Genomic DNA, 144,179 nt, shown 5'->3' with positions numbered 1-144,179 from the left:
AAGCCTGCGCGGTAGGCGCAGCACAGTCACAGCGAAAGCTAGAAGGGCGGCCTTTCAGAGCCTTTTCAAAACACTCATTGGGTAACAATGCAAGCACACTTGCTTGGTACTTACTAGGGCATTAACAATAAACTTTTCGGTAGTAGGCCGGTATTTGCTATGCTATTTTTCGTCATTCTTCTGAGAAGCGTGGCATCCGCTAAACACTTGCTAGGAATTTTGTAGGAAATTGGACGGCCCACTCGTTACGCGAATCGCATTGTGCGACGACTGGTTGTTCTTCCGCTGTTATAAAACGCTTTATAAGTCGTATTAGCGTGATTGCTTTCCCGACATCAAGCCTGTATCAAGCCTAAGGCAAGTTTGACAAGTCACAAGCACCGGAGTAGCTCAGTAGTAGAATACCGAGCTGGTACCCAGCGGACCCGGGTCCGAGCCCCACTGTGCCATTGTTGCTAGGCCATGCCTGCCTAAGGCAAGTTTGACAACATGTTACAAGCACCGGCGTAACTCAGTGGTAAAATATTGAGCAGGTACCATCCGGACCCAGGCGGACAACGTGCAACTGCGCGTGACCCGTGTTGTGATCTCACAACTACTTTCACTGTAAAATACAAAGAAAAGCCAAAAAGATAATTTTATCGAGTTATCCTCGAAATGACTCCCTTTATGAAATGCTTAGGTTGCTAGAATTTGCTACGCTGGCTCGCAAAGTTGGTCGACTGTAATTTCTTCTTTTTTTGGTTTTGTTATCAAAGAAACACCTCAATATTGAAAATAAACCTTACCTTGTTCCTAGGCCCTCCAGCAATGTCAGATCATGCAAATAATTTGTGTATTTGGTTCCAAAATCCAATACCGATGTGTGCACGTATTCTTTTTTTCCCACGAACAATGAAAGAGTGGAATCAGTTGCAAGTATCTGTACTGGATTCGAAAAGCATCGAAAGCTTTGAAGAGTGGAATAAAATGTATCGTAACATTGAGTGCTGCTAGTATTGTACGTACATTGCCATGTTGTTCGGAAATAAATTGTGTAGTTACTTCATATTGCATAATACACCACCATCACAATATTTGTATGTACGTTTTTTTTTCTACAGCGTTTTCAAAGTATTTTTTCTTTGCTCTGGAAAATGTTTCTTTATAGTTTTGTTTTCAATATAATAGGCTGTACTTGCTTTTGTTTTATGTTGAAATTTACTTTACCCACCTTGTTATGGACATGACGGCCATTAGTGTTTGTAAATAAATAAATAAATAAGTAAATAAAAATATTTAAAAATATATTAAAAATAAATAATCTTGAGTGCGTCCAGTTGACTACTCTAAGGAGGGGATGGAAATGAGGTGGGAAAGTACAGATACAGAGAGGCTGTCAGAGAGGATAGGAAAGGCGGATAGGTTAAATACACCATGTGCAGTTTGCTACTTTAAACCATGATTGCGCGCGCACGCAAACACACACACACACACACACACACACACACACACACACACACACACACACACACACACACACACACACACACACACACACACACACACACACACACACACACACACACACACACACACACACACACACACACACACACACACACACACACACAGCTTTCTGCACCGTTGTGGCTGATCAAAATGAGCCAGAAGACCAAAGTTGATTGAGACGGAATTATTCTATGCATCCGAACGCATACAACTCTGAAAAATGCGCGTGTGACGCCACACTCATTTATAGAGCCAGAGCTACAACGACGTGAAATCGCATCACAATCTCGTCATATGAATATAAATGGTTTCACAGTTATTTCAACGTAGGCTTTGTTGGTAATTCGCCACTTACACGGCGCTGTTGGAGAAAATTGATATGAAGTGGGCAGTTTTAATAACCTTGCTGTATACATGGAGACGGAAGCTTGGACGATGTCGCTACATTCGGCCTTAATCTATGTTCCGATGCATGTTCTTATGTACGCGCGTATATACACACAAAATATGTAGAAGTTTTCTTGTGTATGTGTGGGGGGGGAGAGGGGGTCTGAAACTTCGAGCACCTCTAGCAAACGACACGCCCTTAGTTGTCGCATCTGCGCGGCGATAAGGGCGATAACTACTCTCCATGCACGGATGGAAGAACGAATTGAAAGACTCGTGTTCTTTGCTATAGACACAATATTAATGAGAACTGACTAACAATGATGTCAAGAAAAGTGTATGGGATGTTATTAGAAGAAAGTGTAATGTATATATGAAGCCACCTCGCCAGATTCTCCCACTTCCTCTCACATTTCCACGCCTATGCCAATAGCTTGTCTTTTTGTCTAAAGGGCAAAAGCTAGGATAGAATAAATGGCAGAGAAGGAAAGGTAACGAGGTCGATCAGTCCCGAACAACTGCTTCGCTACCCTACACGTGGAAACGGGATCGTGAGATTGAAAGAAGGAGAGGAGAGAGACAGAAAGAATCACACATCACGTGCACAAGTACCCAGTCAGTAAGAGTGCAGTAGTCTGGTGTGGAATGCGACATCACTCTCACAGCCACCAGGTTCGTCTTTCTCAAAACCCTCAGCACTTCATTGGTCCTCATCAGCTGCAATGTCCTTTGTCGAGGACATGCTAGAATCGATTTAACAGACGTTTGTCTATTGTCAATCACACTATAATCAACGTCAGTGATTGTCTCTGCACATTGTAAAGTGGACAGTCATGCCGTATGTGGCGTAGCGTCTCCTCACAAATAAAGGCATTGCATAGAGCATTGTCGGCCATTCCGATGAGGAAGGAACACAAATTAGTAAATGCGACATCGATTCATAAACGGTAACGCTAGGCATGTAACCATGTTTACATGCTTGGCTTTAGTAATAAGCACCGAATGAACAAATTCACCTTTTAGTCGGCATCAAGCGTTATCACGAGAATGCATTCATTTTCGAAGCATCAGCTCAATTTCGAAGCTTGCCTCATTGGCAAACACGCCTTCATTTCACGTTTCAGCTTCTTGCTATCGCTTTCTAATTCTTCCGTATACGGTTCATAATAGGCCTGCGTATGGCAAAACTACGTGGTTCGGGAACGCTTGATTATAGTTTGATTTTTTTTTCATATCAAGCGCTTTCAGCCACATAGTTTAGAATAAGGTGTGAAAGTGTGAAAATTGGTTTCATGGTCGTGCCCTCGAAACGAATTCCTGTCGCCTCTCTTGTGACACAGTTTCACGTCGTTTATGTATCCGGTGGTACAGCGTCCCCCCCCCCCCCCTCAAACCATTTGTTCTGATATCAGTCGCATATATCTCGGCATTGATGGAGCTCAGTGTCGCATTCGTTTCAGCCAGCTTTGCGAGAGGAAAACTGCTCGCATTCCATTATTGGTTGGAAGCCACGTTCACCCCTTCCGCTCGCGGTCTCGACTTAAGAGTTAAGCCGATTGCACACTCTTGTCGCTCAAACTTGTCCTGCCCTGTGAATAACATTACACAAACTTGCTTGCCAGTTACGTGAGGAGAGTCGAATACATGGTGCAAGAATGAGATAGACGAAAATATCCGCTGAAAATCTACTTTAACGCGAATGATTGATGCGGAAACAGGGGAATGGTTTCAACCGACCAGCGGACCAACCGATTGCAGATGGATCGCGGCAAAACGACGGAGAGAACGACGCACAAGCCAACCGACTCTTCCGCGAGACCCGAACTCCAATACTGTCTTCGGCAAATCGCACTGATGTGCAATTAAGGGTCCTGATATGCGGTATCATTCAATCATTGCAGTACCAACACCTCCTCTATTTAGATGCCTGCCACGTGAGAACAAAAACAGCTGCCACACCCTTTCCCTTCTTCATTTCCAATTATTATCGGTCTTAGCGTCACCTGTGGCGGACGGTGCAACAACTCGGCATTTTGCATAGCCTCAGAAATAGTCGTGTATAGTTGAAGATCTCGAATAACTCTTGACTGACGCGCCCCTAGAGGCCAGAAGCAAAAAAAAAAAAAAAAAAACGCCGTGATAATGGTGTCGGTCGTGAGCGCCACTGCGCGGCGCTTGCTGAAAACTGAAGGCAGGACGACACCACTGGCAATACAAGCCATTCGTCACGCATCTTAATGAAGGGGGCGTTGGCAGCACCTCAGCTGCCGGATGCGCACCGGTGCGCTTTGTTCAAGGAGGCATATGTAAATGCGTTACCATATAACGAGCCTACACAAGATTTCTTTTCGTGATCTGTCTTGCGCATTGACGAAAATATAGCGCAATAATAGGGGTGAGCAGGCTGAAACAACTGAACGATTAATTGCCAAGGAGGTTTAAAAAGTGAGTGCTAACCGATGTTTCTACTATATTGAACATCAGACTTCCAAAGAGGGCTCATAACACCATGAAACGTTTCAAAAGCAGGTGTAATGAAAACCACAATCCCTTATACAAGGTATCCAGCTCTAAAATGTTCTTAAAATGCAAATAAAATCTTACTAGTTATAATAGAGATGTGGTAATCATTTTTTGTATCATTAAAAGAATTTTATACCACACGTTTTGTTTATGGAGCTTTTTTGATGAATTTTCACCCGTAGCGGTTTCAGGTAGCTCAGAGATGATTGAATGAGTGAAAAATTGCTCTTAAAGTAGCTAATAAAAGAGCGACGCGTGAATACGTAAGTCAAACTCTTGCCTCAAGGAAGGGGACAGTTGTCTGCGGCTCGTGTTGGCGACTATTGACCTCGAGATCTGGCACAGTCGACACCCCGAAGCAAACGGGTGAAGCCCCGATGTGTGGATGCCGGTGGCCCGTCGCCGCTCCAACATCGGTGTGTGTCGTGTTTCTTGTTCAAGAATTCCCAACGGAAGTTCACGGGGAGTGTCCGGTCGACGTTGGTCAAGTTCATTCTGCACTGATGTGAAACCCACCGTAAAGTTACGTTGAGTTGAGGCCCCGGCCTCCGTGATTTGTTTAGGCAACGACGCGTTCGCGGAGTTAATAGCGGATGCCATAGCCGATAACCTCAGCGCCACGTTCTGTGACCGGAGATAGGACAACGATGAAAGTTACCGTCGCTCCTCCTCCCTCTGCAGGTCCCACAAGATTTTGCAACCAACAGTAAATTCAGTGAAAACGTAACAAAGCCTCGTAGAATACATCGTTGGATACGTGATACAGACTAAAATCCGGGTTTAATTTGCCCTTATAACTTACTTGAACCCGTTTGAGTTCCTTTTAGTAGATAGCCACCTCCACGGCCGGACTAGAGGAGCGGCACGAGCGCACTCTTGTGAATTAAGAAGGAAGCCCGCGCACTTTAGCCTTAAATAAAAAGATAGATATAAGCGTTAGCGTCCGCTGCTTCTAATGTGCACGTGGTTCCCCTTAGCGGGAGATGGTGTAACTTTTTTGCATCGATTAATTGCCGATTTTTTGTTCATTCTCAATTTCTCTAATATTATGTCATAGAAATCCAATGTGATTGTCAGGCATGCTGTAAAAGAGGGCTCCAAATGATTCGGCCAGGTGGGTTTATTTACGGTGGTCTTATGTCTAAGCCTATGGGCTAAGTTTAAGCCTTTGGACCACCGTGGCGGGCATTGAACGCGCGACCTCCACCTGGGCATCCGAGCAACGCAACCACTATACGTAAGCCGACCACACCGGCTGATGATATTTCAAAAAAAAATTGTTAACCAATTTGACTTCTATATCATGTGTACAGTTCCGCCTTCCAAACAAATCGAGTCCGGACCTTATGTACCTTATAGAAAATGGAACGACGATGAAAATCACAACTGAGTTAAACTGATTCATGATATATACTTTGTTAAGTAGTAACTACATTTGCAGGCTATAAGTAGCCAAGCGATAAGCAATATATTGTGTAAGGCTAAGCAATACATAAATTCAGGCGATGTGGTATGAAAGACGTCCAGGTATGAAATGTCGTCGAACCAGGAGTGCTGCTGGAGTGTAGTGGAAACGCTGTCTTGAAACGGGCACAAAATAGCGTCCTTCTTTATTTTTTCCATTTTCATTAACCTCTCTTTTTCGTCCGGAGAGCATGGAATAAGGTTCGAATCCTGGGTTCAATCCAAGCACCATTAGAAAATTTATTTACTGTTATACCTTTTTTTCTTTGTAGAGATGGCCATCTCGCACCACAAAAGGCGGTCTGTTTCACGTTGAGTTGTCAGGCATAGATATGTTTGCGCGTTTGAAAGCCCTCTCAAGGAAAAGGTGTAAAGACGGTATTATCAAGTACGAATAAAACTCATACTATGCGGGAATTTACTGCCACACTCAAGTTTCGGTCGTCTCGGGATGTGGCTACTGTAGAACCCTTACAGACGCTGACAAACACTTGAAAGAAGGCGAAAGAAATAATAGCAACCATGCTACAGCGAAAGCTACAAGCTACAATAAAGTTCTACGCTTATCTGATTTCTAAAGGGAAAAGAAGAGAAAAGTGAGCCCCGTAACTGTCTGCATCGAGGTGCGACACCTCTACAGTAGCTCACAAGGGACGGGGGTAAGGAGATATTAAAAGGATAGGAATAAAAGGTGTATATATATATATATATATATATATATATATATATTTATATATATATATATATATATATATATATATATATATATAGAGAGAGAGAGAGAGAGAGAGAGAGAGTAAGGAGGGAGCGAGGCGCAGAGACAGCGAGCGACGGAAGTAAAGAGGAGTTAGGAAAGATGGACACGGTCGCAGGAGTCCGAGGACGGGGCACCACTCGGCGAGAGCTCTTGTCGGCGTCAGGAGATGGAGCAGGGGGAGCCCAGTCAGCCAGGGCTGCGCTGTCGTCGTAGATCGCCGGGGCACAACCAGTCGGCACGAAATCCAGCGAGCGAGTCAAGTTCCACGCTCACGGATCGTTTGGTACACCTCCGAAAAGGTTTACGAAAAACCGCTTCGAATTACGAAATGTAATTCAGGGTCTATTTTATATATATATATATATATATATATATATATATATATATATATATATATATATATATATATATATATATATATATATATATATATATATATATTTATTTATTTATTTATTTATTTATTTAATAATTCATAAAGCTATTAGTGCATCTATAGTCAGATCCGGCCCCTTGTTTAAAGAAGAATTTGTAGCAGATATTTTATCATCGCAATTCGACGCATTTTCTTTATGTTGTAGTTGTTTGCTTAAAGAATAAAACGGAAACTCAATTTACTCTTGTTGTCCGCGTAGTGGGCAAGTTCCAAATACAACGTTTTCTGCATAGGCAGGCGAAACTTAAGATATAGTCAGGCTTTGTATGGAGGCTTTCTACGACTACTTAGGCTAGATCTGCTTTCCTTTATGTTTCATCAACAGTCATGAAGGATAACATTAGGTGTCTTTCCTCCCTTATTGAGGACGTGGAATAAAGCTTGTACTACTGTAAAATGGCAGTGTGTGTTTTTCTTTTCTTCAATAGAAACATTTCTTTTTTGTGCATTATTGTTCTTGAGCACGACAGCAAACTCTCCTCACAGGTGAATGCAAAAAAAAAAAAAAAAATTGGCAGCTTGTCCACGGAGGGAATGATGGAGAGTGGGGCGAAGCATTCGTCCGTCCATTCGTTCTTTCTTCCGTCCATCCATGCGTCCGTCTGTGTGACCGTCCATGCATCCACTTGCCCGTCCGTGCGTGCGTCTGTTCGTACATCCGTCCCTGCCTTCGTCCATGTATCCACCCCTGCGTCCGTTCGTGCGTCCATCCATGCATCTGTCTGTGTGTCCGTTCGTCCATCTAATAAACGCTCCAAGTGCCACCATCTCGCATCTTTTCATCATATATTCCCCATATAGAAGCACCACCATCCAGCGGACATTCCAAGGACTGAACGAGAGGAGGCACACGCACACTTTCTTACGGCTTGCGCTTCGTGTCTACTTTTAACCACCTATAGTTCATGGTATATACTAGTTCACTGCATTCATGGCACTGCGTCCCAACGCTCGCTAAACCTTTCTAAAACCAAGGAGGTTACGCCCAGCCAGTATAACGTAGCAACCTTTTCCTCTCAGATAGTGCTCAATGTGCATGCCAATGGCTGCTAAGGAGTAATGAGAGACAGAAGACGTCGGCTTTTAGTTAACGCGCACGCTGCGAATTTTTTATTGTTCAACAACGCACAGAAGAAATCTCTCACCGGCACCACCTTGGAGGTAAAAATGTAAGACTGGTTACACACTACGACTACTACTACGACTACGAGAGACGAACGGGTGCTGCTATAAGGAGCTTCACCCTTAAAGCAATAAAAGTGGACTCTGAAAAAACACCAAGATATTAAGAATTAACATCATATACACTGTATTCTGTGAGCAGTAAAGTGTTGAAAGAAGGTGACAGGTACATGAAATGGTTGATTCTCTCTGGTTAATATACGCAAAATCCGGAAACTTACACGACTGAGACGCAAAGGGCACGATATTATACCATGAACTAGTTTGTAAACAAATAAGAGGTCCACACAATTCCTTCGACGGTGAAGTGAAGGCAATGATATTATTCTGACAGTGGTAGAACGAGATCCAGAGTCATTTCGGGCAAAATGGTGGTTGTAAATGCTTATAAATTTTTTTCTGGAGTCGCTCAATGGCGTCACTGCCAGATTAAGCAATGCAATTTGAAATCGCAGATGTATACTCCAGTTGAAGAAGACATATTGCGGCGTATGATTTCTGGAAATTTGTAGGAGAACTGAATTCTTGAGATTCTACAAACACAAACGAGAGAACGAATGCCTCGCGTGGAAGCGCGTTTAGTGTGAGCTGAAAAATTGAACGTATCAAAAAGAACAACACCAAGATCACTGAACTAATATACCTTACATTACGACATGGTATTGACAGAATATGTAAATGACACGATGGATGTTTTTCGAGATACTCATGAACTTGGTCTTTGAGGTATTGAGGGAAAGGTTATTGTTGTTACACTATTCAGAGAAAAAAACGCAACACAAATCTGACAGCAGCAAGCGACAGTCGTTAACTGAAAGAATTTCCTCAAATATCTTGATGTCATCAGCATACAATAAAAAAGAAGAATAACAAATTGCAAAACAAAGATAATTAACGTGAATGATAAATAAGGGCGGGCCTGATACCGACCCTTGAGGGACTCCCCTTGTCATTTTGTTCAAGGAAGATGTTTGGCCATTTACGGCAACCTAACACGGTCTATTAAGCAGATAGCTGTGCAAGAGATTCACAACAGAAGAGTCAACATCAAAGTTTGCAAGTTAAAGCAGAAACAGTCAGTGGCTGACTACGCCTTGCTCAGGTCATAGTAGACTACGTCAATCATCCTCTCTGAGAAATAGGTGAACGTATTTGCATCATGAATTTAGCAAGATTCGTGGTAGTTAGACGGTCAGGGAGAAACCCATGTTGAACACGAATCCATGAAATATTTACTCCAGCAGACCATATGTTAGAAAGAGTGAGCTCAAAGATTTTCGATGCGGTACACAGTAGAGGAATTGCGGGATAATGAGAAACATCAATTTTGCAGCCCGACCTAAATACTGGGCAAAGATGCATACTTTTCCACATGCTTGGAAATGTGGAATAGTTCAGATAGTTAGTAAATACTGTAGTCCGTGCAGGGGCAAATCTACTACCTATAGACTACCATAAGCTTTTATTATGACGGAAGGGATACTATTTGGGTCACAAGATAAGGAGGGTTTGAAGTGCCTAATGCATAAGTAGATGAGCTTTTCATCCAGCGATAGATTACTAGATGTGCTAACTGCCTTGGGATGTGGTCCTACTCAGTCCTTGAGTCTAAGGCCCTATAAACAGATCAAAAATGCGTGGCTAAACAAGACGATAGTTATAGCGCGAGAACAAAACGACGACACAGAGACAAGAAGGACACGAAAGACACGAATGTCCCTGTGTCATTTTGTTCTCGCGCTATAACTATCGTCATGTCATACCAACTAGCCCAAGCTGCCACACGTCTAAGTGGCTGAACAGTCAGCAACGGCATGCACTTCAACACCGTCCTAGTTAAGTGGCTTGAAGAACTCCGTATGTTTCCGTAAGAATCTTACGGAAACATGCCGATATATTGGACATCGCATACGGATCATTTCAACCCAAAAATCTTTCTGACAGACCAGCTGATCAGCTGGTCTGTCAGAAAGATTTTTTGGTTATAATGCTATATATTGTTACAATACTATTTCACGCTGGGGAAGCAAGGGAGACAGCGAGAAAGACGACGTGATTCTGGGATGTAGGGCCCGCTCTCTTTTGCCATGTCGACTTACGCTGGGTGTCATGTATATTTGCTACAGTTATCGCCCCGTTTCCCAGTGTGCTCTCCCGGAACATTTTGGTGGAAGTGCGGGGTGGAAGAGCACGAAGGAGCTTCGCAGCGGTCGCCAAGTTATCGCCACTTCCAATATTTTTACCGACAAGGATGTTGTAACAACAGCGACGGCCAACGCACCAATGGTGCCCACCTCACATGTGGTCATTGGGACGATCTTGGCAACTTTTTGGGCCCTGACGGCGACGACATAGATGAGTGGCTTTGACTGTACGAGCTCGTGAGTAAAAATCACATGTGAGACCCAACCATGATGAACCCTATCTTCTAGATGAAAAGAACAGCCAAGGCGTTGTTCAACAACAACATGGAAGAGCTCACCCGCTGGGACGTATATGTAAGACGAAGTTGCGTGAGTTGTTTGGCCAATCTGCCGGGTGCAAGCAGGCCACTAAGAAAGAACTTGGCACTCGTGCTCGGACATCCCCAGAGTCTAAACTAGCCTATATTGCCCCACCGCAGTGGTCTAGTGGCAAAGGTACTCGGCTGCTGACCCGCAGGTCGCGGAATCGAATCCCGGCTGCGGCGGCTGCATTTCCGATGGAGGTGGAAATGCTGTAGGCCCGTGTGCTCAGATTTGGGTGCACGTTAAAGAACCCCAGGGGGCTAAAATCTCCGGAGCCCTCCACGGAGTCTATCATAATCGTATAGTGGCATTATGACGTTAAACCCCACGTGTTAATCAACCTGTCCTATATTTGACATGTCTTGGCTCTCTGCCGTGCGGTTGATACCACTATGGCCGAAGCCGGCAAGGTAGCGCACGTACGCAAAGGCATCGCTGATGATGCCTTTAACATACTTGTATTTAAAGGCTGTTCAACCATACAAGACGTCGTTAAAGAGTGCCAAAACTTTAAAGAAGCTAAAAGCCATCTCATTGCCCACCACTTCGCCCGTGCTCCCAACACCGCTGCGACGTCAACTTGTTAGGACCTCTGTATCGAGCCCCAGCCCAATGCACCCTCTGCAAACATTACGAGAGCCATTCGACGCGAAATATAAGTCATGTCAGCAGCACTCTAGAGGGCCTTGACGCCGACTGATCTCCAGCCCACCATATACCTCATACAGAGCGTTGTGCGCCAAGAAATTACAAACGCGGGCTTTTAGGCAATCTGGTCTGTACACCGCCCCTATGTCCATACGCCTACCTTGAACAACCGTTAGAACTACCACCGTCCTGCTCCAAGTAACCGAGATCCAAATGCATGAAGGACGCCTGACGACAAGCCAATTTGCTTTCGGTGCGAACGAGTGGGACACATTTCGCGTCAAGCCGATGAACGTGGACCCCGCCCTCATGCACAAGCCAAAATTTCGTGAATTTCGACGCATCAGCCCACCCTTCTGTCCAAGAACCACCGAGCCGTGACGACCCAGCTCATTATATACGACATGAACGCTACGACCATTGCCCATAACAGCTACTTGCCTTCACTGCGACGTAGATTCCTCCATCCCGTTCCTCAATCCCGTCCTTCGCGCGTCGGTTTCTTTCCGAAAGCTAACGGGTGCAGTTCCTGGAGGTAACGCCAGCTGCTGCGATACGACTTTAGGCACTGCGCCGTGCTCCCGACCGGGCTGCAGAAATAAGGTGCCTTTTTCCTCTTCTAACCACTACCACCACCACCCTTTACGACTTGCCCTCCAATTCCTGTGTTGACGCTCCCGACCAACAAGAGCCTTATTGATGTAAAAGTGTATGGTTTATCTGTTAAAGCTTTATTCGACACTAGCACCAAAATTTCTGTTATGAGCTCGTACATTCACCACAGCTTAAAGACAGTCGTGACTTAAGCCCCTTTCACACTGTGTTCATGTTGCTGATGGTGGTGCTGGTGCCATCGTTGGCGTCTGCACAGTACACGTTACTTTTGCTGGCCATAAAATATCCATTCTTTTCACTGTTCCCACACAATTCACCAATGATGTTATCTCCAGTCTAGATTCTTATTCCCACCCATTCGGCCCAGATTGATTGTTGAGCTGGCACGGTGCAACTTGACCTGCCCTGTACGACTGATACGCCCAGCCCGCCCCAAGGTCATGTGTGCTCTGCTGAACATGTCCGTTTGTCACCGCAAACTGTTACCTGCATTTCTGTAACACCCTCGCCATCTGTACCTGATGGAGACTACGTGCTCACGTCCATCAAATCTGTCCTTCTGACTCTCTGTTACTTTTCTGCGCACTATTATTCCGTTGTGGGAGAAACGTGCTTGCATTCTTCTGCTGAACTGTGCTCTGTGTCCGCAAGGCCTTCCGTGTGGAATATCGACTGTATCATCTCAGCTTTGTTCGCCAATGATGTTCGTCACCCCAATTGCATCCAAACCTCTTCTTTGACAGCGGGTCTGTATGAGAATGTGCGAAAAATGATCGCGCCACATATTTTACCGCATCGAACTAAACCATACCGTCGCGTCCCGGAATCGTACATGGGCGGATTCTACTTTTGTGAATGTCTGCTAGGTCAAACCAGCGTTGTGAAGCACCGCATTAACTCTTTCGTTACAACGCGTCCTTAGGTAGGCACAGGTGCGCTAAATTTTGCTGTTGAATATTACACTCACGCGCTCTGACTAGCAGCTCGTGCTGGCCGTATTGCATCGTCGAAATGCTTTCTGCGATTCAAATACACATAGTACAACGCAACAGTTCACGGGGCAACCACGTGACCAAAAAATTTTTCTCGCCGCAATATTCTACCAGTTCACTGTTTGCAATGCATTATATCAGTACGAGTGTTTTTCGAACACATTTGTGATATTCGCCAAAATGAATGAGGCGTTTGGAGTGGAATGATAGACTAGCCATTTCTTACATAATATAATTCTATAAATGTGAGCCACATGAAGAACACTAGCTTTATTCGCAATAAACCACATAACTACATGCTACACAACTTTACATGTTATCTGCACTAGATACCTTATGATTGTGCATACTGTCCTGTATGCTCAGTGGCATTGTGCTTTTGTGCAATATAAATTATTTATCCGTTGTACATTGCATTGCTTTCATTGTAAGAATCAAGTCTTATGAGTACTATAGTAGTTCTGAAAAAATACATATGTGTTTGTGTGTTGATGCATACTTAAGCTTAGAACTTTCACTCAGACTTGGTCGACGCATATAGCAATTGGAACATTACCGCCTTCGAACATTAGCACCTTTCTATCAGACTGCGCGAGCAAGCTGGAAGCGTAAGGTAGCGTTCATATCTACGAAACTAAGAGTATAAAAATTCTGCCACAACGCCCTTTTTATGGCATTTATTCAGCAGCATACCCTTTCTTACATTGCTAACTGCAATGGAGCCAGATGTGACTGAATATGCTGGATATGCACTGCATTTATGCTTACACATAACTAAGAAAGGTGTGAGTCATGCAGGGTACATAATGTTTGTTGCACTCTTTGGGAAACTTTTGGTCATTGCTCCTTGAGTAGTTATTTCAGATTTCGGGGATTGAATTTACAGTTCAGAAAAGACAGCCTTGCCCCACTTCTCACGATGCAATCAGTCATCTCGGCAGCTGAAAATGATTGAGCAAGTGGCTGTAACGAGCTGTGATATTGCAATTAGAAGTGTATCAACAATCACATCAGAATAATCCAACCACAATTACACTACCTTATCAAATGTCTTGCTTCTTTAGTCGAAGTTTATACTATGACATATATTGGGTTGTGAACAAGTATCCAGAAATAGTGCAACACTCGCTTACTCTTTCTACGCGTTTTTTTATTTTGTTGTTGTATATGCGTCATTCAACGTCAAACCTCCTAGCTATTTGCGCAAAGGTTTTTGAAAGAGGTTATGGGGATTTATTGCATTTAAAAGAATGAATTTCTAGTAGAGTTGAGCCCCCAGTAATTTGTCACTTGGAAGATTTCAAAACTTCGCGGAATGCCGTCAAGATCCTGTTTTTCAGACTTCTTGCAGTTTTTTCATATAAAAAAAGGCTGATATGAAAATATTGGTCTCACTTTTTTTTTACTTTTACGTTATGTTCGGTTCAACCTTAGGCGACAGCTTACTGCTCGCACTACTGTGGTGTGGTGCGTGCATGAGTGGACGCGCGCGCGCGCGTGTGAGTGTTATGTGTCTGCCACGTCTCACTTTGTCAATTTTGGCCCAGTCTACCTGTACACATATATACACTGATGTTATGCACCTCATTCAAGGCCGCAGCACATTATTTTCTCGGCTGCATAAGTGTCAGCCGCAGGGAAGAAAGTTCATCTGTGCGTCTCCCTTAGAACAGTTGAGGCTTGGGCCAGTTGGGGATGCAAATTTGATGGAATGAAATGCTATGAAAGAGGCAAAAAAAAAAGATAAGAAACACACAGGATGAAGCGTTTCATTTTGTGCGTCTCGTTTTATTGTCTCGTTATGTGCGCTTATTTGATCAACTATGCTTATCTATGTAACTGCCATCGTTTCAAGGGTGCTTTTATGTGTTACACCACACTCGCACTAGTGTAGCTTATTCTAACACTCATAATTAGGGATGTTCATAAGCACCTATAAAAATAGAGTGTAACGTCTTTTTGCACCCTAAGTTTTTAAGGGGTGTAAGAAAATATTCTACAAAGCTCATAAACACCCTAAAAGATGTTTCCTGTAAAAGAAAATACACTCTTGAGGGTGCAAAAACGTTTAGAGTCTATAGTCCCATCCATACTGATCTGTCTTATACCTGCACGACACCTCCTTCAGGTAACAAGACAATCGTGCATGCCTTTGAAAAAAACACTGTTAATAGGAAAACAATGAATACCCAGTACCAGCGGGAAGCCGTGACATGAACTTCATAAAGGATGTACATGTGTGTGGGACACTTGAAGAAAAGTTACTGATGTTTTGTTTGTTTTTGATCATTATATTTGCATTTCGACATTTCGTATTCCATCGCGTTAAAAAGAACATGAGAATTTCAGCGAAGATTTAACGAAAGTATTAGGAAAAAAGTTACCTCTATATGGGAACGATTCCCTGCATAATTGATATGTGTTATATTAATTTGCTTTGCGGTTATTCATTGCATTCCTGTTCCACTACTGCCATATTTCTACGGAGTTACTTACACGGGAAATCCTAAACTACGAAATGCTTGCTTAATAACTTCTAATATGCTGATTTGTAACATCTGATGTTCTTGCTTTTGTTGCCAATCATTAGCTGTACATTTTTATACCAAAACTAAAGAAATATTTTCCATACACAGTTGAAACTTGTTGCTTTCTGATCTCGGTCTCTGTTATAATTGTGTGTTATAATATAATTCTGTGTTATAATCGTCTTACTGCCTTATAAATAAAATACTAAAAATAATTGATAAGTTTGTGACATGGGATCAATAGTGTACAAGGACCACCATAACATATCCATATTATGTTTTAATGATACAGAAAGTTAATACACAGATTTGCTTTCGGAATGCGACTGAACTTGAGAACGTTTTCTTATAATTTCTTTTCCTAAAACATAGTCACTGCTGGTTAACGATGGCGTTAAGTTGCTGGACAGCTCCAGGAATTCATTAATAAGCTCGAAATAAATCAACATGTGCGCATGACAAACGCAAAGAAGCATGTTGCGCATGAGATTCTGTACAAACTGTTCACAAATACTTTCTTCAATAGTCCTGCTCTGGACAGGCGTGCAAGGAAGACCAGCCACTTCGGCCCAGGTCAGTAACGCTTAGCTGGACTCCCGTTTTGTGACTGAAATTGAAAGTTGTTCACTGGAAAAGGCGAACAACTTTAAGCAAATCTACCTCTGTTCCTTTCTTTCGAAATTAGGGTGACGTTTATCAACAGCAATAGCTGTACTGCGCCCTACACAATACTGCAATTTGGGTGGTCACACCCTCAAACAATGCCCCGCGATCGGCGCTCTAGAAAACTACACCGGGGTAACCTTACACAATTGCATCGTGTCTACTAACCTTAATTGAAAAGAGAAAGCAAGACACAGATGATGAGATAAGGCAGCGTTGACACACATAAAATCGCAGCTATCTAGATTCAGTTTCTTTTTTCTCTTACAGCGTGCAATCGACCGATTTTCGATCCAGTTCCAAACTTTCGCTAGAAAAACGCAGCATCTTATCTGTTCACTCACGCGCAAGCACGTGCCATCTAGATAGCCCGATTTTGTACGAAGTAACTCACCGCCGAAAGTGCGAGAAAAGAAAAGCGAATCAATCTTCCTGTCGACCACACTTGCTTGCGAACAAATTCGAGCGATAGCACGTGCCTTGCTGCCATGCGCCTGCCCTGTACAAGCGCTGAACATAAACTGCCTACTACGGCCAGCCATTACACAAATTGCAACGCGTATACAAAAGCACTGAGAAGAAATAACGATGAAGCAACAAATAACATATGCTCGCGCTCATGTCGATTTTTTTTGTCTCGCTCTTTTTCCAGCCAAACTGGCCAAAAGCCTGTAGGCCCGACAGCGTGAGGAAGGAGGGGGTTGGAATAGCTCGTTACGGCAGGCAAAGTGCTTGCATATATTCATTTTTTGGTCGGAGACCGAGAAACTTGAAGGGCAGGGAGGGGGGGGGGGGTGAAGGAAATGAAAGAAGAATTCCTGCGGTCTCAGACCCCACCCTGCACCTCAGGCATTTCGCGTATGCGCACGCCTGCTTCTTGATGTGAGAGGTGGGAGGTAGAGGGAGGGGGGCTAAGATAGCCACGCGACTGTCAAGGTTCGCCGTGCGTTCGCCAATTGAAAGAACAAGAGCGCAGAAACAACGATCGAGCGGACCGTAAATGACCCGCCGAGTTGTTTCTCGCGGCATGCCCCGATCGGCGGGCGCGAGCGACAGCTGTGAGCGGTGACGGTCGCCCTTCCCCTCAGGGGTGGGCTCTGCCCAGCCTTTGTCTGCGATAACCTCGCGCTAACCTCTCGCCAGGTACTGGCTTTTTTCTTTTTTCTGCGCCAGAACAGGTAGGTATACCAGTGATATCGTAACAACGCTTATGCCAGCAAGAGTGTGGGTGAGAATAAAGAATGTATCGAGGGGCATATTACCCCCCACAGTGCGAAGCAGTGAAGGACCATTCCGGAGGCGAAAGCCAAGCTAAGCGCCGCGGACGGGTTTTCATGGCTGCAGGTCAAGAGTTTTGGACACTGGGATATAGACCCGCAGGCTATCCACGCAATAATGATCGCCCTTTCCACCCCTCCTATGTCTCGATCTTTTTGCCTCCGGGTTTCGTGCACCCCCCTTCTTCGATGCTGTGACGTCACACGCGCCGAAGCGGACGCGGTGGTTCGGTGGAATATATAAGGAGTGCCATGGCAGCAGTCTGTCACTTCTGTCGATTCCTCCGGATCAGAGCAGCAGGTCCCACGATGAAGGTACGCTACAAACAGCACTTCCTCGGCCACTGCGCTACCGCAATGCTTCGGCCGCCACCTCTGGACGTTGGATTATACGGACAGTGCACGGCGCGCTCTATCAACAGGCTGCAATGCATTGGATTAGTCAAGGGACTTTCGTGATTAATTTTATCTCGTATTGATGGCTGATGGCTTGACAGTTGCAGTACTTCCAATATGGCGTATCGATATCAAGCAAGAACGATATCCCAATCCGAAGGACGAGCCCAAGTGACCCATCAGCTGATAGCGATTATATATATGCTTCTAGATTAGACAGTCGAAATATATCGCTCTTCGAAATGCTGTCGAAACAATTTTATTGATAGCGTAATTGATGTCATATAAGTAGATTCACATGTTTTCATTATTCTAATGACAGGCGAGGGTCAAATACTGCTAGCGTTGTTTGCCCCCCAAAAATGACATTTATCGTTGTTTCTGAAAGAAGTTTATGTTAATCTCCTTTGAATTCATTGTAACACTACCGCATTGACGATGGTGCTTATTATAAACACTCCATGTACGTTCCCCGAACGCTACCTGACTTAAAGAACATTACCACCTTCGTTCAAGAGTTGTGAGGAAGAAGAAACAGTTGAGCGATTCGACAGCTTCTGTTCTCCGATATTTCTTTCGCATATTCCATGCCAAATATAACTGACATCATTTCACAATTCACTTAAAAAGGTTTCGCGTTATGATCAAGTCGACACGCAAGTCACTGTCATACCAACTGTTTCATTTTCTGTAAAGATGTCTTATATTCACTTCTCTAATATGATTTAGCGTACAGCGAACAAATCACCACGTCTAACATTCACAAACTCCTTTTGTCATACTAGGCACATACTTCATATTCACACTCATCTCCTACGTATGCTCAATGTTAGTATTTCCACGTCCCAAGCAAGATTTGGTTTGTCTTTTCAATAGACTTTCATTGCATGTGAGCAGTTTAACTTACTGACTTAAGTTGCATAAGACTTTCAGTAGACATGAGTATGCCTTTAAAAAGTATATCTTGCAGAGCACGCACCTGCGTCATAATTTCTACTCTGAGAACTCATTCCCTATCCTATCTTTCTGTATCAGTTTACATGGAATTTTGACACGAACGCCGAACACGAAAGTTCCGCGAATAGTCTAGCCGGTAGCAGAACAAATTACAACTCGAAAGCCTGATACACTGTACTTGAGATTCATCAGCAGTCGATTCCCAGTGCTCTGTGCCTCTGCTCGGTCGTTCTAAGTGGCGGCTTAAGGACTGTTCGAAAATTCGTGAACATTCAAAAAGTTATCTTTCTATGACTTCACAGGCTGTCATCCTCCTCGCCCTTGTCGCTGTCGCCCGCGCCGGGCTCGTCGGCCACGGCCACGCTGCTGTGGCTGTCGCTGCCGTCCCCGAGGCTGGACACTCCTCCCAGCACCGCTCCCAGGACGTGAGTATACATTTACGGGTGCTCTGTACTACACACCCCACTGGAGTGAACGCACGCTTTGGCTTCAGTGGCGAATTATCCCACTGCCGTAATTGCATCAGTTCACTTGTACGTGTGTTCGCCGATTATTGTCCTTCGAATGCTGTGATAAAACCACCACCAATATTGACAACGACAGCGAACCCTATAGTACCTCCCAAAGCCACGTGCAGCTAGGGCTAGGCATATTCAGAGGGTGAAATATCTATCACTGGTATTCGCAAGACCTCAGACGTTGGAATTGTTCACTATAGAGGATTTCAGGTAATCATAATGCAGGACATATCATACTGGTGGCGACCACTGAGTTATGATATACACCTTAAAAATAGCTTTTTGAATTTACCCCAATATTTGTCCCTAGGAACTGCAAATTCTGACGATAGTGCACTGCTGGTGCCAGCATAATTCATCTCGTTTATGAAAGTTCAACTTTTGGCTTTCACAGCAAAGATTAGTAAATATTTATTGCTTATTGTAGCAACTCAGTTGTATAAGAGCGGGCAGATAATTTTGAACTTGACAAAGTTGCTATGAAATTGATAATTGAAATACTGCCATTGCAAATTTTGAGCGCACCTGTTTAGGTGTCATTTATTATTCTGTCTCTTCTCGTTCTTCTCATTGGCAACCTTGCGCCACGTATTTCAGCTCTCTTTCGTCCTCGTTCATTGTGGCGGAAACGATGACGTCGGCGCCGCTCAACGCAGGAGCGGGCGCCTAAAGGCCTGACCACATGCACCCGTCGCAGCGCGTCAGCGCGGGCATTTCTAACGCGGCGCCGCGCCCTCTCTCTATAAAGAGAGAGAGAGCACGTGGCTACGCGAAACTGCATGCCCACCCTCTCAATAGGGAGAGGGAAAGGCGCCGCATCAAAATTCCATGCGCTGACGCGCTGCGACGGGTGCGTGGGGTCAGACCTTAAGCGTTGAACTCTAAAGATCCGTGAGTGACGGTGCAAAATTTTTTGCCACGCATTTTAATTTCTAGGCGTAAATATGTCTGTGGAGCGTTAGCGTAATGAATTGAGATTGGACACATCATTTATGGCTGCTGGTAAAGTTTACGAACGCCTTTTCGGACTAACAACATGTGTTTCATTAGGCTAGTACGTGCACATTTTATACGAGTGCGTTACATATTCGCTATCTTTTCTGCTAACAGACTCTTCGGCACAACCTCAGCAAAACTGCAAGTCAATATCCACGCAAATAATGCAGATCGACCTCTTTAAAGTATGTTAAAAACATCTGGTTATACGTCATTGTATGCGATTCAGCTCTGAATCAGAGCACAATGTGCACAGAAGGCACAGCTGCGGACGACAGCAGAGCCACATTGATGGGTATGCTGGTCGTTAATGGCCGAAACTTCTTGCTGAATGACGTGGCATAGCTACTTAAAATATATAAAGTGAGAAACAAAAGGATGAAAAAGGACGAAGAAAGAGAGAGTGAGGGAAGGAGCTGCTCTTCAGTAAGCAGTGGACAGATGGTATTTACTGCATAGGACTTCAGCGAAGTAACCCAATAGCAGTCTGCATATTACATCACTTACGGTAAAAGAATTCGGCAACTACGAGCATGCATCAGCAAATACCGGATGTGTCAGTTACAGTGTTCATGCAAAATGGCGCAAAAGGAAAGACATATTGCAAGCCCAAAGTACCAGGAAACGGAAGGGGAGTCTATGAAGACGGAGCAAAGCGTGTCGCTACCGGAGATCTCTCGGGGAAAGAAGCGTCTGAAGCATCGCGGTTCGTCCTTCCGAGCAACACCCTCTTGACGTTTCGCAACGCTTCGTTGTCAGGCCTCCCTGCTGAGAACGGTTCCGCGAGCGAATCCCGTACACTTCAAGCGCGGTGCGAGATCGATCCCGTAACCGCGATGACGAAATTCTCGCCTCGGCAATCACACGGAGCAGAGTAACTGGCTGTCAGACCGACGAAGGAAACTAGAAACAAGGCAGAACATTCGTCCGCTTGATTGAGTGTGGCAGCACATCTACGTTGTACGCACAACGTTGTGACACTTATACGGGCGGCGTTTGTTTCGCGAGACTATAGAGATGGGACACAGCGTTGTTGGATGAATCCCAGGCCTATATAACACCAACGTAGGTTGCGGCTGTCGTTCGCTTTAGCAAAGACTTTATACGTCGCATGCCGCAGCATAGTGGGCCCAAAGTCCCCGCTTTCAGATCCAATGCACTCTTCATTTTTGTTAATGTTTCATTTTAACGCAAAGCTGTACTTTTCTTCAAATGTGAGCACTTACACTATTGCGCTAAAACGTGTGTCACAGACGGTAATGAGCTTAGTTTTATTTTGACAAGGCTTGATGTCACCCACATGAATGCAGCAATTCATATTTCATATAATTTTTTAAAAACTTTTTACACTTGCTCAGTGGTTATGCTTGTCGAAGGTTGCACACTTCTGACGGCCATGATAGAGTTGAGACAAGAAAATGTGCGCTCGCTTGGCACGATCGAAAACAAACCGTTAACATTGCTTCTTTACTGAATTGATGCGCATCAGCGCACGTGGTTACTTCTTGGCGCTGGCTTTTGCCTGCCAAAGGAGTCACCAGCTGTACTTTTTTATGTGGCGCGTTTTGCGAAGCCACATGAAATCATCCTGACATTCACCTTGGAGTGAGAAAGTGAGGCGAAGATTCGCATACCTGTTAACATTTTTTTTTCGTGGCTAAGTTTGTGCCTCATGCTAATGAATTTCTACGAAAGCGCCTACATTAAAAACTGGTGTCTTCGCAATATGCGCATTATTTCTTGACTACTGTTTTTTTTTTCATATTTCGGAAGTGATAGACCTGCTAAGAATGCACATAGTGGAAAAAACGTGAGCATAAAATTGCTACAATGTCTCAAGTTGCGAAAATGAAGATCAAATTACGTTATCCATTGTGACGAAGCGTGTGTAATGAGTAAAGCGTTTTCAATACTTCAAAATCAGTAAAAAGGTTCTAACTGGTGATTACACTGACTTCTGTTGAAGAGGAGAGCACCATCGACAGCTTCGGCGTAGAAACACGTCTCCCTTTTCTCACATCGTGCCAGCTACGACCACCGATCGATTTCGTTTTCTCTTTCAAACACAGATGATAGTGAAAGTAAACGCTTATAAAGGCTCTCGAGTAAAGTCTATTGTTCACGAAATATGGGCAGTGTGAAGAATGATTATCGATCGTTAAAGCACGTCACGTTTTTTTCGGCTCGTATAAACGAAGATTCGGTTAACTGCTAACGTTCTCTTCTGATTCCGAGAGGTGTCCACACGTGCTGTCTCCAAGCGTGTTTTTGGCAATGAGCCAAGCTTCATTGAATACGGAACCTTTCGTTTCCCTTCTTCAAGGGTCTTTTAGCAAGTTCTGATAACGACACGCTGATGCGTGAGCTATCAAACACGAACATAATTAGGCAGACATTTCTGAAGCTTACAAGTGCATAATTCGTTTCAGTTAACACGAGAGGAACTAGCGGGAAGAGCTCAATCGCGCTAAATCAAGAAGTGGAAATGCAGACGGGTTCTGGTGTGGTTTCCTCTTAAGCAAGTGCTGAAGTGGTCGCGACGTTTTGAGCGCAGATCACTCTTGCAATAACGACAAAAACTATATGTGCGTGAATAACTGGTCACCTTACGATACAGCATAGCTTTAAGTAGCCTATTTCAACGTACAAACTTTCACACACAATACATGAGTGCCCCTACGAATAAACAGAAATGAAAACAACACGCCCTGTTTTGCTCATTGTGAAAGGATCACAAGTGTATGCTTGCGCAGTTAGTACAGTAGCAGAACTTCTACACAAATTATGTTTAGATTGCTTAGGTGGAGAGGTATCATTGTATCTGCTATCGATATCACATGTTCGACGGGGCACCCCATTGAACACTTCTGTTCTATTAACCTGAATGTGTGTGCGCTAGTTCATAAAAAAGGCAGCCCTCGTAATTTAGGAGGTGCTGACACACTGCAGTCTTATTGACTATCGTTGTCATCAGGGACGTATCTAGAAATCTTTACTGAGGGAGAAGGGAGAAAGTAGAACCACTTCTTGTGTGTATTTGTGCGTGCGCTTGCCTTCGTACACATACACATGTAAAATTCAAATACCTGCAAGGGTGTGCTTAGTTAATACTGGCACTATGAAAAAAAAAAACAAATGAAATACATGAGACACAACATCGAGCGCTATTTATGAATTGCACTGGGTGTTGAGTATGCCATACTTTATTCATTCTGTACTGTGTCTGTGTTAACTAAGAACAATTCTGAAGATAAATGAGCGTTATCTAGCCAACCTATAGCTCTCCTTAAAACTGAATTACTCAGCAATGGACAGAGTAGCAAATACCTCCCTCACTCTCCTTGGTGCTATGACAATGTTTCTCACAGCTGTGTGGAAGTCATTTGCGGAAAGCTTTCCACGGTGGTGGTTACTAGACTCAAGTGTAAACAATGCTAACTTTGTATTTTCTCCCCTCGTTTCATCGAACCCGTAGGTCCACGGAAACTACAATTTCGGCTACAAGGAGGCCCACACCAGCGGCAGCTCTTTCCGCCAGGAGGCCGGTGACGCCTGGGGCAACAAGGTCGGTTCCTACGGTCTGACCGACGCTGACGGTCGCGTCCGTGTCGTCAAGTACGTCGCCGACGGCCACGGCTTCCGCGCCCACATCGCAACCAACGAGCCCGGCACCGCTGCCTCCCACCCTGCCGCCGCTGCCTACAACGCTCGCCACGCTGTGCCCGCTGTCGGCGTTGCTGCTGCCAAGGTAGTCGCCGCTCCCGTCGCCCCAGTCGCCGTTGCCGCCGCTGCCCCCGTGGCTAAGGTCGCCGTCGCCCCAGTTGCCCCAGTCGCCGTCGCCGCCCCCGTGGCTAAGGTCGCCGCCGCCCCTGTCGCCATCGCCGCTCCCGCCTACGGATTCGGCTATGGACATGGCTACGGACATGGTTACGGTCTCGGCTACGGTCTCGGCTACGGTCTCGGACATGGTTTCGGACATGGTTACGGATTCGCTCACGGCCTGGGCTACGGCGGATTCGGTCACGGATACGGTCTTGGCCTTGGCTATGGTCACGGCTTCGGCTACGGCAAGTTCTACTAAGTTATTTCGGAGATATAGTGAGATACGGTAATTTTCCTATGTCCTCGTGTGCAATCTCTACTCAGTGAACGCGTGTACAGTGTGTCTTGTCAGTGTGAAAAAAAAAGAAAAACCGTAATAAAGGAGTTGGAGGTATCTATGACTCTGTTCTTTTCAATACGAGTGCATTTAATGTTCGTAAGGCCTGTAAAATCACTTGAACCACTTCGCAACAAAATAAACGGGTAAAACTCGTAATCTTGTTGCGGCGCAATTTTCTTAGTAACCACCGTAAATCTGCAAAACAATCCTAGCAGTAGTCTTTCAAAAAGACTATCACGCTCACCCGTTTTTGTTCAAGAACAGTGAAATGCTGCATTGCAGTGTCTTCGTTAGGAGCTTCGTAAAAGTGATAAATAATGTCTATCAATTTCGGTTGGGTGGACAAAGAGTGCGCACGCCACGGTAAGTACAGTGCCACATAACGGCTGCAGTATTTTCTGCGGCTAACTTTGACCAATCTGCTCTTAAGACCAATGTCCCGCATTAACGAAACTGCTCTCTCAAAATTTTGGCCTAAAGCTTCGACATCTTATCAGTGCCCTTGTCATTTAAACCATGATGCACAAGCCGAATTTCTCGGGTCATGTCACACGCCGTGTTGTGTTAAGCGCGTTCAAATGAGCACTGAACCGAATGAGCACTTTAAACAATTGAGCGACCATTAACACCTTCACCTAAAAGCTCGGTGAAGTGTCAGTTAAGCGAAACGTCTTTCACTTCATCATTCGTCAGTTTTGAATTGTCCACGTGATGAAGAGAGCTGTTGTCCAAAAAGAAACAACAATTGGGGTTGTCATTTCAAAATGTTATCACACCAGTTGGGTAGCAGCTTGTAAAAAAGAAAACTAACGATTTGGCATGATTTAGTATATTAACCGGCTAACTGCCTATGATATCTACAATTCTGAGAGAAGCGGTTATAGCTGTGACGACACATGTCATTTTCTGATAGCGGATCTGTTCACGCCGAACGTTGGTCCGTGAAAGGTGAACAGAACTTAACATCATGGACCGATACGCGCTGTCTTCCTCCTCTTTTCGTGTCCTCACCTTCATGATCGATATGTGCTAATCCACCGAAAAGGTCGGGAAGAAGTGAAACGGTCCTAAAGATGTGCTGAACTCATGATGGTATTTATGAACTTTGTCGTCTCGTAATGGATGATACGCAAAGCACCCGAATACAGGACCCGGAGAAAACCTTTCGGTCCTCTAGTATATAATGGGCCGCTAATAGGCCCCACTTGTCAGCAATTTTAGTTATCTCTATCTACTTATGCGAACTGAGAATCAAGGGCTGAAATATTGCCCTGTCATAAGCCAATAGCGTTTTCAAAGCTCGTTTCTTAGAAATTTCGGTGGCGGGGTTGTCGGTTGTCAGCGAAAAAAAAAATCGAAGTTTCTGGGAGTGTAGTGTAGATTGATGCAAATACAGAAATAAAGAAAAAAGTGCTTCGGTTTGAGTGAAAATCGAACACAGGCTATGTGCATGTTCTATCACACAGCCTCTCCGGGGCTCGAAACTGTTTCGGAAAGAAACTTTCAGGAATGGCATCTAGTGCAAGCAGCTTCATTAAAGTATCTGACACCCGATGGCAGATGCGTATGATTTCACCATTCGTCAAAATATGTGAAAATCGACTTCCGCGGATGGCATCTGCGTATACAATTGACGTTAACCCAACAAGATGGCTGTATTACAAGTTTACATATATGTAATGTTTGTAAGATAGCTTAGCCAGCACTGCAACCACAATTGGCGTTTCACAAACATTCGGGTCTATAGATGGTTTCAAGGTCACAAGCGTTGTACCCAAAACAACTTCCAGTCACATCATTTACCCGCTTTTAGCGTCTAAACTGAAAGCACGTTTTTAAGTTGTTTTCAAGGGTTAGGAAAGTCTCTCTTTCGTTTTTCCCATAAAATAAACGTGTGTAAAGTACAAGGAGATCATTTAAAATTTTTATGTATAGCTCTAAAGAGCATCCATTTGAACGTACTTCGTCAAATAAGAGAAGGAAAGTGCAGAAATTGAGGAGGCTATTTTATAAAGCTCTTCTTGGCAATCGAAGCTATTAACGCACATTGGTGAAAGAAACTGGATGTCATCGGTCTGTGTTTGTAAACAGTGAAAGGGTCTATTGGTCTAAAAACTAGTTCCGAGACCTGGCGTGGCTCTGTGGTAAAATATTTCATTGCCACGCAGAATGCTGGGGTTCAATTCCTGCTGTTACACCTGGCATTTATTTTTCGCATTCATCGGGTCAACACTGCCGATGTCACCTTTTTCTCAACGTTCATGTGTTGAAATCGCCCGTGTGTGTTCTCACTGTTCCTGGTTAGATTCTACGTGTCAGTCACCTGTGGCGCATATCCGCATACCAGTGGCACGTACTCGCCACTGGTATGTGCCACTGTCTGGCGGAAAGTATTTGACAACGTACGCGACACCTTTGTGACATTGCTGATACCTTGATCAGCACGTCATATTCATTGAACCACTTTACCCTCTCATACTAACTTTGATCACAAGAGCACCCACACGTAAATGGCTAGATATATGGATACAGGCCAAAAGTGGTTGCAGTACACAAAAGAATGCTTCGCATTTAATAATTACGAAGTAGTAAGCAGCTAGCAGCTGTCTTTGTTTTAGGCATTCTACGATCATTTCAAACGGCCAACGTGACGCGCACAAGGTCGCATTAAGGCATGGTTCAAGTGTGTCCACGAGGAAGGGAAGTTGAGCTAGTGATTGAGAAGGCGATGTGAACTGCACCCGACTACGCTAACGTGTTGTATACTCATGAGAGAGACGCTGAAGCATCATCAAAGTATCCTTAAAATTCACCAAGTCGGGTTGTATGACCCATTCAGTTTCTTCAAATTGGGTTGATGGTAACATTTTTCGGCCCATGCCGGGAAACTGAAGTTTATTTCTTACATCGTGAAGTTCGTTATTGAGTCATACGTGTACAGTCAAACGCAAAAGTTCCCAGGCCAAGTGAGCCTGTGGCCTAGAGCCTCTTCGCTCCATTTTCGCTATGCAAGCGGTGACCCACAGCTACGCCAAAGATGCATCCCTCTTTCACTAGATCGCCTGGATATTTTCGCCCTGGCCACGAATGTTTTTCACCTTTCACTTTTAATGCTTTACGCACTTCGACCGCCGCAACTAAGTCTTCTGTCTCGAGAGCAGTCAAGCAGCAAAACTTATCAGTCACAATCCTTACAATGTAGCCTATACGGTCACCACGGCACATCGTTCGATGCCGGCCCTTGTAGCTTTGATCCTGCTAGCGAATGAGAAGTGTGACGTGCATAGCTTACATGAGCGCTTCGTGCGAAAAAAAAAGAAACGAATTATGAATATTCGGCGCAGCAGTAAAAAAAGAGAAAAAAAATGATATACCAGTGTGAATAACAAGAAGCTTCATTACCGATCTAGCGCTGCGGTCTGTTGATGGCGCGTGAAGAGGTGGCGTACACAGGCAGTTTGGCAAGCGAGCATGGCGTGCTCTGTAAAGTTCAGTGGCTGTTTGTACCTTGCTTTAATTTCAAAAAGTTTCTTTGAAAAATAGAAGCGTGTGTCCACCCAATCGCATTTCTTCGCAAAGCCAAGAGAAGCATGCGTTTCGCTCCTGATAACTAGAAATACTTGATGGGGTTTATTGTCCCAAAACCACGACATGAGTATGAGAAACGCCGTAGTGAAGGGCTCCGGAGATTCCTACCACCTGGGGTTCTTTAACGTATACACCCGGATCTGAGCACACAGATCCGGATCTGAGCTACAGCATTTTATCCTTCATGAAGAATATGGCCTCCAAGGCAAGGATTCGATCCCGTGACCTTTGGATCAGCAGTCAAGCAGTTATGATAACTAAGTTTTATGAGAGCTGAACCTCCACTATACTTTACTCTTAGTCAATTTTCTGGTCTTCGTGAACAGCGAGGATCGTGGCGCATGGCAGATGAAACTATCATAAGAAGCAACAGTCAACCATGCATGCTGTATCCTTGCTCGTGTACAAAGTTTCTTTTGGCAATGCTCATTGGCACCCGGCGAAGCGTGGCAGACAACGCGTCTAAGACGAAGCCTCCTCGATCATCCCCATTTGAGGAAACCGCAGGTGGTGGTCAATTTCTAACAAAAAACAACAGGTGGCACGCAGCATTTCCAAACCTATAGCGGCCTATAGCTTATGAAGCTATAGCACGACCCGCCGCGGCACGTAGTATACTGCTTACGGTGCTCGATCTGGTTTTTGCGGGTTCGAATCCCGTTCATGGCAACTGTACTTCGACAAAGACAAAAGCTAAATAGGTCCCCTTGTGCTTAGGTTTAGCTGCATATTGTAGATTGAAATTCCGGGACCAAAACTTCAACAATCATTACGAAGAAGTACGCATTCAAACACTCTCAATGAAATTCCGGATTCTTGCCACTAAAGAACGCGTTTGCCTGTAGATATATACAGTAGCGTCAAGCCCGTCGGCAATTCCTCTAACCCTTCACTTAGTAATTTCAGTGTTCTTTCACACCACACATAAATTTACCGCGTACCTCACGTCCTCTTTTTCATGTTATAGCTGTTAATGCAAAGAAAATGTGAAGATTATACGCTTATAAGGGACACGCGTAAAAGCGTCCTTACCTTCGCTCAACCGTTCGCTTCTTGAGTTGACGCACCGAAATGTCGCGCAAAGCACATTGTGGTACACGTTCCAGAGACATGGCACGAATATTCTCCACTAAACAGAAAGAAAACAAGCATCTGATCCCCAAACACGTGAAACAATGAATGGCAGGACGCAGAGTCACAAGGTCATTTTACCCTCGTGCACATGTCTAGAGCAAGTAGGCCTAGTCTCGACCCCCGACAACACCCTTCCACGCGGTCAGAATAGATGCTGCGGGTTCAGTGACGTCGAATCTGACGGCGAGCGAATGCCGGCGGCAAGAGTGCGATAAGGACAGGCCCGAAGTTATCACGGTCTTTCGGTATACTCTGGACCCGCAGCCCCCGACTGAATATGGCTGCCGTTCAGAAACGATGAATATTGCCGTCTAGACTGCGACAAAGCGATAACAGTGAAAACGCCACCCGTTGACGCAACTGGTGAATCGACTTAATATAGAAACAAAAAGGAGGGGGGCACAGACCAATTAAAAAAAAACATCAGTTTTGTACACCTAACTAAGCCTTACTTTCCCCCGGCTGTAGTGGCCTAGTGGTCATGTTGTTCTTCTGCTGATTCAAAGGTAACGGGATCGAATCCCGGGAACAGCGGCTATACTACGACGGAGGCTAAAAAACATTTTTGGGATAGTTGATGTACAGTCTGTCAAAATATGACGGTACAAATAAACGAGAAGATATGACAGTACAAGTGTCAACTAACAACTAACATTCGGAAGAACATTGCATTCAAGGTAACTTCCCGCGGATGTGAAGGCAACATTGGGAAATGTGGTGACCACGTGGAGAGAATCGCTGGAAGCCTTCAGCATAAATAGGAAAGGTGCGCAGTGCATACCTGTTTTGTCATTGAATTTATATTTCAACGGCTTGCACGTTTCAGACAACTCTTCACAACTGAAGGCTATTTGTAATATATCTATGGTTCTTGTTATTGGAACCCACATGCACGCAAGGTAACCTCAATTGCAATGTTCTTTCCTCTAATCAGTTGATGGTTGGTAGTGGTGCAATAATTTCCTTTTCTTGTGCCCCGAAATGTTTCTCAGCAACGAAAATTTTCTCATTTTGATGGAGGCAGGACATTGATGGCCTGTGTGCTTAAACTTGCGTTCACGTTGAACCGATGCCTGCAGGTGGTCTACATTTACGGAGGCCTCCTCTGCGGCGACTATATTGTGGCTTTGCAGCGTAAAACACCAACAATCAGTATTATTATTTAGCCATTCAGCTTCATCGATTTGTTGGTTCTGAGAAATGTGACGAGATAAGAAGAAGTTGCGGAACTTGTAGGTGCTAGGAAAATATATAGCGACGGCGTATTGCTTCGAAGATCACGTGTCTTCTTTATTGGGCTTTGAATTGCATCATCTATAGTTTAAAATCCTTTCTGACCCGCAGGTTGCGGGATGGAATCCCGGCTTCGGCGGCTGAATTTGCGATGGAGGCGGAAATGCTGTAGGCCCGTTTGCTCAGATTTGGGTGCACGTTAAGGAACCCCAGGTGGTCGAAATTTCCGGAGCCCTCCACTACAGCGTCTTTCATAATCATATGGTGGCTTTGGGACGTTAAACCCCACATATGAATCAACCAAAAACTTCTACACCAGAATTTTTGTTAAACTACCTCTTTAAACCTGCAGCGTTCAAATAAATTAAAACCAACTCACGCAAGATAGGTCAGATTAGAAATAATTTAGACACGGATTCATACTGCCGTAAACACAAAAAGGGGCTGGCGACTATGAATGTGAAATCAGCGAGCTTTAACCTCACTTGTTGGTGTTTGCAAAAAGAAGAAAGAAATTGTCGCATGTACATGACCTGATTAAGAGTGGCCCTGAGCACGAATCACAAGTCGTATTTTCTTTTCACTTTCATCAGTCGTGTGTGCATTGACGTACGGGTTGAAAGGCGCGATTCAAAGGTTAATGGAATGCCCAAGGTGCGTTTACAAATTGTCGATTGCTGGACAGCTTCCATCTTGTAGACGAACAAACAAAGTTTAATAACTGCGTGGTCGATGCGGCCAGCTACAGCTTATCTCTTCGAAATGAAAATGCGGCGACAAGCTTGCTCTTCCCCCCCTTCTCACCTTCAACATGCATGCCGGGTTCGTGGAAAGCGGCGCATGACAACAAGCTCTCAGAAATGTTGACGGCAAACATGCAGGAAAAGATAAAATGAATAGGAGGGTGGCGCAAGTTTATTTCGAGAGCCGCAGACCGAAGCGAAAACCGGGCACGAATAGTACACGTCGCGTGTTTGTGGCACTGGTCGTCCTGCGATGACTAAGATCGCCCATTGCGCGTGCGACTGAAAGAGAAAGTGTTTTTTTTTTTCTCTGGTCTTCGTTCGCGCAATGCAGAACGAATAGAAAGGCGGAGAGGCCAATCAAATGAAAGGTGCGTCGACGAGAAAGGCAAGCAACTTTATACTCAGAGCGTGCCTGCCAGCCCTCATCACTGCTTGGCTGAATCTCGGGGAAGACCAGAAGATTGCACTTTCACGCCGGGCGTCGTCCAGGCGTGTGTTCCTTTTGGCAGCGGCGCCAGCGTCTTATTGTCGCACATGCCAGTAGCGGGGCGCATGCCTCCATAACTTCGTCTTTTTTTGTTATAACGAGTATCATCGCCTAATGAATATCATCTGCTCTTGAGCAACCACAGAAGGTAATCGGCCATCGACAGAACCTGCTGTGCGCCCCCTTAAAGACCATCCATTACACCTTTCGATTTCGAGGGGACGACCAGTAGAGGTGCAGCCGTCTTGAGCACATGTACATTGCGTCGCTATGTAGAGAAAAAAAAATAACGTCAATATTTAGCGAACGTTGGTGTGTTGGGAGTTTTCGTCTGGTGAGCCATCTGCTAGGATCATTCCGAGGACGCAAGCGGACGACGCTGTGGACACTATAGTGGATGGCGATGCAGGCAAGTTGCTTCGGTGTTTTCATTTTGAAATGGTCGGTGTGGCACTGACATAAACATCATAAGAAATTCGCAGCAAAGACTGTTTTCAGAGATGAAATACAATGTGAAGTAAAGTGGAATAAACGACGATGCACCAACAAGCCCCAATTTCGACAGTGACGATGAAGGCATACCCATATACTTAAGTTTAGGCGCAAGTTTAGAGCCCCAGGAGGTGTAAATTTTTGGAGCACTCTATTACGGCATCCTTGATAATAATGACGTGGTTTTCAGATGTAAGAACACAAAATTGCTTTTGTTCAAATTAAAGGCGACAAAAGTCACGTTTGACGTAATAATGTACATTTGTGGTTGATCAGTCATGTGTACGAAAGAAGGAGAATCATACGAGGGGCTCATAATCTGTAGTGTCAACACCTAATAAAATGAATTGTTTGCCAGTTTTTTTATCTGGTCAGTCGACGTGGCATGATCACATTGGCCCGCATGTAATATTTACCTGCAGACTCTTCTACTAGATAGTAATACATTACTAGCAGTTAATCTACACCCTTCTTATTGCAATAAACCATTACGTTTGCTGATTAGGTGCAATAATGATGCTAAGTCGGTTGGTTTTGTGTTTAGGTGCTTGACACGAAATACAGAAGGTGTAGCTCATTGATGCTCATAGATAGGTTATCATTCTCAAAATGTGGCCTGTGACAACTCGAAAACTGTGCGCAAAGACAATCAATCGCGAATCACATACAATGCGTTGATCCTATCCAATTGACAGGACAAATTATTCTGTAATGCTAATGTTATCATGGTTCATTTCTCAAAAAAAAAAAAAAATCTTGCGCTAACTTCTTTTGTCGTCGTTGTTGTTTACTACAGTCAGGTTATTCTTTTTATGTGAGCATTTGTTATGACCAAGGTCAAGTAATTTTGTTCTCTGCGCTTCTCTCTCTCTCTCTCTTTCCCTAATATTTCCACTTCGGGAAATATAAGATGGCAAACTATATTATGAGTTGTTGCAAAGCTCCCTGCTAGTATCTTTTCTGTCATCACCTCTCTCTCAGTTTTATGGGACAGCTGGTTGCGATAGAATATAATTCATTGTTGTTGCTTGACGAAACTTTCATTATGGCACTTTGCCTTTCATTCTGAACAAAAGAGAGGATAAGAACGAAATGCGAACGATTTTAGCGTGGCACCATCCTTTCCAGACAGAGCAAGTTTTATTGACATTTTAATGATAATTATTCGATATTACCCAAAAATGGTATAGGTCGTACTCGTAGATTGTTTTGCATTCCACGGTTCCAGCTCTAAGGTGATATATCTCTAATGCCATAGTCAGAAAATTTTATATTTGTTTGCAAAGAAAACTTTCGTTGTGCCAGAAGATAAAGTGTTCGATTGAGCTAAGGAAAACTTGCGAAGCGGAGTGAATTCGGGGTCAGAATCTGAGAAAGAATACACTTTTTAAAAGGATGTAATAAAGCCCCTTATTGAACACTGTAAACAACAAAATTGAGAAATTACATGTACTGACTTACAAACTGTACCTGTTCTTTATGGCTTCACTTCGTTACTGCCCCATTACCACATTCAGTAAGAAGTTCATCGTGACTGCATCTGTTCCTCATGGAAATCAATTTTAGTGATAGCGGACATCTAACTCAATTATTGAGTAGCGTCCTCATGCCTTGAAATGAGGAAATTCACATTTTTTTCAGTATTGAAGCCTTGTCAGACGAATGCAGTTATTTGCTGTCTATCCGATCACTGTCAACGGGTATGCTTACTTTAAAGTGTGTGTGTGTGTGTGTGTGTGTGTGTGTGTGTGTGTGTGTGTGTGTGTGTGTGTGTGTGTGTGTGTGTGTGTGTGTGTGTGTGTGTGTGTGTGTGTGTGTGTGTGTGTGTGTGTGTGTGTGTGTGTGTGTGTGTGTGTGTGTGTGTGTGTGTGTGTGTGTGTGTGTGTGTGTGTGTGTGTGTGTGTGTGTGTGTGTGTGTGTGTGTGTGTGTGTGTGTGTGTGTGTGTGTGTGTGTGTGTGTGTGTGTGTGTGTGTGTGTGTGTGTGTGTGTGTGTGTGTGTGTGTGTGTGTGTGTGTGTGTGTGTGTGTGTGTGTGTGTGTGTGTGTGTGTGTGTCGATGTGTCGATGTGTCGATGTGTCGATATAGGCTGCTATGTCGTGGTCTATCGTACTGTCTCTTTTTTAAGAACTGTGATTCCCACCCTTGTTTTTTAGGGATGGAATATTTGATTTAACGTCCGCAAAATATAACTTAGGTAACGAGGAATCCCGTATAAGAGGGTATAGCGGAGAGTACCGATTAGTATCTATTCACATGAACTTTTGTGCCAAGGATGTGCCTATTTTGAAGTAAAATCATGTTTTACTTGTTTGCATTGCGTTAGCGCAATTCAGATTCGCCTCCTGGAGGCGGACTGTCAGATGTCACTGTTACTATGCCCAACGTTGCTCGCCTTTACTACGTGGCCGCCAATACCAGTAGCAGCGGAGCGAAAGTAGATGGAGCCATAGTAACGACAACGGCCAATGGGTAATTTTCTGCCATCTCGAAAACTGCTTGCCCTGGTTCAACTGGGCTCCGATAGATGGCACCACCTATCTAGCCTAACCAGTCGAAAATTGAGCTTTTGAAACACTCGCGCCATTCCCCATAGTAACGCCAGGTAGTTTTCTTTAAAAAAAATATCAAGCAGAATCTGACAAGCAGCATTACGTCATTTGACGCATAGAAATTTCTTTCTTTATCGAAGCTAGTTTGATTACTGGTGATTGATTGTAGTTGAACGCTCTCACGTCATCGGGATCATTTTGCAAATCTTTCACTCGTAGCGCATGTCGTGATGCGTTTAGCTTAATTTATTGCGAACTAAGGCACTGCTGTTGACAATATTGCTGTTATAAACGTCGTTCTACACTCTGACGTATACAGTCAGTTGCCTTTAGTGCAGCTTAAAGGCCTCGCACGTACTGTGTTGTGAAGAGCCCTGTGAGCCTCCTAAAGCCCGCGTGTCCACACACCTGCAGCTTCTACTGGTCCTGTTGGCGGCTGGAGCTGCTGCTGTACCACACGTTGGACACAGTGACGAAGGATTCAAGCAATACAGAGCTCCAGAGGTGAGTGCTATGTTTTCATTGTATGGAACGACCAGGGCAAGAAGAAGTGAGACTGTGGTAATGCGACTATTGAAATGAACGATCAAGGTTTTTATCATGCCGCAGCATGGAGAAAATGGCAGTACTAACGAATAGGTCGGTGCCGTTCGAAGGAAAGTGCTGTCACACACTTAGTAGCCACAACTAAGAATATCAAAAAAATGTTTTCCTCTATGTGGAGCGACAAGAGTTTTTACCCCGCTAAAAACATTTCCCTCTATGATTGGTCCAATACGGTATGACTGGTCATTGCCATACCTTGCCTGGATATTCTTCTTTCAGATGAATTCTGGCAAATTGTGTTCCAGAAAAGAAAGTGTTAGTGTCCTTTCCGATGCAACGGCAGTGATTGTGCCACTTTTCTTGTCATAAAGTTTTGTTTGTTTACGTACCGATATCGGAGGTAGCTTTGCGTATATGAACAAACAGAGTTACTCCAACCCATGTAAGGAAATATATGGCACCTGCGTCACACTGGCTTCTGTATTACGTGTTCCAGATGTCTATCTTCGTTCAGACGTAAAGAAAGCAAATTGAGGTCAGAAGAGGGCGATATATCCTGTTTCTGCAATAGATTGGTGAATGAATGGAAGGCGAAAGATGAAAAGCATGGTATAGTCACCTGGTTTCAAGTACGGAAACAGATTCATCGATTGGGCTGGTTAAATTCATTGCAAACGCGGTGTTGCACATTCATTCATTCATTCATTCATTCATTCATTCATTCCTTCATTCATTCATTCATTCATTCATTCATTCATTTGTGGTTCGCAGCAACTGTAATTGCAAATTTCTTGATTACGAAATGGAGTGCTAATAAAGTTAACATACCTGTACTATAATCATACATCTTAAAAGATCTCATGAACGACTAGGCATTCCTATTTTTCTGCTTTCACACCCTTCACCTACACAGTTATATAGAAACGGTCATTCCAGTCTTGAATGTTAACGTACCATGTCCTCAATGTTGCCCTTTAGTTAAGGAAAAAGAAAGGTTATTTATTACAGCGAGGGTGCACCTACGTTTATACAGATTCATCACTACCACCTGGCACGCTGTGAATACCATTTGATGATGTCTTCCCTATATTTCGCGAGAGACACTCTTCACGGTTGTCTAATGGCAAAAGAATTGTCTATGTTTTATAATAGGTTAGTAAGGGTGCGTCTTCATTGCTCTGGTGCAGATATCAGCCAGAACAATTTCATGAATTGTTTTTTTTTCGTGAAGCTTAAGCTCGTGTGGTTTACTCTATTTACTTTTCTTTTCTTTGCACCTCATCAAAGAAAGAATAGCTGCTGCCAAGCGCGAATATTCTCGACATCTGCCTTCCTTACTACAGAAGTGGCCTGCACATGAAACGTCCCTGGATTATGGCCAAAAAATCTAGCGGACACACCCTGCGGGTAACGTCTGGCGTGCTATTGCAACCGGTGGTGATGCTGACTCACTCCGGTAAATGATGCAGCAGCCTTAGAATCAGTAGCACGAAACCACACACGTGACAAGAATATCAAGTGCAACAAATACGGCATGTCATATAGGACAAAATTCTGCTTAGAGAAGGGTATCTAGCAGAAGGGTGGGTCTTGAAGTAACTGATATATTCTCACATAGCACACTGGTATGAAATGTTGCACAAAACGTACAACGTTGTTGTACAAAAGCAGTAATGTACGCCTGTCCTCCCTCCATATATCATTTTTTTAAAACCAGACGTGTTGGTGAACAGTTTAATGCCGCCACTCGTTTCAGAAAACGTGAGTACATCAGTATACTGCTGAAAAGAATGCGCAAAGTACGTACGCAGCCTACCTTTAAGAGTACGCTCTGTCTCACCTTGCTTTAAGAAATAGCTCTCTTTCGTAACTGCGAAACATCGGTCACCAAAAACGTTTTGAAGCTAAGTTGCTGCTACATGCGTGGGTGTGGCACTTGGCCTTCGACAGTACATGCATTGTCATTTGACGAGGCTAGCGGTATGCAGGACTTTGACGGTACTTTAATTCAGCTAAGACTTATTTTAGCAGGGCCAGATGGCGCTTGTCCGGTATAATTCTTCCGAATTTAAAATGGCCGTGGCATGGTAGTTTTTAGCGAAACAAATTTTCTGGCTAAACAGATGCTTACCGAACAAGGCCATCCCCTTGTAACTGAAACATGCGTGTCACGGACTACTGAAGTAACGGCATTATATGCTCCTTGCCTGAATGCATTACACCGCAATATGTCTTCCAGCAAAACCCACGCCGTCCCACCGTCGATTTATGTTTGCAGGATGAGCGCTAATGAATTTTTCTGTAGTCCCGGCGTTTGTTTGTGTCAGCGTATAGCTGGCAATCGTTGGGCAAGGTTCCTTATGCCAAGCAGGGGGCGGAAACAGTCTCTTCAAGTTAGCTCATTAAGTCACTATTTATCTTTCAGCTGTGTTGCGGGACTGCCAAAGGATGCACCTAAGAGGCGTTAATGCACCAGCCTCCTGATTCGTACAAACTACATTGCTTCTCATAGTCGCAATGGTCCGTGTCTACGAAAAGTATCGTAGAAGAGGGAAAACATAATCATTCATATGGTAATACACTAAGTACAAGGGGCAATTACATCAATCGCTACTCGCTTAATTAAATGAGAAAGATAGTTTTCCTTGAATATCGGGTATGTCCTCATTGACCATAGGTCGAATATTGCTCACGTGAATTTATCAGTCGTTTTTTTTTTTATTCCTTTTCTGTCTTTCGGCCACGAAGCCTGGAGGCTACTCGTATGGGTACAGCCCTGCCCACGGCGAAGGCGGTGGCGCATCGTGGCGTAAGGAGTCTGCAGACGCCGCGGGTAACGTGATCGGATCGTACGGCTTCAAGGACCCCGACGGACGGGTCAGGTTAGTCACGTACGCGGCCAACCAAGACGGCTTCCAAGCGAACGTGCAGTCGAACGAGCCTGGTTTGCCACAGCGCAATCTCGGGCTTGGGGCGGGAATCACCCAGTGGCCCATTCCTCAAGTTCCCGCCCACGCACACCATGCCGGGGCACATTCAGGAACAGAGGGAACAGGTCCCCACCATGGGTCTCGGTCCACCGGCACCCGTCCTCCAGTCACTTTGGGGCATGCTGATGTAAGAGTCGCTGCCGTCGTCACCGTTTATTGCTATGAGCATGAATAATGGCTCCGGTAGGATTAAGGGAACTAATACCTTGCGTTATGACACTTGAATCAAAAGCTGGGTCCTTACTCTCGATTAGCACTGCATGTCGTTGTGGTCAGGTGATGAAAACCCCGTGGATTGGATGGCATCAACTCCGTGCATTACAAGGGTGCGCACGTTTCTGAAATCCAAAACTCTTCGTGCACGGTTCTGGGGGTGTAAACCACTTTTACATAGAAACAGTAGGGAGGCTTCCTTATTGTACGCTGCAATACCACCATCGAAGGAGCAGTTCCAATAGAATAATAAAAATAGCATTGGTGCCGTACAATAGCGAGCTGTTCCTCGTCTTAGTTAACTTGACTGCACATGCTAAGCTGCTAGATTAAAATATTTTGAGTTGCAGTTATTCCGATTCATTTCTTCATTGAATTAGTTTGAGCTGATAATAAATAAGCCGTCAATGCGCAAGCTCCGCTCAACCTAATTTTTTATGAAGAACAGTGCACGGGAATAGTCCACTCATCCTAATTATTATAAAGAACGTCGAATTGAAACAGCGCATAGAAAAGCTTGTGTAACACGCACTGCTTTAGTGGTTCCTATTTTTTATTAGATAAGCGTGAACGCGAGTCACAGAAAATAAATAATGCAATTAACGATGTGAATGAAAATGCTTGCATAACCCAGAGAACACTAGCAATCAGTTATTAGTAACAAATATCGTTTTCGTTTATGAAGCACGAGAGGAATAACATATTCTCAATAGGATCGAATTATAGCAACGTAGTTAACTTTCTTTTACTCACAGGCTTCTGTGGGTGCCCCGTACAGATTTTCGTACGACTCGAGTGCAATTGGAGGCCCCTTCCACCAAGAGGTGGGAGATGCCCTGGGAAGCAACAGAGGCATTTATGGGCTGTATGGTCAAAGAGTGAATTACGGCGCCGATGCGGGTGGATTCCGTGCCAGCGTCCAGCCCAACGAGCCGGGCGTTGGAAATACCAAGAGTGCTACTAGCCTCGGGTCACCTTCATCTGCATCTTCTGGAAGGCAGGAAGATGGAGATAATGGGCTCATATTTCCACCTCCGTACCCAGGTGGTCCTGGAGCATCTGGCTCGGGGGCCCCCGGCTATGGCACCGATGACGTGAGCTTGTGCAGTGTATTTTCGTTGCTCCTCAGAAATTCAAACACAAACACACACACACACACACACACACACACACACACACACACACACACACACACACACACACACACACACACACACACACACACACACACACACGCGCGCGCGCGCGCACACACACACACACGCGCACGCATGCGCGCGCAAAAAAAGTTTTTTTAAGAAGGCACGGTATGGTACTTCCACAGACTTCAGAATCACAGTGTGCTCCTTCTATGACGTAGCACTCAACTTGCATTAGAGGACGATTGTAGGAGTGGATCACCACGACAGAGGGAGCTTTCTACACGCCAGGGTGTTGTGCATGTAGCTGTGGAAATTACTTTCGTAGCACACTGCTACGAGTTACAGTATACGTAAATTGATTTATCGTGTAAGACCTTGTACCAAGGAAGTTAAGATTAAACCCTACTGCACTAAAATACATCACTGTATCGATTCAATCTTTCCAACAAACAAGTGTTTTGCATAGAAAGTATTTCTCTCATGCATCGGTGATCAAGACACAGGGCAGGACATTGCACAGGAACAAACAGTTGGGTTTGTCATGCGCGTCTGCATAAAAGACAACGTATCACACAATGCGCGAGCCACTGTGGGTGCTCTAACTGTGATTCTACGAGACGCTCGGAAGTGTATTACCCTGGCATGCCTGCTACTTGAATGTTTGGAGTTGTGTTCTCACAGCATAAAAATGTTTGACCTTTGCTGGTGCATTGTTGGCGGAAACCAAAGGCTTTAGCTAGGATTAAAGGAAAATATTTGCTGAAGAATCAATATAGAGCATACGTGAAAATTGGGCACATCCCATGTAAATTCGGAATTGATGTTATGCGAAGTATCCTTAGGAAAGGTGACTGTGCTCTGATATATAATTGAGGGAAACGTTGCAAAATGACGCGGAAGATACGTACAAGTGTTGTATGCCCAAACACGTGTTAAAAAGTCGCATGTTTACGGTTGCGTAATGATTACGACAGCAACATGGGTATCTGCAACAACAAAAGCGGTAAGCTGATACGTAGCGCTTGAGCCAGCAATGATGGCGGCCCTGGACACTGCATGCTAGATAAATGAGCCTCTGTTGGATCCAGCTTCGCCACAATAGTCGTCAAGCCAATGGAACAGCTGTATTATAGGAGTACCTATGTAGTACAGTTTATAAGAATAGGCTGCAACCACAATTACCGTTTCACGAACATTAAAGTCTGCTTGAAAATCAGTTTCGAGACCTGGCGTGGCTCAGTGATTGAACCTCCCGCTCATTCACTTAGCCTTTGCCTCTTTCTCTTTTAGTGTTAGCCTTCATAAAAAACTTTCGGTTGCGTTCAGAATCTGATCGACAGTCGTCTTTGTTACTCCCCAGGGATCGGGAACGGCTGACGACGATGGCGTCCGAACGACTGTCGAGTCCAACGAGCCAGGATTCAACGGTGCCCAAAATCCCGCAGATGTGGACGTTTACAAGATGCCAGGGCTAGTGGGAATAGGTAAAGAGGCAAACAATTGTTACTGGATATCCGTAAAGGCTTCTTGTGCAGTAATGCCGTCCGTGGCAGGTGTGAATTTCGACTACCTTCAAAGAAACGCATTTTCATTGGCGCCCATTTTATTTTTCTGAGTCTATTTCGTTCATGTATGTCGCGGTGCTTCATCGTTTTTCTTGTAACTCGATGCCATGTTGTGACTGACGACTTTTGGTAATGCCATGGTGGCAAGAACATCAATAATAATCAATGATAATGCCAAGCCGCTTAGGTCCTTAGTGGTCATTAGCATGATCTTCATGATTTAAGAAGCCTATTTCAACTCATCTCTATGTACTATCGGCATCAAATGAAACGCGAACAGTGGAGCGGTGGCACAAGCCTTATCAATGGCATAGTGCGCGCCATCCTACAGTCATTGACACAGACAGGCCCGCACATCCGGTGTGGCAGCACTGCGCGATCCCCCTATAGTGCAATATTTCTGCTTGTGTTCACTTATGGTATTTGGAATGAACAAAATAAAAAAAATACAGAGGTTTAACTGCTGCGGCCTATGGCAAGTATAGTAGCACGGTTGGTAATCACGGAGTCCATCATCACGGTATGCCTGGTAAATTTTATTTATAGCGGAAAAAGGTCGGTTCATGATGCTGGTAATTTCACACTGTTTCACTTCATGCCGGTAAAGCGAAACGATTTGCGCTCTCTCTTCCGAAGAAACGCTCGTCATTTTCAGTTAAAGTGAAGCCTTTTTGTGTCGGTCTCTGAAAGAAGGTAAAGCAGCGCTGGAGATCGAGATACTATGATCATTTGGAAATTAACCGCAAACCGTTTATATTTCTCTTTCTTTTATTGCGCCAAGACACCAATTGCAACGCGGTGCGGAAGTGAAAGCAAGGAATTGCGAGTGATACGATGAAAAGCTCTATAGGTGCGCCCGCGATGGCCACCATTATCGACATACGAAAACTACAGCAGAAACAGAGATAACTCACTTTAGGAGGATGGCGCAGTGCTGCCAAACAGGATGTGCACGCCTGTCAATGGTGATAACTGGACAGCCAACACTATACTGTTTCAAATGCTTGAAACACGCGCTCCGCTATTCGGGTTTCATTTGACGCTGATAGTACATGCCGTAATGCCAAATATATTTGTGCATTACTAAATTTGTGGTGACAGTTACGAAACAAACTGGCCCTATATGATGCCTGTCATGACATCTTCAATACGTCTCCTTTATATACCACCAGTCTTCATATCTACGAGTTACATCATTCAGGAGGTACCCATTGGTGATCAAAATGGTTTCGTATCAATAACAAACAAGTCCTCGTGCGAGTATGTGATTCTTCTCGCATAATGCACTTCCGGCTTCAGGGTCAGTGAAGGCATTAAAGGTAACCTATGACCAGTGGCTTTTCGTACGGCACTAGCAACTTGTACGTTTATTGTCGTGTTCTCAAAATACAAGTGCAGTGTTTCGTGTAACTTTAAGTGAGGGTGTTCTGTTGTTCCATAAGCCTTTTGATTTCTCCGCAGCTTTAGTGTTCTCTGGTCCTCCCGGCTCGGCTCCCGCTGGAGCAGCACTCATCCCACCATCTGGTCTCGGTATAGAAGGGCGCAGCCTTCCAGTTGGTCCTACTGGGGTAGGATTTCTGGCGCCACCCAGAAGAGCTGGACCTGTTTACACTAATTACGGGCAGCAAGGCGTAAGCGTTATTCACTACTAATATGTAGAGGTGTTAATAAGCATTGCCCAGTTGTTTTCGGGGGGAATGTTCTCCCTTAAAAATTTGCCCCACGTACGCTGAACGTCAAATATTTTGTTGATACTAGTATTAAATGCGTAAAGTTATCGCGAAGCTTTGCGGCCTTTGTTATTGGAAAGTCATAGCTTTCTCTCACTTTTGTTTAGAATGAAACTGCTTAATGTAGGACAGTTTACTTTATTCGAGTGATTTGTAACAAACAGGTATGCACCACTGCTTAAGACGAGCGTCGTAGTAATATCTTCATTCAACAGAACAGGTGACCTTGTTCTTCAGGGTATGTTTATAAAAAAACTGCCAACTCTGCCATTTTTTTCTGAATGTTATGAGAAGTCACCGAAAGGCCAGATTCAAGTCTCCAGTGATATTTTAAGCATTGTGTTTTGCGATTCTTTCAACAAACTTGAAACAGCTCCCCTTAACAAAAAAAAAAAAAAAGCTAGGGCAGGATAGCACCACTCTCGCCCCGCATCCAACTGATAACACATGTGACTTCCAACTTTCGGAAACTGGTCAGTCATAGTGAGTTCTCTTTTTTTTATACGTCATAGCGCTTTTGCGTGGAAAGTGATACACGTTTAAATTATTTAAAACAACTCCACTGTTATCCTTACTAATGCGCGCAACTCAGTGGTCTCGATTGATATGTGGTGTTTAACGTCCCCAAACCACCATACGAGTATGAGAGACGCCGTAGCGGAGGGCTTCGGAATTTTATACCACCTGAGGTTCTTTAACGTGCACCCAAATCTGAGCACACGGGCCTACAATATTTCCGCCTTCATTGGAAATGCAGCTGCCGCAGCCGGGATTCGATCCCGTGACCTGCGGGTCAGCAGCCGCGCACCTTAGCCACTAGACCACCGCGGCGGGGCAACTCAGTGGTCTCAGTGTCCAATAGAACAATCATAATAATGGTTGGGGTTTTATGCCCGTAAATCAGGATATGAATATAAGATGCTGTACTGGATGGCGTCCAGAACTTAGACCATCGGAAGTGATTTAAAATGCGCCTAAATCAAACCACATGTACCCCTAGCAGTTTGCCTACGTCGAAATGCGGCCGCCGTGACTGGGATTGAATGCTGCAACTTTCAGGTAAAGAGCCGAGCACCGAGCATGCTAGAAGAGCCAAGAAAGCTTGAGCCCCTTCCCCTTCCAAATTTTTTTCAGTGTTGCTTGCGCATATATACATACGCACGCAAGCAAATACATAAAGTGCAAAACACTCCCTCTACCTTTCCCACCAATAAAAAAAAAAGCTGGATACCCCTGGAGCATCCTAAACACTTTACCGTGGCACCGCGAAGATAGCAAACAGAGAGCAGCATTCCTGAGTTTTTCGAACAGCCACAGCTGCGTAAAGAATTTAAGACCTTGACGGACCTCCGGCGCAAGCCCGTGTTTTGCCTCGATCTTTTTCTCCCCGTTTCCTTCATCTGTCAGCACTCAACTCCGTAATGGGGAAGTTAATGTGGTCGGACTATCTGGGAAATTCTACGAGAGCGAGAAAGAGAAAGAGAGAGAGAAACTCATACCAGCTATGTATTTTTTTTTTCATGATGACTTCTATTTTTTGTTAGCGTAACGGCAAACGTGACGCTGAGCTTTTTTGTCTTATGTGTAAGAACTTCTATGACAAGAGCTAGCAAAACTTTCAAAGCGCCTCCAAATTAAGCCAGGTTTCTTTCTAATTGTGGGTACTATATCTCCTCAGGGATCCGGCGTGTACAACTTTGCCTACGCAAACGGCCAAGTCGTTGGACCACGGCAGCAGAAGTACGGAGACGCTGCGGCAAATAAAGAGGGATCGTACGGCGTCACAGTCGATGACGACAGATTCCGCAATGTTGACTACGTCACTGGGACAAATGGATTCAGTGCCAGCGGTGAAACGACCGAACCTGCGGTGGACGGAGCCCAACGTCCCGCCGATGTTGACATCACCAAGAGTTCGGAATCAGCGGGGACAGCACCAATGGGCGAATCCTCGGGCCCCGATGGCTCTAGCCTACCTACAGGTACAACGAGCATCGGCGATTTACCCGAACTTTTTGTATAAACAACTATCGCAGCTCAAGTAAGCCAACGTTGTGCAGTGCTGTTGTTGCCCGTTACCTTGTTGCATTGATGCGAACCCTCGTGAAACTTTAAAAAGGTTTGCTCAACCTCAAACAATTCATGAGAAACATTCCACTTCTCTTATTGGCACTAAGCAGGCTCCACAGGCTTCACTTCCCAAGTACTCACACAATTGACACATACAAGCCTGCATATATTACAAGAACCTTTCAGTCTCAAACTGAGCATTATTTATAGTTATGCAAGCGTTTCATTTGTCGCTTGGCCATGCACACAAACGACATTGCATTTTCGTAGTACCTCATTCACAGCACATAGTTCCTCCCCACACTTTGTCAACAAATATTGTGAGCAATGAAGTTTAGCTAAGAAACAGCAAGCTCTGAAGAGGGAAACACCTCTGTCGACAATGTCTCTCTCTCTCTCTCTCTCTCTCTCACACACACACACACACACACACACACACACACACACACACACACACACACACACACACACACACACACACACACACACACACACACACACACACACGCACACACACACACACACACACACACTCTCTCTCTCTCTCTCTTTCTATCAAAGAAAACGTTGGAAAAAGGCCTATTTTTTACATGGTGCACCCAAACCACAACAATTAGGTCAGTTGAATTTTATTGATTAGCACAGAATATATCTCGCTCTCGTATTTTTTAATGGACGTAGTCACTTCCATGTGACTTCACCAATTTTTCAGTCTTTTAACTTGGGAACTGATGAAGTTATCTTCGGCTTTTGTTGTATCTCTTCGACCATTCCAGGATCTGGTGGATTTCAAGGAGTTCATGGCCACGTTATCCCCGCTGCTCCTCTTCGTCCAGCGTTAACGGGACAACCAGGAGTGTTATTGGTTCCAGGGTCTGCCGGTTATCCCACTGTTCAGGGACGAGATTTCGTCCCGGTTGGTTCAGCGGGCCCTGCCTCGCCGGGGCTGCCAGCTGTCTCTGTGGTTCCCGGCAGTTACGGATTTAACTTTATTCACAGTTATCCATCTGGCACCGGGGCACCGGGTCTGAATGTGCCGGTGTCTACTACCAACGTAATTCTCCCCTCGCCAGCACTCAGTGTAAGTGATTGTGATATACATGACAGGAAACATTGGGTTAGCAAAGCTTAGCGGAACAAATGCTGTTAGAGTCTTATGGGAACGGTAAAAGCAGTGGTCGTTCACAGGAGAGTAAGGGGACACTGAAAAAAAAGACTGCTTTATTCTTATACGAATGATACTTTGCGTAAACTCGAATGTAGAAATATTCCATCTGCGCTCTGGTGCTTGTGAGACTTCAGTCGTCTTTCTAATCTTTGCCTCCGAGCAGGTTCTCCTGATAATCTCGCGTATATGGTTGCGTCCTGCTGCTGCAGAAGTAGTAAATGCGCGGGTTCGGAAAGTAGTAAGAGAGGCCCCAAGGCCCCACATTATGTGTATACCGATAAATGCAGACAACTATTTTCGATAGAGTCAGATAAAGAAAATACAATGCATGTTCAAGTTTATTTTCTTCTAGGACGATTTATGATTTGTGCGATGAAGAAAATTACTCTTTCACTTTCATGTTTCTCCATGTAGCTAGTTGGTGGCTACAGTTTCGGCTACACCGGTGGGCCCGGAGGAGTCGTTCATCGTGAAACGGGTGACACTTCAGGGACAAACAGTGGAGTGTACGGCTTCATTGGCGAGGGTGGGGCAGTCCGCAACTTGAACTACGCCGCCGACGGCGGGGAATTCCGGGCCAGCGTACAGAGAAACCAGCACGGCATCGACACATCCCAGAACCTCGCCGGCGGTTTTGTCGGCGCTCTTAGAGGTGCGGTGCCGATTTCGGTGCCAGCTTCTAAAGTCCCAAACGCACCATTTGCTAGGCGTGACGTACCTCGTGGCGGTCACTGATACGACGGTACTATACGCACGTTTTTGGATGTGACTTATGATACGCAGTGATAACGGGAATCTAGGAAACTGAACTGGCAGACTGGGATAGTGGGTTGAAATGCTTGTAACTTAAATGGCAGCATGAAAGATGGGAACCAGCAAGATAAAACACCGGTACGATGTTGTATGTGCTTCTGTAGCTTGGTACTGTCTTTTGCTCTATTGTTATGTTCTGGGGAACGTTGGGGCACGCTTTGAGTGAGAACCACGGACAAACAGGATTTTGTTACATGATCTAACTACCACGTCCGCACCAGGGTGTCGCTGAAGTTAGCTATTCCAAAACGCAGAACAGTGTACTTTGTACATATGCACAGGACACCTTTGTTTAATGGATTTTCTGAGATATGCTAGAATGTGCACTTCATCTACATGTCAACGAGCGTGAACCCAGAGAATTCTGTATGCCCCGCAATGCCATAATAGTTCTCTAAAAAAGCCGTTGCTGAAAGACCAACGCGAGAGCGCTAAATCATTTAAAAGTGAAGTGTGTGTGATTGTGTTTGTGTGTGTGCGTGTGCGTGCTTGCGGAGGGGGAGGGTCCGAGGTTGGGAATGTTCAATTCATGCACGTGACTTCATGTGTATTGTTATTGTTACTTGGGCCTCAAAATTCTCCGCGGTAGCGTTGTCGTCCATCTTTTTTCAGTATTATGTGCCGCTTTTATATGTATTCCCGTATACATTGTGCTAATTACAAAAACAACCTCTGCACTTGAAAAAATTGAATGGCTTGCTTAGCCTGCGCTCTACTACCGTCAGGAAAAGATGATTTACAGAAGTCTGTAGTAATTTGCCCACAACGTGCATTACTGTAAGGACACCTATTTTTTTTTTTACATGTTTCTTCTGAGAGTCAATAAAATGTGTTACGTGTGCGTATGTGCTTTATATAGCTAGTCTCCCGCTGCGTTTCTGACTTCATTTCTTAGAATACGGTTCGGGCAGTGATAGTCGGACCACGATAAGCATAAGAGAGAAAATACATAAATTTCACTATACAAATGACTCGTTCATACCACTGCATTATTATTATGGCCGCGCTATTCTAAGTTTGTGAATTTGGTCTCCACGGACCAAAGCAGCCACGTTGTTCCAGTTAACTTGGATTCAGTTCCACTTAAGTATTAAGTGCTTCATTTAAGTGAACAACATGAAATACTGTCTTCGTGCTTATTTTGGTTTCGTTGTATCTTGGTTTCATAAGAGAGTGCTCAACAATGAAACAAGCCTCTGAATCTATTCCCTTTTTTTTTAAACACAAAAGGATTTCTTGGGGTACTTCAACTCAAAATATTTGGTCTGTCTGTCCCTCTCTCTGTATATTGGTCTGTTCGTCCGCTGTAACGATACTTCAAACGGCACTAAACAATATCCCAAATGGCCAACCACATCCGTAGCGTCTACTAATATTGCTCAAGTTTCAGCGTTCATACTTCTGCAATGGTCAATGAAAAAGAAATTATTGTGCATATCTGAGGCACCATAACAAAACGTAAATATTTTGTATGTGTTTAAGAAGCACGCCGCCGACGAGGTTATGAAGGGCGCCACGAAACTCGCCGCTTACAAGGACACTGGCCACGCCGACTGCGTGGGGACTCGAAGCAACGAGATGTCTTCTCTCGCACGCATGCGTCGGCTTCTCTCTGACGCCTTGGTCAACTGCTGGCGACGCGCCGCTTGGCTTTTTTTTTATAGGCACCGGGTGTATCTTTGCGTCACCAACGTCCAACCAGAAGCGCCGCTGGTCGTGATGTCAGAATCCTCCAACGGGGACCCACCGCTGCGCGTGGTTGCAACCAAGGACGAGGGATGTTGCCACGCATTGCGTAAGACTCGCCAGACTGGAAGGCGCCGATTGCTTCATCGGGCTTGTGGGCTGAAGGAGCTCGCTGTGCGTTGCGTAAGACAGACCGTGCCGCCGCTTGATGACGTGGTTGAGTTAATGGCGTCAGGCGGGCTCGATCGCTGACCTTGACACAGATTGCCTTTGCAGAGGCATTGACGTTCGGCGTGTACTCCCGGCGTAACAATGTGTGTCTTTATACTAGAGAAGGCACAGATAAGTAATTCTAAGGACCGTAGCGTTTATCACGCTGCGCTGATAATGCAACGAGATGCTCAAAAAGGCATGTATTTCCAACGCTTTCCTAACACGATGTGGTGGTGGCACCTGCCCATGGCTTTGCGTTCTACACCTTATCGCCTCCAAGACAGGCGTGCACGCCTTCCTTCATCTTTGAAGATAACAGCCTCATAGCGCTCGTGTCTAAAGTGCCTCGACGCGCACATTCGCCTCCGCTGCATGGATCGAGACTCTCTAACGCAGCGCCTCCAGAATACGATACACCAATTTTCTCGCACAGAACATCAAATAAACGTTTTCTTCACTCTCTCCAGACGCAAGACTATCATCTTTCGGCGACATTTGCAGTGAAAGATGCAGATACGGGGCCAATTGCTCGCTTCAGTTTATTTCGGTGGCTTAAAGAAAAGCATCATTATTCAGTGCTAGAATGCTTTTTAAAAGAAGTAATTTTGCTTGTGCTATTATCTAACTAAAAATACTTAACATATAATTTTTATGTATTTCGTGTTCCAGCAAGTGAATCTACTCATCTATGGATCCACTGGTACATACGTACACACATACATACATACATACATACATACATACATACATACATACATACATACATACATACATACATACATACATACATACATACATACATACATACATACATACATACATGCATACGGACCAAACATATACATACATACACATGTTGAGGAATCTGATCCACACTTTATCACAATGAACTCATTTACTGAAGTAAAAACTTACAAGCGGGTTGTCTTTTACAGTAGCGTAATATATGTACGTTAGACATGTATAAACGAGTGTGGGAGAATCGGTGTCACATTCTGCAGATTGACGCATTTTAGATACAGAGCAATTCAGAATATTTGATGTGCAGTTAAGAAGCTTCGTTCATTAAAACCTTTACACAAACTGGCACGCGATATTTCCACGAAAGCCAACTTTCGCTTGCATTATGCTTGCACAAAATTTGAAGATGCGGACGGTAATGCTTTTTTTATATCATTGAATCGTGCCCACGGCAAATGAAACCAGCGGTCTCGAGCTCAGCAGTGCAATGTCTAAGGCACTCCGTACCCCGGCAAATTTCACGAGAACTGTGTTGTATAAACTGTTTAGTAAAGTTGAGTATAGTGTATACATGGTACACTTGTTCGAGCATTCATCTATTTTTGCTTGTACATACTGCCACAATAGCTAGAAGTAAAATAACACAATTTAACAAAAGGAAACTAACACATTATAACAAACAACAGCAACTACTTATTATCGCAACAATTAAATAACATGTATTCAGAAATACATCACTAGGGAAGTCACGTACTTCTTATACGAGCATAAAATGAGAATCATTTTCCACGGTAATACTGGGATGACAGCGCTCTTCTGCCGACCCTATGATGGCGGGCTGAATACCAGCCGTGGCGGTCGCATTTCAACGGAATCGAAATTATGGAGGCAAGTTTAGGGTCCCCCTTCCCAACACAATTATATTGTCGTGCGGCACGTAAATCTGCGGATATTGACATTTATCAGCATTACACGATTGAATGGTATCACAGAAAAATGCTTCTCGTGAACAAATGTGTGGCAGAAACTTATGGCGAGGTATTTAAGTTATGATATTGTCTAGTTGATGAGGGTGCGGTAAAACTACTGTATTGCTGCGAAGAGAAACGCGCGAGGTTAATCGCTGTGTCGGCCCCCTAAATACTTGGTTTCAGGTTCACCGTTCTTTGTTCATTACGGGTGCGCGATAAATGGGGAAATTTTTTTTGAAAATTGACGCCTTTCCGGTTCTAAATTAACCAGAAACCAGAATCAGCTATATTAGATAGCATACACCAATGCACACGCATCGGTTTCGCAAGCGCACCATACTCTTTTATACAGAATGCCTCAGAGCCTGTACATGCCGCTCGTGATAGCTATTGTATTGGATACCACAGCAGGCTGCTTGTCGCATACAAATGAAGAACACAAGCACCGCAAAAGAAAAGCTGTTCCGTGTTACGTTCCCACCGGCGTCTTGACGCGGCGGAAAAAGAAGTGGCGCCTCCGGAGGCCCGCGTTCCAGTCGCGGCTGCCTTAGGTGTCGCCCCCAATGCGATAAGAATCTGACACATTTTTACATGGTCAACGGCGCAACGTCAAACACTTGTGTCCTCCGCAATGAAAGAGAGAGGTACGTTCATAAGGGAAGGGCACGAAAGTTGACAGCAATCGAAGCGTCATGTTCACTACCTTACACTATAAGTCTGTCTTTCAAGGTTCTCTCTACATATTTCTCGCTGTATTTCTATGCTATATCTTGTTTTCTTTTCTCTCTTTTCATTTCTCTTTTTCTTTAAATGCTATCTTGCTTTCCTTTCCCTCTTTTCATTTTTCTCTTTCTTTAAATGTCTTCCTTGTTCTCTCTCTCCCTCATTCTGTATAGTCGCTCCCTCGCTAATATTTTTGAGTCTTTTCCCCGTTCTTCCTGCCTGTTTTCCTCTTTCTCTCTCTTCCTACCTCTCTCTACATACGACACACGCAAACCTCAGCCATCGAAGCTTCGTTGGTAAACGCCAAGTTTGGATGTGCCACAAAATGGTAGAAATCCCCCTATACTCACCAAGCCCGACCCACTAAGTATTAACGGTGGGAACACACGGGTAACAAACACCGATAAGAGGCGGCACTTTGCAGCTTGCCTTGCTAACTATATATCTGTTCAGACTGCTAAGGCAGTAGTTGAGCGTGTGTCAGTTAGTGGTAACAATAATTTGCAGTCTAGAACAATCAGTGATCATGACGGCTTTGCTATAACATAAATTTTTCGGTAGTCGAAAATGCATAAATAGTTTCAAAACTTGCGATTCTACTCTGACATCTAAGACAACACATGCAAGGTCTGCGATATAGAAGGTATACACAACACTCCACAAAGGTCTAAGAACGTGAGCTCGCTGAAAAGCGATTAGGCAAGGCCTGGTCGCTCCGACGCGGGAGACCTAACCCGGGTCATCAATCTAAAGAAGCCACAATATATTTTTTTTTGCAACCAACAAGCACGAGCTTCATGTAACAAATTCGGTATCATTACTTACGATAGACGGTACACATTTGGTTGGAAGAATTGCAAGCGTGATAGACGAGTATGCATTGTTAACTCCTCTTCTTATACTTCATAAAGATTTTGAAAGCTAACATGATGAACAATTCGCATCCAATGACCATCGTCTCTACGTAATATAGGTGTGGTTACCATGTATCATCACAAGCTGGGACGTCATTACGTTTTTACTCACACTCGTGAATTATATCGCCGCCCAAGTTCAGAAACTAAGACTTGGAACCACACCCATAGCGTTTCTTTTCCCACGCTTTTATAAATGCGGGTGCCACTTTCCGGCTGCTACACTTATGTATGCATCCGTATGCCGTAAAGCCGACCGAAACGGCTGTGGCGGCTCGGCCGAAGCGTCCCGAGCTTACAAGGTTTCTTGCCTTCCCCGAGCATATTGTCTCTCTCCCAGAGAACGTTCGCCGCGGTCACCGAGGTTCTCTGAATGCTCTTAATCGCGTGAGCTGTAATCGATTCTGGTCGTTGAGATCGTCGCCGATAGCATCCGTGTTCGGTTGCAGCGGGGAACGCAAAGGGGAATTGAATCGCTGACGCCCAGATAAAAGGCGAAATGGAATCGGTGTTTTTATGCAGTTGTCTCAGACGGTGCGACAAAAAATGCAAATAGACGAACTCGACATAGGTAAAGTCCGCGCCGCGGTAGCGGCCGCCCGAGAGGACAATGGTTACTTCTCGGTTTCCATCAAATGAGAGCCCTCCCCAACAATGGTGGGCTGTTTTTGTAACCTTGTCCTGTACTCAATGCAAACACCAACTGGCGACTGGCGTCTGTATATCTTCTGGTCATCTCTCTTTGTGCAATACGTTCTCGGTACAAGCTGTCCACCCTCGACGACACATTAACGCCCGCTGTGAATCCTCGTTTACATCATCAAAAAAACGACTTTTGCCTCTAGTTAAGAAAAAAAAAGGGGGGGGGGAGAGGCAATGGGTGCTTTGAAACGAACGACCATGGTTCTTAGTGCTCATGGTCATTGAGAGTGAGGAGGATGTGACCACGTTAATAGACGAGGCGTCATGAAGTAAGCATCTTGTTCGTGAAAGTGAATAAGCATAGAGCAAAGAGTGTATAGAGAGCTTCGAACATATATCTATTCTGCTCTGTATAATGCGACTCCGTATATTGGCAACTGGCGCCATTCAAAGCAGCCGAGCGAGGGGCGTTGCTGGAAAGAGTGTGTGCGTATACTAGTGTGCCGACGGTCAGGTATACGTTCGTGTATACGGGGCTCTCGCTGAGAGTGCAGTAAACGAGGCGAGCGTGAGAGGCGAAGTGTGTGTGTTTGTTTGGAAGAACCAGTTAAGCAGAGTCTTACCAATGACCGTTTCCACGAACAGCCAACACTACACGACGGTTAGCTTGGAGGCATCTGATTTTCAATAGGCTGTATACCAGTGGGTGGGAGATGGTGCGGCAGCGTTCGCGCCTATATCCTCGCGAGAAATCGTGAGCGTACGCGCTGTTTGAGTGGGGTATGTGTCCAAGATCTCGCGCGAGATTATGAAAGAGTGAGAGGGTGAAGCATAGTTCACAAAAGGCACGTCCGTCCTGCACTTTCGCGCAAAACAAACTAACGCACACACGCACGCACACTGCGGGACTTGTGCACACATACCCGTAAGCCTGAGACACTTAAGAAGCAATGGGAATAAAACAATAAACAAGTAAAAAGAGTGGAGGAGCCTAAGACCCCGTCGAGGACAGAAGAATGACGCCGCTCATTGTGGCGGACTGTTCCTGCGCGGAATTTTAACGAGATCGGGAGGGGCCATGCCGAGAGTGCCACCCGTATATATATATAAAAGGGGGGACAGGAGGTTGCCAGCAGTGGTGGAACGAAAAAAAGGGGGTTTTAAAATCTGAGCGACCCGACGACAAACCACTCGGAGTATAACGGCCCGATCCGGATTTACCGTCGGTGGCGTCGAGCAACTCGCAGTGGAAATCATGAAGGTGAGTACAGTGTAACACCAGTGTTGTGGACAGTGCGTGGTGCATCGGTGGTGCGAAGAACAAGGAAAATGAAAACATGGCGATGACATGATCGTTGTATGCACGTTCCAATTTCTGACTGCGCGCTGCAGTGCGCACGCTTCCGTGGGCGTTGCCCCTCTGATGGAAACGTTACGCCTAACTGACAGCGGCTGGGATGGTCGGGCTTGCCTCAGACAACTAATCTTCCGCACTGGCCGCTGACCTGCGTGGCAGTTATTATGGGTTGCTGTGCATTGAAAATGCAAGCTGCCTTAGATATGACTGTCGAGCCGAGGAACGAGGGTGTGACATTCCGCAATTTAAAAGTTGAACTATCTTGGCGGTGACCACCTTAGGCTATTGTTTCTCTCAGCTGCTTTTGTGATATGATAAAGGCGTAAAGTATAACTTACGAAGCTTTCGGTTATTTTTAATAGGACTATAAGATGCCTCTCAACGAAGGTACATAAAAATCAAATGTCAAAAGAAGACGTCACAGATACATATGACTGGAATGGCACTGAAACGTTGTCGTATGTTCATCTTCACATTGTCTTTGTCGCACGCGATTTCCATGTAGCCTTTCAAAATGAATCGAGTCCCCTAAATAAATGTAGCATTCTACTTTATCTACAAATTTAATATATGCCAGACGTTTTTTTGACAAAAAATGAATTCGCATCACTGTGGATGTCATGACGATTAGATAGCGTAACGTACGTCATTCTATGTTAAGAACGTGTCTCGTTTCTTGTTTTAACCTGTTTATGGAAAATATAAAGATTCAGAAATCGGCGCAACCCATCATGTTCATCAATAAGTGCGTGAGCCTAGCAATAGGCAGAAAAATTCAATCTGAATTGTATTCCTATCATCATTTCATTAAATATAACTTACAAAAAATGAAGTCAAACAAAGTGTGTAGAATGTTATGTCAAGTAATGACGATGTAATTTAGAAGAAATTAAAGTGGGCATTATTATATATTGACCCCCACAAGGACCAAACTTGCAACAACCTTATAGCTCTTTGATGGTCTACCAATTGAGATACGGTAATGGTGAGCCTTCCGTGGACTTCATCGGGTATATCTAAGCATTTAAACCTTGAAATGGGCATCTAAACCTGGGAACCACCATGTCTTTCAGCAGGTATAATTATTCTTATCTAACAAAGGAAAAAAAAAAGCCTTACAATTATATTTACTTGCCACTTTTTCAGTACATCAGGGTGTCTCACGAACACACGCGTTCCGCAGATAATTAAAATGATAATTAAAACTAGAGACAGCAGCAGGCCCTATAAGTACGTAGTAAAACAGAAAAGTCTACCTGGATGTCCGAAAAAAAAACAGAAAAAGTATTTCATCCGTATGCGAATTCTTCACAAGAAATGTGCCAAAATACAACTTATGAAAAGGGCCTTCAGGAGAGGGGACGCAATCTCACCTATGGCTAGGGGAATAGGCAAAAATGTTTTACGGGGGAGAGGGGGGCACTTAACTCCTTGAAATGGTCATTTTGCGCTCTGTATGCCATGACAAAAAATCTTTTTTTTGGGGAGGGGGGGCTCGGTGCCAGTGTGCCACACCTCTGCGTACTCCAATGCCTCCGGTCATATGGGCAAGCTGTTTATGGAGAAACCTTGACGTATGAAAGTAATGCGGGAATGCGCTGTTCGCCAGCAATTTGCAAATTACGTTGCCCTGTTCCAGGCCTGCAGCAAGTAATTTTTTGAGAAGGCTAGGGGCACTTACTGGAAACTTACTTCTCCCGTTTCGACAAACTTACCCGTACAATATCTCCTCGAACAACTTTAAGGGTAAAAATATGCTTGCCCCCCCCCCCCCCCCTTCCACCCCTACCCTTTTTCCTGGCCATGGGCCTGTCTTGTCCATCAACTTTTTTGAATTTTTTTTTGAATTTTGAATTTTATTCATCAAGCGTGAACATGAAGCGCGAACTTTAGAGGCGACTTGCCACAATCAGCCCAAGAAAACTTTCGAGGACCTGTTTAACTATTAATATGTAGAAAAGCGATAATGCTTACTACCTTAATTGACAAGGAAACGTTCCATATTAGGAAGCCTTTAGAATCAGTGCACAAATAAACCTATCTGCACAACTTTTTTCCAGGGCACAAATTCATGTTGTCGACTCATAGAGCAAACACGTGGTTGACTCGTCTTTCATCTTAATCAGTATAACACAAAAGTAAAACATGTACTTGCAAAATTATTTGAATGTTTACTGCACAGCATTCGTCCATCCAGTATCAAATTGTTTACTGTGCATTGATAGAGAACTTGCATGATGTCTTTAGTTGTTTGGCAGCTATAGCAACGTTTAACGTGAATGCACTCACGCTTACGCTAGGTGGCACATCTCCATACCGACAACTAACGTTTGTGATCAACAATAAAACAAATCTTTATGGTAAGTGTGGTATCTACTAGTATTTAGCGCTAATAACATGATCAGAGAAAGTGGTGCGACAGAAGAGCGTCGCTGTCAGCAATTCACAGACTTACACGCGCTGGCTAAATTCTCTGTGTGCGTAACGGGGAGAGAGTGGTAGAAGTGTGGTTAAATCTAGACAGGCAGGAAATCTACCATAAAAAACGATACTGTGTACTGAAAAACTAAAGCACAATAAACACTATATGCACATTTTAAAAATCCCCCGCATTTCCAGGTCCTTAAGAGGGCTTCAACTATGTGGAGGAGTTCATCTGACATTTGAGCAAATATTCAGCAATGCACAGAAAGTAACGCAACTGCTATGATTACAACTCGCACACAATGCTTATTTTAGAAGCAACTGTTCTGTCGGGGATATCCGTTTCAATTAGCGACGTTGCTTTAACTTCCACTTCGTGAGTGCGTGACTAGCCTAGCGTGTCAAGTTTCAAAATGGAGTGCGGTTGGGTACATTGTGTTCGAGTTTTGAAAAAGGAAAGAATTCCAGGTTATTAGAACCTTTAGAAGCTCGCCAAGGTTTGGCGAGCTTACTTGGGAAGCACCAGCTGGTTAAAGTTAGTTTGTAGAGAACGCCGAGATAAGACAACACGTAATCATATTCCTTTCGTGTACTGAGAGGCTTTGGCGAAGAGTTGAAGTGACTAGGTTAGAAACAAACTCGTTCAAGGATAACGTTAGAGCTGTAACTAGAAACCTTGAAATAAACGCAATTGCATATTAGAGAAAATATTTCAGACCGTTTGTTTCATATGTTGTTATACGTATATTAAAAGCTCCTATTGATGCCAATCTGCAACCCTTTGTGATTTTCATTTCAAAGAAGCAAGTAAGAAGTATTTGAGATAACTCGTAGCGAGCCATGAAAAACGACATGAATATGTCAGCATATCAACAGTACGAATATATTTACTCGATAATATTACTTTGCTCATAGAACTCTCACTATTTCTGCATTACGGGTTACCAGAGACGTTGAAAACGGTGGCAAAGTTGGTAGTGACACCTTGTGGCGTTCTCTGTTTGTACAATATTTCTGGAAAAGTTTTCAGCCATGTATCGTGGAAAGAAGCTAATCAACGCTCTGTTAGATAATGATAATATAATTTGCAATGGTACGCACCATGCAGTGAAGTAAAGTGTACAAGAAATCGTCATATCAGCTTCGTGTGTGTCTGGTTCGGTACTACGTGACCAGTGGTCACTGCTAGTGTTGTCTAGCATATACACTTCTGCGGTAACCTGTGTAAACGTGCACTGTAAAGAAATCTATGGTTTCAACGAATCTATACATTATCTCAACCGTTTCACTTCTGCATCTGCAGGGGATTCCTGTCATGCACTTTAGATAATGCCTAAAAGAAGTGTACGAAAGGCCACGTGGAGGTAGGAAGTGAATAATTCAGTAACCGGGTTGGACGTTAATAATTCGGTTCGTCGACGTTTGTCACGTAGCTCAAAAGCTTAGCATGCGGTAGTATGTTTGGTATGATTATGGCGTTATAACTGCATATTTTCACAAAAAAACAAAAAAAGTGGCTAAAGAAACTGACTAGGGACTCTAGACAAGTGTAATTTATACTGCACAAGGAAAACAAAGGGTAAGGCAGAGCACCTCTTTCATGTCAATAATTTCTTTGTCACCTGCTTGTGCTAAGCTAGCCATCTTGACAGCGCGTCGGAAGCTATATGCAGTGCTCAGCTGACCGGTCTTGGCGTTACGATGCTTCGATGGCACAAAAATAAGTTTTCCTAAACTGTCTGATACATCCCGTGATGTTTAAGTATTACTCGCTTAGAAAGGAAAGATATCCTCACGTGATTGTAACTTTTGCAGGTGCTGCTGCTCTGCCTCTTCCTGTTCCTAAGGGAAGCCAGCTGCGGAGTGATTGAGGCACCAGCTTACAGCTCGGCCCTTGTCCCAGAGACTGGAACGTCTTCACAGTACCGGTCTCAAGATGTAAGTTGGTGGTGTAGCGAGCAAACCTGTGAATGCAACAGGAGACTGATGCGTGATTTGGGTCTATAAAGTGACGAAATACGTTGCAGCAAACGGTTTTTGGTATACGCAACACCATTCGCGGAATACCAGGTTACCAGAAAAATGAGAGGCAAATGGCATCCCACTCACTATATTGGCATCCACTTACAAATGAAGGCGACAAGAGACCACTTGGTGGCAAATCCCTGTTACTAAGAAACTGAGCTTGCCCCTGACAAATTCTAAATTAAAAGAAAACATGGTCGTTGATTCATAAAGCAATACGACTGCTACCTAAGCTTCTCGAATACTATACTCAGAAAAGTTCTGCAGAGCTGTCATCTAAAAGAAAAAAAAATATGTTCCATATGTTCCTTTGAAGTATGCCAATAATTCATGTATAGGACGCCCACAAAGCCCTCTCAAGCATTGTAACAGTTTCAAGTGAGATAGATATACGCATTTACGTGACACCTAACGAGTATATTTTACAAAGAGTGATGTCAGTTTAAGCGAAGTGTTGCAAAAGATGTAGGAATGTTCTTGTTGGTATTGAGACATCGCTAAATTATAGTGAAGCGTCATCCTGTCGTCTTTCTTATGTCTGCGTCTTTTTATTGAGCCACAGGTCTTCACAAAGGAGTGTTACAAGTTAGCTAATGCTCAGTCTAAATGCCGCGGTCCTTTATTTAGCACTTAAAAAAAAACGTATCAAATCATAAATCAACGTTCTGTGTGGTACAGCTAGTGAAGCTTATTTATTTTTCGAAGTGCAAAAGAAACGTACCACCCACTTGAATCGCTGTTGGGACCCCGTCGTCAAAATACTTCTGGGTTTTAAGTGGACACTAATTTGGGAAACAAGAAGAGGCCTAGAACAAGGTGACATATATTCTTAAAAATTCAGTCATGTCTGGCATTATCGGTGCTAGCATTATCGGTGCAATGTCAAAGTGGAGCTGATCACTTCTTAGATAATTCTGCCCATATAAAGTGACGCCTCGTTATATGAAGTGATGCCCAGTGTTTCGAGTTATGCAAGGCCACGCCATGTTCAGTCAAGTCCAGCGCAATCGCCAACCGTCATTTCGTTAATACTACGTCGTGCGCTTCCTTGAATAGGTCGAGTCCATAAGTCTCGCCTGACAGCCCGCCACGATTCTCGGTGATCGGCTTCCTCGTTCGCAGTGCGAACCTTCTTCGGTGTCCCAATATCTGCGTCTGGCGTCGCGTGCCGCCGCCACGCACTGGCTTAGTAACAAACAAAGGAGCGCATGCGCATTTGGCCATGACGTGTGCCCTGGCCGGACAGAGCTGTCACGTGCAGTGCCCACCAGGCAAGCAAGAGGAACACGATAGGCTAGTGAAGCCGGTAGACGGATGTGCACCAGGTTGCCAGGCAACGCGCAGAGACGCCATAGTAGCGCGGAATTCTTCTTCGCCTTGGAAGGATTACGGCCGACCTAAACAGGTCCGTTGTTAGAACGAACCTCAGTGAACAGTTTTTGATGATTGATTGATATGTAGGGTTTAACGTCCCAAAACCAGCATACGATTATGAGAGACGCCGTAGTGGAGGGCTCCGGAAATTTAGACCACCTGGGGTTCTTTAATGTGCACCCAAACCTGAGCACACGGGCCTACAACATTTCCGTCTCCATCGGAAATGCAGCCGCCACAGCCGGGATTCGATCCCGCGACCTGCGGGTCAGCAGCCGAGTACCTTAGCCACTAGACCACCGAGGTGGGGCATGTGAACAGTTTTTGCGCAAAGAACCATACGTTTCACTGTTCCACTATTTGTAAGCTGCAAAAAGAAAGATATCTTTTGCAAATGCACTTTAACCTTTTACTCAGTCATGCGGTCAACAGCGGAACTTATACGCGGCATTACTAGATGCAGCATATCAAGAGAGAGAGAGAGATAAATAGAGAGAAAAGGCTGGGAGGCTAACCAAGCTTGGCTCGGTTGGCTACGCTACACTTGGGGTGGGGGAAAGAGGAAATAATACAAAGGAAAGATATAGAAAAGAAGAAAAGTAGGAAAGAGAAGGATCAGCATACAAAAAGTTTGCTTACGGAATGCAGCGTAGCAGGACTTGCTGCTCCACTCCACGTCATATCGTGGGGTACCACAAATCCGCGCTGTTCAAGAGCTGCTTGTAGACCCCTTCGTCATCGCGCGTTACGACCATGAGCGCTTTAATTGCAATTTACTTCAAACGCATGGCTTACTTTCAGTGTTATCGCGAGCGTGCGAGTGGGGACATAGCGACATCCCGCGGCGTCTAGGGTAACTATGCAGCTGACGATGCTGAAATCAGTTGGCGGCCATGAAATCTGGGTGTATCACGCATGAATTTGGGTAAATGGCATAATTTGTTGAGAGAAGAGGGTGTGATCAGGAGCTAACTTCGACAATTACTCGTATATTCTAGGTCGTGAACTGCGCTCTAATGTTCAGCTCTAACTCGGTCAGCTGATCAGCCAGGCTTTCAGAACTTCCCAAAGGTCTACAGAGGTTGCTAATCGGCAGTGTTTTCTGGCTGTAAATGTGTTGGAGAGCCCCGTTAAATAACATCGGCCTTGTTCCTTTTCTGTCATCTCGATTTTTCCTTCGTGCTGCGTTGGCTCACTAAATGAAATGAGACGAGAGTTTAACGTCATTATTGCACGCATACAAGTATACAGATGAATAAATTTTTAACTTTATCTGTTCGTCAAAAGCTCCGGATGGTTCTTGTTCATTATGTTGGCTTTGCGCTTTCGACTCGGGCCACATCTTTATTACATATATCCTTTATTCACCCCATTCGTGCTGACACCAAGTACGCAGGATTTTGCGACTCACAATTTGCGGCTCTCGCTTTAATAAAAAAAAACTTCTCCGTCAAGGCCCTCACTCTCGAGTGTCACTGCACATTTGTCAGAGAGATAACATTTGCAAAGGTGTTCAAGCTGTTAGGTAACACAATGACGACCAAGCGGAACAACGCTTGCAGTTCTCGGTTTGCCGGATCCACCTCGTCTTGCACTGATGCAATAAAAACGAAAGGAAAATTTCTCGCTACAGGCGTGGAGCAAGCAGTGGAGCCAAGCTCACATGCCTCTACATGAAGCCCCTGTACAGCACGCGAAGCAGAACAATGAAACATCTCAAAGTCTAAATTGCCATCTAACGGTTCAAGAGAACAACGGTCCTCATTGTCCGCCCTGCATGGAGCCCAAATAGTTATGGAAAACATCGCCGCTTGCTCGCAAGCGTCCTTGAATCAAAGAGGCATTGCAAGAGCCCCCAAATCCAGATGTGAGCGGAGAGTTCTCATGCAGGGCTGTATAGCGGTTCGCACTGGAACAATGAGGTGGGCACTTAGTGTCCTGTAATTGTGGCGGGCGCTATTTGCCATATCATGCAGCTGCGAGATGAAGAAGCCAAGAATAGGTAGATGCAGTATACGCGCATTAGGATTCTGGTCATGCTGTTTTACGGCTGGCTTTTGCGCTTTAAAGTTTATGAGATAGTGGCTTTCTTGAAAACAAACGTACCGACTTCAGTTTGTGCACACGGGTTCGAGGGAGTTATCAAACATTTAGCGCAGTTTTCTTATGGCGGCCAAAATATGGAGGGAAACTGCGCTTTTGTAAACGGAATGCCTTTTTAAAATGGTGGGAGGCCTTAACGAAAACAAATTTTAGAAGAAGAGTGGTGTATATAATATCTAGGGTTTGCCATGATGAGGCCACTCAGTGATTATGAAGCACACTGTATCAACAATTGTTCTAAAAACGTTGCACTGTATAGGATGGCTCCGCAAATTTGGACCATTGATTGTTCTCTAGCGGGCTCTTAAACCAAACTACATGGGTCTTCAGAAAAAGGAGGTAGGCTGCGACAACATTTTTAATAAATATGACATGTTTGAAGCGCACTCCATTTGAGCGACGAAGCTCCGTAGAGTTGAGCCATGTCCCCTGTCCGTAGGCTTCACATGGTATGAATATCCATACGCGTGTAATATAACTATAAAGAAATCATATGGATATCCACATTTATATGGGTACCTATATGGATATTCATATGAACATACATATGGAAATCCATATCCACGTGGATATGCATATGGACATAGTGCCATATGCGCATTGTAATTAATAAACAATTTTGTGTATACTATACACACGTGTTTTCACGTCTTTGCATGAATGAGGGGACATTGTAAGGGTTTAATGATCTCCTGGAGCTTCGCCCATTCGTCATCATTCACTTCGTGGATATGCTGCGATATTTTTTTTTTGCTTGTGAAAATCTCAAAATCATAACTGACCACTCGTTGTCCGCTGTCTCGTTGCGTTTGCACGCCTTGATGCTCAATGTTGACAGAGAAATGAAAGTGCAAAATCTGGGATACGAATAAGTGGTCTTTAAACTGTCAAGCACTTTATGGTTAGCCATGAGTAGTGAACTTCCATTCTGACTCCTCAAATACATGCTTATTGGGTAACGTCTTGTCGCTGACTTATTTATGGGTTGAAAAGGAAGGGTATCGCTACAAAACTTGCAAAACATAAAAAAGTGCACCCTGTCACACGATTCAAAGGCACTTTCATGTGTATAAACTTTGACGTTTCATCTGGGCGACAAAGAAAATTTTGCAAGTTTCCCGCTCTACTGATCCTCTTGTCTGTATAGTAGGCACACCCATCGATTTTAAGGATTTCGTACTGGCTACTTTTTTCGGCTGACTATGCTTTTTTTTTTCGATCCAGAACAGTTTCGAATAAGCATACTCCCGGACATATGAAGTATACTGTCTTCATCAGCTGCTTACATGAATTGAAAAAGTTTAAAAGCTTCACTGTTTATTACGCAGGTTCATGGAAACTACCAATTTGGCTACGAAGAGAAGCACACGTCGGGCGGTTCCTTCCGCGAAGAAACCGGAGACGCGTACGGCAACAAATACGGCTCGTACGGCCTCACTGACGCCGACGGTCGCGTGCGGATCGTCAAGTACGTGGCGGACGCTAACGGCTTTCGCGTCATTGTGAACACGAATGAACCGGGAACTGCGCCCTCGACTCCCGCCGCAGCCTCCATCAACGTACCGCAGGAGCCCGTCGTCCCCGCGCCCGTCGCTACCGCTGCAGCAGCTCCCGTTGCCACCGTGGTTGCGGCACCGGCTCCAGTCGTAAACACCATCGTCCCCGCCGCTTCAGCGGTGTCTGCTGCAGAAGCTAACGTAGCCACCGTGGTTGCGGCACCGGCTCCAGTCGTAAAGACCATCGTCCCCGCCGCTTCAGCGGTGTCTGCTGCAGAAGCTAACGTAGCCACCGTGGTTGCGGCACCGGCTCCAGTCGTCAAGACCATCGTCCCCGCCACTCCAGTGGTGACTGCTGCGGCAGCACCGGCAGTGGTCGCGGCGCCCCCTCCAGCAGTGGTCGCGGGTCCTGCTCCAGCTATTGTCGCACCCCCCGCTCCCGCTACCGTGGTAACGGCTCCAGCGACGGTCACGACAATCAGAAGGTTTGTGCCGACCTCGATCTTCCCAGGGCCGGCTCACGCTCCGGTATTGCAGCCCGCCCCTGCTGTACCAGCTGTTCCCGTGTTCGGATACCGCCGTGCCGTAGCAACAGCTCCAGTTGTGGCCTCTACAGCAGCGGCAGTGTCGTACTCGAGCGGATTCGTGCCATCACTGCCGTACGCCGGCTCGGTACCACCGCCGCCTGTTCGTAAAGTGATCGTTCGCAAGGTCATTCCAGCTGGCTACGGAGGCGGATACGGGCTGCTGCGAGGCGCGGCTACGTCGTATGGTGCTCCGGCTGTGGTGCCGGCTCCGGCCATCTTCGGGGCAAGGCTGACGACGGGTGCTCCTTGGCACACGTATGGCGGACAGGGCGTGGTGACAAACTTCGCGGGCAAGCCTCTCGATTACTACGATCATCTGGCCAACAAGCTTGGAGCGACGTACCTGCGACGACGCCGATGATCGAATTGTGTGACGCTTACGGATATATATAAATATTTTTTGTCTGATTTCTTGTTGCTACCACCTGACTCGACTGTGTCCAATAGTCATGTCCAACTGCCCATGTCCACTTCATTTGCGTCCCTTTTCACATCCTGTGCAATATAGTTTCTCCTGTTCTAAACGTTCAAAGTTTAGTTCAGGATGCTTGCTCTTCTGACTGTCGTTTATATATTTGTGAGCACTTCTTTCACATTTTCCAGCCAATTTTAGCGCTCATCTTCTCAAGAAGACACATCTCTGTGTCACTTTACATGCTTTATGAGTGTAGCAAATAAATGCGCTATATATATCGGCCCTGCTATTGTCACTGGTAATCATTTCTGCTTCGACAATACCCAGAATGCTCATTAAAATATTTTAAATATTTTCAGTCTCGTATCAGATAAATATTGATATGCCGGGTTTAACGTCCCAAGACCTCTATATGATTATGAGAGATGCCGTAGGGGAGGGCTCCGGAAGTTTCGACCACCTGGAGTTCTTTAATGTGCATCCAAATCTGAGTACACGGGCCTACAATATTTCCGCCTCCATCAGAAATGCAGGTACCGCAGCTTGGATTTGATCCCGTGACCTGCGGGTCAGCAGCCAAATATAGCCACTATAGACCACCGCGGTGGGGCATATCAGATAAATAGCCGAGGTGAGTATGCCAACCAGCCACATTTCAGCATCGGAAGAAACTCGAGGTGCTTCGAGCACAATATGTTTTGTTGATAATGCGAAATATCTAGCTTTGTAGCATGAAAAACACCGAATCTTCAGTGTTTCTTTTATGTGTCTTCGAAAGTACCACGAAGTAATTTCTTTTTATTTCAAAAAAAAAAATGTATGGCATTCACGTCTAAAAATTAGTCATGTTGTACTTAACGCTTTCAGAACCATGAAAAAGAAAAGCCCATCATTGAAAGGTCATCCAAACTTCAATGAAATTCATCACAAATCTTTATTGTTTTTCTCGTAACTTATACTTAATGTGGAAATATCTGCGAAATGTTGATGAGGTCGGCATTGAGGCTGAAGTGGATTACGCTAATTTGGCATGGGTGATTTTGTCGGAAGTTTTTGCGCTAGTGTTAAACTCAATGATTGATATGTGGGGTTTAACGTCCCAAAACCACCATATGATTATGAGAGACGCCGTAGTGGAGGGCTCCGGACATTTCCACCACCCGGGGTTCTTTAACGTGCACCCAAATCTGAGCAAACGGGCCTAAAACGTTTCCGCCTCCACCAGAAATGCCGCCGCCGCAGCCGGGATTTGATTCCGCGACCTGCGAGTCAGCAGCCCAGTATCTTAGCCACTGGACCACCGCGGCAGGGCTAGTGTTGAACTCAAGATGAACAAAAGTCATATTCCTAAGTTTAGTTGAGGTTGTCCCGCGTAGGCATTTAAAGGCGGCTGTTTCACCAATCATATACCGCTGCACAAAACTAAATTAACAATCGTATAGGGCTGAAGCTTTGTTGCCTTGGGCACTAAAAGACACTTTATGTTATTGTGCCGAAAATATCTCATTAATAATCCACGTCTCTCTCTCTTTTATAGTCCACGTAGCAAATGTTTTCGCTTTTCATCTGAAATTGCTGGTAAAATCAGACAATGTGCCTCAGATCGTTTGTTGTTCCGTAGAACTCCCCAAAATTGAAACGATTCACTCAGTCTTAGATTATCACACCTGTGAGCCCAGACCGCTCATATACACTCTAGTACGATGCAGTATAATGTTGTGTCTTCCCTGCAAGTAATTACATGATTCTCAATGTATGCTGATTTTTCTAAGGCATACAAAAACAATGGACACTGCTGGCACATGCACACATTGTTGTGGAGTCACTGCTTGTACCAAATGCGACGCATAATGTGATTTCAAAGTATAGTAGTCCAAGTATACAGCGATGCAGGCGAGACAAAATGAATGATGCAGATAAGAGCGCAAGAATGTGTTCTTTGGGGCGCATTGGTATTTCACTGTTACTGTGCTACAGATTTTGTGTTTCATCTGTGAAACCGCAACGTGGCCTGTGCCCCATTTACCTTTTTCGTGAGGTGGTTTCCTTCATACTCATCGGGAAAAAGGCGGCGTTTGAAGTGTAGCAATGAACAGCAATACGATTTTGACACTGGTGATCTAACATGCAGTGTGCAAAGGACACGGTAACCAGGGCTTCATTACAGTGTTGCACTGGACCAGGACTATACTACGAGTGTCATTTGCCCCCCCCCCCCCCCCCCCGACATTCAGCGAATCGTTTTACGGCACTCACGATTCAGGTGCGGCCAGATGCTTTCGGTCCCCAGAGCGACCCAGAGATCGCGTCTCGGGCCGGGAATGCCCGTTACCGCGGCCACCTTGAAATGGCAGCAACATACTCTCAGCACCCCGTGATGAAACGATCGGGACTGCCTGAAGCCGCGTACTGTGGCAGTGTTTCCGCATAAACCGGACAGCCGCGCTGGCTGACATTCATAACCCTCATCATTCGCTCGAGGCGTGGTCGCGGATCGACCACACCTTTTGTCTTCGTCGGCAGCACGTGCCAAGTTGAACAGGCTGGACTGAATGTTCCGACCGGAAAGAGTGGCGAAACAAAGGCCAGCTCTCTGCATTCCACGGCGGCACGTCGGACTCTCTTGAAGGGTCGGCTGCCGCGGATTTCGGAGGAAACAACGACCACCCTCCTCACTCTTTTCGAAGTGCCTTGGGAGTATAGTATGCGAAGTAAACATGGAAAGGCAAAAAAAAGTGCAGGTTATAATGAACGCTCCGGCACTCATTACCTTTTTTTCGGCTGGGCAAGGCCAAGGAAACGATACACTGGTTGCTTTTGCGGTAATCTTGTTTCCCTTGTTTCTGTAGCGCTTCGGTGTCGATGTGGAATGTGGCAACCAACAGCACCACGTCTCACCGAAAAGGTTATCGCGATGTTAGTGGTCTGGCGTTTGCTCACGACAACGATTTTTCGGGGGGGGGGGGGGGGGGCCCAATTTGTACGCGGGGAACAAAAAAACCTCAACTGCGTAAAGAGAACGGGAAGTACAAGATTGAGAGGTGAAGGAAAAGAAAAGAGTAACGCAAACACTCTGCATTCGATCAACGCCGCGAGACACATGCCCAATTAAGACCCCCGCGCCGGAGGCAGTGCAGGCCGCCAGAACTGTTATAAAGGAAAACAGGCGCAGTTGCGCGACTGCCGATGGACAAGTGTCAAAATTACGCACACACACGTGCCACCCGCACTGTTATTCGCCATGACAACACCCCGTCGGCCGCTGTTGGCCCGGCATGACCCTGCATGCTTTTAGCGGGCGTTCTCTCTCTTTTTTTTTTTGAAATAACAACGGTTCCGAAAGGCCTGTCAGGCTGTTTGTTTCTGCCGTTCAACCCCTCTTTCTCGGCTGCCCATCAAGCTCCTGAATCTGGCTAAGCGTAGTTCGGACACATCGGCTGGCCCTATACGAATTAGTCGACGTTGGTCGCATGCGGGGCAACTCCCTTCAATTGGGCCCCCCTCCCCTTGTCTTTCTCTCTTCTCTCCCTGTGCCTTTGGCTTGTCATGGAGTATCTTCTCCTCTCCCACTTTCTCCTGCTCGTCGGTCCTCGTTTTGTTTTTTCTTGTCCTCCAGGCGCGCGTCTTGAGGGACCGCTTTGCCAATTTTCGCCGAGCACCAACGACTCATTGAAACGTCCGCGAGAAGGTTGTTGCGATCAGCGAGTGCCGGCGGTAACAATACGTCGTCGTCCCATGAGACGATTATAATGCGCCAGTCACGTGGACGATTGCGCGCACCCCCCCGGTTCCCTCCCCCATTGGATGGAGAAAACAATTGGAGCACCAAGCAGGGCGAGGTGTATATAAATGCACCATTGGTGCTCTGCTCGATCATCACGGGAACAGCTGCAGACCATTGCGGATACCGGACTCACGATGAAGGTAAGCGGACACCTAAGGCTCGTATTCAACAATACGTATAGTACAACGTCGAACAGATCAAGGAAGGGTGCAAGAAAGTTACGGCGATGGATGGATACAGTACAGAGAGCAACAGGGACAAACAGCGAACACGCTTTTATGGTTCACTTGTTTGGATCGACATGCACATACTCCATATCACAAAGGTTTTTTTTTTTTTCATTTTCGCAAGTTCACAATAGCATGCACTATTGCTTAGATGAACGAATTACCGAATAATTATTGTTAAGCGAAATATTTAACGAAGAAACCAACACAGAACAGAAACGAAGAGAACAGGAAGAGTGTTATTGTTCTGAGTCATACGTTTCTTCCCGTGCTATGTGTATTGCTTAGCAATGACCGGCCAACACACTCAGAGCCAAGCTCCGGTAAAGACGTCCTTCAGAAATATGCAAAGCCTGTTTCTTATTTGACATGGTAGCTAGAAAGTAACAACTATATCAGGGCCTCTTGAAAAGTTCCTTTGGATATATAGGAAACACGCCATTGAAAATTTAGCAAGTAAAGAAACCAACGGGAGGTCTAAAGTTTTGATTTTAGCGCGTAAGAAAACTGTGTATAAGGGCAGTAATACAAGATGAAACTGTGTATAAGGGTAATGATACAAGATAGCTAAGGCGTGCTGAGTAACCACGGCTTTAAGGGTGGCGCCAGCAGGGGGTATGGAGCTGCCCCCCCCCCAAAAAAAAAATTCACATGCCTCTCCTATATATGCCCCCCCGCCTTAAAGAACTCTCTTGTCGTAATTGCCCCACCCCCCTATCCGGTAAAACAAAAATGCTGGCGCCGTCCCTGCATGGCCACTTTATATCCGGTGGCTCCTAACGACGCAAATGAGCAATACGGTTGCCTGCTTCACAGTGATATTGACGTAACGAGAACAACTGCAAACACAGATCATTGATAATGTCCAACGCAGTGTCTTATCACCACGTCTAACCGTCCACTCGCCACCATAGATTTAGAATGCTTCATTTGTTGCGTTTCTTGCGCACGGAACCACACATTCTAAAACGAAATTTGAGGGTCAGGTATGCATGTATGGTATCCCAAATGATAGCTTCCTCAAGAGTGCAACTGGCTATTAATTGGGTATCACACTGAAAAGGGAGCGTACCCATAGCCATCCCAGTGAAATGGCTATGGTTACCGAATGACAGCGGAAAATAAGGGTCTGTCAGTGTATACAAATGAATATATTGAGGTACTAGTGGCTTATATGTTGAATGCGTCAGTCTGAAAAGAAGTGGTTAAAGTCTCACGGCGGTAATCTGGACCGGACATGACAGGTATGCGCAAGTAAAAATCAGTTTTTCGAAGGGTTACCAACAAAATGGCGTGGGGACGTTTGCACAGAGATTGATAATTGTTGGTGTGTAACGTTCCGACCTTACGATGTGATTACGAGAGACACGCACAATAAGATTAGCAGTCCAACCAAAGGCTAACAAGGCAAACATTTCGCTAACGTTGATTTCTCTGCTGGCAGGCCATCATTCTCCTCGCCGCCCTCGCGGTCGCCAACGCTGGATATGTTGGCCACGCTGGATACGGCCATGGATACGGCCATGGCTACGGTCACGCTGTCGTCGCCAAGGTTGCCGAAGTTGGCAGTTCTTCCCAGCACAGGTCTCAAGATGTAAGTAAAGTGGCCCTTCTTTGTTATACTTCTTAATGTGACAGTGACCAGCTTTTCTGCAGTGGTTCTATAGCCATGGAGGACAGTAGACACCTCGGCCTTACAGAGCTCAACTACAATCTTTTTTGAGAAGTTAGCTAAGATGTTAGTAAATACAGAAAAATCTGGGATAGGGATAGTTACGAATTTCTGGAACGTCGTAAATTGTCGCTTCGACAACCCTATTAAGGAATTCACATACTATTTAAACCAAAAAGAACAACAAAATCAGTTCGGCTTCCGTAGAACAGGCAAACAAGACAAAGACGTACTTGACGATATATCATTTCTAAACTGCTTAGCGAGATTTACCATATGCCGTTCTGGGCGCAGCGGAAGTTCATAAAGCCTTTCTCCTCAGCTTTGTGTCGTTATTCTCAACACCTATCCCACGCTTTGCCAGATGGAAAGCGCGAATGAACAAAGTACAATCAAGCGTAATGCCGCCAGTTAGTCCGACAAATTATGTACGTTACTACTGTGGACATTCAGTCTCTGGCGATTTGTGTTTGTGCAGCTTGCCGGCAACTACAACTTCGGCTACAAGGAAGGCCACACCAGCGGCGGCTCCTTCCGCCAGGAGGCCGGCGACGCTTGGGGCAACAAGGTCGGCTCCTACGGTCTGACCGACGCCGATGGTCGCGTCCGTGTTGTTAAGTACGTCGCCGATGGCCACGGCTTCCGCGCCCACATCTCTACCAACGAGCCCGGAACCGCTGCGTCCCATCCCGCTGCCGCTGCCTACAACGCCCGCCATGCCGTCCATGCCGCTGGGTATGGAGTCGCCGCTCCCGTAGCTAAAGTAGCCGTTGCTTCCGCTGTTCCAGTAGCTTCCTACGCCCACGCTCCCTATGGATATGGAGGCTACGGGGGTCATGGTGGTTATGGAGGCTACGGTGGCTACGGAGCTTATGGAGGCTACGGACATGGCTACGGACACGGATACGGAGGATACGGCTATGGCCACGGGATCTACCATGGGGGTCATGGAGGCTACGGCCACTTTGGTTACAATGGTTAAACGTCCCCGTAGTTTGTATAGAGTGCTGTAGCTTCACAAGAACTGTCCTAAACTGAGACCTTGCGCGCCCACATGCCCCTTCCTTCTTAGTGCTTTGTTTGTCGTCCCTCTTCGTGCGTCGTCCAGCCAAATGCCGTGATTGCTTCTTCTGTGTATGTGCTCGCCGCGACGCAGGTGGCTCGTTCTGCTATCCTCGATATGAGTGTGATTTTTCGTCCGCCCCTCTGTCTCCGTTTCATTCGCTTTTTGTGCTGCTTTTAATTTATTTCCCCTCTTCGTGTTTCTTCCGCAGCCTTTTGTCCAGGTGTCCCAGTAAAAAAAAAAAAGAAAAAAGCTACTTGAGCGTTCCTTGTTCAATAAATGTCTCTTTCGTTGAATGAAAAATCGGCTCTCTTTTCATAAGCAAACTGCATGATGTTATGGTTTTGTTATCGGTGAACATTCCCCACGAAACCACGAAACATCAAAGCCTAAGTAAAATAAATACCGAAAATAGTTAGAAAATTTTTGACGTCAAATAAAACTTGTTTAACGGTCAAATTGACGCACAGGTAACATTACAAAAATGCAGAATAGTGGAGGTGCAGAAGGGCTGGTGTCGACCAGCTGAGGTTCCTTAAAGTACGAAAAAACGCAGTGCAAGAACACTTTCTTATTAAGTTCCCTTGAGCTTGGTCAACCTCCCTGCGTTCCCTTAACATTTCTCTGTCTTTTTTATTCAAACGGAAACCTTGAAGCGAGTCATCCCGTTAAAAATGGTCGGTGCTTTTTTTTTTAATGCTAAGCCTTCACCAGCTGAGCGTTAAGGAATCGAGCCAATCACCGAAAGGCATGTTATGAAGGAGCAAACTGTAATATGCTTGTAGTTTAACATTTCTTTTGTAACACACGGTGCGTTATAGCTTTGTCATTCAAATGTAACGTTTGAAGCACATTTCACTCGTAGCCATAATATGGAAGACCGCACCACTGAAAGGACGACTAATAATTTCTCAACGTTAGTCGAGTTTTGTCAACTTAGTAGTATATAGATTATAGTACCACCAAAACGGCTGTCGTTTCGGTCTCCACCGAAGCAGCAGTCGTGCGATTAGTTCTGTACATTGCGGTTTAACATGGCGAATACTTTGTATTTGCCGTAGCAAAACGAGCACTGAAACAATTATCACACAATGTGCGTAGTATACAACATGCCTAAAAACTACGTGCTCTATCTATCTATCTATCTATCTATCTATCTATCTATCTATCTATCTATCTATCTATCTATCTATCTATCTATCTATCTATCTATCTATCTATCTATCTATCTATCTATCTATCTATCTATCTATCTATCTATCTATCTATCTATCTATCTATCTATCTATCTATCTATCTATCTATCTACGTTTGGGTGCTCTCGTCATCACCATCTTAACTTGCAAACCAAAATTTATATGGGAAGGTAAAATTCTATGATGAATATGACTAGCTAGTAATGACAAGAATAATGTGACTATCCCGTTGTGTACATCCAGAAACCCTTTCCGTCAGACACGTATGACATATACCCATATACCACGGGTTGGTATGCGCCGCAGGTATGCGGGTATGTGCCAATGGTAATTCACAGTTTATATCTACCCAATGACGGTGAGAAGACACATGGGTAATTTTAAAGCGAGTGATTTAACTCTTTCATGCACACAGATTTAATTTTCGCGAAAAACAGAGTTTCATTGAAAAAATATGGTGAACTCTTTGGCAGAAAATGGTTTTCCCACAAGAAATGAAAAAAATAGAAAGACAGAGGGAAAAAATATTAGAAAGGTAGGCAGGTTAAATAGACTAAGTCCAGTTTGCTACCCTACAGCGGGAGAGAGGAGAATGAGGGAATAAAGCAGAGAGAGAGAGCAGGAGGAATATATTCACATTGCACATAACATACACACCGCACACACACTGCAGGTTTCACAGGTGGTCGCACACTGATGTCTTCAGGAATTATAGATGGACTCATATGGCTTTCTGGGCGGATGTGCTTGAAGGCCACGCCCACAAGATCTTCTCCAGAGTAAAGGGTCGATCGTCCAGTCTCCTTAAGGCACACTTGAGAGTCGGGCGATCTTCAAAGTCTGGATAATGACACAGGGCATGGGCGAGAGTTTCTACGCAATAAAAGTTATAACAGTTGGGAGAGTCGACCACATACCAATGCGATAACTGAATGAATCGGTAAAAACAACACCGACTCACAACCGATACAGCATCCCATCACGAAGTCTTTGAGAGAAGCTGTAATTTGAGTAAGGAAGCGAGGTTCTGTGGGCGTCAAGTGAAGTTCAGTGGAATATTTCGGTACATAACTGTGGCATTATGTAAGGTGTGGCGAAATACTCTTGTGGCGTCAACCCTGATTGATTGATTTGTGGGGTTTAACGTCCCAAAACCACCATATGATTATGAGAGACGCCGTAGTGGAGGGCTCCGAAAATTTCGACCACCAGGGGTTCTTTAACGTGCGCCCAAATCTGAGCACACGGGCCTACAACATTTCCGCCTCCATCGGAAATGCAGCCGCCGCAGCTGGGAATCGAACCCGCGACCTGCGGGTCAGCAGCCGAGTACCTTAGCCACTAGACCACCGCGGCGGGGCGTGGCGTCAACCCTTGACAGGGGTATAAAAGTAGTGTGGGTGCTCCGTCGGGGGTACCTCAGGCAGCGTTGTCGGCGAGGTGGTTACCACCGATCCCACAGTGACCCGGCAGCCATTGAAGGATTAGGTCGTGTCATTAGTTAGTGGATCGATGACAGATTTTATTGATTTGAGACACCATCGGATGGTAATTTCAATGTCGTAGGCTTCGCACGAATTGAAGGGCCGCCTTGGGTTCACAGAATTTAGCCCACTTGCCAAGGAATGTTCGCATAACAAATTTATTGTGGCTTGAAGGCGAATTTCGGGTATTTTAACAAAATTAGAAATTTTAGTTCAAAATATATGAGGTGGTAACCTGGGATGACCATCTTGCAGTAAGTGTCTACGGGTCACTTTAAGTGGAAGTTTGCAAGGCAGTCCACCTTTACCTGCAGGAGCTAAAGGGCATTGTATGTAGCGCACACTTATTGGAATTTTGACTGTGCTTGCATACATATTTGCAAAATAGCTGCATTAGAGCATTTGAAAATAATATTTCATCCCCCGTCTAAGCGCCTTCATGCATGATGGTTACCCTAAGTGATCAGCGTTCCGGTGCTAGGTCGAGTAAAGCTTTTCATTACTAGATTTATTAGTATAAGCAACTAGGACGACATGGTGACTGGCTCTATCAAGATAAGGGCAAACCATAAGTAGCACACATGCTGTGGGCATTTCATTCCGGTCGGAGGACTAAAGTCGATGTGCTGAACAATGCATAAGGTTGATATTAGGAATCAAAGAGGATTAAAGAAAAATTTTTTTAATCCTCCTTGTTAGGAATCATACAATGCCGGAATGTTCACACTTGGAGAATTTATATTAGTGGGGTTCTGGGCGGCAGATGACCCGGAACATTTTAGAGACGACACCGAGACACAAAAGAACACGCCTTTGCTCGTCCAAACTGATGATGATGATGGTGATGATGATATGCTCATATTGATGGCACTCGATTGTGTGTCGGCGGTCGCTGAGCATGTCATCGTTCACCATTGCTGGTCGGCGTGCCCACCACTCTCACAACAGCGTCCCTGCGTGCATGGTGGTGACCACCAACTTCACTGACATGGCACTTGCCGTGTACAGCTTATTATTTCTAAATTCCTTAGCTTTAGCTACTCACAAAAGGTACTCTCCTGCACTATCAGCATAATAGAGACAGCACATACAGCCCACCACCTAGCCCACATTGAGCACCACGGCAGCCGGAAGAAAGCAAACGTAAGACATCACATTGAATCAAAACAATGTTGCGTCATCTCTGTGAGATTGTCGGTGGATTTTAAAAAATGCACTACTGAAAATCCGACATGCGGGGCGCAGTTGCTTGAATAAGTAAAAACTCACGAAAAAGTGGTTATTAGGGGTGATCGCCACGCTTCAAAAAGTGAAGAAAAAGTGGACATCTTTTGTGGAAGCGTTTTTGTAGCAAATGTCTGTTATAAAAGGTGATCGCAAACTAAAATCTGGGGATGGAGCCAGCAGTTCATATTTGCTTCGCTACCATTGCCAAACTTTACCTTTTTCACAAGACACATAAAAAACAAACTCTTCATTTCTCAATTTTTCTACCCTTCTTCCTTCTACATCGGAAATATTCTCTTTTCTAAAGTGCAAGACGGAAATCAAGCCCATGCTTAGCTAGCCTCTTTGCCTTTTCGCATGATTCCTCTCTCTCTCTCTCTCGCACCCTCTCTGAACCATTTTGTATACAGTTTCTGGTACGCAAATAAACGTTGCATTTCACCACACTTCACGAAGCCTATTAGAAGCCATTTCATTCACTCGATACGCATGGTGCATACCGCCTATCCTGGACGACGAGCCTCTGGAGCACCGCGAATGATTGAGATGCAAAATGACTGCTGGCACTCATTCATTATTCGGGCGTTAACCTATACGCTACTACGCGTCGCGAACTCTATAGGGTGGTAGCCCCAAAGCTCCCACTTTGCAGCGACGTAGTTTTGACATTTACGAAAATAAAAGCCTGACTAGAAAGGCCGCGCCAGCCAGCCCGTAAGTGAGGGGTGCACGTCGCAAGGCGATTGTGCGATCGGCCTGAAAACCAAGCAGGCTTTCTGATTACAGTGGTCCACGCTAAGAACAGACCTCATAGAATGTCTTGTCTGTGTGAAAGTGGCACATACCTAAAAAATTCATAGCAGCGTGCTTCGAGAAGACAGAAAGGTGGCAAAAAAATAATATTGAGCGACATACTCTCATCTCAATGCGGCGCGACATGCTTTTCGGTCGCTGGTGACAGCGGCAAACAAACTGGGACACGAAGCGTCCGGTGCGGACCATTAATCGGCCGCCTTTTTTTAACTATGCGAGAAAGTGTGCTACATCTTTACCTTTTCTTTTCTGCGGAACTCATGTGGTATGCGTAGATTCAAGGTGAATAAAGTGCGCTTTTTTTTAATATAGCGCCGTGCCTGCCATTTGCCCACAGCGAAAACGGTTCAAGTACTAACAGGGTCCGCCTCACTCAGCGCAAAGTTTTTTGAAGGATAAGACGTTGTATTTCGTATATGCTGGTGAATAAAACAGGAAGCTCCTCGTTATGATGACTTTCCGCTAAAACTGGGGCAGACATTACTGGACATACCTCACACACACTGTAAAAAAAAAGACTGCCTGAAGAGTATGGTTGTTAACCGCTAGATATATACTGACAGCATAACACCATGGCGGATCTCTTCCGCCACGATGGGCCGCCACCTTGCACAGCCCCTATCTTGGCAACCAAAGTGGGGCCGTCCAGTGAGCCTGCGAGAGTGCGCAGAGTAAATCCTTCGATGTTCCCCCGTGGGAGATCCAAGGCTCGTTCTGGGACTCTGCAGGACTACCAATAACGTTGCTACGAAAATAGTGACAGGTAATTGAGTTTAAAGCAGTTCACTTACGCCTGTTAGCCAGTTAACAGTATAAAGGCATTAAACTTTTCTTAGCTGAAGCTTCTTCAACAATGACTACAAAAAAAAAATGGCAGCATATCCACGGAGTGAATGATGGAGAGTGGGGCGAAGCATCCGTCCGTCCATTCATTCTTGCTTCTGTCCGTCCATGCGTCCGTCTGTGTGATCGTCCGTGCATCCATCCGCCCGTCCGTGCGTGTGTCTGTTCGTGCGTCCACCCGTCCATCTGCGCATCCATCACTGCGTTCGTCCATGCATCCGCCCCTGCGTCTGTCCATGCGTCCATGCGTCCATGCAGCCATCCATGCGTCCGTCCGTGCATCTGTCGGTGTGTCCGTTCGTCCATCTAGTCAACACTTCAAATACCACCATCTCGCATCTTTTCATCACATATTCCGCTTATAGAAGCACCGCCATCCAGCGGACATTCCAAGGACTAAACGAGAGGTGGCACACGCACACTTTCTTACGGCTTGCGCTTCGTGTCTACTTCCCACCTTTAACCACCTCGAGTTCATGGTATATACTAGTTCACTGTATCCGTGGCACTGAGGCCCAACGCTCTCTAAACATTTCTAAAACCAAGGAAGGTTACGCCCAGCGAGTATAACGCAGCAACCCTCTCTTGTCAGATAGTGTTCAATGTACATGCCAATGAATACTAATGGGTAATGAGAGACAGGAGAATTCGGCTTTTAGTTTACGCGCACGTTGCGAATTTTTTGTTGTTCAACAAAGCACAGGAGAAATCTCCCACCTGCACCACCTTGCAGGTCAAAACGTAAGACTGGTTACACACTACGACTACGACTACTACGAGGGACGAATGGGTACAGCTTTAAAGAGCTTCGCTCCTAAAAAGACATGGGGCGCTGGGTACACTCAGGTCCTTTGTGTATACTCAGACGCGCACAATCTTAACCCCGTGATAGCATGCCAGTGCCCTTTAAAACATGCACTCTTATAGAGCGCCAGAAAGCGAAAGGCACTGCGAAACAAGGCGTCGAATGACGATGGGTCGTATACACGAGTGTCAAACGAGGTTCCGAAGAATGAAGCATCAGCGACGATGAAACGATCCAGGAAGCAAAAGAAGTCCCGGGAACACCTCACGGGCAGGAGAAATTGACCCGCTGCAGCCATTACGCGTGACGCTCATCAATCAGTCTTCACGGTCACGTCGACGAGCCGTGCCGACGTTTCCCGACCCCAAGCCAGGCTTTCCGGTCTTGACGACCCGAGCCAAGGAAGGGGCCGCTGTGCCACTTATCGTCGCTTGCGCGTGCGGCTTCGAACGTGACCGAGGCGTAGAAGTGTGGTGTGGCGCATTTACCGTTGCGATCTGCAGGTAGTGCGGCGGGAATCGGGCATGGCTCGTTCGCACAATAGGGAGGTGCCGACGTAAAAGTTGGTAACTTGTCATTAAAGGTTTGGCTACTACATTCTCCTTATATCGAAACATTAAATACTTAGTGGATTTGTTACGCAACAGCATGAGAAGACACGAAGACCAAAGCCATCCACTTTTTTTTCTTTTCAGTTGAAGTATTGATCAGTCCCCACCCTTTCGATAGCACTTTTGCACCTTGAAGATCCGAGGCACTGCAAGTTTTTGCAAGTCACATAATTTTGCAGTTTCCGTGATTGGCGCACAGCATAAGAAGACACGAAGACTAAAGCCATCCACTTTTTTTATTTTTAGTTTAAGTATTGATCAATCCCCACCCCTTCGATAGCTTTCTACACCTAACGCACTTTTGCACTGCCTTGAAGATTCGAGGCACTGCAAGTTTTTGCAAGTCACATGATTTTGCAGTTTCCGTGATCGGACACCTTTAACAAAGCGGCGGTGTCCTACGAAGGCGTCATTATCTGACGTCCTTTTACTGTGGAAACATGTGTCCGGTAAGAGAAGCAACACTTCCAATTGCAGCTAAACCGGTATGCGTGGACGTCTATATTACGATGTGCGGTAATGGACGCCATTCTAGGTGCTTACGGCTATCTCGGTGATTTGCAAGGGCCTCGATGTTTTCTTGTTGGAGTGTTGGGCTTTGTTCACGGCTTTTTCTAGGCGTCTGGCACGCACGCACGCACAAACACACACGCACCCCCCCCCCCCCAAAATACCACAAAGGTCCCGTCATATGGCAGTGAAGAAGGCACCAGCGAAACTGCTTATTTCTATATAATAATTTTATATGTATTAAGCAGCGAAACTGCCTAATATATATATATATATATATATATATTTGAGAAGAGATGAGAAGACAACTTTGCGATTGTCTTAAATTTATTTATTTCCACCAGTTTCAACCAGTGCACTGGTCAAAACCATTAGAAATAAAATTGGCAAACAAGTGCCCGCAAACCCTGACGAAGACCCTAAACCAGTGGGAATAAAATTACGAGAACCGCTAAGTTGTGTATCCTATCTTGCCAAGTACGTTTGACTGAGTGGAAAATCTTCAATATATATATATATATATATATATATATATATATATATATATATATATATATATATATATATATATATATATATATATATATATATATATATATATATATATATAGTATTAGGAATAAAGAAGCACACCTAAAAAAGTTTGATAGTTGCTTACTCTACGTTGAGTAAACTATCACGTAGAGTAAACTATCAAATTTTCGTGAGTGTGCTCCTTTATTCCTAATTATGTTTGCACCGGACCCACAGAATATATATATATATATATATATATATATATATATATATATATATATATATATATATATATATATATATATATATATATATATACATATATATATATATATATATATATATAGAGAGAGAGAGAGAGAGAGAGAGAGAAGATGAAATGGACATGGGCCGGGCATGTAGCGCGTAGACAGGATAACGGCTGGCCATTAAGGCTAACTAACTGGATTCCCTGAGAAGGCAAGCGGGTTAGGGGAGACAGAAAGTTAGATGGGCAGATGAGATTAAGAAGTTTGTGGGTATAAATTGGCAGCAGCAAGCACAGGGCAGAGTTGACTGGCGGAACATGAGAGAGGCCTTTGTACTGCATTGAACGTAAACGTAGCCAGGCCGATGATTATATATATATATATATATATATATATATATATATATATATATATATGGGGGTCATCAACGCTTCCCTAGTAAAACTGTACCGTGTTACGCCTGATTTAGGCTCTCAATCTGCCTGTAGGGTCATGCTTAGAGATTTCCATGCAGTAAACGCGATATTGGGCGTCGAATGCAGCTTGGGCTAAAACCTGTTCTCTCAATGTACATCGCAGGTGAGGGAATAATAACTCGGACGTGCGAAAGCGGAGCTCACCAGTCAGATGCCGAGAGTTTCGAATTCCATTCTCAAGGTGACGAACGCGCGAACTTGATTGAGTGCCCCGTCGACTTGAACGTCCTGTGGGTCGGCGAAGTCAACGTCTCGGTCTCCTGTCCAAACATTGGCGAGGGTAATTTTAGAAATAGCCTCAATGGATGCCTTTGGTAGCAGCCTTTCCTATACGCCTTGGGGACCATATTTTCTATAGGAGGCTCCAATCACCTCGTCTACACGCAGACTTCGTAACAATGGAGACAAGAATGTTGCGTAACAATTTCACTCACGATAAATATATTATATACATATTTTTCTCAAAACTGTGCCAATACTTTGTAGCTCTTTCTGTCAATAGTTTGGATATGTTGAATTAGGGAACCTGTATTATTGATGTTAATAAAAATATAATTCTTCTAAGTTGTTGCGTTCCAAAACCACTGTATGTTGACCTTTATGAAGAGATAGTGTGGTGGAGGGCTCGGAAAGTGTTGATTACCTCGCGTTCTTCACGACGCAGTGAGATTTCACGGTGAATCGGCTTCTAGAATTTCACCTCCATCGAAATGTCACCACCATGGCCCGAATCGTACGTGCGACTTTCAGGCCAACAGCCGAGGAGAGTTATCGCTACACCACCACGTTCAACGTTCTACACAAGCACTTTGCATGTTTAGAATGGACGACCATGCAGCATGAGAAATCCCGCAGTAGGCGAGACTCCTTGTTTCTTTCAACCACTTGTAATTCATTCAGATGCTCAATAAGAGCCTCGCCGGGTTGCTGCATGACAGTTATAAAAAAAACAATTTCTAGAACTGTCTGTCTGTCTGTCTGTCTGTCTGTCTGTCTGTCTGTCTGTCTGTCTGTCTGTCTGTCTGTCTGTCTGTCTGTCTGTCTGTCAGTCTGTCTGTCTGTCTGTGTGTCTGTCTGTGTGTCTGTCTGTCTGTCTGTCTGTCTGTCTTCCTTCCTTCCTTCCTTCCTTCCTTCCTTCCTTCCTTCCTTCCTTCCTTCCTTCCTTCCTTCCTTCCTTCCTTCCTTCCTTCCTTCCTTCCTTCCTTCCTTCCTTCCTTCCTTCCTTCCTTCCTTCCTTTCTTCCTTTCTTCCTTCCTTCCTTTCTGTCATTACGCAATACTCCCTACTATCTTCATTGGATCGTCATTCCCGTGCTTAGCAACATAAGACTTCATTTCATTTACTGAAGGAAACAACCCATGTCGTGTGTTAATATCTAGACAACAATAAATGTGGGTTCGTGAAATTAAATGTCGCCCGATGAAAGGTCAGATTGCTATATCCGAAATTGTTGACCACCAACAAGCCCCCAATTGAAGTAGCAGTGGTCACTGGATAACGGCTCGTACAAATAAGTATACACGCATAGTGATCAACGCACGTTGAGGGCCGTATTTCTTAGAGCTAGAGGGAGCGAACTTTCTTTTCTTCCTTCTTTTTGCCCTCACACCACCAACATTAGCGAAACTTGTGAAGGAATGCAACCTTCACTTGAAAGAAGCAAGGAATGCAACAATGCGATACACAGGACAAGAAAGAGAACAAAAAACCTTGGACTCTACGTAAACAAAATGCAAGCATTTTTCTTAATAAAGTCGGCGTTTACTTCTGTTTTTCTTCTTTCTTTTGTCTCATTTTACGTGCTTCTTTAGAAGCAAGCGAATATATTTGGATGCAACACGCCTCTACCAAGGAATGTAACTCACGGCATTGAGCTGAGCTGCATAGTAGCATCCAACCAGAGCGAGTGACGATGCATTTAGGAGCGCAACCTTGGCTTCCAGATTCCTACGTTTGCGACCCGACATTGTTATAGAATGAGGCTGGCATCTTAATGTTCACATGGCCTTTCCACGTCAACAGTCTTGATAACAAGCCGCACCTCACGTGTAGGTGGACGAAGCCAGACAGCTCAAAGGCGTCGTATATGTGGACTCCCTCGCAAAACGACCTACAGAGGCCACGGCATCGAAGTATTGACCTCGCCATGATGTAGCTGTCAAGGCCCTTATATAGTGCGACCTTTGGGTAGCCTTGAAACAAAGAAACAAAAAAGAGGGCACCATTTGTAAGTGGCTCCTTGTTGGCCGTTCGCGGCGTTTGAGACTTGCGAAAAGTCGTCACACTGACCCATTACACTGATAGTCTGAAGTAATCTTTTACATGGCCGAAAAAATAACATAAAATGTCTCTCAAAACTGTGAAGGGTGTTCGAAACGTATGGCAAATAAAATGTAGTACAAGGGCCACAAGAGTAAGTTGTCGGTCTTTATAAGAAAGGCGAGAAATTGTTTGCTGTGAAAGTATCTTCGACCCACTTCACGAAGCTTTACATCCGTGAATGAAGAATGCTGGAGACCAGTGGGCAGAAATATTATACATATTATCGCCTTTAGTTGGTATCTTCTACGAGCAGCATATGATTATAAGGTTCTTATAAATAAATGTATTGATAACTTCATAGCGCTTCAACCTAGTGTTTTTCTTTGAAAATTGCCAACAAAGAACAGCACTATTTTTTACCAAAAGCTTCAAGAAAAACACCGATTCATTCATAGAAGAACGTTTGAAATGCAGAAAATATTTTAGGATGACCCGACTTAAGATTGGATTTAATTAGTTCCACTGGAGGCAAATGATTTGGAGTGTTATGCAAAAACTCATGAAAGATATGCAGGCTTAGGGCATGCTTTTTCGTTACATAGCGCCGCCATGGTGTTCGAGTGGCTAAGGTACTCGGCTGATGACACACAGGTCACGAGATCAAATCCCGGCTGCGGCAGCAGCATTTTCGATGGAGGTGAAAATGCTTTAAGCTCGTGTGCTCAGATATGAGTGCACGTTAGGGAACTCCAGGTGGTCGAAATTTCCGGAGCCCTCCACTACGGCGTCTATCATAATCATATGGTGGTTTTGGGACAGTAAACCCCACATATCAATCAATCATTATTTATACATACTTATTTAGTTTTACCAGTACTTGTTTAGAACACCCTCAGACCTATATAATTAGAGGAAAATGTGGAAAAAGTTAAGCGATAACATGAACAGGTCAAGGACAGCTATAAGGAAATCGGACATTAGCGAGCCCCCTGGGACAGATTTATTAAAGTTATTTCACATTCAAGTTATTTCAATCATTTAGAAACGAAATGAATTCATCGTCGAGTAGGAGAAATACTCGTTATCTTCATAACAAAAACGTGCTGAGAAAGATACTTGAAAATCTGCTGGTCTGCAGCGATATCGTCGTTAATTGAAGGAGTGACATAGGATTCAGTGCTTCAGTGGTTTTTCTACTAATGCCGTCTGACGTATTACTATTGACAATATGTAAGCATTCCTATCAGGCGCAAGCTCTGGTGATACCAGACCGCTGACGTAAACCGGGATGTTGCCCCATTCCGCAAGTTAACTATGAATATGGTTCAAAGATGTCCATGAGAAAATTCAGAATGAAAGAAAAAAAAATCTAGGCGTATTTCCACCACTAAGCCCCAAACTCGACAGATTCGAAGCGGTATATTGGAGGCAATCGCAAACGCAGATTTTTCCAAACCTTCCTTATTTTAAGAGGATATACCCAGATGTCTATTCATATGATATACTTGCGAATCGTGAGGCTGGACTCACGCATCACTTAGGTACATTCTCTGGGAAGGTGTAGTTTTAGCAGAAGAAAGTGCAGACTCTCCTGATGAGCCTGCGGTGCGGTGGACGGCTGTGCTGCGTAGCTCCAACCTTCAAGATCAACTGTTGCTCATCCAGCAAGCCAGCGAGGCGGCAAGGAGACAGGATATCCGGTCCTTCTTGGGGGAGGCCCAGGCCACGAATTTGCCGGAGTTATTTATGAAGTAGTTACCACTACCTTCCTATCAAGGGGACGTGTCACTTAGCACGTACTATGTTGTCACCGAGAAGAGTCTCTCTTCGTTGATAATTTAGCGATGTTGTCTTTCAAAGAACTAGAGTTGTTTTCGAGCCACACGTTAATAAAGCGGCCTGTCCGGCCCATATATGTACGACCCCAAGAAGAAGGCATCTTGCTGAGTGAACAAGAGCAACATCATTTATATTTACTGTGTTTAGTGTGTTTTAGGGGACATTTACTAAAATCGCCATAGTTCCACGTAACCGCGGTGGTGGTGGCAACTCTCCATTTTTTTTTTATCGCTGGCCCCGTACAAACAGAAAAACACACGTTGGTAACGTGAGAACGTGATACCAGTTGAAACGTTCGTGCTCGAGGACGAAAGTTGCAGTATTCGTGGCCACCTTTTTCGTATATATGCCGAGCATATTTCTCGCTGGCGGCCGGATTGAGAGTTAGGCGACGGGGTGACGCACATACCTGGGAACGGGAGAGAGAGCACAGGCAGAAAAATTGTCGGCTGTCGGAAACCTGACCTGCATATGCTCTGTCACAGAGCGGGTAGGCAAGACGGATCACGCAAACTTTCCGGCGTAACTTCGTCCGCTTGACACGCATAGAGTAGTCAAAGACATGCACTGCCGAAAGACGCATGTGTCCACTGCTGACTGTCGCGACTTCGCTTTTACTTTCTCCCACAGTCTGGCGTGCTCTTGAACCACGCCACGCAACGGCAAATGTGAAAAAAAAATGAGCGAAGTGATGAATAAAGGGAACGAAGTACACGCATGAGAGTGTACGTGGCGAACTGAGCAGTCCCAGAGTAAAACCTTCGGAGCGAATCGAGGGAGCACGATTCAAACAAAGAAACAGACAAACAAATCAAATGTGCTTAAAGGCCAACTAGCCCTGTTCGACGCGTCGAAGAATGCGCTGAAGAAACGGAGGCTACCAATGCCGAGAAACTGTGGTCGCTCTGGACACAGGGTGGACAGCCCTGACGCGTTTTTATTGTAACTTATAATTCTTTTTTTTTCGTTTAGAATGCCAGGGGAACTCGACCGCAGTTGGCCTGTGGAGCTGTAGAAAACTCGTTATTAGCTTAACCTGGACACCGATCAAAAAGGCGCCGAGCGGAAGGCAGCCGGCATTTCGGGCGAACAACAGCGGCGCTCTGGACGGCTTCCGATGACTTCTGGGGCTGTCCTTGGGGGCGGTATCTCCGCTCGCGCAACACAAAGGAAGCCCAGCGCGGCAGCGAAATTCCGCCGCTGCAGCCTCTGTCATCAGCCGTGCAGCTTGCTTGGCCCAGAGACAAGCACAGACAGACACACCGGGGTCCTATTTTCCGTCATCTGCTGCTCTTGGCCCCGCGAACTGGATCGCACGCTGCGCGTGCAAGCTCGTGACAGCGCGTCGGAATCACTCCTTTCGTCCGCAACGCCTGAGACTGGACGCGCGTACAAAGAAAGTGAACCGGTGTGTCAGCGTTGCGTTGGTGGATTGGGTTGCGTGGACCGGGCGGGGGGGGGGGGGGCGGCAGAAGTGTTGGTGTAGTTGTTGCATGCAAGCCGCTCGCACTGCAGATCGTGTCACGTGGTACGGTCCAGCTAGTATCGCAGGTCTTGACAGCGCGCCCGGACCTCTGCTTGCGTCGCCAGTATATAAGGGTGGACGCAGGCCGGACAGAGACATCAGAACTCGCTCAGCCATCTCAGGAGTCGAGTCGAAGAAGTCCTGTGGAGTACGAGCACACACACCACCGACCCACCAGATATGAAGGTGAGAATGTCATGCAGGGCCGGGCGCCCTCGTAAACCGGTGGTTTCGGAAACAGTTTACTGGTGAAGTCGCACTTGGGCCAATTGATATTGGGACTTCCGGCCCGACAGGATTCACTGTTGAATGATAACATGGTTACCTGCAAATTAGTCACAGACTGGATTTTCATCTGTGCAATAGGCTCTGCGCCTATACTTAGTATCTAACAGCCTCAATTGTTCGTGAAGGTATAGGCATGGCAGTGACATTCACCTCATGAGACAATTATGAAGGCACAGCTGTGTTTGATTCCCACGAGGACCAATATCACTGAAGATAGATATATCTCTGACAACTTACAGGCGTTTATTGCCTTTCGATGTTGCAAGCTTGAGACTACCACATATATTAACGTTCTAACTAAAATTTTATAACTTCATGTGGCCCTTACTACTGGTAGTCGTACAAATAGCTACACTGTGCTTTCAAATAGACAGAGATATTTGAACTTCCCAGATCAGTAGACGTCTAGATTCCATGTGGCTAATAAAGGTTGCTAGAGACTTGTTAATTCAGAGTATAGAATATAGGAAGATTCAAACTGAGAAAGCAGTAACAAAAAAAACAGTATCTTAAGTTCATAAGAAAGACTTCACTTATTTAAAGAAACTATCAGTACACCACCGTAAAGAAACCTAAAAACCGTGCCGTTTCCTCCAGGTCCTCGTTGTTCTCGCCGTTGCCTGCGCCGCCGCTCACGCCGGTTTCATTGGTGGTGGCCATGGGGGCGGAGGAACTTCTACCCAGCACCGTTCTCAGGACGTGAGCGTCGTACCGCACTTACGCGTTGTTCGCGCTTTAGTTGTTCATGTTTCAGCTTAACTATCTACAAACAGGGCAGCCAGCAGGGCATTGGATGTTGAAAGTTTCGTATTCCGACTCCGAAGCCGGACCTCATGAAATTCTTTAAAGCAGAGTGATTGGAAAGCATGTACACCGGTGAAACCTGAGGGTTAAGACTCTGCACTTGTTTAGTTTAGTCTGCGTAAATGTTCTTTTCATACTAATGCCATTTCTTTAATACAGATGAGGTAAGAAAAACACAAATGAGGTTAGCGGGACTACACAAGGAGAGAGTATACCAAATGAACTGTTGAAAACTTTTCATGTCTCCTAACAGATTCATTTTTCCTTCTTTTGATTCACCCACCCTCGGAACAGATCTCCGGCGCCTACAGCTTCGGCTACAACGAGAACCACGCCACAGGCGGCACTTCTCGTTGGGAGTCCGGTGATGGCGTGGGCAACAAGAGGGGCTCGTACAGCCTGCGTGGCGCCGACGGCCGCTGGCGTACCGTCAAGTACGTCGCTGATGGCGCTGGATTCCGCGCAGCCGTGTCCACCAACGAGCCAGGCACCGCTCCATCTTCCCCCGCGTCTGCTGGCATCAATGCGCCCATTCTCCACGTTCCTGCCGGACACCATGATGGTGGCTACGGAGGCTACGCTGGTGCCTATGGAGCTGGAGCGTACGGAGGTGGAGCGTATCTTGGAGGAGCTGGTTATGGAGCTGGAGGTTACTACGGAGCCGGAGCCGGAATCGGAGCCGGAGCGACCAAGGCGGCCCACGTCTTCGGTGCTGCTATTCCCGGAACTGGCTTCGGCGGCTTCGGAGGCTACGGCGGCTACGGTGGCTACGGAGGAGGCTATGGAGGTTACGGACACCACGGCTACGGTGGTCATGGCATCGTTAAGCATTATTAAGTTATGTAACAAAGACGAATGCTAGTTCATTGTGGCTTCAACTGTCCTTCAGTTAGGGTTAGTTGTTTTTCTTATTGTTGGCACCAGTGCTTCTTCGCCATTGTCGCTCCCTCCTCGATGGTCTCTGCTACTATGGCCCCCTTTTGTGCAAAGACTCACGTTCCTAAGTGCATTTCTTCGGTGTTTCAGTGCTGCTCAACTTCACTCATTGTTTGCTTTTTTGTGTTCGCCAAATAGTGTGTGTCGTGCTCGTTTTGAATAAAAAATGTTTTGTCGCTGTGGAACTTGAAGCGTTGATCTATTCTTTACAAAATCTAGCGGGTCATTCATTCAGCGTGGATGCTTCCCCAGTCAAAATTACTAAAAAAGAACAAGGCGCTCATGACGCCTAACGAGGGCAAGGAGAGGCAAATCTCCAATTTTATGGCAATGTAAAAAGCTCTGCTAGTACAGAATGATTTCAACGAAAGAAATTATTGCGTTAATGAAATAGTAATACTACCCAACTACTAATTCTGTTCGCAACATACAACAGGTACACGCACTTCTTACGTTGAAAACATTTCCTCGAGGCACACAACCCCGAACCTTGAAACTCTGATAATGTCGCCACTTTTTTCTCAGCTGGATTAAATGTCATTACTGCATTTTTTCTTATCTCTTTACGCCAAATGGAAATGAATAAAGTGACAGGCTGATAGGTTATACATTAAAAAGTGCTTGCAAGAAAGTGGCGTTCCTGGATCACGATATTGTTGATTGATTGATTGATATATGGGGTTTAACGTACCAAATCTACCATATGGTTATGAGAGACGCCTTAGTGGAGGGCTCCGGAAATTTTGACCACCGGGGGTTCTTTAAATCCCGATACTGTCACGTAACCAAGAACGATGCATGTTCTTTTCTTCTAATTAGGTTTATTGGAGCGAAGTCGTGCTCTCCAAAAGACTGAAAATGACTAAAATTAAATCGGCGAAGACGCATTAGACTGACCGGTGTGTGCGTGCCCCGCCGCGGTGGTCTATTGGCCAAGGTACTCGGCTGCTGACCTGCAGGACGTGGAATCGGCAGCAACGGCTGCATTTTTTATGAAGGCGAAAACGCCACAGGCCCGTGTGCTGCAGATTCCGGTGCACGTTAAAGGGCCCCAGGTGGTCGAAACTCCCGGAGCCCTCCACTACGGCGTCTCTCACAGTGATATCGTGGGTTTGGAACGTTAAACCCTACGTGTCAATCAATCAAATCAGCGATGTGTGCGTGTGGGTGTCTACGGAGACAAAACGATTGCTCTGGGTTTCTAGCGTGCTTCTTCGCCGATAACACTCCTCTTGAGGTGATAGGGCGAATAATTCTTCGTATCAAACCAAATAACTAGCTTGGCTACAAAGATAGATGAAACACGCACTCCGCTTTCAACGTTGATAAACACGGGAGTTGTGAGATGCCACGAAGTTAACACACGACAAAAAAAGTTGGCAGATCCCACGTAAAGTGCGAATACATATTATGCGAAACACGGATGAGGAAGGTTGATAATTGAGTTGATTAACATGTGGGGTTTAACGTCCCAAAACCACCATACGACCATGAGAGACGCCACAGTGGAGGGCTCCGAAAATTTCGAACACCTGGGGCTCTCCAACCTGCATCCAAATCTGAGCACACAGGCCTGCAACATTTCCGCCTCCATCGGAAATGCAGCCGCTGCCACCGGGATTCAATCCCGCATCCTACGGGTCAACAGCCGGGTACCTTACCCACTAGAACACCACGGCGGGGCGAATGAAAAAGGTTGATATGTAATTTCAAAATTAGCACAACGTTATGCAGTGGACGTAAATTATGCCATGAATGACTTCCTTGTCGTTATTATTATGTTTGCGCCTAGACGTTTTGTTCGTCATCTATTGATGTCGCGTAATACCATATTTGGTATATGTGAAGCTAGCGAAACGGCCGTGAGAGCATTGTGAGCGTAGCATGTAATCATATTTTACATGGCACGCATGTCATCATTATCATGTTTGAACTTGTTATTTACCTTCGTCGTCCATTCATCTTGCAATAACAAATTTGGTATATGGAAAGCCAGACGAACCGTAAGCACGCTATAAAAGTAGAGCATGTATGCATGTTTTACATATAACACGCATGGCGTAATTATCATGTTTGGATGTGTCATTTACGTTCGTCGTCGATTCAAATTGCGTAATGAAAATTTGGTATATTTGTGGAATACGACGAAGTGATTCTAATGTACAACACTCGTTTGCTCTCTTTTTATGTGGTTTTCCTTACACTAGTCATATTATAATACAAATTAATTACACATTGTTAAAATTATCACAGAAAAACTGCACTACGCTTTCTTGGCCAATCCCTCAGAGTGGGTATGAGCTATCAGTCCAGAGAAACAAACAAAACAAACAAACAAATAAACTTGTGTCAGTATCTGTAACTTTTACAAGTTTTCCTGGGGCTTTGTGGAAGACACCGTATCAGTGACTGTTGCGATGGATGTGGATTCACCTGGGCTTCCACCCCAATCGTGGAGGTCGTCTGCAGCTGCTACGAGAAAGCTTACGGGCCATCCGAGTGATGCCGAGAGTGAGGACACGCCGATTTACTCTAAGGCCAGTGACGAAAGCTGCGCTCTTTCCTGTGTCCCTTGTTTTCCTTCAAGTTTGTGCAGCAATTCAATTTTTCAAGTATGAACCAACTAGTCTGCAAAAAAGTATTGCTTTTACCATCGCGCTTGCCAGCTCTTTCGGGAAAGTGATAAGAGAGGATAATTTTGACTCGCCTAGAGTGGTACCTGGAGCACCACGAGGTATACCCTGATGCTATGACGGGATTTCGGCATGGGCAGTCTGCAATTGATAACGTTATTAACCTGGTCTGGTCTGTGCAGCATAAAAAAGAGTGAAACGTTTATCTGTGGCATTGTTCTTGGAAGTGAAAGGCGCATACGATAATGAATCGCTTGAAGCAATTCTGGATGTCATGGAAAATGTTGAATTTGTGGGTTGGTTTCACCAATGGATCGACAGCTATTTGAAAGGCAGAACTTTCTTTGTACAGATGGAGAATGGCACAACAACACATCCTTGCATGTGTCGTGGTGTGCCTCGCGGTGATGTTCTTAGCCCCACACTTTTCAATCTAGCGCTCCTCGGCCTGGTTGACGCACATCCAGAATCAGTGCATCTCTCAATATATGCAGATGGCATCTGCATCTGTGCGTCAGGCGTAACACGCCTTCATTTGCATGCCCGGCTTCGGAGAGTGGCTACACTAGTGACAAAGTACCTTGAAGAACGGAGACTAGAGCTGTCATCAGAGAAGTGCTCGCCTATAGCATTCACGCATAAGGCGATGTATACATATGTTATTAAATCAACGGACACACGATCAACTACATTAAGACCCACCGATTCCTCGGAGTCATAGTTGATCGCGACTTCTCCTGGAGCCCTCACATCGCCCACATGAAAGCGAAACTCACCATGATCACCCACGTACTGAGGTTTCTTGTTGAAGAAACGTGGCGTGCATCGGTACGAGCGAACCTTCAACTATACACTGTTCTGTTCCTCGGTCTAATGCTCTATAGCTTACCCGTGTTTTGCTGAATCTGAAGAACAAACTTGCGCGTCCTCCAGCCGATCCAAGCCCAAGCAGTGCGAATATGCCTTGGTCTTCCGATATGCGCATCTACAGCAGCGACAGTCATCATTGCGCTTGATTATCCAGTCAACACATGAATTTGCGTAGACGCTTTAAGAATGCACCAAAGACATTTCGCTCAGATTCCATCACATCATTTCGCCTCACTTTGAACTTCTAGGCCCCCTCAGCGTTCAGCGCAACTGTCGCTCAGCATTGCGCAGTGCTTCCATTGCACTTCACGCATGCAGCCCGGTAGCCGATACCATTATGGTGCCTACACCCACTGAAAGCCCTTTTTACAATTCCTGGCATCCAAAATAAGAAAAAGTCGTCGCATCTAGCCCTAAAACAGGCCACATTACTTTTCCTGCAAGAGAAGCCCAACGGACGCCTTCACATTTACACGCATGGCTCGGTGTCTTCAGTAAGCTCTGCAGGGGCGGCGGTTATTCCCGCGAGGCACATCACAATCAAATTCATGACATCGCATTTGACGTCGTCGACAGCTGCAGAACTCGCCGCCATACCTGCAGCTCTAGAGTTTTCAGCTAAGGAACCTTCAGAAACTTAGTGTTTCTTCTCGGACTCGAAGGCAGCTTTTCAATTTCTTATGTCACCATTTCGCCATAGACCTAATCAGCAGTTAGTAGTTGAAATAAGGCTTATTCATCCCGAAGCAATCGAGAAACAACACAGCATAGTGTATCAGTGGATACGAGGTCATTGCGGTATATAAGGCAATGACCGCGTAGATGAGGCCGCCAGATCTGCGCATGGCGGTACTCAATACACCGCCATCCCGTTCTCAAGAACCAACGCAGCTACAAGACTTCGTTCCCTTGCACGTGATTTCACACTGGTATACAGTGGAACTCGACAGAATTCATGAACGCGCGCTTGTGTAACTTAGATCCTGATCTCCAGCTTCGTCTTCCCTCAGGAATATCACGAGCTGAGTAGACTCTTCTATGCCGCCCGTGGCTTGGATTGGCCTTCACCAACGCATACTCTTATCTCATTGGAATGGCCAGCTGTTCTATATGCACTAACTGCAGCTGAGAAGAAACCATCGCACACCTTTTATGTGAGTGTACCAGTTCAACGCACCAAAGCAAGAGCTTACTGAAGCTCTGGATAGACTGGATGATCAGCCGCGGTCGGAACAAAGGATTCTGGATCATTGGCCGAGCCCATCCTCAACCCAGAAGGCTTTGAAAGCTTTGCTACGCTTTTTGCGGACAACTGGCTTCAGAGACAGACTTTAGTGTCTTATTCTGTTTGATTTTGCCTTTCATTCTTTCGCTATTTTTCTGCGTTTTCTCTCTCTCGCTATCTTTCCAACAATTCTTTTTTTATCATCTTTTATTCCCCTCCCCTCTTTCGTAGCGCAAGGTAGCCAGCCAGTCTAAGAACTGGCTAACCTCCCTGTCCTTCCGCTTAATCTTTGCTCCCCCTCCTCCTTGGTATATTTTTTGCTAGCGAGAAGGCCGTGAGCCCGCTATGAGCGTAGTAAGTAATCATGTTTTACATGACTGATGTCATATAACTTTATTATCAGCTACTGGTAGATGTAGTGCAAAGGTAGTTGCTTTGACGGAAATGTGGCTCCATGAACATGTCTGTGATGAAAAAATATTAGATGATACAAATTATTTTCACATATACCGTTGTAATCGGACAATGCGCAGGGGAGATGGCGTTCTTCTAGCAGTCTCATAAGTCATTCCTTCTTCTTGTATTCATATGAACACTGGACTAGAACTGATCTGGGGTATAGTAACTATCAGGCGATAAAATATTTATAGTTATATGATATTGCTCTCTCTCTCTTCATCTTTAACATATGTCGATGAACTTCACAACGCAATTAACACAGTTTGCACATTATTTCCATCACACGTTCTGTTTCTGGTCGGAGAATTCAACTATCCTAATATAGAACGCAAACAAACCCAACTCATTACCGTCTTCGCCATAACTTAGTGAATTTATTAACATATGTTCAATGTTTTCTCTGACAGAAGTAGTAACGTCACTAACTAGGGCAACTTTACCAGCAGTGCTAGCATTCTTGATCTGATAATAACAAATCGACTAGACTTTTTTGTCACTATAACTTATTCACTAAGCACCAGAGATGATTCATTATTATCATTTTCATCTAATGCATCTAGTCCTAATGCCGATAAAAAACATAAAACGATGCGGGACTATCAAAAAGCAAACGTTGACATGATTAACAGTTAACTAGAAACTTCTCGAGACACATTTTGAAGCAGTCTTTATACCCTTTCAGTGCAGACGAACTGGAATATAGTTGAAGCTGAAGATTCGCGACTACCAATAAGTATACTCTTTGCCATACCATCATATAACGCACGTGCGCCATGGCACAACGCTCACAACAAACGCTTGTCAAACAAACAAAAAACCTTTTTATCGTGTAGCAGGGTGTTTACTTACTAACCGATCACGTGGGACTGCCAATAAATCTGCATAATCTATCTATATATATTCACTGACATCCGCTAAAAACAACTTTCTTACTGATGTTTTGCTATACATGTTACAAACAAAGGTGAAAAAATTCTGGCGAGTCATTAGACCCCTATCTGACAGCCATATTTTCTTGATTGACTCATCCGGTAACAAAATTATTGAAGTCCATTACGCTGGTGTTCTTAGCGATTCTTTTATCAAAAACTTCTCCGTAGGTAGCTTATTGATTTAGCTAGCGCGGTTTTACACAATTATTCACCTATGTTATCAGTCATTATTGAAACACTTGGAATTGTGCGCCTCAATGAATCCCTTAAGAATGACTCAGCTCCTGGTTATCATGTTATTAACACTAAAATTTTAATAATTACTAGAGCTTACAGCTTCAATATATTAAGATTTTCTAACAGCCACGGGTTACTTCTACTATTTCTAGTCAATGAAAAATCGGGGAAGTTGTTCCCCTCCATAAATGTGGTAGTAAACACTCTTCGAACAATTATCGTCCCATTTTTTCAAATAGTATTTGTTGTAAGATGCTCGAGCATATATTATTTACAAACATAGCGAGTTTTTTTATAAACAAGTTGACTTCCATAAAAGATCTTCCAGTGAAACAGAGTTAATATCATGCACTCATCACTTAAATCAGATTCTTGATAAATCATCTCATGCTGACTGTATTTTTCCAGATTTTTCAAAACCTTTTGACAAGAATTGCCGCAGGTTGCCATTTCACAAACTACACCAACTAAATCTTGACGGTAACCTACTATTGACGATTCAATTATTTCACACTAACAGATCACAATTCGGTACTGCAAAGGGTCATAATTCTTGTTTCCGCGATGTTCATTCCGGCGTTCCGCAAGGGTCTGTCTAAGGCCGCCTACTGTTTCTCTTTACAGTAATGACCCGTCGTCAGTTGCATTATTTACCATTCATCTGTTTGCTAACGACTGTGTCATTTTTCGAGAAACTACAAGTGACAATGACATTACCATATTGCATTCTGACCTTAACGCTATATCTAACTGGTGTGAAAAATGGTTGATGGAAATAAACATTAAAAAGGGAAAACTCATTCGTGTATCAAGAACTCTCCCTACCTCACCTCTTTATTATCTTATCATTCCTCTGGATTTTGTTAACTGTGAAAAGTATCTTGGAGTCCACATAATAACTAATCTGAACTGGTCGTCTCATATTGAATACATTATTAACGACGCTAACCACGTGCTTGGCTACTTACGACATAAATTTTATAACACTAAATATGGCTTCAAACTTCAGCTTTATGAAACACTAATACGTTCTAAACTAGGCTATGGTGCAGCCATACAGATTTTATCTGTATATAACTGTAGCATATTATGTACGACTGTAGTATTTGTAGCATATCTGTACGGCTGTAGTATTTTACTTTATATGTAACGTTTTATGTCCCAAAACCACTACATGATTATGAGAGACGCTGTAGTGGAGAGCTCCGGAAATTTCGAACATCTGGGGTTTTTAACGTGCGCCCAAACCTGAGCAAACGGGCCTACAGCATTTTCGCCTGCATCTAAAACGCAGCTGCCGCCGCCGGGATTCGATCCCGCGATTTGTGGATCAGCAACCGAGTACCTTAGCCACTAGACCACCACGACAGGGCTACAGCCGTATGATACCCCACCTATAATATTCTGATGACTGCTGTAGAACTTGTTTAGAAAATAAATACATTCGTTTTATATTGGTTAATAATGACAGGATCAAGACACATTTCAATCATTCATAAAGACTTCCCTTGCGCTCACTTCTTCATCATTCCACAGAAAAGTCTCCCGTTCACCGTTATTTCACAAGATATACCGTTGTCTCCTCTTGCATGACCAACTAATTCTTCGCCCACAGCACATATGCCGCCGCATTGACCACCATCACAAAGTAGGCATTCCTTCAAGCAACAAAAACTTTCTTCAATTCATTTTTTCCTCGTACGTCGAAAGAGTGGAACCACCTTCACAAGGACTTTGTTGCCATTAGCGATAACAGCTCGTTTCTTGACCCATTAGCTAACATTGGGTAATGAGGTCTTTTTGTTGATATAGCTAACATTGAATAATTAGCTTGTGTGTTGTACAAGTTAACATGTGTAATATATAGTGTATTAGAAGACATTGTGTTTATAAGATATTTATTTGTACGATCTAATCATATTCACTGCTTTTTATCGATTTACATATTTTTTGTAAATAAACCGCCCCCTCTGTTATGTCATTTGGCCCTGAGAGTAATAAATAAATAATAAATAAATAAAATAATTGTAAACTAGATATATCACATAACTACAAACAGCAACAACAAAAAAAAGCTAGTATGCGAAACGTGCGGTGGACGAAAAAAATGCGCACGGTGACTTTAGCGAGTATTAAGCCCAAAAATCCATCAAAGCACCGCTGTTAGGTAGTATTATTCGCAATCTACAACTCAATTCAGTGTCTTGATCATTGTAATCAATTGATAAACTAAAGCGAATTGGAGAATTGTAGGTCTGAAGCAGTTCTTCACGTAGCGTCGCCTTCATTCAGTGTAGTAAATACTACAGTTTATGTGTGAATGATATTTCAATTGATGAGCCAAGGCCCCCAACGCATGTTTATGTATAGAACCCCATGCCACACCTCGCACATGTGCTCAAAAATATGGCAGGCACTTTTGTGGTGTAGAAGTGTCAGAAAATAATACACTATATAAGCTTATTCAATAACTGTATACTCTGAGTCAGCCTTTAAAAAAAACGGCGAACCTAGTTCATTAGGTTGGGCAAAGAAATCTTAAACAGGATTTTGCTAATGTTGAGCACATGCTTGCTGACCGATTCTGTGCCAATGCAATGAACCAAAGAGGCCGTTTATGATTTGGTCTTTATCGCAGCTTAATGTTCCGAACTTAGAATAAACTTAGACATTAGCCTGTAATGCCACTTTAATGGAAACCCCTGTGAACAATAAAGCTTCATAAATATACTCGTATTTAAGCAGCATGTATTTATAATTGTTATGGTTTACCGTCCCTGAACCACCGCGTGATTATAAAGGACGCGATAGATGAGAGCCCGGAAATTTGCACCACATGAGATGCCTTCACGTGCACCCTAATCTAAGCGCGAGGACTCCAAGCATTTCGCCTTCAAGAAAAATTTAGCCGCCGCGGCTGGAATTGAATACCGAGACCTGCTGCTGTTTAGCAGCCGACTGCCTTAGTCACTCGACGACCATGGTGCGTAACAACCAACATGTTATCAATATTTTAGGCTTTAGTAATAAGTAATCCAAAAGAAGCATTAAAAGCATCCAAAGTAAAGCGATGTCAAATGTGACCTGTTTCTTCACGCGCTTCGAAGGCAAGGTATTGATGGGTAATTGGAGAATTGGTGGGGGTGGTCTCTCTGCTCAGGGAACACAAAAGAAACCCGGCACGGCAGTGAAATTCCACCACTGCCGCCTCCGTCATCAGCCGTGCGGCTTGCTAGACCCAGATACACGCACAGAGAGACACGCCGGGGTCCTATTTTCCATCATCTGCTGCTCTTGGCCCCGTGAACTGGATCGCACGCAGCTCGTGCAAGCTCGTAACAGCGTGTCGGAATCACTCCTTTCCTCCGCAACACCCTTGACTGGACTCGCGTACAAAGAAAGTGAACCGGTGTGTCAGCGTTGCGTTGGCGGATTGGGTTGCTTAGAGCTGGAGAGGGGGGGGGGTCGCAGAAGTGTTAGTGTAGTTGTTGCATGCAAACCACTTGCACTGCGGACCCTGTCACGTGGTATGGCCCGGCTCCCATCGCAGCCCTTGACAGCTTGCCCGGATCTCTGCTTGTGAGGCATTGCGCGTTCACCAACCGGGACCACCAGTATATAAGGGTGGCCGCTGGTCGGACAGAGACATCAGAACTCGCTCAGCCATCTCAGGAGTTGAGGCGAAGAGATCCTGTGGAGTACGGGCACACACGCCACTGACCCACCAGCTATGAAGGTGAGAATATCGTGCAGGGGCGGGCTGCCGGCTACACCAGCGGCTTCTGAAATGGTTCACTGGGCAACTCGGACTTAAGCTCAGTCCTTGGATATTGTGACCTCTGGCCCGAAACGACCCACTGCTGAACGATAATAGTGTTATTTGCAAGCATGTTGCACATTGAAAGTTAATCTGTGCAATACAATCTTAGCCTATATTTAGCATATAGCAACCTTAATTGATGATGAAGGTATAAGCATGGCGACGACGCCTCATGAGAAAATGACGGAGCCCCCAGCTCTGTTTGTATCCCATGAAAACCTATATCGCTAAATTTAGAAACATGTCTGAAAAGTTGTTTGCGCTTATTGCCTCTCGATGTTGGTATGTGAAGCCTACAATATAATAAAAGATTTTAACGAATATTTGATAACTTCATGTGGCCCTTAGTACAGGTAGTCGTACTAACAACTAAACAACTACATTGTGCCTTTAATTTGCCAGAGATATTTGAACTTCCCAGAGGTGTAGGCATCTAGATTTTATGTAGCTCATTAAGGGTGCTAGAGATGTGTTGATTCAGAATATAGATTATTCGAAGAGCCAAATTTAGAAAGCAGTAACGAAAAAGCCTTTCCACGCAGTATCTTGAACAAGAGGTGATAAAAAATGCTTTACTTATTAAAAGAACCTACCAGTATACCGCAGTGAACGAAACCTAACTGTCTTGCCGTTTTCTTCAGGTTCTCATCGTTCTCGCCGTTGCCTGTGCCGCCGCTCACGCCGGTTTCATCGGTGGTGGCCATGGAGGAACTTCCACCCAGCACCGTTCTCAAGATGTGAGCATCGCACCGCACTTACGCCTCGTTTATGCTTCGGTTGTTCATATTTCAGCTTGACTATCAACAAACAAGGCACCACGCAGGGTATATAATATATAAGTTTCGTATTCGGGCTCCGAAGCTGGACTTTATGAACATCTTTAAACGTAGCAATTGGAAATCATGTACACCGGTGAAATCTGAGGTCTAAGTCTCTAGACTTGCTTATTTAGTCTGTGTGAATGTACTTATAATACTATTATCAGTTTCACTAATAATACAGTTAAGGGGTTTAAAAAGAACACAAATAAGGTTAGCGGAACTGCACAAAGGGAGAGTATACCAGAGGGACAGTTGAGAACTTCTCATGCCTCTTAACATTCCCCTTTTTTCTGCTTTCTATTCACCCACCCTCGCAACAGATCTCCGGCGCCTACAGCTTCGGCTACAACGAGAACCACGCCACAGGCGGCACTTCTCGCTGGGAGTCCGGTGACGGCGTGGGCAACAAGAAGGGCTCGTACAGCCTGCGTGGTGCTGACGGCCGCTGGCGTACCGTCAAGTACGTCGCTGATGGCGCTGGATTCCGCGCAGCCGTGTCCACCAACGAGCCAGGCACTGCTCCATCCTCCCCCGCCTCTGCTGGCATCAATGCGCCTATTCTTCACGTTCCTGCCGGACACTATGATGGTGGCTACGGAGGCTATGGTGGTGCCTATGGAGCTGGAGTGTATGGAGGTGGAGCGTATCTTGGAGGCGCTGGTTATGGAGCTGGAGGTTACTACGGAGCTGGAGCCGGCATCGGAGCTGGTGCGACCAAGGCGGCCCATGTCTTCGGTGCTGCTATTCCCGGAACTGGCTTCGGTGGCTTCGGTGGCTTCGGTGGTTACGGAGGCTACGGTGGCTACGGAGGAGGCTATGGAGGTTACGGACACCATGGTTACGGGGGTCATGGCATCGTTAAGCATTATTAGGTTATGTAACAAATATGAATGCTAGTTTATTTTGGCTTCAACACTCCTATAGTTAGTGTTATTTGTTCTTCTTATTGTTGGCACCAGTGCTTCGTCGCGATTGTCTCTCACTCCTTGATTGTCCCTCTTATATTCTATGTCCCCCTTTTGTGCAAAGACTCACGAGTTCCTAAACGTATTCCCTTCGTGGTTCAGTGCTGCTCAACTTCGTTCATTGTTTCCCTTCATGTGTTTGCCGAATAGTGTGTGTCGTGCTTGTTTTCAATAAAAAATGTCTTGTCCATTTGGACTTGAAGTGTTGGACTTTTTAATAACTCTAGTGGGGCATTCACTCAGCCTGAGTGCTTCCCCTGTCATGATTACCAATATAGCAAGACGCTCATCGCACGTAGTGGAGCCTACACGAAGCAGATCTCCACAATTAGGGAAATGTGAAAAGCTCAGTTAGTACAGAGTGCTTTTAATAAAACACATCATTGTGTTATTAGAAGAGCGATACTACCGAAGTACTAGTTGTGCTCTCAACATACAACAGCACAGCCCAGTGCTTAGGTCCGTAAATGTTTCTTGAGGCACAGAACATTGAACCTTGAAAATCTTCCCCGGTTAAGGGAGGGCTTCCTAATCACATAACAAAGGGGCCTGATAGCTATAGTGACAGGCTTTTAAATCTGGAGAGCACATAGACAATCTCTGTTCAAGGCAGCTAGAAGCGCTTGATGTTTGCTAAGGGCACCGCAGTGATAATCTCGCCCCCTTTCTCCCCAAATGGCGCAAATACCATTACAAACTTTTTCTTATTTCTTTACGCCAAATTCTGATATATGATTGACATATAGGGTTTAACTTCCCCTAACCACCATATGGTTTTGACAGACGCCGTAGTGGAGAGCTCCGGAAATATCGACCACCAGGGGTTTTAACGTGCGCCCAAATCTGAGCACACGGGCCTACAGCATTTCCACCTCCGTCGAAAATGCAGCTGCCACAGCCGGGATTTGATTCCGCGACCTGCGGGTCAGCAGCCGAGCACTTTAGCCACTAGACCACCGCGGCAGGGCGACGCCAAATTCTCGTGCATGAAGAGGCAGCATGATAGTTTCCCTCTTCTTGATGACCCTCTTCTTGTACTTTGGTCTCCGAAAGTTGGCGATCTCTGTAGTTATAGTGTGGTCAGGCAGGACTCCCTCGGCGGAATTTAGTTCTCGTAAGCGAAGTGGTGCCCACTTTTCTGGTTTCAGCGTTAACCCGGACATACCGGCTGCTTTGAGCACGGACTGTAAACTCTCGAGGTGTTCGTCAAAATTTCGGAAAAATACGACGACATGTTAAAGATAAACGAAGCAGGCGTGCCATTTTAGGCCAGTCAGTGTATACGGTATCCCCCACACTCTGAAACGCTGCTGGCACTGTGCACACTCCAAACGACATTACATTCAACTCGTAAAGTCTGTCCTGCGTTATAAACACAGTCTTGTCATAGTCCGTTTCTTTTTACTCATAGTCCTCATAGTCCTGTCTCATAGTAATTTCTTTTTACTTCAATTTGCCAGTACCCGGTTGTCAGGTCCGTCGAAGAGAAGTACTTGGCATGGTGAATGTGTTCGGAGCGTCGTCGATTTGTGGGAGTGGGTATACGTCTTTTATTGTGATTCCGTTCGGTCGTCGATATTCAACGCAAAACCCCAATGTGCCCAGGAACTTTTCGACGGTTGGATGATGTCCTCGTTGACCCTGCCTTCAACTTGTGCTCGAGTCGCTCAGCGGTCGTGCAGACACGTGTTAAGGCGACCATCGTGTTGAACTGGCGCCACCTGCAGGGATTATCCAGTGCCTCACAAGGGGCCTCTGACGTAGCTTCGATGTTGACGAGAAACACTAGCAGTAGCTGCGCCTTTCCTCATTTTCTTTCGGTAGCGTCGGATTCCCGTAAAAAAAGTCAGCAGGTATGAAGGCGTCCCATGACTCACGCTGAAAGTAAAAGAAAGCAACGACGCCGTTTTTATCCTGAATTTCCTCAAGGATTGCAACAGAAGAACCCATGTTTTTACGCTGAAATTCCTCAGTGAAGTTTGCGATGATAATGTGAGAGGTTCCTTGTTTTAAGCACCCAATGCTTCAAGTGGCGGAGACACCGCGGTGTAGAAGCAAGCTGGGGTTGTCCCCAACGATAACGTTGTTGCCCGGAGCGGCAGCCTCGGAACATACGGTGATCATCAAACTTGCTGCGGGAAGCAGGGTGGCGTGGTCATCAGCGACCCTTAGAGGACAACGTTGTTTGGCGCTTGGATTCGGCGTTACGGCGTGTTCAGCGGAAAACATAGACGGCTTAGACTGCAAATCGATAATGGCACTGTTCTCGGTCAAAAAGCCCTTATTCAGGATCACGTTGCGGGAGCGATTGGGCAGTATGACAAACACAGCAGGGTACATGGTGCCGTTTATGATAATGAGCGACGTACAGGTTCCACTAGGCGTGACGAGGTGGACTCCTGTTGTGTGTATTTGTGGACCATCTCCCATCTCAAGTCAGCGTAAGTTTTTTCAGGTTCGACGCGAATGATCCACTCATTACATAGTAGCCGGCTTCCGTGTCAATTAGTTCAGCTACATCTTTCCGTCGATGGATAGCTGCACATCAGAGGTCGTCGTTTTTGAGTTTCGGGTTCATCGGGAGTTTTGTGGTCAGGGTCGACGCATCGTGGTCGTGGTTTGACTGTGGGTTTGGCTACGTCGGGTAGGCACGATGCCGTACGGCTACCTAACCTAAGCTAACCTAACCTAACCTAACCTAACCTAACCTAACCTAACCTAACCTAACCTAACCTAACCTGGAATTAGGGTGCCGTTCGAGCGGGACGTCGGGCTTCGGCGCGAGGCGAGACTTGCTCTTACTGCAGCGGTACGGTGCTGGGGGGCTTTCGTTGTTTCGCCGCAATGCAACTTCACCTCCGAAGCTGCTCCTTTGAACTAGCCTCGCCACGACGCCCATTGATCCTTATGATAGTGGAGATGGCGAACGGCTGAAGTGCTGTGATCTACGGCTGGTGTAAGATAAGTACTCGTCGATCTCGCTGGGTTGTTGGCCTGGCAATGGGCACGGTGCACCGACAAAGAAGCCTCGCAGGCCGAGTTGTCTATAGGGACGGCAACGGCAGATGTGACGTGCTTCTCCACAGTGGTAGCATAGTGGCCGATGGTCGGGGGTTCGCAAGCCATTGATCTTCCTTGGCTTCAGGTGTAGGGACACAAGGTGTGGGGCAGGCTACGAAGAACAATGCTATGAAGGTTGCTGGCGGCGATGTAGGGGCGGGTGAGGAGGTCAGATAGCCATGGCGTGGGCCATCGTCTGTGGCTCACGGGAGTGTTCCAACTGCGTAGTAGTCCCCACTGCTTCTTGGACCTCCTTGCGAATCATGTCGCTTAGGGAAGTTGCCTGAGGTTTCGGCATCGTTGGGAGTAGTTTTCTCGGCTCCTTATTTTCTACTACGCTGATGGTTTCGCGTAGAGTATTCGTTGGAATATGCGCCCCATCAACGAAGTTCATGCTGGCCGTGTCAACGCAGGGATGGCTGTACAGATTTTCCCACATTTCCACGGCCTTCTCAATACTGCTGGCCTCCACCACAAATTTGGCAATACCTTTTGGCGGATTGCGAACAAGCCCCGCAAATTATTCTCTCTTTACGCTACGCATTAGGAGGCAGAACTTCTTTTCTACGGCCATATCAAGGTCAGCTCACCAGAAGAGCCCCGTGATCGTTTCGACGAACACAACACCTTCGTTGGGGTGTTGTGTATACGTTTGCACCAACACCTAGACACGATCTTTCCGCATAACCATAGTGGAGATTGTTAGAAAGTGCGTTTCAAATCCCTGCCGGGACTCCAAGGAGCTCTCGTCATTCTCAAACCACGTCGTAGCTGAATTCACCTTGTAGAAAAAAACGTGTCTCGGCATCTCCTCATAGTCCCAGTGGCTAAAGAGTCTGTCCCCTACCCAGTTCGACTTGTTCTAGCCAGTCCTCGGAAGCCTCAGAGGGCGACCCATTTTATGGTGGTGGCTCTTTTAGTTGCAGCAGAAATACAGGAAGATTGGCGGAGTTGGTCACTGTGGCATCGTTGTTTATGGTAATGACTGTGTCTTCTTTCTTCAGCATCTCTAGAAGCAGCCCTAAACTCTGCAAGAAGCTCTCGCTGTCGGCGACTGACACGAGCTGGACTTGCCTGACGAGTTTCAGCAGGTTTAGGGTTCTAAGCCCCGCACCTCCACCAGATGTCAAGCAACCAAGAACTACGCAAGGTCCTTTTTTTCCAATTAGTGATCTCCGAAAGACTGAAAATGGCCAAGAACTAAGGGGCGAAAATCATTCGACTGAGCGGCGTGTGCGTGTAAGCGTTGACGGGGACAAGGCGATTGCTCCGGGTTTGCGGCGTGCTTTTAGAATGATAACACAGCTCTAGAGGTTAAAGGACGAAGTTTTCACTCTATAAAATTAGATATCTTGCGCGGCTACAAAAATGCACATGAGGACAAGCTCTTCGCTTTCAACATTGCGGGCGCTGTCAGACGCCGGAAAGTCAACACATGAAAGCACAAAGCGAAAAGCATTGGTCGTGGCGATATTTTTCTTTTGAAAGGGTCTACTTCAGGCAGTGCCTCTTCTATTTTATCAATTCGAGTCAAATGCGCCTGATCTAGCCGTTCATCACCTTCTCCTCTAGCCCTTCCCTGTCCTCACCCATCGCCTAGCCTTCATAAGTGCTTTGTGGTCATGGGGGAGAGAGCTCATCATGTGGGGCCTCTCGACAGAAATCATAAGAATATGAGGCAAATAACTGGTCAATTGCGTATATATCAGTGGGGTGGCGTCTTGAATTTCTTGTGTTCAGAATGCTGGCTGCTACGCTGGCTCTGTAAAAGATACGGTGTTTTGAGATCAATCAACCAAAGGAACAAGCAGGGTTTCGAACAGGCTACTCAACAATTGACCACATTCGTACTATCAATCAGGTAATAGAGAAATGCTCAGAGTATAACCAACCACTATACATAGCCTTCATAGATTACGAGAAGGCGTTTGATTCAGTAGAATTATCAGTCGTCATGCAGACACTGCGGAATCAGGGCGTAGATGAAGTATATATTAACATTCTGGAAGAAATCTACAGGGGATCTACTGCTACCATAGTGCTTCATAAAGAAAGCAACAGAATACCAATCAAGAAGGGTGTAAGGCAGGGGGACACAATCTCCCCAATTCTATTTACCGCGTGCTTACAGGAGGTTTTCAGAAGCCTAGAACGGGAACAGTTAGGGATAAGAGTTAATGGAGAATACCTTAGTAACCTGCGCTTCGCCGATGACATTGCATTGCTGAGTAACTCAGGGGACGAATTGCAACTCATGATTACGGAGTTAGACAAGGAGAGCAGAAAGGTGGGTCTGAAAATTGATCTGCAGAAAACGAAAGTAATGTACAACAACCTCGGAAAGGAGCAGCGCTTCGAGATAGGTAATAGTGCACTTGAAGTTGTAAAAGACTATGTCTACTTAGGGCAGGTAATAACCGCAGAGCCTAACCACGAGATTGAAGTAACTAGAAGAATAAGAATGCGGTGGAGCACATTCGGCAAGCACTCTCAAATTATGACAGGTAGATTGCCACTATACCTCAAGAGGAAGGTATATAACAGCTGTATCTTGCCGGTACTTAGCTGAGCAGAAACCTGGAGACTTACAAAGAGGGTTCAGCTTAAATTGAGGACGACGCAGCGAGCAATGGAAAGAAAAATGGTAGGTGTAACCTTAAGAGACAAGAAGAGAGCAGAGTGGATTAGGGGACAAACGGGGGTTAAGGATATCATAGTTGAAATAATGAAGAGGAAATGTACATGGGCCGGGCATGTAGCGCGTAGACAGGATAACCGCTGGTCATTAAGGGTAACTAACTGGATTCCCAGAGAAGGAAAGCGGATTAGGGGGAGACAGAAGGTTAGGTGGGCAGATGAGATTAAGAAGTTTGCGGGTATAAATTGGCAGCAGCAAGCACAGGACCAGGTTAACTAGCGGAACATGGGAGAGGCCTTTGTCCTGCAGTGGACGTAGTCAGGCTGATGATGATGATGAAGATGATGATGATGTTTTGAGATCACGTGTCGCCATTCGCGGTGCTATGCGGGCCACCAATCGGGAACCGTCACTGAAACGCAAATGGATGCTCCAACTTAGAGGGCGCTGCGAGGCAGTGGCGACTAGAAATACTTTATACGCTACCTTTAGGTAGCTACTTAAAGGTAGCATATACAGTAACTCTAGCGGTGACATAGCTTCCAGCCACAAAGAAGGAGCCCGAAGGAACACATCTGACAGACGTATGACATAGGAGTGGGAAGCACGTCTGTCACATCTCCGGGAGAAAGTGCTCGAAAGCACGTGTGACGCGAGCAGTGAGACCTAAGGTTCCTTGATGCGCGCGTTCCCTCCGTAGCAAGGGAGCGCCACCTCTGTTAAGGTTCCTAAAGGTTCCTTGATGCACGCGCCCCCTCTGCTAGGAACATTAGCGTGACCCTTCATATAGCGCCGCATCACGACCACTCCTTCATTGAAAGCGGAGTGACGTCTCCCTTTGAGAAGCACGCGTTTGCACTGGCATTGAAATAAATATTGCTTCAGGCAATCTTGCTTACATTTAGTAATGTATACAATGACCGGATCATTACAACCCCCTTGCAATGTTTGCTCAGTAGACTGAAAGAAAACTAGAAACGTCAACGAGATATGACTCATAACTTTAAACCATAAAAAAGTAAATTTGAGAAAGGAAGGAGGAAGAGGAGGAAGGGAAGAAATGAAAGGCAGGGAGACGCACGTCCGGTTTGAGAAGCGTGTGCTGGGCGAATACATGTGCAGTGTGACTTAGACGAGCATAAAGCCCAGATAGCCAATAAAGCCCCGTTTTTAAGCAAGAGCATTCACAATTCATCACTTATTTGAGTTTTTTCTTTACTTTAATCAAATGATAAACCAAAGCGAATTGGACGACTTTAGGTCTGAAGCAGCTCTTGACATAACGTCACCTTCATTCAATGTAGCTAATACTACAGTTTATGTATGAATGATATCTTAATTGATGAGCAAAGGCCCCCAACGCAAGTTTATGTATAGCACAGCGTGCCCCGCCTCGCACATAAGCACAAAAATATAGCAGGCACTTTTCCAGCGCGAGAGTGCCAGATAATAATACACTAAGCTTAATCTACAACTATCTACTCTGAGTCAGCCGTGAAAAAAAAAAAAAAAACGGAGACGTTAGTTTCAGAAAGTGGGTGAAAAAACCCTAACTAGCATTTTGCTCATGTTAAGCATGTGCTTCTTAGTCAAAACTGTGCCAACGCAATGAACCAAAGAGGCCGAATATCATGTGGTCTTTCTCCCAGCTTATTCTTGCGCACTTTGAATAAAATTAGGCCTTAGTTTATCATGTCTCATAATGTATGCCCGTGTGTGAACAATAGAGCTTCATAACTACTAGTACGTGTAAATAAGCAACATGTTAGTGGCAATTGTTCTGGTTTGATGTCCCAAAACCACCACATGATTATGAAAGACGCCGTAGTGGACGGCCAGAAAATTTTGACAACCTGGTGTTTTTAAACTTGCACCCTAATTTAAACGAAAGGGCCTCAAGCCTTTTCACCCTCAGGAGAAATGCGGCCGCAGCGGCAAGAATTTGATACCGCGACCTTCTGTTCAGCGAGCTTTAGCCCCTAGGCCAAAATGGCGAAATGGCGGGCAAATAGCAACTTGTTAAGTTTTCAAGGTATAATATAAGTAAGCCAAAGAGAAGCATTATAAACATCTCAAGGGAGGCGATGTCAAATGGGACCTTTTGCTTCACGCGCTTCGAAGGTAAAATATTGATGGGTAATTGGAGAATGGGAGGGTGGTCTCCCCACTCGCGGAACACAAAGGAAGCCCAGCACGGCAGCGAAATTCCGCCGCTGCTGCCTCTGTTATCAGCCGTACGGCTTGCTAGGCCCAGAGACACGCACAGTCAGACACGCCGGGGTCCTTTTCTCTGTCATTTGCTGCTCTTGGCCCCGCGAACTGGATCGCACGCTGCGCGTGCAAGCTCGTAACAGCGCGTCGGAATCACTTCTTTCCTCCGCAACGTCTGAGACTGGGCGCGCTTACATAGAAAGTGAACCGGTGTGTCAGCGTTGCGTTCAGAGACTGGGTTGCGTAGAGCTTGGGGGGGGGGGGGAGGGGAGGTCGCAGAAGTGTTGTAGTTATTGCATGCAAGCCGCTCGCACTGCAGATCGTGTCACGTGGTACGGTCCGGCTCCCATCGCAGCCCTTGACAGCTCGCCCGGATCTCTGCTTGTGGGCAGTGCGCGTTCACCAACCGGGACCACCAGTATATAAGAGTGGCCGCAGGCCGGACAGAGACATCAGAAGTCGCTCAGCCATCTCAGTAGTTGAGTCGAAGAGATCCTGTGGAGTACGGGCACACACGCCACCGACCCACCAGCTATGAAGGTGAGAATATTGTGCAGGGGCGGGCTGCCGGTACACCGGCGGCTTCTGAAATGGTTCACTGACAAAGCCGGACTTAAGCGGAGTCCTTGGATATTGTGACCTCTGGCCCGAAAAGACCCACTGCTGAACGATAATAGTGTTATCTGCAAGCATGTTGCACATTGAAAGTTAATCTGTGCAATACACTCTTAGCCTATATTTAGCATATAGCAACCTTAATTGATGATGAAGGTATAAGCATGGCGACGACGCCTCATGAGAAAATGACGGAGCCCCCAGCTCTGTTTGTATCCCATGAAAACCTATATCGCTAAATTTAGAAACATGTCTGAAAAGTTGTTCGCGCTTATTGCCTCTCGATGTTGGTATGTGAATGCTACAATATAATAAAAGATTTTAACGAATATTTGATAACTTCATGTGGCCCTTTGTACCGGTAGTCGTACTAACAACTATATAACTACATTGTGCCTTTAATTTGCCAGAAATATTTGAACTTCCCAGAGGTGTAGGCATCTAGGTTCTATGTAGCTCATTAAGGGTGCTAGAGACGTGTTGATTCAGAATATAGATTATTCGAAGAGCCAAATTTAGAAAGCATTAACGAAAAAGTCTTTCCACGCAGTATCTTAAACAAGAGGTGTTAAAAAATGCTTTACTTATTGAAAGAACCTACCAGTATACAACAGTGAACGAAACCTAACCGTCTTGCCGTTTTCTTCAGGTTCTCATCGTTCTCGCCGTTGCCTGTGCCGCCGCTCACGCCGGTTTCATCGGTGGTGGCCACGGAGGAACTTCTACCCAGCACCGTTCTCAAGATGTGAGCATCGTACCGCACTTACGCCTCGTTTATGCTTCGGTTGTTCACATTTCAGCTTGACTATCAAGAAACAGGGCACCACGCAGGGTATATAATATATAAGTTTCGTATTCGGGCTCCGAAGCCGGACTTTATGAACATCTTTAAGCGGAGCAATTGGAAATCGTTTACACCGGTGAAATCTGAGGTCTAAGTCTCTAGACCTGCTTATTTTAGTCTGTGTGAATGTACTTATAATACTATTATCAGTTTCTCTAATAATACAGTTAAGGGGTTAAAAAAAGAACACAAATAAGGTTACCGGGACTGCACAACGGGAGAATATAGCAGAGGGACAGTTGAGAACTTCTCATGCCTCTTAACATTCCCCTTTTTTCTGCTTTCTATTCACCCACCCTCGCAACAGATCTCCGGCGCCTACAGCTTCGGCTACAACGAGAACCACGCCACAGGCGGCACTTCTCGCTGGGAGTCCGGTGACGGCGTGGGCAACAAGAAGGGCTCGTACAGCCTGCGTGGTGCTGACGGCCGCTGGCGTACCGTCAAGTACGTCGCTGATGGCGCTGGATTCCGCGCAGCCGTGTCCACCAACGAGCCAGGCACCGCTCCATCCTCTCCTGCCTCTGCTGGCATCAATGCGCCTATTCTTCACGTTCCTGCCGGACACTATGATGGTGGCTACGGAGGCTACGGTGGTGCCTATGGAGCTGGAGTGTATCTTGGAGGCACTGGTTATGGAGCTGGAGGTTACTACGGAGCTGGAGGTTACTACGGAGCTGGAGCCGGCATCGGAGCCGGAGCGACCAAAGCGGCCCACGTCTTCGGTGCTGCTATTCCCGGAACTGGCTTCGGTGGCTTCGGTGGGTTTGGCGGTTTCGGAGGTTACGGCGGCTACGGAGGAGGCTATGGAGGTTACGGACACCATGGCTATGGTGGTCATGGCATCGTTAAGCATTATTAAGTTATGTAACAAAGATGAATGCTAGTTCATTGTTGCCTAAACACTCCTTTAGTGAATGTTTATTGTTTCTCTTATTCTTGGCACCAGTGCTTCGTCGTGATTGTCACTCACTCTTCGATAGTCTATGTTATATTCTATGGCCACCTTTCGTGCAAAGACTCACGAGTTCCTAAGCGTACTGCCTTGGTGGTTCAGTGCTGCTCAACTTCGTTCATTGTTTTCCTTCATGTGTTTGTATAATAGTGTGTGTCGTGCTTGTTTTCAATAAAAAATGTCTTGTCCATGTCGACTTGAAGTGTTGAACTCTATAAAAACTCTAGCGATCTATTTACTCAGCCTGGGAGCTTCCCCTGCCATGATTACGAAAATAGCAAGACGCACATCGCGTGTAGTGGAGGCTACACGAAGCAGATCTCCACATTTAGGGAAATTTAAAATGCTGAGTTATTACAGATTGCTTTAAAAAACATATCATTGTGGTATTAGAATAGCGATACTACCGAAGTAGTACTTGTGCTCTCAACATACAACAGCTCAACGCAGTGCTTACGTCCGAAAAATCTTCTTGAGGCACAGATGCTTGAACCTTAAATAGCTTCACCTGGTTAACGAAGAAGCCTTGATAATGACATAACGAAGAATCCTGATAGTGATAGCGACAGGCTTTGAAATATGCAGAGCCCATAGACAATCCCTCTTCAAGGCAGCGAGTAAGTCTTGACGATTGCGGCGGGCGCCGCAGTGGTAATCTTGCCCTTTCTTTCCCCCACCGGTGTAAATGACATTACAGCTTTTTCTTATCCTTTTGCGCCAATATCTGATATATGATGGATATATGGGGCTTAACGTCCCAAAACCACCACATGATTATGAGAGACGCCGTGGTGGAGGGCTCCGGAAATTTCGACCATCTGGGGTTAAATTACGTGCGCTAAAGTCTTAGCACACGGGCCTACAGCATTTTCGCCTGCAGCAAAAATGCAGCCGACGCAGCCGGGATTCAATCCCGCGACCTGCGGGTCAGCAGCCGAGTACTTTAGCCACTAGACCAACGCGGCGGGGCGACGCCGAATTCTAGGGCATGAAGAGACAACATGATATTTTACACAAGGAAAAAATAAATGCTTTCAAGAAAGTGGCAGTTCCGGATTGTCATATTGGTGCATAAGAAATAACGACACAACGTATTTTCTTTGAAAGAGGTTCATTGGAGTGAAGTTTTCCTCTCCAGAGAACTGAAAATGGCCAAAAATTAAGCTCTGAGAAACATTCGACTGAGCGTCGTGTGTGTGTTGGCGTCGACGGGGAAAAGCCTATTGCTCCAGTTTTGCAGGATGCTTTTAGGCCGATAGCACAGCGCAAGAGCTGAAAGGGCGAATAGCTCTCCCTACAAATCGCATAGCTTGCAAGGCTATGAAAACAGAGATGAAAACAGACACTCTGCTTTCAACGTCGATGAAGACAGGCGCTGTCAGACGCCGAGAGTTAACACATAAAAAAGAAAAAAATGCAATCCCGTGGTATTGTACCTTCTCCTAGAAGAAATCGACCCGATGCTAAAATAAAATGGTAGTCCATGCAATAGAGTTCATCATCCGGCATGGTGGACCTTGAGGTGAACCACGTGAACAATGTCGGGTAGCTTGCGTCGTCGTGATGTGCCTGTGTCATCGTTGGGGACAACCTCTTAGAGAAGTTGACCAGAGAGAGAGAAACGAGAAGAATGGAAGGCAGGGAGGTTAACCAGATGCTAATATATGGTAGGCTACCCTACACTGGGAAACATACCGGATACTAGCATCTGGTCAAAGCGTCGTTGAACTCTGTATAATCTGAAGCGCCGTTGCAGGAGCTTCTCGATCAGTCCGAGAGATAGAATCGGAGTCCTAAGCCGCACAAAATCTTCTGATTGATAGGCAGCGTTGCAAGTGGTAGCACTCGGCATGCAGTAAGTGGTGGTTTTATCGTACCAATGAGTGAGCTGCTGCGCCTCCTCCGCAAGTTGCAGGTACTCCTGAACGTCGGTGCTAAGGTCATCGCTTTCTACGTGTCGCGTCAAGCATCGCTGTGGGCTGTAGTTCGTAGACAAACTCAAATAAAGTCATCTTCGTTGTTTATTGGATAGCGGTGTTGCACGCGAAAGTTACATAAGGAAGTACTGCGTCCCACGTCTTATGTGCAACGTCGACGTACATAGACAGCATATTCGCGATGGTTATATTGTTCAGACGTTCGGCGAGTTTGTTCGTCTAGGGGTGGTACGCCATGGTCTTCCGGTGATTCGTGATGCTGTAGCGAAAGACTCCTTGTATAGGCTCTGCAGTGAACGCCTATCCGCGTTCTGTGATCAGGACTTCAGGGGCGTCATGTCTGGGGCCAATTGGTGGACAAAAATTTGTGACTTCTGCAGTCCCTCTGGGCAGCACAGCGGTCTCTGCGTTGAGCGTGAAGTAGTCTATGGCTACGACAGTCCACCTGTTCGGCTCTTGACATGGGGAATGAACAAAGAAGGTTCATGCCAAGCTGTTGGAAGAGCCTCGATGGCACGGCGATTGGTTGCAGCAGGCTGGTGGGTCTGGTCGGAGGCATTTTCCGTTGCTGGCAGTCACGGCATCTTCTCACATAGTGGGTGACGTCGTATGCCAGACGGGCCCAGCAGTAATTTGACTTCATCTATCGGAGTGTGTGGGCCGGCCGTGCCGATGAGAAGTGATGCTGGTTCGTCGTGGCACATTTGCAAGATTTATTCTCTGAGGCCAGCGGGTGTAAGGAAAAGGTATTATGTGCGCACTGAAGGATCAAAGTTCTTCACGAGCAGCAGTCAGAATTTTTCAGGCAGAATGTAGTGAATTGGCGCTTAAATGCCCTTGGCACGGTGCCTTCGCGTATTTCTAAGTGGGCGATCATGGCGCGCAAGTGAGAGTTGGCATGCTGCTGAGCGGCTAGGTCGGTTTCTGCGACGGTGCTGAAAAACGCAGTGTCGTCGTCGGGGTTCATTGGCGGTGGATTAACTGGAGCACGTAATGGGCTGTCGGCGTCCCAGTGTTTTCTGCTGGACTTGTAGACGATCGTGACGTCGTATTCCTGCAGATGCGTGTTTCATTGTCCCAACCGTCCAGACGAATCTTTCATGTTTGCTACACGACACAGCGCATGGAGGTCCGTTACCACCTTCAACAGCCTGCCATAGACGTATGTGCGATACTTTGAAATAGGATTTCTACGAGAGTCCACGTACAGCAGCTGCTTGGACTTGACATTTGTGTCCCGTCGCGTCGCCACAAGCGTCAAGTGGTTTTCAGACATCAAGACGCATTGTAGCGTCCACATTCTCAGTTATCTCTACATCAAAGGCTTCGCCAGTGGTCAACTGCCGAAAACCACGCGGAGGATTGATTTGTCTGCATTCACAACCACCATAGAAGACGCATGTGCAAAAGACTTGACCTCTGGCATTGAGAAAGCGATCAAAGAAGCAGCGCAGAGCGCAATTTGCACGCCGACGTGCTGCCCTTCAAGGCCCTCGGAAATGGACGTAGAGTAAGAGCAACTTCGCGCGATTCGTTGGCGTGCAGAGTGAAGATATCGGCGCAAAAAGTCCATTGAAGATGTACGCGTAGCAAGGCGCATGCAAAAGAATATTCAGCGCCGTATGGATAAAGTGGAGTTCTAACGGTGGGCGAAGTTTTGCAATTCTCTAGGCCCTCGCAAACCACTGTCTCAAATATAGCGAAAGGTGCGAGGCCTACGCACATTTCCCGAACGTTTCCCGTTTAAGGCCTGGACACTTTTATGGCGTAGAAAGGACATCAAGATAGCGGAAGATTTTTGTAGGAAGATTGCAGACCCATCACATTGCACAGGGGTTCTTACTGGTGCTACCACACCACACTCCCTTGATCTGTGCATGGGCCTGCCTTTTTCGATGGAAGAGCTGGACGCAGCTCTTGCTTTTCGTAATCGATCGTCGTCGCCCGGGTCAGATGGTATATCATACCGCCTATTGTGCGATCTAGGTGATCGCGCACGTAGTGCCTTACTGGACGAGATTAATGAGTCTTGGCCAGCTGGAGCTCTTCCCAGAGAATGGAAAACAAGTTGTTTGGATCCAATTTTCAAACCTTGAAAATCACCTTTAGAGCTGACTTCATACCGACAAATAGCACTGGCAAGTTGCGTGGGCAAACTGATTGGGCAACACAACACCTTCGTTTGGGTGCTGTGTATGCGTTTGCAGCAATACCTACACTCAATCTTTCCGCATAAGCGTGGTAATGATTGTTAGGAAGTGCGTTCACAATCCCTTCCAGGACTCCAAGAAGCTCTCGTGGTTCTCAAACCATGTCTGAGCTGAATCTACCTTGTAGAAAAAAACGTGTCTCAGTGTCTCCTCGTCGTCCCAGTGGTTAATGATCATGTCATTTAACCAGTTCGACTTGTTCTAGCCTGTCCTCGGAAGCTTCAGAGGGTGACCCATGAAACGATGGTGCCTCTTTGGGTTGTGGCAGAAATACAGGAGGATTGGTGGCGTTGGTCATGGTGGCAGCGTTGTTCATGTGCATAACTGTGTCTTCTTTGTTCAGCGTCTGCCGAAGCAGCCCACCACTCCGCAAAAAGATCTTGCTGTCGGCAGCGGACGCGAGTTTGACTTGCCTGACGAGTTTCAGCGGCTTTAGGGTTCTATACCTCGCACCTCCACCAGATGTCGCGCAACCAAGAACGACGCGAGGTCCTTTCTCCGAATGAGCTTTATTGCAGCGACCAAGTCCAAAAGATTGAAAATGGCCAAGAATTAGGCGGCAAAAAACATCCAACTGAGGGGCGTGTGCATGTGGGTGTCGACGGTGACAAGCCGATTGCTACGGTTTTCAAGCGTGCTTTTAGACTGATAACACAGCTCTAGGAGGTAAAGAACAAAGTTTTCACTCTATAAAATCAAATAGCTTGTGCGGTTACAAAAAGACAGACGAAAACAAGCACTTCGCTTTCAACATTTATAAAGACGGGCGCTGTGAGAAGCCGGGAAGTAAACACATGAGCCTCACTTCTCTTCGGCACAAACCAAAAGTCATTGCTCATGGCAATATTTCTCTTTTGAAAGGGCTTAATTCAGGCAGTGACTCTTCTATTTTATCAATGCGAGCCAAATGGGCCCGATCCAGCCGTTCACCACCTTCTCCTCTACCCTTTCCTGCTCTCGCCCATCGCCTAGCTTTCATGAGTGATTTGTGGTCATGGGGAAGCGAGCCCATCATGTAGGGCCTCACGAAAGGAATCATATGAATTTGAAGTTGAAGTAAATATTGTTCAATTGCTCATGGATCAGCGGGTGACGTCTTGCATTCCTCGTGTTCAGAATATTGGCTGCTACGCTGGCTCTGTAAAAGATACGGTATTTTGAGATCACGTGTCGCAGTTCGTGGCGTTAAACGAGCTAGTAATGAGGAAGCGTTACTGCAACGCAAATGGAAGCGCCAATTTAGAGAGCACTGCGAGGCAGCGGCGACATGTCTTCAAACGACGAAGAAGGAGCCTGAAGGAACACATCTGACGGACGTATGATATTGGAGTGGGAAACAAGTCTCTCACATCTCCGGGAGAAAGTGCTCGAAAGCACGTGTGACGCGAGCAGCGCGACCTAACGTTCCTCGACGCGCGCGCCCCCTCCGCTGCAAGGGGGCGCTGCCTCCACTAAGGTGCGGAGGGGGTGTGCGAATCGAGGAACCTTTAGGTTCCTCGATTCGCACGCCCCCTTAGCTAACAACTCTATCGTGACCTTTCATATCGCACCACATCAGGACCACTCCCTCACTTAAACTGGAGTGCCGTCTCCCGTTGAGAAGCGTGCGTTTGCACTGGCATTGAAATAAATAAAGTAGGCGCTGCTTCAGGCAATCTTGCTTACATTTGGTAATGTATACAATGACTGAATCATTACAACCCCTTTGCAATGTTTGCTCAGCAGACTGAAAGAAAACTAGAAACGTCAACGAGATATGACTCGTAACTTCTAACCACAAAAAAAAGGAAATCTGAGAAGCGTGTGCTAAGCGAATCAATGGGCAGTGTGACTTGGACGAGTATAAAGCCCAGATAGCCAACAAAGCACCGCTTTTAAACAATAACATTCACAATCCGTCACTTATTTGAGTTTCTACTTTACTGTAATAAAATGATAAACCGATGCGAATTGGAGGATTCTAGGTCTGAAGCAGTTCTTGACGAAGCGTCACTTTCATTCAATGTAACTGCTACTACGGTTTATGTATGAATGATATCTTAATTGATGAGCCAAAGCCCCCAACGCAAGTTTATGTATAGCACACCGTGCCCCGCCTCGCAAATTAGTACAAAAATATGGCAGGCACTTTTCTAGCGCGAAAGTGCCAGATAATAATACACTAAGCTTAATCGACAACTATCTACTCTAAGTCAGCCGTGAAAAAGAAAAAAACGGAGGCGTTAGTTCCAGAGAGTGGGTGAAAAAAATCTTAAATAGCTTTTGGCTCATGTTAAGCATGTGCTTCTTAGTCAAAGCTGTGCCAACGCATTGAACCGAAGAGGCCCAATATCATGTGGTCTTTCTCCCAGCTTATTCTAGCGCGCTTTGAATAAAATTAGGCCTTAGTTTATCATGTCTCAAAATGTATGCCCGTGTGTGAACAATAGAGCTTCATAACTACTAGTACGTGTAAATAAGCAACAGGTTAGTGGCAATTGTTCTGGTTTGATGTCCCGAAACCACCGCATGATTATGAAAGACGCCGTAGTGGACGGCCAGGAAATTTAGACACCTTGGTGTTCCTTAGCGTGCACCCTAATTTAAACACAAAGGCCACAAGCTTTTTGACCCTCAGGAGAAATGCGGCCGCTGCGGCAAGAATTTGATACCGTGACCTTCTGTTCAGCGAGCTTTAGCCCCTAGGCCAAAATGGTGGGCAAATAGCAACATGTTAAGTTTTCAAGGTATAATATAAGTAAGCCAAAGAGAAGCATTATAAACATCTCAAGGGAGGCGATGTCAAATGGGACCTTTTGCTTCTCGCGCTTCGAAGGCAAGGTATTGATGGGTAATTGGAGAATGGGAGGGTGGTCTCCCCGCTCGCGGAACACAAAGGAAGCCCAGCACGGCAGCGAAATTCCGCCGCTGCCGCCTCTGTCATCAGCCGTATGGCTTGGTAAGCCCAGAGACACGCACAGACAGATACGCCGGGGTCCTATTCTCTGTCATTTGCTGCTCTTGGCCCCGCGAACTGGATCGCAAGCAGCTCGTGCAAGCTCGTAACAGCGCGTCGGAATCACTTCTTTCCTCCGCAACTTCTGAGACTGGACGCGCTTACAAAGAAAGTGAACCGGTGTGTCAGCGTTGCGTTCAGAGACTGGCTTGCTTAGAGCTTGGGGGGAGGGGTGGGGAGGTCGCAGAAGTGTTGTTGTAGTTATTGCATGCAAGCCGCTCGCACTGCAGATCGTGTCACGTGGTACGGTCCGGCTCCCATCGCAGCCCTTGACAGCTCGCCCGGATCTCTGCTTGTGAGGCATTGCGCGTTCACCACCAGGGACCACCAGTATATAAGAGTGGCCGCTGGCCGGACAGAGACATCAGAACTCGCTCAGCCATCTCAGGAGTTGAGTCGAAGAGATCCTGTGGAGTACGGTAACACACGACACCGACCCACCAGCTATGAAGGTGAGAATATCGTGCAGGGGCGGGCTGCCGGGTACACCGGCGGCTTCTGAAATGGCTCACTGGCCAAGTCAGACTTAAGCTCAGTCCTTGGATATTGTGACCTCTGGCCCGAAAAGACCCACTGCTCAACGATAATAGTGTTATCTGCAGGCATGTTGCACATTGAATGTTCATCTGTGTAATAGGCTCTTAGCCTAGAGTTAGTATCTAGCCGCCTTAATTGTTTGTGAAGGTATAATCATGGTGATGGCGTTAACCTCATGAGGAAATCATGGATGCTCTGTGGTATTCGAATCCAAGGAGGACCAACACAGCTCAATTCAGAAATATTTCTGAAACATTATGGGTGCCTATTGCTTTTAGATGTCGGTAGTTGAATGCTACGTTATACTTAAAAAGTTTAACGAAGATTTGACAACTACATGCATCACTGAGTCCCGGTAGGCGTATACTAGCCGCTACACCATGTCTGTCCTTCACCAGAGATATTTCAACTTCCCGGGGGTGTAAAAATCTAGGTTCCATGTAGCTCATGAAGGTTGCTGGAGATTTGTCAATTCAAATTATAGACTGTAAGAAAAGCCTATTTAAGAAAGTAGTAAAAAAATCCTCTTTACGAAGTCTCTCACGTAACAGTTCGTAAGAAACGCTTAGCCTAATGTCAGACTCTGTCTGTATACCACAGTGCAACGAACCTAACAATCCTGCCATTTCCTTCAGGTCCTCGTTGTTCTCGCCGTTGCCTGCGCCGCGGCTCACGCCGGTTTCATCGGTGGTGGCCATGGAGGAACTTCTACCCAGCACCGTTCTCAGGATGTGAGCATCGTTCCGCACTCACGCGCCGTTCACGCTTCACGATATTTCAGCTTGAATATCGACAAATAGAGCTTCGCGCAGGGCTTGAACAACTTGAAGTTTCGTATTGCAGCTCCAAATTCTGACATTACGAATGTCTTTAAAACAGATCAATGGGAAAGTATGTACACCTGAGTAAACTAATATCTAAGCTTCTAGTCTTGTATATTTTAGTATGTGTTAATGCACTTATTATGCCATTACAAATTTCTCTAATAATACAGGTAAAAGGTTAGCAAAGAACACAAATAAGGTCAGTGGGATTACACAACGGGAGAACATACCAGAGAGACAGTTGAGAATCTCTCATGGCTCCTAACAGACCCCTTTTTTCTGCTTTCTATTCACCCACCCTCGCAACAGATCTCCGGCGCCTACAGCTTCGGCTACAACGAGAACCACGCCACAGGCGGCACTTCTCGCTGGGAGTCCGGTGACGGCGTGGGCAACAAGAAGGGCTCGTACAGCCTGCGTGGCGCTGACGGCCGCTGGCGTACCGTCAAGTACGTCGCTGATGGCGCTGGATTCCGTGCAGCCGTGTCCACCAACGAGCCAGGCACCGCTCCATCATCCCCCGCCTCTGCTGGCATCAATGCGCCTATTCTTCACGTTCCTTCTGGACATTATGATGGTGGCTATGGAGGCTACGGTGGTGCCTATGGAGCTGGAGCGTACGCAGGTGGAGCGTATCTTGGAGGCGCTGGTTATGGAGCTGGAGGTTACTACGGAGCCGGAGCCGGCATCGGAGCCGGAGCGACCAAGGCGGCCCACGTCTTCGGTGCTGCTATTCCCGGAACTGGCTTCGGTGGCTTCGGCGGTTTCGGCGGCTACGGAGGAGGCTATGGAGGCTACGGGCACCATGGTTATGGGGGCCATGGCATCATTAAGCATTATTAGGTTATGTAACAAAAACTAATGATTGTTGCTTGTGGCTTCAACTCTCATTTAGTGTTCATAGTTTTTCTTATTGTTGGTACTGGTGCTTTGTCGCCATTGTCACTCACTTCTCAATGGTCTCCCGTGATATGGCCCCCTTTTGTGCAAAGACTCAAGTTCCTAAGTGCATTGCTTTGTTGCTTCAGTGCTGCTCACCTTCGCTAGTTGTTTGCCTTTAAGTGTTCGCCAAATAGTGTGTGTCGTGCTTGTTTTCAATAAAAAAATGTCTTATCCTTGTCGAACTTAAAGCGTTGGACTATTTGTTTTTAACTCTAGCTCGCAATCCACTAAGCCTGGGCGCTTTGCTTGTCATGATTACGAAAATAGCAAGTCCTCCTCGCACGTAGTGGAGGCTACAAGAGGCAGATATCCACTTTTAGGGCAATGCAAAAAAGCTAGGTTAATACAGAATGCTTTTAACAAAACACATCATAGTGTTATTAAAATATCGATACTACCGAATTACTAATTGTAATCTCAACATACAACAGCACCACGCAATGCTTACTTCTGAAAGATTTTTTCGACGCACAGAATCATGAACCAAGAAAAGGCCGAATATGATTCGGTGTTAGTATACCAGCTTAATATAGCGAAGTTAGAATAAAATTTTGATAGAGGCAAAAATGCTGTAGGCCCGTGTGCTCATATTTGGGTGCACGTTAGTGGAGCCCAAGTGGTCGAAATTTCCGGAGTCCAAAATTTCCGAAATTCTAATTACGTGACAAGAACTGTCACGTAATAATTTGCAGACACAAGCAGCGAAGCACAAGACTGTTCTTATTGTGAGTCCAAACATAATAGTTGTAGCTATTGTTATTAACGGTTCCAACGTATAAGCGCTGATAGACACAGATGCTTCAGTGAGCCTGATTAACGTGAAGATGCTAGCCTGCCAGGGAAACCAACCAGGAAGACGATCTGGCCAAGGGAAAGCAATCAGGGTTTGCAGCCATGATAAAACTTGTAGAATGTTAATGAAACGGACAGAAGTAGTATGCTTCAGAGATCGGAAAATAGAGAGTAAAACGTCTCATAATGTCTGGTGTTGATTATCATTTCTTTCTCTCTCTCTCCCGACCGAATATGACACTTCGAAAAATCAACATACTGTGGAACGACGTAATAACAACTGACAACGTCGAAACTTGCTCCAGTATTGTAGAAAAGTAGCCTAGGATTGTGAAGTGCATCGAGGAATTGACGTCAAAGTACGCAGGGCTCGTGTCTTTGGGCACCTCAACCATAGCTATCACAGCAATTAAGGTCCTCTTCGAACTGCGTGAGAAAAGCGTAGTAATTAAGTAACCATATGCCTTGAGCCACGAAAAGAAAACTTGCTTAAGGAAGGAACTTCGAGGTTTGCTGGAAGGTAGCATCATCACACTATCCACGTCATCGTTTACTTCACAAATTGCGATCGTGCCTAAGGAAGGTGGATATTTTCGCTTATGACGTATTACAGACTCATCAAATGGCTGACGTACCTGTTCCCCTTTTCAATGCCGAGAATGGACGCGAAAATCAATAAAACGGGGGGGGGGGGGCGGATGGTTTTATCGAAATTATTTGTGTATCGGATACTGGCGGGTACTACACGAATAAGGTCTCGGCGTCCATTACACCGTTTGATGTGTACAGATACAACTGACTCATTTAGTTGGGAGAACTCCGGCGCATGTCTTCAAAGAATGATGTACAGCATACTAACAAATTTTAGTGGAAATTTCCACAATGTCCATGTGGGAGGCATTCTTGTATTAAATGGCAAGGGATGAGCATATACTTCACCTTTCAGTGGTGTTACAAGCCTTCAGTAACGCAACACTCAATACCAATGCTAAGAAAAGCGAGTTCTTTTGTCAGATCTTCATAGTTCTAGCAGACGCTTCGATGGCAAGACAAGGAGTACCAAGAAAGAAAGCGTACAGCAAATCAGGTCTTTTCCGAAACCTCATGACGTTCATTCACTTCCTGGTCTTTTTTAGGACTAATGACACTTCCGAGCATCTGTAAAAGACTGCGCCAAGAAGACTAAAGGTGGTCGATTCCTGTGGACGAACGAATGCGAACGTGCTTATTTAGCTTGTTAGCATCATTTTGTCGGATCCTGTATGGACGCTTTCGGATTTTACCTTAGTCTTTGAACTGTGCACCGATGCTTCACACCATAGAACGGAGGCTGTTCTTTACCAAAAAACGACAAGGAGCCTGTGACCAGACAAGTACAAGTGATTGCATATTTTCATACACGCTTACTGAAGCTGAAGTTAATGAATGCAACACCAAAATGAAGCATTAGCAGTGGCTATGGCCTGGAGATATTTCAGGACATATTTGGAAGGCCGATGTTTTAAACTGTTCACAGACAACCAGGCCTCCACTTATTTGCTTCATCTCGCCCAGTCAAAGGGGTGAAATACACGATTGGACAAACGAGATTCAACAGTACACTTTTTAAATAGCTCGTCGTTCAGCACAAAATCACCAAGATGCTATGCCTTGTCCAGAGTTCATATCCAAAGAAGCTGGAGGGGAGCGCGTAAACTTGATAATGCTGGGCGAAGGAACCGAACAATCGGCATGTAGAAACAGAAAAGTACACGTGTCTGAAACCAAATTTGCGCCCGTCCTGAGACTTTACAGTAACAGTCAAGAATCTGGGGGACGCGATAGAGTTTGGAAGACATACGGAATGCTAACTGCAAGTTTCACCTGGATGAACACGAAGCTGGATGCTGCTGATTACGTTCAAACGTACCACGAAAGCAAGGTTCTCAAGGCAAAGTTTAGACCATGGGGATATAAAGTAATGTTGCCGAAATAATGTGATGTACTTTTTGAGGTAGTGCACCTCGTATTTGCCAAAATCAAGAAGAAAAGTGAGGGCGTGCGCAAAACGCAAGCATTTTCGGTTGCCGTCGATGAGTGCATGTGCTATAATGCTGCTACGGCCGGCTCTGAAGACGTAAATTTAGTGATTGGGCTCCTCGAGTGGGAGGTGTTTAAGGACGTTAAAGTAATCGTTGTCTACAATGCAGCTGCTTTCTGACCTCTTAAGCTTCGACAATATGGAGAAAAAAAAGGAGTTAAATAACGTTTCCGAGCACCATATCACCTAGTAGCTAATCCCCTCGCTGAAAAAGTGATTCGAAACCTCAAGATGTTCCTTTTTTTATACCCAGACTTCCCGGGTGGATGGAAAGGCACTCTGGGGGCGACTGAATCACATGGCAATCGCTCCAACACTGCGGGGCTTAGATGCAGTCCAAACTTTGTGGCTTTCGGAAAATCAAGTTGCCTGCCCGCCGATATAAAGTTTCGTTTAATGGAAAAGATTATTTTCAAGGAACAAGCTATAGCGGAAGAGTTGAAAGAATGATATCGCCAAACAATTAAAAAGAACTTTGATAAATGCCATCGGTCAGAGATCACCGATGAACAGCTTGGAAGCATGGTTTTTGTGCGCAAAGAACTCGACTCGAAGTTTCTATTTACTGGACCCAACTTCGTCACGAAGATCGCAAAGCAACAAGGTATACTGAAGACGGCATATTACGAGGGATCTCGCGGCAAAGTCGAAGAAGCGTCTCTCTGAAAACTACTTCCATACCATATCCTGAGAGATAAAAACAGAAGCCTAGGTGTATATAGTCATCCAAAGAAACTGGCTCGAGAAGGTGGCAAAGTGAAGTCTAGTGGAAGTGGAGGTAGAAGAAGATCGGAGGAACGTAAATATATGGCTGACAGCAAACTGCTTTAGTTGGAACTTTATTGGTTGTTCTTTCTCCTCGCAGTCGACTGTACTGATTCCCCATGATTGAATTCGGCACGTAGTGTGGTTTTGCACGACATTTGAGATCAGCACAGACCTGGAAGACGTTTTAGTGACGGCTCGCAGATGTCATAATGACGTCACAACTTTTGCCAATATGTGGCCTCATTATGACATTACATAACGACCCAACATTATAACGATTATTTCGCATCACTTCTTGTGGAGGTTGCTGCGGACGATCACTTTATCTTTCGATTAGGAACCTAAGGCTTTAGCGCATGTTGTGGACCACCGAGGTTCGCGACAGCAAAGATAGCAGCCAGAGTTATTCGAACCCGAATGAGAGTGTCGAGAGTGAAATCACTGCGGGAGACACAGCGACGAGAGGCAGGATTCAGGGGCTTTCCGTCCCGGTGCTCGTGTGTGGGTCACGCAATTAGAAGAAGGGCTGCGCCGTGCTGCGTCGTCGACAAACGACAACGTCGATCGCGTCAACCACGGGTCAGGTCAGGTCGGTGGCACTTTCTCTCCCACGGCCGTATAAAAGGCGGCCGCCCCACACCTCCGAAATCGAAACACGCTGTGGAACACCTCGTCGACGGCAGCCGTAACTCTCGTTGTCACTCTGAGGATTACGCCATGCAGGTGAGCTCACCCGACGTGCGTTCTTAAGACAGCCGGGGCGGAGGTACTTGCAGGAGGCCCTCGTATCACGTGAAACGCTGCTATAAACTTGCTTTTGTGGTATTCAACATGCGAGGCCTAGACGAGGGTCATAAGCATTCTTTTATCTAATTACTATATTTAAATATGTACTTCCCGTGTTGAAATTAGCATTATATCAATTAAATAAATGTAAATTGGTGGGCTGATCAACAAATTAAAACTCAAATCTTATTACAAGATGACTGTGTTTCTAATACCTAAAGCTGATTTTGAAGCTATTAAACTGATGTAGATAGGTCACACGACACATTGGCTGTTAAAGCGGCAAACAAAAACCCTTGACAAGTTGAAATCTTTGTATGAGTAAACTGCACATGGTTATGAGTACGCGGTGGGCTTGCTTACCTATCGTAGCTCCTCCATTCGAATGGCAAAGCCTCGTACGTGTTTTCTTATATAATTTGTTTGAGTGAAATTTGACCGACTTAAAAAGCAAAGTTTTCATGGTATGGGAATAACCAAACTTCGCCCTTTTTCTTTCGTGAAGACCATACTTCATGTTATGTGCTGTCATTTAAGGTAGATTTGTACAAACGTGGGCTAAACAGTTGGTGCATTTCATTCATTCGCCACTTGAGCTAAGCGTAAATTGTTCAGGAAGAGCCAGCTGCAACATAAGCTTGCATCATCAGACACGTCTGTACAAAATGACAGAATAAATCATTGTGTCCATAGGTCTTCAGGCTCTTTGTGCAGTCAAAGTTCTCAATCCACTTCGCGCATATTGGGCACTCAGAGTATTTTGAATTCCGTGTCGCCACCATCGCACCGCCGCAGAGATGAATGAAAATACATTGACTCCTTAACAGCGTAACATCATGTAATACAGGAACTGAGCCGCTTTAGGGATAGCCTTTCTTTACTGCATGTCCAGAGCAGTGTAGCACACCACGCCGTGTATAAGGTCACGTGGAGAGCATTTTAGTCGGGAGAGTGCTATCTATATAAGAAGAAAAAAGATTTTTCTCGCTATCAACGGCACGGAATTGCAGTATACTTGTTTATTTATAGCAGAAAGAGTGCAGTTCTGTTCTCAAACTTGCGGCTGTACCTTAAGAAAATTTTTAATACAGCCGGCATTTCTTGAAAAATATTTAGGATATATTGCGGAACCGAAACTAAAGGAAAATCCTACAGCGTATACATGTCTGTAAGCTAGACTTTAAAAGCACATCAAAAGATTACTATATTGACATATTCGCAACTCTCAAGTACACCACTCATTTACGCCATGCAACTTTCAGACAACATTGTATAACATCGCAGCTATTTCGCGTAATTGAAAAGGTACTACTTTGTATAGTTTACAACTAAGATTATGTATATAGCGCGGTTGACATGTCTGCAATAGATGTTTTTGAGTGGAAAGTAGTATGCCTGTAATCTTCTATGGAATGGTAATCACTTGCAAAGTCGTTAAGTGGTTAGGGCCCTCTAGTGCTAACAGTCATTTAATGGTTACATTTAGCAACTGCGGTGGCTGCTTTATGATGCGCATGAGGGAAGGAAGGAAAATAGGAGGAAAAAAACGGCAGGGAGGTTAACCAGCCTATAGGCAGCCGGTTCGCTACCCTGCGCATGGGAGGGTGATGGGGGAGATGAAAGATAGAGAGAAGAGGGAAGAGAGGTAAACACAGCACATTCGGCAGCACACGCGCGCACAATCAGTCATAGTCCAGTCTTGTCTTTCGCGGTGTGTGACATTGCAGTTACAGCCGCTTGTTCAAGTCCGTATCGCGTAGGAAATTCAACAGAGCTTTTGTCGCCTTCTGTTGCAATGTCTTTTCTCGGGGCACTTGACAGAATAGTGTCCACAGACATTTGGCTGTTGTCGATGTGCGTAAAAACGGACGCCAGTGAGTGTCTCTAGATGTCATACATTGTACAGTCACACAGGATGTGGTGTAGCGTCTCTTCGCAACGACAGGCATCGCAGAGAGCGTTGTCCGCCATTCCCATGACAAAGGAATAAGATTTTGTAAATGCCACTCCTAGCCATAAGCGATGAAGAAGGGTGGCTTCTCTGCGGTCGAGCCCAGTGGGCATACGGAGAACCATCAAAGAGGACCGGTGGTGTTGACGATTCGTCTCGTTGCTTGGTGAGCACCATTGTGAAAACGCGATTTCACGCGCAAGTCGTCGAAGATTACTGGCAGCATCGGTCCGTGAAAATGGTATGGATTCTCGTGTTCCTTCAAGAGCTGCCCGCGTGGCAGTATCGGCATGTTCGTTCCCTATGACGCCGCAGTGACTTGGCAGCCACTGAAACGTCACATGATGCCCTTTCTCGCGTGAAGTGGGGAGAAGGCATCGAATTTCGATAACAAGTTGTTCGTACGGCCCGCGACGCAGTGCTAAGAGCACAGATTGCGCATGAAGGCTAGGTAAGGACTAAGGAAGACAAGTACAGATTCCTGAGTCAATTCATAAGTGCTTTGTTGTTTTTTTGTTTCTGTTTTTACTTTTCAATGACTTAAACGCTCATTTGTCAACAATTGTTGTTGAGGAGCCTCATGCAATATTCACTTAAAGCAATAAGCTGGCATGCTTGAAATATTGACATTTATTGCAGTTATTGCACTTTAGAAAAACGTTAAAAATGGGGAGAAAAGGGAACACGCAGACGCAGAGTGCCAAAGAACAGCGTTCTTACTGTTGTTTTTTGAAATGCCGGAAGCCCGTATAATGGGCCATGTCAGTGTTTATTGAAGAGCACTAGATGGTCTAAATTTTCGTAGCCCTCCACTATGGCATGGCATGCCTCATACTCATATCGGGGTTTTCGCTAGCATATCCAGAGATATTTTCTTATTACTGTGTTAGTATTCATTTGTTCTTGTGTGTCCTGATTTTGTTTAAGCACTGCAAGACCATAAAGCGTTGCATAAATTCATGCAATATCATCTGCTGTAAGACGCATCGCAGAGCTCTGAGGCTGTTAATAGACACGAAGCTTTACTAACCAATAAAGGTATAACCCTTTCGAGCGTGACTATTGGAACTGTTGTGTGGCGGCGATAAACAACCCAAGTTATAAATTAACATTTCTGAAGTTTGTTTATTCGCAGTTCAGAGAAAAGTAGTCACAAAGAACCATCTAGTGTTCAGTCGCGATACATTTGAACATACAACAATCTCAGCTCGTTAGTCAAAACCCATCATAAAGAAGTATACGACAAATTCATAATATTGTTTTGGCTACTTCCATTTCTTTCAAACAGGAATACATTGTTTTACCTGTGCTACTGGCTGTGGCTCGAGCAGGATACGTTGCGCCAGTGACTGGTTTCATCGAGACTGAGTCTTCTACAAGCCATCATTCCCAAGATGTAAGCTCATCGCTCTAACACCAATATCCACATCCTAACAGTTTGGTGCACACTTGTGAAGACAAGGCACGACGAAGGGGAACCCGCAGTGGTGCTAACTTTCAACAAATTGTGATATAATACTATTTTTGTAAACAACCAAGGTTTTCGCCTTCCACTCAACGTAACCACCGATCGGTTGAGCGGTGTTTACAATTTTTTTCACTCAATGTACTTCCGAACGCGTTCGGTTTCGCGTGCAAGTATATGTGGTCAGTACAGCCTTTGTACCTTTAAGATGACCTGTAATACATTAATATTAATAAATCTTTTGAAACGGCCATCAAAAACATTCGAGAGCTCAATTATATATTTAATTGCCTGCGAAAAAAAGCTACAGAATGTTAATGTAATTTACGAGTTGCTATAGATCAGGTTTGATGCTGAGATTCCAAACTTGTCGCAAAAATCGCCGATTGTGAAACAGCTGTTGGCACTTGCGAGTTCGGAGTCTATAGTACGTTCACTCTTATGATGAAGCGCTTGCTGCTAGTTGTAATATGATTCATACACGACAGTATGCCTTTCATATCAGGTGGCTGGCAACTACAACTTCGGCTACAAGGAGCACCACCCCAGTGGTGCCACCTTCCGTCAGGAGACCGGCAATCCTTGGGGTCACAAGGTCGGCTCGTACGGCATCGCAGACGCTGACGGACGCTACCGCCTAGTCAAGTATGTCGCAGACACCAACGGATTTCGCGTCCACATTTCCACCAACGAACCAGGAACGGCAGCTTCCAGTCCTGCCGGAGCTGGTATCAACGCTCCCGTGGCGCTGTCCGCGGCACCCGCTGTGGAACCACTGCTTCTCGAGCCCTCTACACCACTCGGAGTTGTTGCTAAAGCCGTGCCTGCGGTGACCGCAGCCCACGTCTACGGACCGCCTATAGTAGGGCCCATCCTCAAGCCAGCTGCACCACTGGGTGGCTTCAGGCCAGTCTACGCGAAGAAGTCGTATGCACCGGTTGTGGTACAACCTGGTCGCGAAGTTGAGTATGATGCCCGGGACGACAGGCACTGGTAAAAAAAACGTTACATTGCAATGAATCGGAGTAATGCTTACAGTTCAAGCATCACTCAGTGCGTCCTATGCCTTGCATATACTATGCATGCGTACTGGAGGTATAGAAAGACACTGAAGTCTGTCTTTTTTCTTTAAGATGTGAAGAAAGGAAGTGTGCCTTTTGTTCGGTGTTAGGGCAGAAAATCCGCAGCACAATGCTCGTCAAGGTTAAATTGTTGTTGAATTGTTTTGTTTTTACATTGTGCCACATGCGGCCCGTTTCTGGCATTCATTGAGCACTAGGTTGAACTGTTCATTTTACGCATTTTATTGCCCTAGCTAAAGCCAAGGTCCTATATCATTCTAAATAATGGTGAAGCAAATATCTCTATCCCGTATGGAAACACGGGGATGTTGGCAGCACGTAATGAATGCAAGAACAGCGCAACTGACAATGAGAGGTCAAGTTGAAAAACACAGCGTTGTGCGTTATCTTCATCAGTACTTGTCTGTCGCGCTGTTTTTAGATGAAGATATCTCAACGACCCCGAGTCGATTCAGAAAGTGGCTGTAACTTGAACTTCGCTAAAGAGAAGTTGAAGTGTCGGGTGTACTACAAATTCACTATGTATATAGTCGTCACTGCGTATCTATTGAACGTCAGTTCATTCCAACGTGGACTGATCAGGCCCCTTTCAATGCTTAGCCGTTGCGTTCATTCCAACGTGGACTGATCAGGCCCCTTTCAATGCTTAGCCACTGCAAAAGAACAGGCGCGGCTTGCAGATCAATCTGTGATGATCGTTTGTCAATACGCGATAAAACTTCGTGGTGCAACAGTGACAGTGGTCGAAATTTGAAACACGAAGCTACGCTGGGCCCCTTACGGGGGCGACGCACTTGATGAGGGAGAGAGAGAGGGGCAGGGAGCCTCGTGAATTCGGTTATTCATCGAAGATTTCTATTTTACTGCACTGCGGGACCAGCGAAGCAAATGGGCCAACCTGCAGTTGTACGCAGTGGTTGCTAACGATTTCCGTGTCAGAAAGATAGACAACTTTGGCAGTGAAGCACGCGTTATTGAAGCGTTGTAACAGGGCCGCGAATTGCCTCCTAGAAAGCGTAATAACGGACCGATTTAAATATTTATTTCGACAGAACACTGCCTACAACGCGCTTTAAGACTTCGTGTGTGACCTGGTGATAAGCCCTTTAAGAAGAAATCGTGTCAGTAGTTCCTAACGGGGTTGTCGCCTAGAAGCCTCTAGCACTTATCATTTTCTATGGACATTTAGGATTCACCACACATTCCAACAAAACTAACAACTTAGCAGTAGATGTTTCAGTGGTTCCGACAGAGTATAGGAGAGTCGAGCTCTGCTTTGACGCCAAACTAAGCGTTTGTCTGTTTCCTTCATTGTTTGAACAAGACCGAAGTTAAAGTAGAGATGACGGCTTGAAGTTCTTTTTAAATTGTTGAACATGGATTGTTGTGCGAGCCAACGTGTTGACATGCGGCCTTGTTTTCATGAAGGTAACAGCTATTGCTTCCTTAGCACTCTGTTTGCGTGTGCTTTTCTCCTCTTGCCCAACCACAAAAGTGAAAAACGAGGAGAGAGCAAGCAAAAACAAAAGATGATAAATATGGAGAGAGGGGGGGGGGGGCTTCTGAAGAAACCACTGGGAGCTATTACGATAGGTTGACGTATCTGATTCAGAGGAGCGAGGGGGTGGGGCGTGTACTGGATTAGTACTCAACTGGAAGTCATCGAACTCCCAACGACATGTCGAAAATTGAGCTCCACTGACTCTCCTTGTAGCATGATGTCTCATCGCACACAATGCTTAATAAGATTCGTGCACCCCTCGCACCACTCCGCCCTTTCCCTGGGTATATATATAGGTAGCATCGCGCGCAGAAACACACACACACACACACACACACACACACACACACACACACACACACACACACACACACACACACACACACACACACATATATATATATATATATATATATATATATATATATATATATATATATATATATATATATATATAAGGGAAAGAAGTGTATACCTAAGGGCTCGTTTTTCCGTGTTTTTGACACAATATTAATGAGATCTAACAGACAGTGATGCCAAGAAATATACAGGGGAAGCTATTAGAAGTTATTATTGGTTCTAATACCTTCTCCTGTACATTCCTTGGCATCACTGTCTGTTAGATCTCATATATATATATATATATATATATATATATATATATATATATATATATATATATATATATATATATATATATATATATATATTTAATGCCATGACAGGTTGGCCACAATCAACTAGCGCACCGTGACCATCGTGACACGTGCGCCTTCTAATGCGCGGGGTGTAGCAAGAGATGTTCCCCGCTAACCGTTCGTGTCCGCAACTCCCCGAGCACCGTTGCTGAGTTTTATTCGGAAGCGACAGACATCGCAAAAACGCTGGAACAGTGGTTTCGGCAGTACAACTAGAATCTAAACTGCGCATCTGCCCAGGCTTTCTCTGGAGGCATGCCAAACGACGTCGAAGCCATGCGGAAGCTCATTAGATGTGTTATTAGAGAAGAACTTACTATAGACTGCAACTGCCCCAGACTGCAAAACTGCACTCCCTGTTGATGGCGTGGTTCGAGACGAACTGAGGCAGAGGACACAAGTGCGTTGCGCATGTGAGCCAGGTTTGGCCTTGTGCTCGTGCCATGATGATATATATATATATATATATATATATATATATATATATATATATATATATATATATATATATATATATATATATATATATATATATACCAAGATGTCCTTTCAGAGAGTCAAATCAGATGGGCGGTTTTTGTTCCCTCAATTTACCAGTTACGTCTTGGCGAAAAAATACTTTAGCTAGGGAGGTAAGAGCATAGTAAGACGCACAACTGGCGACATTGCTGCAAGACATTGCTGCAAGACATTGCTGCAAGAACAGCTTTCGATTCAGCTCATCAATTTGGGCAAAAGGCACACACCTACAATATTCCTTGATTTCCAATGAACATCAATGTGATTCGTTTCGTATGTTTGGAAAATTTTGCGATGGCATAATCGGACAAAGCTACAAGACGGTCAGAGTAGCAAAAATACAAAATTGACTAAACTAGCAGTGTTTTCATAGCTTACGCTTGAAAGCTTCCTGTATTTCGCCCATCGCGGATATACTTGCTCAATTCAACTTTTTATCACCAGAATTCAAGCGAGTCTGTAGCTAAGACAGCGTTAGCATTATGTCTATTTGTATATTTTCTATTTTGCGATGTTTTAAGAATGAATGTTCGTGAAACTAGGACGAACAAAGTAGTGGAGACTTCACCTATGGGATGATCAGTATCAAAAATACCATCACAGGCATTATCGATATTAATATTAAAAAGACACTACAGGTAAAAAGGCCACCAAACCACAAACATGGCTTTCGTGATTTCACTAACAAGTTCGTGTATATGACCGTTACCACTGTTTAAAAGCTAAGGGGACGTTAGCAGCGGTAGCGTTTGGCACGGGAAATAGTAAAAATGAATTTGCAGAAGTAGCGAACCCAGTAAAACACTTATGTTGAGTATTGTCGAAGTAAATTGTAACGGCACAATTTTGAAAGCGCGTATACATCTACTCAAAATGCTTGACCAATTGTCAATTATTGTCGTCGAATCCTCGGTAATACAGCTCTATTTAGGATAACTCTGCGAAAAAAGTTAACAAAAGAGCCAAACACAACCAACAACGTTATTTTGATATGGAGTTTTGAAAACATATACGCGTATCTGTGCGAATCATTTGCATTTATTTGAAAAAGAACCATAATAAAGAAGCTTGTATTTAGCATCGTCGTCTTCTCTCTACGATTATGGCGGGGTTTCCTCAGCATTTTGCTTTGAAGCTCTTAAGGAAAGCGCGTTTTCGTGTGTCGTAATTGCAGCTCAAAAGTTGGCAAGTACAGTTTGCAAAACTGTCTTCCCCTGTCGTTCTAGTGATGAAATAGGAATGAAAGGAGAAAGTGCTTACCTATTATGCTTCGCTCTCAGAAAGGGGGTCTCTGGTTCTTTGTCAGCTCTGGTGGTTGGTTCATGCTTTTCTTTTATAAGCCGCTTGTGTATTTTCGTCCTGTCTTCAACGCCGTTTTAACCTTCCTCAGCTTGCTTATTTAAGAGCTTTAATTCCATTATGCGCGTACTTTTTTCAAGCCCTGAACAAGAAGCACGACCAAGTTTTTTTGCAACTCTGCCTGTTGAAAACGTAGAGGTAGTGTCTGCTTATTTGTCAGTATTCTGAGTCGCGAATCACCTGTAAGCATACAGGATTTGCAAAAGTGAATCGGAGTCGGCACTCACGGTGTCGCGTTTATATTATCGACAAACCTAAAGACTACGTAGATGCATGCGTCAGATTCTTGTGGTAATCGTCAACCGTGTTTAGAAAACATTGTTAACTACTTTGAGTACTTGGTACTCTGCTGTAACGCTTGCAATGTAGCTGCTAAATTTCCTGTGACATCTGCAGCGCAATTCTGCCCTCTTCTGTACTGACTGGAAGCGTTGGGCTTGGCCCTGCTTTAGTGCCAAATCGTGGCAAATATTTGTTGCTCGGTACTCCACATTGTTGTTTATTTTGTAGTGGTGGTGTTGTGATCTACAGTAGCCAAGTTTTTTTTCCAAGGTCAACAACGGAAATTGGTGGTGGGTCCATAAGCGATTTATAGGTACCTCCCTTGTGTTTTAGGTAGTTTACCAGTGCCGCATTTGATTGCTTGTTAAACTAAGAAATGAGTGTGTATATCGGTTATTGTTTCGTCTTGTTTGTGTTAGGAATAGTACTATGTCTTCACTGGGAAAAAGGCACGTGTTTCTGTAAGCTGTGGCTGATGTACCCAGCCTATGTTCAGGGTATGTGTTTTGTTGTGAATATAGTGTGGGTATTGAATATGAATTGTGTACATTGATTTCTAAGTGAATAAATATGCACGAATTATGAAAATCTGGTGTCATGAATTTTTCCGTTTCTATTGTTCATTATTTTTGGCGTGAAAATAATTAACCGAGCTACAAATGAAAGCTTCCCACCCAATGCTATTACAAATTGTCCAGGAGTTAGAAAACACGTCGTGCAATTATTTACGCTACAAGCCAAACACCCACTAATTTAGGCACTCAGTTTTGCCCCAACGTTGTGGCTGCATTTTTTCGGCCACCAGCTATTATTGTAACTCTAAGAAACTCCATCACAATGTTGTCTTTCTCGTCCTTCGAGAATACCGTGCAATCTTAAGCAAATCTTTATTTTACCAATTCAGGTGCCATTTTTCAAGTGGGCTTATCACAGCTAGATTATGCTCGTGTACACTCACGATAAGAGCCCTCTGGCCCAGAAGTCAGTAGTAAGCTGGCGACTGCTATACAGGTCTGCTTAAAAATAGCCTGCCATACATCTTCACCGGTATACGGATTAGTTATACCATGACCCGTAAGAGTCTTGCATAGTTTTACATAACTCTTTTCTTGGGAAGTTTCGTATCTAAATATGAGTTCGGCAGCAAAACAAAGTTATAAAAAAAAACAAAGTATCTCACTGAATGCACTTGCTTATATGCATGTATTCAGAGCCCAATGGCGAGTCAGATACCTTTGAACCCATCTACGGCTCCAGCATCTTTCGTTATGCCGGCTCATTTCGGGCAGCTGACGAGCCATTCGCAGTCTGATGATTAGGGTCCCGCAAATGTATCTGGCCCCGATTCTGGTATCACCTTGAACTCCAGGCCATTTGCGAGATACGAGCGCGCACGGGTCAAGCTTCCACCGGCGACCTTCGATGAGATATGGTCGCAGCCTAGAATACCAGTTTCCGTATCAAATCAATAGTAACCTACGGGGAAAACGCAGAATGGCTTTGGGTCTCTCTCCCTGCGTACGTCCATTGCTCAGGAAGCGAGAATTCGCCTGTCAACGACATTGTGAGAGTGGAACGGAGCGCTGCTTGATGGCTCTGACGATTCGTGTGAGGAATACATGTGAGGCGAAGGTCGTATACATACATTCTGAGTGCTCGGAAATCCCATAGAACCCGGCAAAAAGCAGGTGTTGGAAATTAGAAAGAAGTGGCAAGTACCCTGCAGAATTTCAAGAAGTTTGACTATGAGAACTGTGAAAAAATAAAAAAAAAGCCTTCGGGTAACACGCAGCTCAGTCTTAAGCGTAAGCTGTAAGAGCGGCCTTCCTATTTCTTGAGCTCTCTTTGGGTAACTGCTACAAGAACACTTGCATGGAACGCACTACACAATAAATCGTAATATTTGTGTAGTGAGGAGGCAAGCGTTCACCAGATGCCATTATTCTATAATCTTCGAAAATCTGTGGTACCCTCTATACATTGTGAGGCATTGCACACGCTTTGTTGAAGCTGTGGCTGAAGACAATAAGGAATTATTCCCTCGGCTTTGGTAAGGAGCTGGAACATGCAATGACCCACTTGTTACACAATTCACATTGTGCGGCACTTGGTTGTTACTTTATTGTTCTAAACAGCTTTATTACGCAACCTAACGTTATTCCCTGCTTGACATGAAGTCTGGGTGAGTTTGCAGCGTTGTCTCAATTTCGAAAAAAATACCGGCGTATAACTCAGTAGTAAAACACTGGGCTGTCACGGAGAGGACCAGGTTCCCATTCCAACCAAGGCGTCTTTTTCTTATTTCGAGCTGTAGCGGCTACGGTCACCGGCGGGGGCGGACAAATACGGTGCCAATACCGGCCCTTGTAACAACCTTCTCTATAAACATGATAGCTTCCACTGCTGGTCTTGCAATCAGTAAAGTTTTTGCATTAGTAGACAGCCAAATGAATAATTGTCCGGTTGAAAGTTAGTTTAGAAATGTACACATTCACAAATATTATTATTTCGCTTACTGAGGTTGCATGTTTACAACATGCTATACTAACAGCACGAAGCTATTTTCACAATCAAAATATTACTAATACTTTAGGCAGCAGCAGTAAAGCAGTAACAATTATTCGAACGTCTTTTTCATTATATATTTGCTTTCGGGAACAAGAAAAGAGTAGCCTCACTGAAAGCGATATTAAAAGTTGTCTTCTTACGCGTAACTGTGAGCCTTCTGTGGATTGATTGATTGATATGTGGGGTTTAACGTCCCAAAACCACCATATGATTATGAGAGACGCCGTAGTGGAGGGCTTCGGAAATTTTGACCACCTGGTGTTCTTTAACGTGCACCCAAATCTGAGCACACGGGCCTACAACATTTCCGCCTCCATCGGAAATGCAGCCGCCGCAGCCGGGATTTGAACCCGCGGCCTGCGGGTCAGCAGCCGAGTACCTTAGCCACTAGACCACCACGGCGGGGCGAGCCTTCTGTGGAAAGATAGGACTATCATTTGTTCATGCAAACGTCCACGAGTGACTACGCGACGCGCTACATGTCTCAAGATACTACGGTATTTTACATTATTATAAAACAGTATACAATCGTACTCGAAAATTTGTTTCTGTCGCTGCTCCGATCCATCTCTCATATACACATAAATTGATTTAGAGCCCACAATTAATCGCAAATATATTGCAATACATCCGTGCGTGAAACTGAAGTCGGGAGAGAGTCCGGCCTCGCAAACTGCCCCGTGTGATGGCAGTCGAAGGCCGGCACGGGGCTATAGCGTGCTATCGACCTCAATATTCACCGTCACGACTAGCACTGCAGGTTAGTTTCGGGGTGTAGACGGTGGTTGCATCAAATTAAGCCCCTCCATGCCATCTCTCCCAAGATCCCCCGCCACGTGCTTCGTTGTAAATAGGGACGCCAGTACTGGTCACACAGTATCCACTGAAAGCCCATTAGCTTCTTGCGTGCGGAAGTACCGCATCCTTTTTTCCGATGCCTTTCCTTCTCTCGAAAGCGGGCGCTGGTGAACCCCCTTCGTGAGATGGGCCCCCATTATAGTCTACCATACCGTGGCTTCAATGAGACGGTGATCAGTGGCCCGCTCTAATGGTGCTACCGAAGGTGCGGCATGTAGACAAATCGAACTACCATCTCATCGCCTTCCCTTCCAGTGTTGCCCTTCCTTCATCGAAGAATCAGCTGAAAGGGCAGTGGTGACGTCAGTGTACTATTCATATAAGGGGCCGGCAAGCGGCGTTCAACGCTGGAAACGGCGACTGTGTTTCAATTCGGAATATCCGGCTTCATCACAACGACAGTAATGAAGGTGAGATCAATTTGTCTGTTCCCGATGCGAGAGAAATGTCAATGCATCACCCAGCAGATTAAAAAAGAGTAGACTAGGCCTTTCTTGCGACGAAATGTACCACTGCTTTGTTGCTTTTCACAGCATTGCCTTGAAGTAGGCTTCGCGGACATTTGCAACAATATATAAACTTGGCTATAGAACAAAATCACTGGAGTGCTGCCTGTCAACGATCGGACTTTCAAATATTGGAAAGTTACCTATATATGAACATATTTTGGACTGTACTCAGGTTTATTGGGCGAGCCTAGCAAACATGCACAAAACAAAATTTTTTGCCCAAAACGCACAATATATTTCAGTGATGAAGCAAAGAATTGACAATGTATACACACTGACATTTTATTACAACAGATTAAATTGAACCCACATAGGAAGCCTTATCACGAAGCGATCCTGATAAACCTGTGAGCCTTTTTTTTGTAATAAAATATCAGTAAGAAAGAGTGGCTCTCGCAATTTCTTGGAAACGACTATAATTCTATAAATTTACTCATTAAGAATACATAAAATTTAGAAAAATCTCCATATTGTCAGTTCCAAATTTCGGGCTTTAACACAGTCTGTTCATGTTCTTAAATATAGGCGCTGTGCACAGACGCGATGTAGGTAAGTCAGTATGAACCGGAAATTTAATCTACAAAAGCACGCATTAGGTGTACGTTCAAACCGATTCATCCAAAGAATATGCATCTAGATGAAATGAATGCGAGAGGAAATGCATTTAGTAAACAAGAAAAAACACGAAGCTGTTTGCCAAGAGACCAGAATAAAGGATGCGATAGTTTTGTGTGTATGTCTAAGCTAGCTGTTTTCAGAGAGTCCAGAGCTTTCGCCTCACCGCTAACGTTTCTCAGCCTTGAAATATAGTGCATATGCACAATTACTGAACAACTTTCTGTACTTGTTTTATGGGAAAGCTCTTCGGTCGGCAAGAACGATATGATCAAGTAAATGGATCAAGAGCACTTTGTAAATGAACGGTTGTAGTTGACACACTTATGTCAAAGGAGGTCTTTGAGTAAAAAAAAAAAAACAGCTCCGTAACTTTTTCTGGCTCAATGACATCTTTGATATCAGTTTCATGTATTAGTATGGCTATTAAATAGCCAGCAACGCCTGTAAGTATGTATTTGCTTGATCTTACGTTTTCGTCTTACCGACTTTTTCACAGTAGATAGAGAACGTATTCAATCCTCTCGATCTGAAGAGAAGCTGTGTTTTGGTACGCACCGATCAAATTTACCATTTGAGTACATTGGTCACTTTCACTTTTCTTTGTGCACTGCCGCGTTATGCAGCCGTATCTATGCTTACTTACTAGTAATGATGCAGTAGGACGTTTCACTTCAGCTATTGATGTTCTCCTCAGCCAGTAACAAGTGTTACGCTGGCGCGTATATCGAGCATAAAGAACTTCTCAATAACGACACACTGATCACCCAGTGCTAACTAGAACAGAAGGCATAACTATCAGGAGGTTGTGAGTGCTGACAGGCTTGTAAGCGCTGATCCTACAGCCTTTCCGAATCACCCGGTTAACTTATTCTGGATACTACAGAATTTCAGTTATCAGTGGTGCGCAGTGGGACCCAACAAGACGTTGCGTCCAGTGTGTCACTAGATGCGTTTGGCACAATGTGTCATGTGCATCTAATATCTTAATTAATTATAATTCCTTCTTTTTTGACTGCTGCTTTAAAAGTGATGATGATGTACCTCAATGGTATGGGCTGATGGTCTGAAGCAGCTTATTTGAGCAGTCAAACTTGGTGGCCCTAAACGGGAGGTGTAAAAAACATACGTGTTAAATTAAACCTCAGATGTTTGTCTTTTTGCTTTTCTTAACTATTTCCCGCAAAACATTGGTTCATTCTTCACTTTTTCGCAGGCTTTCATCGTGCTCATCTTTGTTGCCATAACTCATGCTGGCGCCGCGCAGTATGCTCCTGACGTAGCAGTCTCTACCCAGCATCGGACGCAAGATGTAAGGCGAAGAGTACAGCATCCACGCGAATTTGTTAAGAGATGCTCAGTAGACCCTAGCTGTGTGGTCTTCGGAAGGCATTGTATTACATGTTAGGTAGTGCATAAGGCAAGAGTATCAGCAGGGGGTTCTCCTCTTGAGTTAATCTTTAAGGCAAGGTCATAAGGGTAGTGCTAAGCCTATCACGTCACGACCATAAGGTGTCATTACGAAATAAAAACAATGAGACCTCTTGACTCGTGCGAATAAACGTCTGTTTCGATGCCGGCACCTGAAGGAGCGATGAACGACAAAACAACTTGTCATTATACATTGACGCCATATTGGCAGGGGATATCGATGACAAAGCTGTGAAGGAAATCGTCCTCTGTAAGCGTAGCATGATGGTCTTGGCATATTATTAGTACCTTTTGTAAGCAAATTTTTCCTAGGCATAACACTCCAGAAGGCAATGTGTGTTAGCAATATCTTCAACCAGCGCTTGAGTTGTATCTCACTTAGTTGTTCACGATTCAATATTATTGTGAGACCGTGCACTCGAATCTCTTTTACTCTATGTTAATCACCTGGGGCATTTACACATACTCATCTCCTGATTGAAAAGCGTCCGTAGCCCTCGTGTCCCACGTGTTCTGTACGCCTGACATGCAAGCATGCACACCTTCACAGGTTTGGGGCAACTACAACTTCGGTTACGACGAGAAACACGCCACGGGCGGATCCTGGCGCAAGGAGTCAAGCGATGCCTCTGGCAACACAGTGGGCTCGTACGGCCTCTATGACGCCGATGGTCGAGTCCGCATTGTGAATTACATCGCCGACAAGTTCGGCTTCCGCGCAATGGTGGCCACCAACGAGCACGGCACCGCCGCTTCCAGCCCAGCCGGCGTAGGTATCAACGCTCCGATGGGACCCATAGGACTTCACATCGATGACGAAGACAATGGTGGAGCAGAGAATGCATTCGAAGCCGTGGAGCCGGTCGCAGTCTTTGCTCCCGCTCCAGTCGCTAGTCCAGTCTCTAAGTTGTCGCCTGTTTCATCTTTCAAGCGGCTGCCGCAGCCTTCGGGATAACCAATGTACAGCACCATGTACTGTTTTTTGCTTGGCCCTTTGTGACACTTTTGATCTATCATTATTTCGTTGCGCACCTGTATTTCACCTTCATTTTCTTTCACATATCCCACTATTGTGTTGTTGATCTATCAGCGTTCTAATTTGCGAGGTTTCTCGCGGCGAAGTGAAGTAAGCATGCTATGGCGTGTTCCCAATTTCTTGAATTATGCAAGGAATAATGGACACAAGATATCACTTTGTGAACATGTACACAATATTTCTTGTTCTCTGTTAAAGATGTTAACATGGACTGTCGAAGAACTTTTTTGCAATGCGTCTTGAATAATTCAAAAATAAACATTCTCATTACAACAACACCAAGTTTTATACCTTTTATAGATCAGTCAGTGGGTTGCGGCGATGTACAAGTTCGAATGACAGACAAATGGGCCCCTCTATAAATGCTTCGTATAATTAAAGTCGAGTTGTGCGATGTCTGATAAGCGGACGGGGCGATCATGTGCGCTTTAAAAAACGAGTAGTATACGACAAGAAAACAGCGAGAAAAAGTTTCTCAATTTGCTCTCACCGAAGAATCACACCGCTACATGCAGTGTCTTTTGCCAGCGCCGCTTCTAAGACGAGTACACAGGGGCATAGAATCGCGCAACCACACTTACATATACATAAGCATAATTGAATACAAAGCAAATGAACGTAATGTCCCGGGATATTTAAAGTTACATTACTATATGAACGTGCACTAGCTTCACTCACAGAGAAGTATTCAGTCTGAGAATGCGGACTGGATTTATTGCGTAATTTTAGAAATGCCTATTCTACAGTCCTCGTTGTGAATTTACTCGTTTCTTGGGTTTTTTACCATCTGATGTAGAATAAGACAGAACTGTCGAGCTCTACCTTCAAGACGTCAAACAAAATAGCTGTTGATTCTCATCACGTACTCGCGGTGTTTTGTATTCTAAATATTCCCTCACTAGCATACCTTATCTTTTCGCTTCATCATGTTCCATTTTATGTGAACAGTATTTTGCTGGGCGTCGGAACTGCACGAACTGTTTCTGCATTGCCCAGTCTATTGAGCACAAGGTGAAAGTACTGCTTCGTAGCACAGACCCAACGTCCGCATTCCAAAGTGGCGCCACAAAACAACGCTAACCGCAATGCAGAGTACGCCTGCTACCATGCGCTCCTTCCGTCTGGTAATGCACGCTTGCACGACGTGAAAAATAAACACACGGGGAGGCACTAAGCCTACACCACGAGCCCACCATCGTAAGACGGAGAGCGAAAGCGTGGCTAACGCGGCTTTGACCCGGTGGCTGGCAGCGTGAATTTGCAGCCCGCGCTTGTGTACGTGTAAGGCTTCTACCATCGCATAACATAGCGGCGGGTGAGGTAACACGGCGTAACCCGGCAGGCGCAGGGAGTGAGTGCCGAGAGTACGCTTCCTTGTCCTCGTAACACCGCGGAACTGCGGAGGAAGCTTCTTGTACGCACCTGGTAGCCCGCATTTAGGGTCGAGGTAAGCCGTTCATTAAAACAGAGGAGTGCACGTCTAAGACAGCGGTACCGCTGGCCAAGGAGGGCCAAAGATTTGAGTAGGTGGAAGGGCAGTAGGAATCAAGCTACCGGTCCTCACGCTGCGTTACCGCTGTGCTGCATTTGCGGCTGGCTATTGTTATTTGCGGATGTATCGCTTTTGTACTTAGTAGCTACTTATTTATAGACGCAGTGATCACGACCAGGAAAAAAACAGTCATGCCTAAGTAATAAGTTCGTGTATGCTTAAAATAAAGTGATCTTTTTTGACATTCTATCTTTGTAGTGTTCGCGACTACGTGGTCTAGTGATTGGCACGCTGCTAGCATCAGCCATTGAAAAGTGCGTTCACAGTTCGCACACTCGTGCGGCGATCTCGGGCTTCAGCAGACGTCGCCACGAATAAGGAAAAACGTAATGTATTCATTTCTAACCCGTAATCAGGTCCGGATTTCTTGAGAAGGAGCGAATGTCGAGTAGCATGCAAATAAATGACGGTGTGAATGATTGGGTTTATTTTCAGGCTGCGCAGCATGCAACCTCGTGCAATGCCTGTGTTCATGCATCGCAAAAGCTATGGCTTAATACTTCACACACAAGTCACACAGTGGTCGGTACGTACCTATATCTAAGCTAATAATCAACAAGCACTGTACGAATCAAGGCAACAAGGTGTAAAATGTAAGAACTATAGAAATGAAAAAAATACATTGAAATAACATAGCAACGAACTTGGTGGACGCTTGAGTTTCGCGTCAAAGACCGGAATGCGATAGCATATAGCCGGGCCGCATGCGCAGTGACTGAGGGATGCCTGGGGCTCGCCAAAAGGAAATTAACCTGTGTACGCGAAACACTGGACGTTTTAAACAAGCTTAGAATGCCTAATGAAAGTACCGTTGTGAGGTGTCTTCTACGCCAAAATTCCTTTTTTTTCGCGAATGATCGAATGGTACACCATGCGTCCGTAAGGCAACTCGCTAACCTACGTCGCCGCTAGTTTGATTGATGACTTTGGTGCTGATAATGCTTAAGCACGTCGCGGGATCTAATCCCGGCTGCGGCAGCTGCATTTTCGGTGGAGGCGAAAATTATGTAGGCCAGTGTGCTCAGATTTGGGTGCGCGTTAAAGAACTGCAGGTGGTCGAAATATATAGAGCCCTTCACTACGGCCTCTCTCAAAATCCTATGATGGTTTTGGAACCACCACCACCACCTTCTTCTTCTTCTTCTTCTTCTTCTTCTTCTTCTTCTTCTTCTTCTTCTTCTTCTTCTTCTTCTTCTTCTTCTTCTTCTTCTTCTTCTTCTTCTTCTTCTTCTCCTCCTTCTTCTTCTTCTTCTTCTTCTTCTTCTTCTTCTTCTATTATTATTATTATTATGATTATTATTATTATTATTATTATTATTATTATTATTATTATTATTATTGCTGATAATGCTAAAGTATGCCGGAGCGCTTTGCATTGAGTGGTCCTTTAAAACGTCCACTCATTGCACAATTCACTTGTTCTGACGCCAGGAATGATTCTCGGCTTCTGGCACGTAATAATACTTGAGTAATGGCATTCATCGCACCGCTTAACATTCACGCATTTTTTTTTTTTTTGCGAAGTGGTTTGATGCTATCTGGTAGAAACCTGCTTGCCACGCGAACGTCCGGCTTTGATTCTTATTCGATACATAGATTAATAATATTATTATTTATTTTATTTTCGTATTTCTCAATATTTCACTCAGGTTCAAGGCTGGCATTATGCTCACAGCTAACGACGCCTACACAAACGGGAATATCTGCCGAACGAGTTATTAATGGTACCGCGTTACAATCACAAAAAAAAAAAACAGCAGATTCTCTTGGAAATGCATGCGCTTTACATGCGAGATTTCCGGCGCAGATCTGTTCACTTATTATTGGAACGTTCCGGAAAAAAAAAGTAATATTTTTCGCAACCATGTGCTTAGAATAAATGGCTCACGCTTTAGAGCACAGTACGTATGGGGGAGGCATAAGCTGTGCCAGTTAATTACTTTGACACGCACGAAGTGGTCGACCATTGTAGTTATTTTCGAATGCTTGAAACTTGACGAAAATACTGAGCGGGTCTAAAGAAGGGGCACGGTATAACAACGTTTGACCTTCAGTAAACAGAGTAGTTGCCGCTCTCTCTCCTTCGCATTTCGAACACTGGGCTAGGAATGACATGTTTCGTAAATAAGTAACAGGTTCTTTAGGTCTGATTCGCTTATGATAGAGAACTTTACGTTTTTTTGTTATGTTTTTTTCCGTGATATGAACTTAAGCTTAAGAAGCTCCGCTGGTGCGATATATTTCTGCATTGCAAAAACGCTCAAATTTACCGCACGTTAGCCTAACAAAAACTAGGAAAAATAATTTATCGACGAAAAGAAACGGACGTCGTCGTTACGCGAGACATTCTCAACTCTGAACACTCGTTTACTGAAAGCACTTAGTTCGACTGATAAGAACGAAAGCGGCCTAGTAAACGTGGCAGGAAACAAGGTTGTATCTCCCAAAAGGCGTAAATATTCTTGACTGCCTCCACTTTGTCGCTTATTGACCTTGTTACATACATATAGGAGGGTAAACGCGCCTGCTTGAAGACCTTGAAAAGGCGATAATCTTTGGTCACGTAAGTTTACGGCACGTCGTAAACACACCGGTGCGCTCATACGAGCTTCGCCGCTTTCACGGCGGGTGAGGTGATAGGATTACCGTGTCGAGGGGAATTGCTGCGAAACACTGTTGTAAATAAAGGTGCCCACCCCCGTTCATGAACCTTCAAAATAAGGGGAGATATAAGACATAAATGAGAAAGTTTAAAGGAATATGACGGCATATATCTTCAATGAAAACTATGCGTCAGTGTAGACGCGACTGGTGTCCACCCATAAACGTAC

At 45.1% G+C, this 144,179-nt stretch overlaps 8 protein-coding genes across 11 annotated transcripts; all 8 read left to right on the top strand.

Moving 5' to 3' along the window:
- The first annotated feature begins 17,629 nt into the window (after positions 1 to 17,629).
- LOC119174502 (uncharacterized) lies at positions 17,630 to 24,553 on the top strand. Its single transcript, XM_037425435.2, has 3 exons — positions 17,630 to 17,785; positions 19,126 to 19,248; positions 23,813 to 24,553. Exons 1-3 carry the CDS (start codon positions 17,723 to 17,725, stop codon positions 24,416 to 24,418), a joined length of 792 nt encoding a protein of 263 aa, XP_037281332.2. The 5' UTR covers positions 17,630 to 17,722; the 3' UTR covers positions 24,419 to 24,553.
- Positions 24,554 to 31,398: 6,845 nt separating this feature from the next.
- Positions 31,399 to 47,807, top strand: LOC119173855 (uncharacterized). 2 transcript variants are annotated; one of them, XM_075895527.1, is made up of 9 exons: positions 31,399 to 32,096; positions 35,144 to 35,233; positions 38,024 to 38,392; positions 39,234 to 39,572; positions 40,981 to 41,104; positions 42,647 to 42,816; positions 44,594 to 44,897; positions 45,762 to 46,066; positions 46,568 to 47,807. In XM_075895527.1, exons 1-9 carry the CDS (start codon positions 32,085 to 32,087, stop codon positions 46,886 to 46,888), a joined length of 2,034 nt encoding a protein of 677 aa, XP_075751642.1. In that variant the 5' UTR covers positions 31,399 to 32,084; the 3' UTR covers positions 46,889 to 47,807. The 2 variants fall into 2 exon arrangements, with proteins under 2 accessions (XP_075751642.1, XP_075751643.1); XM_075895528.1 differs by lacking the exon at positions 38,024 to 38,392 and having other exon boundaries at positions 31,402 to 32,096.
- Positions 47,808 to 53,962: 6,155 nt separating this feature from the next.
- On the top strand, positions 53,963 to 71,686 carry LOC119174503 (uncharacterized). Its single transcript, XM_037425436.2, has 6 exons — positions 53,963 to 54,117; positions 58,453 to 58,575; positions 63,468 to 64,575; positions 68,937 to 68,971; positions 70,093 to 70,242; positions 70,799 to 71,686. The coding sequence occupies exons 1-6, from the start codon at positions 54,112 to 54,114 to the stop codon at positions 71,300 to 71,302; spliced, it is 1,926 nt and encodes a 641-aa protein (XP_037281333.2). The 5' UTR covers positions 53,963 to 54,111; the 3' UTR covers positions 71,303 to 71,686.
- Positions 71,687 to 85,799: 14,113 nt separating this feature from the next.
- Positions 85,800 to 87,951, top strand: LOC119174506 (uncharacterized). Its single transcript, XM_037425438.2, has 3 exons — positions 85,800 to 85,924; positions 86,624 to 86,725; positions 87,125 to 87,951. The coding sequence occupies exons 1-3, from the start codon at positions 85,919 to 85,921 to the stop codon at positions 87,665 to 87,667; spliced, it is 651 nt and encodes a 216-aa protein (XP_037281335.2). The 5' UTR covers positions 85,800 to 85,918; the 3' UTR covers positions 87,668 to 87,951.
- Positions 87,952 to 97,723: 9,772 nt separating this feature from the next.
- Positions 97,724 to 99,924, top strand: LOC119173856 (uncharacterized). Its single transcript, XM_037424637.2, has 3 exons — positions 97,724 to 97,858; positions 98,584 to 98,679; positions 99,084 to 99,924. Exons 1-3 carry the CDS (start codon positions 97,853 to 97,855, stop codon positions 99,633 to 99,635), a joined length of 654 nt encoding a protein of 217 aa, XP_037280534.1. The 5' UTR covers positions 97,724 to 97,852; the 3' UTR covers positions 99,636 to 99,924.
- An 8,135-nt stretch (positions 99,925 to 108,059) lies between these two features.
- On the top strand, positions 108,060 to 119,678 carry LOC119173445 (uncharacterized). Of its 3 annotated transcripts, none has more exons than XM_037424639.2 (3): positions 108,060 to 108,177; positions 108,902 to 108,997; positions 109,404 to 110,247. In XM_037424639.2, exons 1-3 carry the CDS (start codon positions 108,172 to 108,174, stop codon positions 109,956 to 109,958), a joined length of 657 nt encoding a protein of 218 aa, XP_037280536.2. In that variant the 5' UTR covers positions 108,060 to 108,171; the 3' UTR covers positions 109,959 to 110,247. The 3 variants fall into 3 exon arrangements, with proteins under 3 accessions (XP_037280536.2, XP_075751640.1, XP_037280161.2); XM_075895525.1 differs by lacking the exons at positions 108,902 to 108,997; positions 109,404 to 110,247 and adding exons at positions 118,366 to 118,461; positions 118,864 to 119,678 and having other exon boundaries at positions 108,100 to 108,177; XM_037424264.2 differs by lacking the exons at positions 108,060 to 108,177; positions 108,902 to 108,997; positions 109,404 to 110,247 and adding exons at positions 117,548 to 117,645; positions 118,366 to 118,461; positions 118,864 to 119,678.
- Positions 119,679 to 123,768: 4,090 nt separating this feature from the next.
- On the top strand, positions 123,769 to 130,279 carry LOC119173858 (cuticle protein 6). Its single transcript, XM_075895524.1, has 3 exons — positions 123,769 to 123,859; positions 127,162 to 127,269; positions 127,844 to 130,279. Exons 1-3 carry the CDS (start codon positions 123,854 to 123,856, stop codon positions 128,333 to 128,335), a joined length of 606 nt encoding a protein of 201 aa, XP_075751639.1. The 5' UTR covers positions 123,769 to 123,853; the 3' UTR covers positions 128,336 to 130,279.
- A 6,070-nt stretch (positions 130,280 to 136,349) lies between these two features.
- Positions 136,350 to 141,730, top strand: LOC119173859 (cuticle protein 14). The gene is made up of 3 exons (XM_075894324.1): positions 136,350 to 136,615; positions 138,546 to 138,641; positions 139,311 to 141,730. The coding sequence occupies exons 1-3, from the start codon at positions 136,610 to 136,612 to the stop codon at positions 139,713 to 139,715; spliced, it is 507 nt and encodes a 168-aa protein (XP_075750439.1). The 5' UTR covers positions 136,350 to 136,609; the 3' UTR covers positions 139,716 to 141,730.
- The last annotated feature ends 2,449 nt before the right edge of the window (positions 141,731 to 144,179 follow it).

This window comes from Rhipicephalus microplus, chromosome 5 (assembly GCF_043290135.1).
Source record: "Rhipicephalus microplus isolate Deutch F79 chromosome 5, USDA_Rmic, whole genome shotgun sequence".
Lineage (NCBI taxonomy): Eukaryota > Metazoa > Arthropoda > Arachnida > Ixodida > Ixodidae > Rhipicephalus > Rhipicephalus microplus.
The sequence above is the reverse complement of the archived record's forward strand: the minus strand, read 5'-3'. Positions and strand labels throughout refer to the sequence as shown.

Bases quoted from the DNA above. Each gene is read 5' to 3' on its own strand.
- LOC119173445 (XM_037424639.2), top strand. The intron at 108,998-109,403 runs GTGAGCATCGTA...CCCTCGCAACAG, and splicing joins CCCAGCACCGTTCTCAAGAT to ATCTCCGGCGCCTACAGCTT.
- LOC119173859 (XM_075894324.1), top strand. The intron at 138,642-139,310 runs GTAAGGCGAAGA...ACACCTTCACAG, and splicing joins CCCAGCATCGGACGCAAGAT to GTTTGGGGCAACTACAACTT.
- LOC119173858 (XM_075895524.1), top strand. The intron at 127,270-127,843 runs GTAAGCTCATCG...CTTTCATATCAG, and splicing joins CAAGCCATCATTCCCAAGAT to GTGGCTGGCAACTACAACTT.
- LOC119173855 (XM_075895527.1), top strand. The intron at 35,234-38,023 runs GTGAGTGCTATG...TCGGCCACGAAG, and splicing joins AGCAATACAGAGCTCCAGAG to CCTGGAGGCTACTCGTATGG. The intron at 42,817-44,593 runs GTAAGCGTTATT...ATATCTCCTCAG, and splicing joins CTAATTACGGGCAGCAAGGC to GGATCCGGCGTGTACAACTT.
- LOC119174506 (XM_037425438.2), top strand. The intron at 86,726-87,124 runs GTGAGCGTCGTA...CCCTCGGAACAG, and splicing joins CCCAGCACCGTTCTCAGGAC to ATCTCCGGCGCCTACAGCTT.
- LOC119174502 (XM_037425435.2), top strand. From the start codon at position 17,723: ATGGCAGCAGTCTGTCACTTCTGTCGATTCCTCCGGATCAGAGCAGCA. The intron at 17,786-19,125 runs GTACGCTACAAA...ATGACTTCACAG, and splicing joins CAGCAGGTCCCACGATGAAG to GCTGTCATCCTCCTCGCCCT. The intron at 19,249-23,812 runs GTGAGTATACAT...TCGAACCCGTAG, and splicing joins CCCAGCACCGCTCCCAGGAC to GTCCACGGAAACTACAATTT.
- LOC119174503 (XM_037425436.2), top strand. The intron at 58,576-63,467 runs GTAAGTTGGTGG...TTTATTACGCAG, and splicing joins CACAGTACCGGTCTCAAGAT to GTTCATGGAAACTACCAATT. The intron at 68,972-70,092 runs GTAAAGACGTCC...CTCTGCTGGCAG, and splicing joins ACACTCAGAGCCAAGCTCCG to GCCATCATTCTCCTCGCCGC.
- LOC119173856 (XM_037424637.2), top strand. The intron at 98,680-99,083 runs GTGAGCATCGCA...CCCTCGCAACAG, and splicing joins CCCAGCACCGTTCTCAAGAT to ATCTCCGGCGCCTACAGCTT.